The sequence below is a fragment of the Labeo rohita genome, chromosome 25, assembly GCF_022985175.1.
Source record: "Labeo rohita strain BAU-BD-2019 chromosome 25, IGBB_LRoh.1.0, whole genome shotgun sequence".
NCBI classification, from domain to species: domain Eukaryota; kingdom Metazoa; phylum Chordata; class Actinopteri; order Cypriniformes; family Cyprinidae; genus Labeo; species Labeo rohita.
This window is the reverse complement of record NC_066893.1, coordinates 13082761-13204656: the sequence shown is the minus strand read 5'-3', so window position 1 is coordinate 13204656 and position 121896 is coordinate 13082761. Positions and strand designations below refer to the sequence as shown.

Here is a 121896-nt window from a genome sequence, read left to right as displayed (position 1 = left end):
AAATGTAAATTTTATGTAAAATTTAGTCAGTTTTTTTCAGTGAACAAAGTAACAGTGCTATTAAAATTAAATAAAACTAAACTAAATTTAAAATGAAAATAAATATTTTTAAATTCAATTAAATGTATAATTTAAAATGTAAATAAATTGTAACATTTTACAATAAGGTCCCACTGGGTAACATTAGTTAATGCTTAAATTTGACTAAATTAAATTGAACTAAATTTAAAATTAAATTAATATTTTTAAATTAAATTAAATAAATTTTATAATTTAAATTAAATATTTTAAAATTAAATGTATAATTTCAATTAATGTATTTAATTTCAATTTTAATATTTTTTAAAATGAAATAAAATTACATAAAGTTATTAAATTAAAAAAAGTAATGAAACTGTAACATTGTAACATGTCAAATTTCATCAGTTAACAAAGTTACAGTGCTATTAAAATTAAATAAAATTAAACTAAATTTAAAATTGTATATATATATAATATATATATATATATATATATATATATATATATATATATATATATATATATATAATTAAATTATATTTCATTTATTTATTAAATTTAAATTAAATTAAATTTAATATTTTTTAAATGAAATGAAATTAATTTAAATAAATGTATTAAATTAAAAATGTAATTAAATTGTAACATTTTACAATAAGGTCCCATAAGGTAACATTAGTTGATGCTTACATTTGATTAAAATTTAGTCAAATTTACTGTAAACAAAGTTACTGTGCTATTAAAAATTAAAAATTAATTAAATTTAAAATAAAAACTAATATTTTTAAATAAAATTAATTTTTAAATGAATTAAATTAAATTTATAAAATTAAATTAAATATTTTTAAATTAAATGAACTAAAGTTATTAAATATAAACATTTTACGATAAAATCCCATTAGGTAACATTAGTTAATGCGTTAACTAACATTAACAATGAGCAATACATTTGTTATGGTATTAACTAATCATTGTTGATGTTACATCTGTAAAAATAAAACTATAATTGCAAGCTCATGTTACCTCAGGACCATTAAATACTATTAACAGATACAGCTTTAGATAATGTATTATTAAATGTTGAAACAAACATTTCTTTAACATTAATTTAATAAGATTAATAAATGCTTTAAAAATATTTTCTTGTTAATTCATGTTAATATAGTCAACTAATGTTAACAAAGTGGAACCTTAATGTAAAGTGTTGCCAATTTAACTGAATTTCGTAATATATGGGTTTTTTTTCAGTTTTCATTTTAATATAAGTTTGCATTTTAGTAATTTTGTGCTTTTGCCATTTTAAAAATTACTAAGTTCACTTCACTTTGATGTATTTATTTATTTAAAGTTAATCATTTCAGTGTTTCAACTTAAAGTTTTTTTATTTATACTTTATTTCAGCTATATTTTAATAGACAAAAAATGCCTTTAATTGCTTTAGTTTTAATGATAATAATCCTAATTACAAGTTGCTACTTTACTAGTGCAATAGACCAGAGAGAACTGAAGTCCATGACCCCTACGCTAGTGTGTGTCATTTGGAAATGTGTATGTCCCTGTCCTAGAGGACAGACACACCCCGTTCAGTGCAAATGCCATTGAGGAAGGTGGAGAACAAATTGCCCAGATATTTGCACACGTGAGTACAAGAGACGTAACGGGGGTCTATTTTAGTGAGCCATTCACACGCAGGATTCAAGCCATAAATCCTTCACGAAAAACATAAAACGTTTATTCTTCTTCGACGGCACCGCACAGCTCATCCTGCCCTGACAGCCTCCTAGTTCAAGGTAAGTCCTGCAAGCTAAGCTGTAATAAATACTTAAGCATATTGACTTTATTGCTACACATTTGAGGGGATTTGTACTGTATGGTCTGTTTATTGCTTGTAGATTTACAGCACACATTTAGACTTTAGAGATAATCACAATAACACCTTCACAGTTGGACAATAGATGCACATACATGCTACATTCTCTCATTTCACGGCCGCGGCTCCCCGCAGGGATCAGCAAACGCTTGTGACAGAGCTTGACACAATGCTGCTTGTGTCAACTTTACGGAATGTGTGTTATGAAATACTGTAGCTGTTTCACGGCTAGCTTAGACTGGGAGAAGTGTGGATACAAGATACAATGTTCATGACTTGTCAGAGATTTGACTTGCAGAACCAATTAGGCAATGAAAACAGTTCTCAGATGGTTTGTCTTGCACTTAAGCACTCATGAGTCTGAAAAAAATATTGATGTATAATTCGCTCTGTTGAGTCATGAACAAGAAAACGCATCTGAACTTGTCGCGTTTAAGTACGAATTAGCCATACGCAAGTTGAATGTTGTTTTGGTTTGGAATCTTATTAGCATAAAAGACTATACACAGATAATTTATAAAAGTAAAAGCAATCTTAAAAAATTTGGTTTCTGGCTACCAAGAATTGAATGTTGGAGGTTTTGGAAATAAAATGCATTTTAACAATATAGTTAATAAAAGCTATTGTTTCCAAAAAAAAAAAAAAAAAAAAAATACCAAGAATTGAATTTTAGGGGGGTTGGACACTTAAAATATCCTAACCATCCTAAACATTTACTTCAAAATAAAAGCTCACTTTTCCAAAAAGTTCTGGCTAATAAAATGCATTTAAAAAAAATTACCAGTGCATTTATTTATTTAAATTTTATTTAAATTTAGCAAAACACTCAAAATATCCTGACAATTTAGTTTAAAATAAAACTTCTTTTCCAAAAAAAAAAAAATGCATTGGAAAAAATTAGCAGTGCATTTTTTTACTTTTTAGCAAAACACTTAAAATATTAGTTCAAAATAAAAGCTATCTTTTCCAAAAAAAAAAAGAAAAGAAAATGCATTGAAAAAAATTAATAGTGTCATTTTTAGCAAAACACTTAAAATATTAGTTCAAAACAAAAGCTTTTCCAAAAAAAAAAAAAAAAAAAAAAAAACAGTTTAGTTCCAAATAAAAGCTATCTTTTCCAAAAAAAAAAAAAAAAAAACAAAAAGAAAAGAAAAAACATTAGAAAAAAAAGAACAGTGCAATTTTTATTAACTTTTTAGCAAAACACTAAAATAATCCTGAAAGTTCAGTTCAAAATAAAGATATATTTTCCAAAAATTTGAAAATTTGGAAATAAAATGTCTTTAAAAAATTAAGAGTGCTTTTTTAAATATCCTTTTTTTTAGCAAAACACTCAAAATATAAATATAAAATAAAGCTATCTTTTCCAAAAACGTGAGTTCTGGCTACCAAAAATGAAATATTGGGAGGTTTTGGAAATAAAGTGTGTTTAAAAAATTAACAGTGCATTTGTTTTTTTACGTTTTAACAAAACACTCAAAATACCCTGACAAATTTAGTTAAAACAAAAGCGATAATTTCCAAAAATTTGAGTTCTGGCTACCCAGAATTAAATATTGGGAGGTACTGAAAATAAAATGCATTCAAAAAATTAACAGTGCATTTTTTTACTTTTTAGCAAAACACTCAAAATACCCTGACAAATTTAGTCAAAACAAAAGCTATAATTTCCAAAAACTTGAGCTCTGGCTACCAAGAATTAAATTAAATGTTGGGGTTTTTAGAAATAAAATGCATTAAAAAATATTAACTTTGCATTTATTTTTACTTTTTAGTAAAAGACTAAAAATATCCTGATAAAATAGTTCAAAATAAAGCTATTGTTCTGGCTACCAAGAATGAGGGGGTGGAAGAAACACTCAAAATACCCTGACAACTCAGTTCAAAATAACATCTTAATATACAGCTTAATAACAGTAAATAACCGCTGAAGGACATACGTTTCACGGTCGTGGCTCGTAAAGCTTTACGAAATGTGTGTCATGAAATACTGTAGCTGTTTCATGGCTAAGTCAGACTTGGAAAAGTGTGGACACAAGATCCAATGTTCCGCTAAATAACCGCTAAAACTTGAGTTCTGGCCAGGATCTGTATAAAAAGCATTAGCACCAGTGTAGCAGGTTCAAGGCTAGAGCTTGAAACAGGGCCATATGAAGGAATGGCAGCAATGTTCAAATTTAGCCAGGCTGGGAACACTAACAAGCATGTGCTTTATCGGGCACAATAGGTACGAATGCAATGAATAGGTAGGGATAGAGCGCTTGGCACCAGTGCTTTATATAAACAGTGTTCTTTGGACACGAGGGCCCCAAATTAAATTTTCCTCCACATTGTGACTCGTCCGCCTTTCAAATAGTTGGCACTCGTCACCTTTCCAGACTATGTTCTATGTGTGGACTGTAAGAATGTTTCCTAGCGACGCAAATCTGACGCACAAATTCATACATACACACTGAATGATATCATCACCTGAAAGACATTTAGGATTACATACATGGATATCCATTTTCCAACTTGGGAAATGGAACATATAATGCGATATTATGTGTGATGGCTTTATAAACACTTCCCTTTTTTACTTTTCAGCATCCACACAGAGAAATAATCATGTCTGAAGGGTATGTATTTTGAAAATCTTATTATTAAAATGTGTAAAATGGACGTATTGATCTTATTTGTTAATCCATTTGGGTGTTTCTTTTTTTCCTTGTTGCTTCGCTCTGTGCTTCGTTTTTGTAGACCGGTAAGTTTTGGCAAGATATACCATAATTCATACGTTTTGTAAAAATAATTCAGAGAGATTAAACATGACTTGTATTGTTTTTCAGAAAAAATCAAAGTATACTGCCACAAGGCGGCTGCTCTTAAAAGTAAGTTGTCTGTTTGCTTTTTAATAAAATATAACTGTTTAATAAGTTAATAAAGGGTTACTAGTTTTTTTTTAAAGAAATTCAATTATTAATATTAATAAAATAATACTTTTATTCAGCAAGGATGCATTCAATTTATCAAAAGTGACACTGAATACATTTATAATACAAAATATTTACATTTAATATTAAAAATGTGTTTTCAACAATAATTTAGCATATTAGAAGCATTTCTGAAGGATCATGTGACGGTGAAGACTGGAGTAATGATGAAGAAAATTCAGCTTTGCATCACAGAAATAAATTACATTTTAAAATATATTCAAATAGAAAACAGCCATTTTAAATCTTAATATTATTTCACAGTATTACTGTTTTTACTGTATTTCTGAGAGCCTTCATAAGTAAAACTTTCCAACCCCAAACTATTTTTTAGTGAACACATGCTCATATTTATTATCCATAAAGTAATGAAAGGCAAGACTAAAATCCATGTTGAAATGGCTGGCTATGCTAACAGTGTGCTAAGCTATGTGCTAATCTGCTGGAACTTTATAGTCATATCAACGCTGTTACGTTACAGAGCAAATTACTGAAGAAGGCCACATCTATGCTGGCAGCTGAGAAAGAGCAGAACAGACGAGAAAGGGACGAGACTCTTAATGAGAGGGTTCCTCCTCTCAAACTATCTGGTCTGTCTGCACAGGAGCTTCAGGTAATTTCTTAAATAAACATTTCTGCACCAGCAACATAGAGAAATAAATATATACTATATTCATGAATGTCTTTAATGTTTTTTTAGGAACTTTGCAAAGAGCTTCACCGCAAGATTGATGTCGTTGACGAGGCTCGATACGACCTTGAAATAAAAGTGGCTAAAAATGAAAAAGAGGTAATGGTTTTGTGACACGAGACCACTTTTAGAAATACAAACGAAAGATTAAGCAGTAGTTTAATCGTGAATAGAAATGTTAACAAGTGTTAAGATCCTGCAGTTTGTTGGCGCTGATAGCCTTGTGGGCAGCCTGCCAACATACAGCGCCATTGCGTTATGGGTGTCCCGAGTTCGAATCCCAATTTGAGGACCTTTTCTGATCCCACTCCCTATCTCTCTCTCACTTTGCTGCCTGTCAGTTCTGATCTGTCCTATCCTATCAGTTCTAGTAAATAAAGTATGTTATTAAGTTTGTATTCAAACTGGGATTCGAACCCATAACCTCGCTAATGCTGTGTTCACACCAAAAGCAAATTTAATTATTAATGTGAGTACATAGAAAGCCAATGTAAAAACGCAAAATAGACATGAATTTCACTGGGTGATTTCGGTGAACATGCAATATACGTCTCAATCACGTTTTATGCGCAAGCGCAACTCAAGTAGAAAATTCACATGATGTGCTGTTGCGCAAGCCAATCAGCGAAGAGCTTATGTCCAATTTAACACATCCAGTTGTATCAGAAAATGTTTTTTTATGTTTTTGTTTGTGCAAGTGATGCGAAAAACATCCCACGAGTAAACTAGAGTGAGTAACACAATGCAAATAATTGCTTTGTGTTTGGTGTGCACACACTGTAACAATGATAAGATTACGTGTTTGAATCCCGGGAACATGAAAATAATTAAATACCTTCACAATGTCTATTAAAACACATGCAACTATTACAGAAGGTTTAAATGTTCACTGATGCTCCAGAAGGAAAAATTATGCATTAAAGGAGAAGTCCACTTCCAGAACAACAATTTACAGATAATGTACTCACCCTCTTGTCATCCAAGTTTATGTTTATGTCTTTCTTTCTTCAGTCGTAAAGAAATTGTGTTTTTTGAGAGAAACATTTCAGGATTTTTCTCCATCCAAGACAAGATGAGCGTTTGACATTAAAAAGTATATAAATTGTATTATTTTTATGAAAATAACCTATCGTTTTCACTAGATAAGACCCTCTTTCCTAGGCTGGGATTGTTTACAACTGCATCTGGGATCGTTTGAAGCCACATTTAAACTGCATTTTCGAAGTTCAAACTCGGGGCACCATATCAGTCCATTATATGGAGAAAAATACTGAAATGTTTTCCTCAAAAAACATAATTTCTTTACGACTGAAGAAAGAAAGACATGAACATCTTGGATGACGAGGGGGCGATTACATTATCTGTAAATTGTTTTTCTGGAAATGGACTTTCCCAGCTGAGAAAGAAGGGTCTTATCTAGCGAAACGGTTGGTTATTTTCATTAAAAAAACACAATTTAAATATGCTGCAGAAGTACCAACCCAGTCTTTGCAAAGTAAACATGCAAAGATCAAACACCCTTAACAAAAAAGGTAAAACAGCGATATAGGGCGATTTTGAAGTTGAGAGAGAAAATACGGTTGGAGTTTTTCGACATACCCTAACTGTCTTGAGCTAGAATACACAGAAATCAGGGAGAGTAAGACAAGATGAGCCTTTGACATTAACAAGTATATAAATTGTATTATTAAGGGGGTGAGCACATTATCTGTAAATTGTTGTTCTGGAAGTGGACTTCTCCTTTAAGTCCCAGGGGTGTAAACTTTTGAACAGAATGAAGATGTGTCCATTTTTCTTATTTTTCCTAAATATCATATTTTTTTCATTTAGTACTGCCCTTCAGAAGCTACAGAAAATACTTGCATGTTTCCCAGAAGACAAAATAAGTTACATTTACCCTGATCTTCAAATTCGAACCTTCTGTAATAGTTGTATATGGGTCCCTCAGTTGTCCTCATTATAAAAAGATGGATCTCAAAGTCTATTTTAGTAAGCCACTCAGAGGAGGCCAAAGAGGCCATAAAATTTGCCTGGGTTTTCTTGTGCACTGACATTGTCACGTTCTCATTGCCTTGGGATTGACTCATAAACAACAGTCACTAAAGAAATCATTCAGGTAACAGCACAGTATTAGAAATCAAGTGTATGTAAACTTTTGAACAGCATCATTTTTATAAATTCAACTATTATTTTCTCTTGTGGACTATACATAAACATCTTTTATGTGAAATATCTTATCCAGGCCAGTGCTAAATAAATAATAACATGCAATTTGTATGATCTCTCTTATTTGGGTAAAATAATTAACATTTTTAGATTCTGCAAGGTGTATGAAAACTTTTGACCTCAGCTGTATTTATATTTATCTTATTTAAGCTTTATTTCAATTACTGTTTTTTATATATTTTTTTCAATAATTATTTTTTTCTATTATTTTTTTAACCCTGCTCTCGAATAAATGCAAAACTGACATCAAAACAACTGTTTCACAACTTACCATCATTATGGTCCATTTTAGATCCAATCCTTGACCCAGAAGATTTGGGAAATGAAGGGTACAAAGCAACGAACCAAACTGAAGAGGGTTAAGAAGTCACACGATGCCAAGCTCGATGCACTGACTGAATCCAAAATGTCATCAAAGGCAGATTTCAAAGCCAACCTGAAGACAGTAAAAAAAGAAGAAGAGAAGGTAATGCAGTTTATCTCAGTTTCAGCCTTTTGGCACTACAAATTCATCCGTAATTTAAATAAATCAAAGCTCATTCTAAACCTATTTTTATCTATTCGTCCCATTTATAGAAAGAAGAGGTGACTGACTGGCGTAAGAATGTGGAGGCCATGTCAGGAATGGAGGGCAGGAAGAAGCTGTTTGATGCCGGACAATAAAAAAGTTACAAAGTAAACACATTTACCCGTGCTGCTGTAAAAAAAAACAAGCATTTCGATTGAAAGTTGACGTTGTTTACTTCTCAAGAAATCAAAGAAATGTGAACCAAGATGAGAAAGCTTCCAAAATACATGGTTTGAAGCAAGAAAATCCAAGGCGTACAAATTTGATGTCAATTAAACAACACAAAAACTGTTCATAATGTTCATAGGGTTTAAGTGTTTTTGTAGGTGACCTTAGGACTTAGTGTGTCTTTACCAGTTGTTCTTTGCTGCAATCTGTGGACAGTCTGTACAAATGTGTTTATACCTGAAACTAAATGTGATGCTTCTGTGTATGATGTTAAATACATAATGTATGCATGAGAATCAGACTGGAAATGAATTGTATGCAATATTGTGAAATAGTGCTGTTCAGGAACAAAATATGTCTCTAACACGCTGCTAGAAGTAAAAACTGCAATGTAATGGCATTCCAAAATTAAATGACCCCATGCGACAAAGAAAAACGTTGTGTCACCATGCAGTTCCCTTGCAAAACAAACACTGTCCTTGAAATGCATTGCTGCACTTGGTTGTGCTCCTTGAAAGTGCATGACTGGTTTTAAGTTACCACATGCTGTGTGTATATTTACCCAAATCAAATGTAACGACAGTATCGTTTATTTGTATTTCTCACTATATGGAAACCCTTTGGGAACCTACCATTGTATGAGTACAAAATGTAAAGAAATAACAAATACCGTAATTCATATGTTCATGTTGTTCCATATTAAACTGCTGATTGAAGTTATCCAGCTTGTTTTTATTGGTGATTAATTCAAGCTAGCTAGGCTCTGTAGTCACTTTCAGAGTTGCGATAAAGGTCATAGAGCTACTGGCAGACTTGAGCAAAGCCTCTTCTGCCTTGTAGGGTCAAACAATGGAAAACAGAGTGACTGGCAGTGGACAATGTGTGGAATTGTGTCTCAACGGTGCTGAGTAAAACGAGCCTCAGGGTGTAAGGCTTCAAGTCTATTTTAGTGAGCCACTCAGAGGAAGCCAAAGAGGCCATAAAATTTGCCTGGGTTTTCTTGCGCACTGATATTGTCACGTTGACATTGCCTTGGAGCGGTCTTTGGAGGAACAGGTATGAACTATTTGGCACCGTTAACCGTAAAAACCAATGCTTGCAATTGCTCTAAATATAACAAAATTACCCATGAGATATAACCAATGACATCTAATTCATGCATAGCATAGATCAAGATCTTTAAAAATTTTGATGGCACATGGCTGGTTGCTGAAGTTGTATGATATCCAAAAGTCTCAATTTGCTTGCACCTCATTTAATCACATTGCTGTCTAGGAGAAACAAATGAGATTTGCTTTTTTGTTTTTTTCTTGAGGGCTGATATCCATCAGGATCATATTTGTGTGTGATGTTGAGAATAGGTGCTAAAAATTTATAATGCATTGTTTGTTGTGTCATGTACTTCCAAAATGCTTGTGAAGTGAATTATGTGTGATTTTTAGACATGTATTTAGCAATAATATTTGTGGTTATCAGTCACCAATCTTTATATTTCCAACTTTGACTAGTGATTTGCACCAGTTTAGTCATTAAAAGGAAGCACTTAGAAGCTCACAATGTCTGAGTCGTAAGTATTCACTCTTTTAAGCTGTTAATATCTATATTTGCTATCTTGCTGTAAGTGCACATTTTTAAAACATGCCTTCTTTTATTTCTTTTCATTAACAACAAATTGAAAATTGCCAATTTAGACAGGTAAGTAGATTTTATTACTTTAACTTTTTTATATGGCAATATAATTTACTTTTTTTTTTTAGATAATCCAATCATGCTTAATTCTTGCAGCGACCCAAATCTAAGATTACAGCATCCAGGAGGTTGTTCTTAAAGGTATTTGGTTCTGTTCGTTTTACAGAGAAGATATAATTAATATATAAAGATGATACATTTAAAAATACCTTCAGACATGTTTTGCTTCAGACCAAGCTCCTGAAGAAGGCAACCTCTATGCTTGTGACTGAAAAAGAAGAGAAGCAGAGGGAGAGAGAGACCACCTTGCGTGAGAGAGTGCCACCTCTACAGCTGTCTGGTCTGTCTGTTCAAGAGCTTCAGGTAAAAATATTTTAAAAACTTTTTAAAATAATATTTTTGATTAAATAAAAAAACATAAAAGTTAAATATACGTACATTCATATTTATAGATAGATAAGTAGAGTTTTTTATGTATTTATTTTTTTTAATTATTATTAAAGACTTATAATTATTAACAAATTATTAACTCAGCTGGTGCAAACTACTTTTTTACAATGCCGTTATAGTGCCACGTTAATTTTTTTTGAAAAATCTAAGATTACGAGATTAAAGTCATCATATTTTGAGAATAAAGTTGAAATTACGAGAATAAAGTCAAAATATTATGAGAATAAAGTTGAAATATGTCGGGAATAAAGACAAAATTATGATAATAAAGTCAAAATATTTTGAGAATTAGGTAAAAATTACAAGAATAAAGTTAAAACATTTGACTTTATTCTCGAAATATTTAGACTTTATACTTGTAATTTTTTTTTTTTTTTTTTTAAATCAAAATTATGAGAATAAAGCTGAAATGTTTTTAGAATAAAGCCAAAATTACGAGAATAAAGTTAAAGTGTTTCAAAAATAAAGTCGAAATATTTCAAGAATAAAGTCAAAATTACGAGAATAAAGCTGAAATGTTTTGAGAATACAGTCAAAATAGTTTGAAAACAAAGTCAAAATTAGAAGAAGAATTAATTTGTAGCAAATACGAGATTAAAGTTATAATATTCTGAGAGTATATTCTTGCGCATACAAATTTTCACGCTCTTTAATGTGGTGTGACAGATCACTTTATTCGCCTTAGTCATCTTTCTGATTACATTGAGACATTTGTTTCATTAAATTAGGCTATACTGTTTTTTCATTCCTTCTGATATTGCTTTACGTTTATATCGTGCTATAAACTAGAAATAAAGAGGAAAACACATTTCTAATTAGTTATTTATATTTAGTTATTATAATTAGTATAAGTAGTAGCTTGTGAATAGTCAGACAACGATATATCGTATGTTAATGAGTTGGAGTCCACTTCAACCTTTAGAACGTTTTATTGTTGTTTTTAATAAATACATGTGAGGAATGAAAGATTGGACACCACATTTTTGCGGAGTAGGTAATGGAATTTCCCAAAGAAAACAGTATAATTTAATGAAACGAATGTCTCATTTATTGTAATCGAAAAGACGATTGATTCACATGAATACAGCAATCAAAGAGCATGAAAAACACATTATTGCAAGATGCATTGTTTGTATTTCACTATAAAACTGACAGATTCTGAAAGCTGAGACTCTGTTTTATATTAAAAGTACCAAAAGCACAAAGCTTATTGCTATTATTGGGTGGCTGGTGCACTACAATTAGGCCTAATGCAATCGAATGCAATCGAAGATGTGAAATATGATTACCAAGCATACTGTCCCTGCAAATATAACACATGGTATGATTTCTGCTAATAATCCCACATATATTCAGATAAATTCCGGTGGTCTGGCAACTTCTCCTGGTGCTCCCAACATTTTGACTTTATTCATGAAACATTTCAAATTTATTCTCGAAATATTTAAACTTTATTCATATTTTAGATTTTTATAATTTAGACTTTATTTTCGTAATTTCAGTTTTATTCTGTATATTTTGTTTTTATTATTTCCTAATTCATTAAAAATATCTTTTCATTAATAAAAAGTACATTTGTAAGATTATTAAGGATTATATTGCAATCTGTATGCAATATAACAAATGTTGGAAAATGTAAAGTATTGTAGCTTTAGTGACTTCATCTGCTAGAAATAGCATTGATCCAATACTCTGTTTTCAGGCTCTCTGCAGAGATCTGCATCAGAAGATTGATGTTGTAGATGAAGAGAGGTATGACATCTCGGCCAAGGTGACCAAAAATGAAAAGGAGGTACTAAACCATCTTTTTAGATTGAATGGAAATACACTAGATTTAACTTTACGTTGATCCACTATAACAAATGCACGTGTCTGCTTCAGATTTCAGATCTGAACATCAAGATTACCGAACTTAGAGGTAAAATGAAGAGACCTGCATTGAAGAGGGTGAAGATCTCTGCCGATGCCATGTTGGGTGCTCTTCTGGGCTCCAGGGTCAAAGAGTCTGTGGATTTCAAAGCTAATCTCAAGACGGTCAAGAAAGAAGAGGAGAAGGTAGGTCATGTGACATTTTAAGGGAAAAGAAATACAATACTGAGTGTTAATCCCTATGTTTTTTGAGCTATATTGACACATACCTGTTGTACACCTGTTCCTCTCACAGAAAGAAGAGGTGACTGACTGGCGTAAGAATGTGGAAGCCATGTCAGGAATGGAGGGCAGGAAGAAGCTGTTTGATGCTGGACAATAGAGGATAAATACTTCATGGTCCATGGTTTGTATTTGAAAGATCTTTTTTTAGGTTAAGAATGTCTTACTTCAAATATCTTAGCTAGACTTTAAGCACTGATTTTTATTTGTTTTCTTACAGGTGCACAACTACATCAGAGTTCAAAAACTTCTTAAAATGACTGTATAAATCAATGCAAGTTGATATAATACAAATACAAATATCTTACATTAATAATAGTTTAGGATTATAGTTTAATATTTGATGTTAGAGAAACTGCATATATAAGTTACTTAGATGAGAAAACAGTGTCTCAAACTTACTTGATGTCTACTTGATGTCTGTTTCTGTGATGCTGAGCCCATTTTCTGTCTTAAAAATAAAGCATATCAATGAAAGACTAAATATTTTGCCCCTTTTAAAAAAAAAATGCAACAAGGACTGACTGTTAGGAGTTCAGATCAGAAGACCTCTGGAAATGTTTGGATACAACAGCCCTAAATGTAACAGGATCTGACCTTGCCATGCACTTTTATCTACTTGACCTCACTTCATAACAGACATAACACAACTGCTGTGCCCTGGGAACACCTTCAGTTGTTTCAACATCAATCAACAATATTTGTAAATTAGTGAAACTTAAAAAACATACATGCACTTTAAAAGATTTTCAAACTAAATCACTAATTTGGGTTATTAAAATGTCCTAAAAACAATCTTTAGTAGACTAACTGAAATCCTGCCATTCCAATTTTTCTAAGAGTCAGTGACTTGCAATTCTGAGTTTAAATCCTGCAATTCTGAGGAAGAAAACTAGTAACTGTGGGATATAAAAGTTTCTCTTTTTTTTTTCTCAAATTTTTAATGTTTTTCTATGACATTTTATATGATATGAGTTATTGTTTTACTTTTATCTTAGAGTCTATATCTCACAATTCTGAGTTTATATCTCGTAATTCTGAGGGAAAAAAGTAATAATTGTGAGATGAAAAGTTTCTCAGTTTTTTCAGTTTTTTTTTCAATGTAATTTTCTGTTATATGATCTTTTTTTTTTTTTTTTTTTTTATTTTTTTTAGAGTCTGTATCTTGCAATCTTGATTTTATATCTCGTAATTCTGAAGGGAAAAAAGTAATGATTGTGAGATGAATAGTTTCTATGTTTTTTAATGTCATTTTCTGTTATATAAATTATTTTTTACTTTTTTTTAGAGTCTGTATCTTGCAATTCTGAGTTTATATCTCGTAATTCTGAGGAAAAAAAAAATTGTGAAATGAAAATTTTCTAAATGTTATTTATGTTTTTCGATGACATTTTCTTTTATGAGTTTTTTTTTTAAACTTTTTTGTTAGAGTCTATATCTCGCAATTCTGAGTTTATATCTAGTAATTCTGAGAAAAAAGTAATAATTGTGAGAGGAAAGGTTTCTACATTTTTTATGATTTTCTATTGAATTTTCTGTTATGAGTTATTTTTACTTCTTTTTTAGTCTATATCTCGCAATTAGTCTTAAAGGAGAACTCCACTTCCAGAACAACAATTTACAAATAATTTACTCACCCCCTTGTCATCCAAGATGTTCATGTCTTTTTGTCTACAGTCATAAAGAAATTATGGTTTTTGAGGAAAACATTTCAGGATTTTTCTCCATATAATGGACTTCATTGGTGCCTCGATTTTAAACTTCCAAAATGTAGTTTAAATGCAGCTTAAAATGGCTCTATATGATCCCAGCCGAGGAAGAAGGGTCTTATCTAATGAAACGATCGGTAATTTTTTTCGAAAAATAAAAATTTGTATATTTTTTAAGCACAAAAGCCTGTGTAGCACAGGCTCTGGGATGTGCGTCCATAATGCTACGAATTAGTGATGGCTCGTTCTTGAATGATTCTTGAACGAATCTTTAATGTGACTCGGGAAGAACGAGTCGTCTCGGGGAGTGATTCGTTCAGTCGCGCATGCACACCATCCTATTAGGTTCTGTACTGGAATTAGTTCACCTGTTTCGAGTCTTCGGGTTTTTCGAGTCGTTCGTTCATCACGTGACAGCCCCATAAGATGAACGAACCTGAAAACTTGTCAGATAAGAAGTGAGGTGAGATAATCATAGACTAAAGACCCAGGTAAACAATGAATTAATCTTTTCTGTTTCTTTGACAAGACAAGTTTTGTCTTGTTTGTAGTGTGATCGACATTTGTGTAAGCAGTAGATGTGTTAGGGAAGTAACACGTAACATTTGAATTATATTTTGCTAAAATGACTGAAATGACTCAAAAAAAGATTCATTCATTTTGCTTAAATGAGACTCAAAGGTCCGAGTTGGTAAAATGATCCAAACTTCCCATCACTACTATGAATCACATGTAAGTTCATCGTCTGTGTATTGAATATGGTGAAAAACTCCATCTTATTTTCTCCTACAACTTGAGAGGAGGACATTGTTGTACCTTTTTGTTTGCAAAAAAAGCGTTTAGTTCCGCCAGGTCTGTAGTTCCGCCTACGTTTCGCGTGACCTTTCGACGTGATTCAATAGTACATAGCGTTGTAAACGCGCATCCCAGATCCTGTGCTACACGAGCTTTTGTGCTTAAAAAGTATTAAAAAAAATTATTTTCCAAAAAAAATGACTGATCGTTTCGCTAGATAAGACCCTTCTTCTTCGGCTGGGATCATTTAGAGCTCTTTGAAGCTGCATTTAAACTACATTTCGGAAGTTCAAAATCGTTGCACCAATGAAATCCATTATATGGAGAAAAATGCTGAAATGTTTTCCTCAAAAACCATAATTTCTTCACGAGTGAAGACAGAAAGACATGAACATCTTGGATGACAAGGGGGTGAGTAAATTATTTGTAAATTGTTGTTCTGGAAGTGGACTTCTCCTTTAAGCCCTGTCTGTGAATTCTGAGAAAAAAAAAAGGATACAATATCAGAATTATGCAATTTCTTTTTTTATTTGGTGGTGGAAAACGGTTGCTCACATGGGATCAAAACAATAAACAAACAACAATGATATAACGATCCAATCAAATCCAGACAGACAAAAAAAGTCCCATCACATGGATAAACGTCACAATAGAGAAGAGAGATGAAGACTGTAACTGGACTACAGACACACAAACAAACAAACAAAAAAACCTTGTAGCTTAAATATATAATTCGCATATAATTTTTTTATTCTATCCTATTTTCTTGATCTCTTAAAGGGCCAGCTAGAATTATACTGCCGTCCAGAAAAATATAATAAAAAATAAAATAATAATGCATATTGCAGTTTTCTGAACACAATACACTCCCAGAAAAATAAGTACAAAAGCTTTCATTGGGGTGGTACCTTTTCAAAAGACACACATTTGTACCAACAGAGTCCATATTGGGACCTCAAAAATACATATTTTCGAACCTAAAAGTTACCTACGCAGTGACAGCTTTTGTGTCTTTTTTTCTGAGAGTGTACAAAGCCATTTAAAGACAAGGACTTCTTGCATTTGGCCTCTCATCATCTGGCCATAATGCCTAAAAATAAATCCAGGACACATGGCAGGTGGTAATTCACTATATATCTCTTGGAGTGTCACCTCTCAGGAAGAATGAGGTGTGACGAGGGCAGCTCACATTACAATAAGACAGTGCTTCCACCTGCTCGCTGTCCTCTAACCCAAGAAATAATTTATACCACATCGCCTCCTGCCAGGTATTGGCCGCTTAATGTGCATGGAAATTATCACGTTCATGGGATAGCTGTCATGGCATGCACGTCCTGATTTTGCTGAGTTAGATGTGTTCCTGGGTCAACATATTTTGTTGACCATGGAACAACATTTTAATACAAAAATGTAATCTTACAACATCCATACACCTAGACCTAACCTTACCCATGAGTAATCCCTAAAATCAGAGGAAATGATAGATGAATGACACTGATGTACAAGCACCAAACACTGATTGCAAGCCTGAACTTCACAAAAACTATAAACTGTTTTTTCAAATCTGATTGGTTAATCATAATGTTGTTCCAGGGTCAACAAAGATGTTGATCCAGGAACATGTCGTACTTGGTACAATCAGGTTCTGCGTCATGGCATAATATCATGCTGCAATTAACCGAAATAAACTTAGATTCCAAAAACGATTTGATATTTGTTAATTCCACTTCCACGCTGTCTCTCTTTTTTGTTGTTCTCTAACATCTTATCCATTCCACTTTTCATAGATAATGTTTCTAATGTCAGTACAAGGTAGTTGTACCTTAATAAGTGCAGTTAGCGTTATTTACTCTCAAACAGTCTCATATTCATTCATATTCATGTTATGATTGGCATCACCTTTAGACCTTTGAACTGGTCATCAGTATGGTTTTGGCCACACTGCCTAGCTGTCTCTGTGCAAATGAAAGTTTACTACGCTAGTTTACTGTGTGATCAGTAGAGTGGGGTCTATTTTAAGGGTCTATTTTAGACGTTCCCATGGGTGTTGAAACTATAAATCCAAGGATTTTCTTCCTTCCACGGTCAGCCTGTTTACTCACACTCCTGTCTTTTCTTCTTCTAGCAGGTATGTCTTTTTTTAGTGGTCATAAGAGTTTAACAGCTATTTGTTTGGTTAGTTTTGATGGCAAATGCATCAGTATTCAGTTGTTAAAAGGGGTTATAGATTATATTAGCTGTGATAGTAAAATATTTATTTATTATTTATTCAAAACTAGTAAGAAACTAGGCAGAGTTGCATTGTTATCTATTCAGCTGTCTCTCAAATTGGTGACAATCCTGGAAGATTTTCACCTATGCTAAAACTCACAGACGCTATGCACAGAACTCCTACCGCCGTGAGGAGGACTAATAGGTCAAATGGATGGATTAAAGAGTCTGATTACCATTGTCATTGACAAATTTGTGTTAATTTATGCATGATCTTTCAAAAATTGCATAAATTATACACATATTATATATGGAAAGCGGGTTTTGAGGGAGGTTTTTTTTTTTTTTGTGCTATTAAACTGTTTTCTGGATTTGTAACTCATTTATGCAAAAGTTGCATGACATTTAAATATTAGATATGGATAAATATGTTTGCATGTGGTAGTCAACTTATCATGCCTAATGCATCTGTAAAGTATTAGCTGTGACTTGTAATAGGACATCAAATGGTTCCAACATTCTCCTTGACTGACTTTATATTTAAAATAAAACTTTAATATTCCGTGTCAGATCACAACACCATAACAGACAACCATAGGATCAGTGTTGTTATTGTTAACTAAGACTTAAACTATTAAAAATTATTTTCAATAATAATAATATAAAGCTAAAATTAAAATAAAATTAATAAGATGCAAATATACACTACCAGTCAAAAGTTTTTGAACGGTAAGATTTTAAATATTTTTTTAAAGAAGCCTCTTCTGCTCACAAGCCTGCATTTATTTGATCCAAAGTACATTCTGAAATATTTTTACTATTTAAAATAACTGCTTTCTATTTGAATATATTTTAAAATGCAATTTATTCCTGTGATTTCAAAGCTGAATTTTTAGCATCATTACTCCAGTCACATGATGTGAGTCCAGTCATTCTAATATTTTGATTTGCTGCTCAAAAAACATGTATTAGTATTATTATGTTAAAAACAGCTGAGTAGAATTTTTTCAGGTTTCTTTGATGAATAGAAAGTTCAAAAGAACAGCATTTACCTGAAATAAAAAAAAATCTTTTGTAACATTATAATGTCTTTATCATCACTATTTAAAGCATCCTTGCTAAATAAAAGTATTATTTCTATAATTTATTTAAATATATATATATATATATATTAAATGTTGATGATAATAATAATAATAATAATAAAAAATGTTTCTTGAATAGAATTAGAATTAGAATAGAATTCTATGATTCTAAAAGAATGATTTCTGAATGATCATATGACACTAAAGACTGGAGTAATGATGCTGAAAATTCACCTTTGATCACAGGAATAAATTACATTTTAAAATATATTCAAATAGAAAACAGTTATTTTAAATATTAAATGTATTATAAAATTGTACTGTTTTTGCTGTATTTTAGATCAAATAAATGCAGGCTTGGTAAGCAGAAAATACTTATTTAAAACCATTACTAAAACTTAATATTAATTAAAAGTAGCTTACATAAATAACTCTAAAATGCTTGTTATCTTAAATATTCTCATTTGTTAGTTTCCTAATACGTGTTTCAGAGTAGAGATGACTTTTTAAAATCCAGTTATTTTATGTCACAGATAAGTGAGGAATACAGAAAGATGTCTGACGCGTGAGTATCTCCACCATCATTAATTATAACCAGCTGCTTATGAATTGTGGTATCTGTCATATGTCTCTATTAACATTCGCTTCTATTTATGCTCCACTGGGTGCTTCAACCAAAGCCCCCAAGCAAAGCCAAAACCCAAGATCACTTCAGCTCGCCGGCTGGGCTTGAAGGTGAGCGCCACCTGCTGATCACATACCCGATATACACACAGTTTGCTGGGTGCTGACATAGAGAGATTCTACACTGATAATAAAAATAATAATTTCTTGCTTTGATATGGCAACAATGGACCTGTCATCCTGAAGATAAGGCTGCTGAATACAGCACTGGAAATGTTGATGGTAGAGAAGCGGGATAAAGAAAATGAGAGGCAGCAAGTGCTCACTGAGAGAGTTCCTCCGCTCAAACTTTCCGGTCTGTCAGTACAGGAATTACAGGTACAATTAAATGATTTAAATCGATCATTGAACTCCATTTACAGAAGTTAAAAGAACAATAGAGAGGTTTGCACTTACGTCACGATTTGGTCAGTTACCCGGATGCGCGGCCATATTGGCGATACTCGGATGTAAACAACGGCATGGATTGCACAGTTAATGTACTACTGAATACGTTGTTCTGCTTATTTATGCTGTCTGAACCATGGGAAAAATGTGTGGAAGCTGCTAAATCTTATAGAGAAGCACTTAGTAAGCAGGAAAGGGCCCAATATTTTGACAAACTTAAGTTAATAGGTGGTAAAGATATGTACAAGCAGTATTAATTAAGATATTAGCCTAATATATTACCTACCTGACTGGAAATGATAAGAACAAACGTTGAAGAACAATGTTGACAATATTCTTGCCCTGGACATCCTGGTTCAGTTTGGCTAACCACAAACGCCTTTTGTTCCTCAGACAGTTTTTTGCACTCTTCACCTTGATATGTTATAACTTTTGGCAGTCTATATTACTCCAAACGTTTTTCTCGGTCTGACCAATTAGTACAGCCCAAAACATATAGAATAACTGATCATTTTTTAGCAGCAATAATTAGCAAAATATGTGAGTTTCATTCGGTTCAGTGGCATTGTTTACGTTCAGTGCCAACAATATGGTCAACTAATGACGTGTTGTGAAAACTCTATTGGTTAGCGTGTTTTAAATAATATATCACTTAAAGTTTTATTTGGTTTAAGTTTACTTTTTTATTATTTAATTAATTGTTAGCACTACTATCAACTATTTTGTTAAGATTCTGTTTTGTTTGCAGCAACTTTGCAAGGATTTACATCACAAGATCGACGTGATTGATGAGGAACGCTATGACATTGCCTTGAAGGTGGCCAAAAATGACAAAGAGGTATGAAAAACAGAGTACAGTTTTCTTTGATGAAGCTGTTGGCCTTGGCATCTTTCTGTTAAAGTGCAATATGTGGTCTGTGTTGATAAAGATACAGGAAATGAATCAGAAGATCTATGAGATCAAGAGCAAGCTGAAGAGGCCTAACCTGAGGAGAGTCAAACTGTCTGCTGAACACCTGCTAAGTGTCCTTCTGGGCTCCAAACACACACAGTCCATTGATTTCAAAGCTAACCTGAAGACAGTGAAGAAAGAAGAGGAGAAGGTAAGGCTAGATAAAATAATTCAAATAGACAGAAGTGCCAATATTGAAAAATGATCTGTATTTGCTTTCCACAGAAAGAAGAGGTGACTGACTGGCGTAAAAACGTAGAGGCCATGTCTGGAATGGAGGGCAGGAAGAAGCTGTTTGATGCTGGACAGTAAAAGGTAAATCCAGGGTTCCCACGGGTCCTAGAAATCCTTGAAAGTGTGAATCTGAAAAAAAACTTTAAAGGCCCTGGAAAGTTTTGAAAGTAAGCATACACAGATACAGGTCCATGAAAGTGCTTGAATTTATTTTGTGCAAGACGTTTTCTGGAAAAACTTCCCTATTATTTCCTCAGGTTCGCTAATGTGTTATTTCGCCAACACTTTGTGCCCTATGCATACTAGCTTGCTTTATTTACGTTAGTTAGGGTGACCATACGTTCTCATTTCCCCGGACATGTCCTCTTTTTGGACCTAAAATTGCATCCTGACAGGATTTCTTAATCACCCTGTCTTGACCCATGATCACTTAAATCTGATTCCTGCAGCTTGTGTTGGTTGCCAAATCAGGATTTTTTGGCATGGAATTGGGCTGATTTTAAACTGTTGTGAAGCGTTGATTTTCTCTCGTGGGTTAAATGTTTGAAATATTGCATACATTTCATTTGACTAAAATGTTTGTATTGAAAGATTTTGCATTTTACCTGTAATAAAATTGTGCAAAATGTTAAGTTTTGTGATGGCCACTGGTAGGAAGCCATTTAGATGTGATTATGATCAATCTGCACAAGGCTGATTGTAAAATATACATTTTAGGAATGGAAATGAAATATTTTGAGTTTTGAAAATATGGTCACCCTACATTACTTACGTGCATTTACGCGGTACATTAAGTGTTTCCTGCTTGAGGTACTTTGTGTTGTACATTGCCATGATATTCACACACGCACAAAACTACTACGATGACACCTCAATGTTTTACAGACACACCATGAAACATTGCAAAAACAGGCTGAATCCACTAAAACGTGATGCCTGGAAAATGCAAGTTTCAAGATGTTTGGCTCACCAAAGTAGATTACGAAGAATGGCTTGCCAGAGATCCAAAAAAGCATCACTTGGCCAGCTGCAGGGCCGAATATTTTTCAGTTTTATGCAAAACAAAAATATGACAAATAGAATATCAGATCTCTGTCATATGGCCAGAAAAATAGCAAATTTCGCATAATTGTTTTCGAAAAATGAAAACTTTGTCACTTGAAATGTTAAGTCCTTGAATTTGAGAGTATTGGACCTGGAAATTCCATGAAAGATCCTTGAATTTGAAGTTGACCAAGGTGTGGGAACCCTGTAAATATTGGCAGTCATAGAGGCCCTCAATATATATATTTTTTTTGGCATCATTTTGTTGGTTAGATCAAGTTGGTTAGATAGAAACTTGCAAAAACAACATAATATCTGAGCCAAATCTCTTTAAATGTTTTGCAGATGGCAGCAGTACCAAACCAAAGATGACATCAAAGATGTAATCTTTGTTTTTGCATTTCAGAAAATACATTTTCAAAATGTACAAAAAGCCTTGGGAATGTCTAATAATGCTTCACTGTAATGTATTTTCTTACTTTTAATTTTAGGGCTAGCCAATCAGCTTTACAGAATGCAAAGTAACACTTTACAATGAGGTCCCATTAGTTAACATTAGTTAATGCATTGACTAACATTAACTAACAATAAACAATAAAATTTTTTTTTTACAGTATTTATTTTTTTTTAGTTAATGTTAGCTACATTATCCATTAAATAATATAAACCAATACTTTTGATTAGTTTCTTTTATTTATACTTTTTATTTTAATAATGTATTAGTAAATGTTAAAATTAACATTAACTACAGTTTAAAAAATGCTGGGTTACATACAATCCAGTGCTGGGTGAAATATGGACAACCACAGCAACTGGGTTTTTTTTAACCCAGTAGTTGGGATACATCTTTAACTCCGTCTTCTGGGTAGTTTTATTTAACTCGACTATTGTTTAAAAACTACTAGGCCAATACCCTTGTTGGCAGCGTGCCGACATATGGAGCTATTGCACTTCGGGTGACTCGAGTTCAAATCCTACCTTGTGGACCTTTCCCGATCCTGTTCCCCTCTCTCTCCCACTTGCTTCCTGTCATATCTTCACTGTCTTATCAAGAAAAATGCAAAAAAACCCGGCTTCTTAAAATGAGCCCAAAATGGGTTGTAAATTAAAAATCAGACACATAATTACTAGAGGCATCACCAATAATTAAAAACTGAACATTGATTAATAAGCCATTTAAAAAAATGTTAGTATTTAATTATCATTTATTCAATTTATTAATAAATGTTAATTTATTGGTCATATTAATAAATGTAAATTTCCAACCTATTTTGGGTTAAATTTAAGCAAGAAATATACACTCTAAAAAATTCTGGGTTAAATACAACTCAAAATGTGCCCAAAATAGGTTGCGAATTAAAAATCAGACACAGAAGTACTAGAGCCATCAATAAAATGAGGTAATTATTAATAAGCAATTTAAAAAGTAACAAAGTTTATTTTTCAATTATTATTTTTTCAGCTTTTAAATAAATGTTAATTTATTGAACATATTAATAAATGTTATGTTCCAATCTATTATGGGTTAATTTTAAGCAAGAAATATGGTATTGTTTAAGCAATAGTTAAGTTAAATAAAAATACCCAGAAAATTGGGTTGAACATTTACCCCAACTTTAATCCAGCATTTTTTAAGAGCGTAAGATTAATAAATATGTAATTTTCTGTGTTAGTTCATGTTAACTAATATTAACAAGTGGAATTTTATTGTAAAGTGTTACCATGTGCATATATGTGACCCTGGACCACAAAACCAGTCATAAGGGTACATTTTTTGAAATTGAGATTTACACATCATCTGAAAGCTAAATAAATAAGCAATATTTAAAAGATACAACTATTTGAAAATCTGTAATCTGAGGGGGCAAAAAAAATCTAAATATTGAGAAAAATGCCATTAAAGTTGTCCACATGAAGTTCTCAGCAATGCATATTACTAATAAAAAATTAAGTTTCGATATATTTATGGTAGGAAATTTACAAAATATCTTCATGGAACATGATCTTTACTTTATATCCTAATGATTTTTGGCATAAAAGAAAAATCAATCATTTTGACCCATACAATGTATTTTTGGCTAATGCTACAAATATACCCGTACTACTTAAGACTGGTTTTGTGGTCCAGGGTCACACATATAATGTTTGCTAACCTATACTGAATGCTGGAAATAGAACCTAATGTAGCAGTAAATTAAAACAAGATATTTAAATCACTTGTAAAATGCATTATTTTAAATTAAAAGCGCTTAGTTCACATCTTGTCATTTTCAACACAGCTGCAGTTCTTCTTTTGCCCTACCGATGGCAGTCTACAACAACATATCAGGAAGAAGAAGAAACACTCAGCTTGTCAGCCATCTCTTCCTTTATGTTCAAGATTGCAGATGATTTCAGATCTGAATTAATTAAGGTTTTATGAAAATATTAAAATATCATTCAATATTCCAACACGCAATGTCTTCACAGATTTCTTTTGAATGGTATTTGATATTATTAACATTTTCTTGTAAAGAAATTAGACATGTGGCAATGATATTGTTCTTTTCCAAGATATGCAGTACAAACTGTATAACCAATAAAAAACAACAATGCCAAAAATAACACGCATACGTGAAACTTCATTCCAGTTCAGGTTAAATGAGATCAGGCAATGTGTTCACATATAGTCTCATTAAGGTTGGAGTATTGTTGGATTCACCCTTAGTCTAGAGAACATAAAGTACACTTGAGCACCATGTGCTCCGTCACTCTCCAGCCTGGGATGTGAAGCATTTGACAGTAATAATGGTGTGGACAGTAGTCTATTTTAGTGAGCCTCTCACGAGTGCATCAGAATCTATAAATCTGCAGTTTCTTCCCCGTGGCCAAAACAGTCATACTTCCATCATCTGAGAGGTAAGGAGCCTTAGGTTATAACAATAACAAGCTATTCATACGTATGAGATATCAGTTATTTGTGTAGCTTCTTACCTTACATCTCTTTCTTGACAATACAGCATTTAAAAACATTTGATATATGTACTGTAAATGCCTGTATGGCTACACTAAGCACTTTTGCTGTTTTTATAAAGTCTATTAAGGTTTTTTTTTTGTAATACTTCACTTGAACACAATTTTTATTTTTTTTTTTAAGAAATATTTTGTCATTTGAAAGTCTCTAGGAAAAAGCAAAGGCACTAAAATGTCTGAATCTGCGTAAGTATTTGTAAAACTTTTCATAAATATTACATTATTGAAATAATATATTATAAATGTTCATATATTAAACGTATGTGTTTATATTTCTGGGTCTATCTGTGTCAGTCCGGTGAGTAATTTACATTTAAAGCATTTAATAACATCTGACACATACTTTATGAATACAACTTTATAAAACACTGAAGCGTTTGTGATAGTCACACTGTTGTTTGTTTCATATTGGCTCTTTTCTTCAGAAAAAGCACAAGATTTCCGCATCTCGTCGGTTATTTTTAAAGGTTAGTTTGTATTTCTTGTATTTCTGAAATGAATTTGAATTACATTTGTTAAATTTGTAAACCTTGATCTAAATATGAATATTATATGGCAGTGCATCTATGTCATTTTAATGCATTGCAGACCAAAATACTAAAGAAGGCCAGCACACTGCTGGCAGAGGAGACGGAACAGAAAAAGATCGACAGAGAGCGGACGCTCAGTGAGAGAGTTCCTCCTCTCAAACTGTCAGGACTGTCTGTTCAGGATTTACAGGTTGCTATTCTTTCATCTTTTGTCTTCTTTTGAAACTTTTCTTTCTGACATTGCTCTGTTTACAGAATCTGTGCAAAGAGCTTCATCAAAAAATCGATGTTGTTGATGAGGAACGATATGACATTGAATCTAAAGTTGCCAAAAATGAAAAGGAGGTATATTTTGCTGCTTTAAAAAAGTCATTGTCGATTAATGAGTTGATGCATCCGTTTTAATGGTCTTGACTGATGCTTTTGTTATAGATTGCAGATTTAAACCACAAAATCTTTGAGCTGAAGGGTAAAATGAAGAGACCTGCACTGAAGAGAGTGAGGGTGTCTGCTGATGCCATGCTGGGAGCTCTGCTAGGTGCCAAACACAAGGAATCCATTGACTTCAAAGCTAACCTGAAGACAGTGAAGAAGGAGGAAGAAAAGGTAAGAATCAACACAAATGTTCAATATTAAATTAATTAAATAATATCTGCCAGGTTTTTTTTTTTTGGCTGTTTTTGTTTGTTTATTCAGTCAATAATTAATATAAAATGATGTATGCTTTTTTAAATTTATTATTTTATCATTTATTTCTTATTAGACGTGTATTACCTTTTTAAAGGAACAGTTCACCAAAAAATCTTTAAAAAGACTGAAAACGTCAGCGCCAATAGCCTTGTGGTTAGTGCGTCGACATACAGCGTAACTGCGCTCATGGCGACTCGAGTTCGATTCCCGTCTCGAGGTCCTTTGCTGATCCTACTCCCCTCTCTCCTCCCACTGCTTTCCTGTCATCTCTCCTACTGTCCTATCTAAAAAAAAAAAAAAAAAGAGGCTGAAAATATACTGACCCTCAGTCCATCTGAGATGTAGAAGAGTTTGTTATCACTTGCTCACCAATGGATCTTCTGAAGTGAATGGGTGCTATCAGAATGAGAGTCCAACCAGCTGATAAAATTACAAAAATCCACAAATAATCCACACAAATCCAGTCTATCAATTAACATTGTCATTATCATTGTGAAGCAAAAAGCTGCATGTTTGTAATACAAATTCAACGTTATGACGTTTTTAATGTCAAACCATTGCTTAAAATACGAGTCCTGAAAAAGTCAAAACAATCCAAAACAATTCTAAACAAATATCATATTCTCGTATTTTGTATTTTGACCAGAAGTGACCATTTAAATTTAAAACACCTCAGTGATGGATTTGTTTCCTACAAAAAGAGCATATTTTGCTTCACAAGACGTTCATTGATAGACTGTGGATTATTTATGGATTATTGTGATGTTTTTATCAGCTGTTTGGACTCTCATTCTGACGGCACCCATTCACTGCAGAGGTTCCGCTCATGAGCAAATGATGTAATGCAAAATTTCTCCAAATTTGTTCCAATAAAGAAACAAACTCTACAGCTTGGATGGCCTTAGGCGGTTTATTTTCAGCAATGTCTCACTTTTGATTGAACTACTCGTTTTATATGCTCTCTCTGTTGCTTAAGTAAACATGACATTGGGTTAAATACAAATAATAATGTTTTACTAAAACACACATTTACTTGTAATCCATGCAGAAAGAAGAAGTGACCGACTGGCGTAAAAATGTGGATGCTATGTCTGGCATGGAGGGCAGGAAGAAGATGTTTGCAGGACCAAATGCTTAATGAATTTTAATGAATATATTATATCTTAATTAGTGCTGTACAATGATTAATCGTGATTAATCGCGATTAATTGCATCCCAAAAAGCTTTTGTCTGTGTACTGTGTATATTTATTATGTATCTATAAATACACACACATGCATGGATATATTTAAGAAAAATATGTTTTTATATTACTGTAAATATATTTATATATAATATTAATTATATCAATAAAATTATATACATGTAAATACATGTGAATATTTTCTAAATATATACTGTATGTGTATTTATATATACATGATAAATATACACAGTACACACACACGTTAGCTAAACAAAAACTTTTATTTTGAATGTGATTAATCACAATTAATCGTTGCACAGCACTATCATGAATATTAATTTTAATGAATCTTAATGAAAATTTAAAATTAGTTATTCAAAAATGAAATCCACTGTGAACGCTTTTTAAACACACATATTTAACTGCTATTTAATTGTGCTTATGTGTTTTATTGCATAAACAGCTGGATGAATGAAAAACTGTATGAGAAATTCACAAAGCTGTGCTATTGTTATAATCACATTATCATGTATTTCAAATACTTAAACATTATGTGCTTTATGATACATATAAAACATTTATTTATATTAATATAGGCCTATGATTATTATATAATTGCATTTGTCATTATATAATAATGCTTATATTGTAATATTTATATGTGTTCAGTTGTGTGAATATTGAAGAACAATAAAGCTATCACTGTTTTCATCAGCAATTCCAAGTTTCCTCTCTGTTCGAGTTTTTTGGGTGCAAATATTACTCATATGATATGATAAATAACTATTAAAACTACCTGTAACTGGGCTTACCTGATAAATAAGATGAATACAGTTGTAATCTAGTGTAAAATTACTCCTCTCATTAACCTAAAAAGAAATGGAACTGACGTTATCAACTTCAAAATAACGGCCGTTCCAATTCGCCACTGTACGATTAGACACGCCTACTTGTGGAGAACACGCAGCTGATTGGCTAAAAGAAGTGTCACTCAAGCAAACCGATTCGCGTTTGTTGATGCTGCGCTGATAGTTCCTGTTGTAGAGCTGCAGCTACTCTGAGCTGGGCGGTTTCTAATCTGAAGGTGAGCACGTAGCAATTCATAGTCATTTTCAGTGAGCATATCTAATGTTATCTTCACTTAAATGTAAAATTAATCGATACAGATAAGGATGTTTTGCGCGAACACGGTACGATTCATTATGACATGCTAACAGGCTAGTTCAGTTGTGGTATATGCAATAACATTACAGAACAACTGTTATTCAATAATACAGTAGGTTGACACGTCGCTTCTTTTTAGTTTCACGTCAATATTTAGATAACGTTACTTGTGAATGCGATATTTTTCCTATTTTAGCGTTTGAAAATGAGAGTTGGTCAGAGCTGGTCAGACGTTTGTTAAATTAGCGTTGACATTTAGTTCATGACCCTTAACCTTTTAGTTCTAATTTACAGTTTGCTTATATATATACACATAATGTTGGTAATATCTTAAATATATAGTTGAATTTTGCAGATATGCAATAATAAAGTTCACAATTTGTGATTATATAACAATCAAGCAGTTGAAATATTTGCTATATGTGACCCTGGACCAAAAAAAAACAATCTTAAGGGTCATTTTTTTAAAATTGAGATGTATACATCATCTGAAAGCTGAATAAATAACTTTCCATTGATGTGTGGTTTGTAAAATCTGGAATCTGAGGGTGCAAATAAATCAAAACATTGAGAAAATCGCCTTTAAAGTTGTCCAAATGAAGTTCTTAGCAATGCATATTACTAAGTTTTGATATATTTACAGTAGGAAATTTACAAAATATCATCATGAAACATGATCTTTACTTAATATCCTAATGTTTTTTGGCATAAAAGAAAAATCGATTATTTTCACCTATACAGTGTATTGTTGGCTATTGCTACAAATATACCCATGCTGCTTATGACTGGTTTTGTGGTCCAGGGTCACATTTGTTGTCTGTTCGTTGAATTTAGGTTATGAGGTTAGACTGGTTTTGTGGTCCAGGGTCACATATAGCGTATATCTGCATATGCATCTCTTCCAGGCGTCCGTCCCACTTTTTCTTGATGTCCAAATACAAACTCTTCCTTCTCCGACATGGGGAAGGCGCGTGGAACAAGGAGAACCGCTTCTGCAGCTGGGTTGACCAGAAACTGAGTGAGAACGGAGTGGTTGAAGCCCAAGAATGTGGCAGGCTCCTGAAAGAGCAGGGGTACCAATTTGACCGGGTTTTTACCTCCATACTGAGCCGTTCCATCCAGACGGCCTGGTTGGTCCTGGAGGCCATGGGACAAGAGTGGGTCCCAGTCACCAAATCCTGGAGGATAAACGAGCGGCATTACGGTGCCCTGATCAGCCTCAATCGGGCCGAGATGGCGTTGAACCATGGCGAGGAACAGGTTAAACTATGGAGGCGTAGCTATGACATCACACCACCCCCAATTACTGAGTCACATCCCTATTATGCTGAAATTTACAATGATCGACGATATAGTACGTGTGATGTTCCGAAAGAGGAACTGCCTAAAGCGGAAAGTCTAAAGGAAGTGTTAGACAGACTTCTTCCTTACTGGAATGATGTCATTGTACCGGTGATCAAAAGTGGGCAAACGGTCCTCATCTCTGCACATGGCAACAGCTGCAGGGCTTTGCTTAAACATTTGGAAGGTAAAATATATGAATTGTTTTTCATTTTCAGTTAAAATTCTGTCATCATTTACTCACCTTCATGTCGTTTGTTGCTATTTTCTCTTTTTTTTTTTTTCTTTTTTTTTTTTTGGTCCATACAGTGAAAGTCAGTGTGCTCCAGTGTTGTTCTGAACCCCACTGACTTTTATTTTGTGAATAAACAGTGTTTAAACATTCTTCAAAATATCTTCTTTTACTTCAAAACTACACTACCAGTCAAAAGTAAGATTGAACAGTAAGATTTTTAATGTTTTTTAAGCCTGTATTTATTTCAACCAAAGCACAGCAAAAACAGTGCAATTTTGAAATACTTTTAATATTTATAATAATGGTTTTCTATTTTAATGTATTTTAAAATGTAATTTATTCCTGCGATCAAAGCAAAATTTTCAGCATCATTACTCCAGTCTTCAGTGTCGCATGATCCTTCAGAAATCATTCTAATATACTGATTTGTAGAATATGCTAATTTATAGAAATTAATACTTTTATTTTGCAAGGATGCTTTAAATTGATCAAAAGTGATGATAAAGGCATTTATAAGGTTACAATAGATTTGCATTTCAGATAAATGCTGTTCTTCTATTCATAAAATAAACCTGAAAATATTCTACTTAGCTGTTTTCAACATAATAATACTACTACTAATTTTTTTTTGAGCAGCAAATCAGAATATTAGAATGATGTCTAAAGGATCATGTGACAAAGTAATGATGCTAAAAATTCAGCTTTGAAATCACAGGAAAAAACCCAATTTTAAAATATATTCATAAACAGTTATTTAAATACTAGTAAAATGTTTCAAAAGTTACAAATTTGAATTTTTTATAAATGCAGGCTTGGTGAGCAGAGGCGACTTCTTTAAAAAAAAGAACATCTTACTGTCTCAAATCTTACTGTTCAAAAACTTTTGACTGGTAGTGTATGTTATATAATCCTTCTAAAGGTTACATGGTTACTACTGACTATAACCCTTGACCTTCAAGCACTTGGAAGGGTCAAATGTGACAGTGAAGACATGTATAATGTTACAAAAGTTCACTATTTTAAGATTAATGCTCAAGATAAAAAAGTATCATGTTTCCACAAAAATATTAAGCAGCACAGCTATTTTCAACATTGATAATAATAAGAAATGTTTCTTTAGCAGGAAATCAGTATATTATAATGATTTCTGAAGGATCGTGTGACTCAGAACCGGAGTAATGACTCAGCTTTGTGTCACAAAAATGCATTCCATTTTCTAATTACACACTCTTGCTATCTTTCTCAACAGGCATATCAGAAACAGACATTGTGAATGTAACGTTGCCCACAGGAGTACCAGTCTTGCTGGAGCTGGATGAAGATCTTCGACCGGTCAAGCCCCGTCAGCTTCTGGGCGACCAGGCCAAAATTGAGGCAGCCATCAAAAAGGTGGAGGATCAAGGGAAGGTTAATGCACAAAACAAATAAGGAAATGTCACAATCATTCAGATAGGAACTGTTTAGTCAGAAAGATTATTAATCATTTAGTACTGTATGTCACAAAGCATCTGGTAGAGACAGTTTGGGTGTGCCTGAGGTAGACTGGTTTCTGGTTGTAGTGGTATTTTAGGAATCGTGTAGAGTTATATAAGTCAATGTTTTGAATTCAAGCACTGGTTACTGATCCAAAATGCTGACTTGGCACATGTATTTTGTCATAGCAAGGTCTGCAGACCAAATAATGAAATCGTAACGATATAACATTATTTAAAATGAATATTTAGTAATGTGCATAATTTTTTTTTAGCTCTTGCTTGTTTTTTCCAATGGATTTTAGGCCACGGAAAACCAGTGGTGCCTTCCTTTGGGTAAAAAATAGGATCAATCAGTTGTTTTCTGATAGTGTTATTACTAAAGGTCAACAAATTCTTTTAACAGTTTCTATATTTAAAAACTATATACTGTATACTACCAATCAAAAGTTTGAGGTCAGTATGAAAATATCACGTAAGCTCACCAAGCCTGATCAAAAATACAGTAAAAACAGTAAGATTGTGAAAATGTTGTTTTCTTTATTGCAAAATGTAATTTTAGTGTCACGTGATCCTTCAGAAATCATTTTGATTATCTGATTTGTTGCTTAAGAAATATTTATAGTTATCAGTCTTAAAAAAAAAAAAAACTTTTGTGAAAGCCATGATACATTTTATTCTTTGATAAATAGAAAGTTTAAAAGAACCACATTTATTTGAAGTAAAAAAAAAATTGTAACAATATAAAAGTCTTTACTGTCACTTTTGATCAATTTAATTTTTTTGCTGAAAAAAGATGTCACATGACCCGCGGTGCGCTTGTGGCATAAATAATTCTTACAGCCACTTTCTATTTTGTGAAGCTCAGCAATCTTGTTCTGCACATCAGAACTATGTTCTTTGGTTTTACTCCTTGTGATAGACACTTAAGGGAATTTGGCCTTTGTGTTCCTCATATTTAAAATCCTGTGCAACAGGAAGTCATGGCTGGACAATTTCATTCTCCTAGCTCCACCCTGGTGTGCTAAAAAAATGTAAATATGAATGGGAATATATTTCAGAGATGTTTTACTCATAAGATTTTTAGGGGTGCCAATAATTGTGACCAATGTGAGCTAGAGAAAAACATTTATTTCATAATGAGATTCCCACACTTCAATGAAAGGAATGGAATTTTGTGAATTTTAAAGGTTCATGTTTACCAAGGGTGCCAATATTTGTGAAGGGCACTGTATATATATATATATGTATATTACTGACCTTAAACTTCTGAACGGTAGTGTATAGGGATTAATCCAACTGGAATGGAATCATTCCAAAAATAATTAATAGTAAAAACAAGCATATTATTCACTCCACTGTCTAGACTTTCCAAGGCTCAGATCTTAATGAATTTGTATTCATATTCCCCAAATTCATATTCTTAACTTCAAATTCTTACTCCAGACTTCAGTGGATGTCTGAACGATAACTATAAATTATTTAAAATATTTTGTGTTACATGGCACTGTTAGCGTATTTTATAAAGTATTTTAAAACAATTATTTAAAAAGGGATATTTTGTTTTTATCTAATGTATTTATTAACGGAGATATGAAGAATATATGTGTTAAGACTAAGCTATATTGAGTTTTATCATGCACTGCCACACACAACTCACGCTAGCTCTTTTGTATCTCATTCTTTTCTCCACCAACGTTTACCAACTCAGTGGCAAAGAAAAACCAGTCTTACTGGTGAACTTACAGAACATAGTTGTGGTTTTGATTGTCTGTGATACCTCTCATTGTTTTACTGTATTTAATGTTGCTCAACACTGTACTCTATTGGTACAGAAATGTTATATGTATATTGTTTTTTTTTTTTGTTATAATGGCCATAGTGGCTTTCACTGTTACATGTCTATATGTTCTACCCCTGTTTATTATTCAACTATGGCACATTATAGCTTACCTAAGGTGCTTTCACTCTTTTTTCGCCACCCAGAAGCACTGGTCTGCTGGGCTGAGCACATCCTTGAAGCATTTTCCTGAAAGAATAATATATAAAATAAAGATTACATATATAAAAGTGTTAATGTGTATTAAATGATGTGTGGGAAAAAGGGGAAAAACACCTATTAACCAGAAGGAGGTGCTACAGTGTTTTCTGAGGAGACATTTCTCCAGTGAAACAGATGTGGATATTTAATATAATAGCGTTGGATGGTAAGTTTATTTTTGTAGAAAGCACTAATGACATGAGAAATCTGATTTTGGTTATTTAATATAGTGTAGCACTTGGCAGAATGTACTTTTTCACTACGCCTTATAGCTTACATTTGTCTTGGAATGTTCGAAAAGAAGCATTAAAACGTGTCCTCGTGGTTTTTAATGTCCTCTTAGAAGAATATACATTTCAACATGCTATATGCTCATGGGAAAACGTGCCACATCCATCTCCCTCAAAGCTCATTAAAAAATAATGTGATTTTCGTTGAGTTTATTTGCTAGTGCTATGAAGACGTGACTGGACAGGCCGTTTCTGATTACATGTGATATTAACTCCTCATAGGAAAACATTTGTCATGGACTGCGTTCTGAAACAGGCCTAACTTTAAAACATGGTTTTGAAACAGTAGAAAAACATTATGGGAATCTGGCTGGAGAAACTCGAACAAGGAGCCAATTTGAGGACAGCATAATCTTCACTGACAGTATGACACTGGTTTGTCTTAAAATGGATGTACACAACAGCTTTACACCATACAAGCACTTTTACATAAAGCATATCTAAAACATACCATATTTCAAACCAAAACATCAAAGTTACTAGTTATTGTTAATGTTAACTCAAAAATAAGGTGGATTGAGGACATTATAATTGTAAGAGTAGAAATTTTATGGGAGTCTATGGTCTATCGATGTACTAAGCACAACTCACACATAAGTCACTTTCAAACTAAACAACTTTCTTTCAAAATGTGCAAAAGCATGGACTGCTGTAGGACAAGGCTATACCCACCTAAATCAATGATTTAAAAAGCATTTTTGGTAAATCCAGGTAATTTACCATAGAAATATGATGTTTTCTAATGTTTATGACTGATACTGGTCCGATCCCCTTAAAACTTTGCATGCTTGTTTGCATGTGTTCAGCAGGTTTTGTGAAGTTTTGAGTTTTCCTTTAGGCTTTATAGGATTTTTGGTCAATTTGGACAGGCCCCTTTTCTAAACGACCCCATTATAGCTTCCCAAAGGGTAAATTTCAGCATTTTTTTGATCATTATTGGCTTGGAGAGTCCAGAAAAGTCCAGTGTTTTTTATTTTCAGATTGAGCGAAAAACCTAGGACTAGGTTGCAAAAGTAGGTTTTTACATCATCTCGATCATTTAACAAATGATTTGATGGATAGCAGTGGTTTTAGAGGCAAAGCCTCTAAGGCTAACATATGATACAAATATTGTCCGTATGTGCGAAAAACCGCGTGACATACAATCGTTTACTCCCTTGAAAAATGCAATATCGCCCCCGCAGTGGCTGATTTCTTTCTAATTTCTCTCAGACCTTTGGGGTCATGAGTCGAGCAGGCCCACCAAGTTTCGTTCCGATCAGCCTCCGTTAACCTTGTCTAACAGGAGCTCAAATTTCGTAAGCCAATGGTGGCCATGTTTTTTGAGATATGCAAATGTCCTTGTAGACACTTGTGGCACTTTGGACCAAGATTGTGCACACTGTTTTTCGTGTTGATAGGACAAATGGTTGTGCAGTTATAGCCATTTTCACTTTAGTAGCTCTGCTACTAAATTTATTTAAAAATGGCTATCCCTGTACAGCTATGATCAGCTGTTTCTCCATCTTGGCTGAGCTTTCAGTGTTGTTACGGGAAAGGATGAGGCTAATTGGTTGAATCTTGTCACATGACCCGCGGTGTGCTTGCGGCATTCTGAAAAGTTGAGATGTTTTCATCTCGATGCGGCGCGGACACGCCTGAAAAAACCCATAAGTCAGACCAACGTTGTAGGCGGTGCGAGTAGTGTTGAGAAGGTTACTTTGGCAATGTAATAGGTTACAGATTACAAGTTACCCTATTTAAAATGTAATAAGTAGTCTAACTTTTTAATTACTTTATTAAAGTAATGTAACTTATTACATTTGATTACTTTTCTAAATTTCTAATATTTTCAACTGTTAATCATTTTTAAACATTTAAACCAGGCAGAGTTAACCTTACAGTAGCACTCAACACTGATTACTGTCAGATTTTCAAAATCCTTCATCATTTGAATTAAGATTATAAGTAAGTAAGATGTAATATACATCTTTATTTTGTGATAACAACTGGCTGGATGTACATTATCCCACTTATTACACAGCTGCTTGTCACAAAAGTAAACAATTAAACACAAAACACTGATCTGAATTGAAACATTTGAACACAAGGCTTCCTTGAAGAAATCATTTGCTAGCAAGCGGCCACTTAGATGGACATTTAAGGGATACAGTGCAGTCCTACCAGTTTTATTACACAACATTTCACCATATAAAAAAAGTACTAGTACTTACAGTACTAGTTTGGTAGTTATCTTATAATCCATTACAGTGTACAAAACAAAATAGCAGCAGCAGCATTTGTATGAAACAACAGAGTAAAAAATCCACAATACCAGAATGACAGAATTAAGAAATTGTACACACTGAACTGAGTTTTAATATTTTATTATCTAACCAAATGCAAAGTTTCCACCAAGAAAAACTATCAAGTGCATATCGCCTACTTAAGTTGCCCAGATGAGTCTGTGTTATTAGCTTTTACCAGTTATAACATACCTTGGAATGTCATGACTGACCAATCAGAATCAAGTATTCCAAAGAGCCGTGTAATAATTTAATTTAAAGCACAGCCACCACAAATTCAGACTTAACACCTCTTATTTACTTTGAGATCATTCTGAGGTTAAATACAGATTTACAATTATAACAAGAAATAGTTTAATAGCTATGATACTGGTTTTGAAATCAATGTTTGCATAGTGCTGACAGGAAACACTGGCATCTAACAATGCTTTGGAAAATACAATTAATCTTAAAAAAAAAAAAGTATATGCATAAACCCAAATAGAAAATAAAACAGTTATCAAATAAGCATGAGTCCTATTCTGTGTCCTAAGCTCCTGAAACATTGGTGTTTCATTTTAGAGGCCAATGCAATTTATGAAAGAAGTCAATTAAATCTGTATGTGGGTGTGTTATCTTTTTTTTTTTTTTTATCGTGCAGCTAACATTTGTAGCTTGTTGATTTTAAACACTTTTTGTTTGTTTAATGCAATATTTATTTTAACTAAGTATTTAAATTACGTTGGGTGCGATATATATCACACAGAAGCGTAATGTGACATTGATCTATGACTTATGGATGGAGAAAAGCGCAGGGAGACTGCTGCCAAGCGCTTTGAAGTGATGGAGTCCAGCAGAGGCGGAGTCTGAACCGCTGCTCATTTTATAAATGTGGAGGCACGACTCGTGTAATTTCTTGCAGTGCACTTTCAGCAGCACGATCACACTTCACAACTAAATTGGACAGCGCGCTGAAACCTGCTCCAGTCCTTTACAGGTAAGGGTTACAAACACAGTGCTTCATTTGAACTTTTGGAAATCTTTCTTAAATTAAATGCTTGTATTTCAAATTAAATTCTTTAGCACAAGTCATGCTGCTGATGGCAACGTCATTTGCTGGGAATTAAATTTGTTGGCGGCGCAACACTCTTGTGGTGGACCAGTGAATTGCATTTTGAAAAACGCTGCTTTCATCTGCCACTTGTTACCTTGTCAAGAACATCTGTAGACTAAATTACCGTCCAAGTTAATTGAAGGGTTTCCCACAAATTCACTAAGTACTAGTTGTTTTCAGTTTGTGCGCGCATGTAACGCCCAGCAGGACACCTGCATCACTACTTTAAAATAGTTTGTGCTCGCTGCATAGAGAGGAAGACGAATCTAGATGTCACATTTTTTATTCCATACAGTGAATATTTCCAGTAGTGGGTAAAGGCATAAACATTAAACAGCACTAAAATACGGCTTTTGAACATTTCCACTGACATTTTGTAAACATACATTAGCCATTGCGAGACGTATGGGGTAAGTTGTCACAATTGAAGCTGCTGTTGGGTAATCCTTTACACTTCTTAAAAAGCACAAAATTAGAAAAGACAAACAAAAATGTACAAGGTAACATACACAATAAAATAAATAAAATAATCATAATTATTTTAAACAACTGTATTCATTTTAAAGTAATGAATTTAATAATAGTAATAATACGACTGCTAATAGTAATAAAAGTCACTGATAAATCGAAATTCTTTTAACTAAAATATTTTTTTCAATCATCTCTTTTAATCAAGGAAAATGTTATTTAAAAAAAAGTATCAATGATAATAATGGCCGAAAATAAATGTCTTAAACAAAACAATATTATATTTTTAGCCAAAAACGTTTTTCTCTAAAAATAAAAAAATAATAATAATCAGAAATAATAATAACAATGATAACAATAATGGCCAAAATACATTTCTTCACAAATATTTCAAAACATTTTCTCCATATATATTATTAATATATGATAAATGTTCATTTTTAGTATTATTTATTTATTTATTTTAGAAAATCTAAAGCCTAAATATATTATTAATATTTATTATTTTAATATTGTTTTGCTGTAGACATTATTGTTAACCATTATTATTTTTTAAATATTTTTTGGTATAATATTTTCCTTTGATGATTAAAAAAAAAAAAAAATTGGAAAAAAAAAATTAACATTTTTATCAGTATTATTAACTGCTAATAATAGAATTACTACTATTATTATTCAATATATTAAAATTAAATGATTGTTTAAATATAATTTTACACACACACACACACACACACACATATTTTTTTTCATCATATATATCATATCATATACATCATATTTTTTTTTCATTTCATATATATATACATATATATATATATATGTATAATGGCTCTAATAAAGTCTGCAACAAAACAATATTAAAATAATAAATAAAAATAATATTTGTAGCCAAAAAACATTTTTCTGAAAAAAAAAAGAAAAATGTAATTAATAATAAAAATTATAACTATAATGGTCAATATATATACATACACACACACACACACACATATATATATATATATATTATTAATAATGGTCTTTTTCAAAACAATATTTATAATAATAAATAATAATAATGTTTACAGCCTAAAAGTATACATTTTGCTTCAGTATCTTCAGTCTCTTCACAAAAATTATAATATAAATAAATTTTAGTCATTTATGATATATAATGTATATGGACTCAAACCCATTACAATCAATCCACTTATACACAAAAACAATATTTATAACAACAATAAAAATTTTAGCCAAAATGTATTATAAATGTATTGTTATTATTATCATATATTTATTGACGTGTTTTAAAAATGTCTTATTATTATTATAAAAGTTAAATGTTTTTATTATTATTATTATTATTATACACATTATTATATGTTTTGACCAAAAAATATTTAATGGTAAAAGCATTAACGATCACATAACATCACATTTTTCACCCTTTTTTTTGAGAATGTCTCAGTATTTTATCCCAGAGTGCAGATCTGGTGACAGATGAAGCAGTGTGTGGAATGCACAGCAGCAGCGAGTAGTGTGTGTGTGTGTGTGTGTTTTGTGCAGCTGAACAGAATCTGGATGCAATTCAGCACACGGCGATAACAGGGCCTTGGCACAGGCTGCGGGCAGGATGTTAGGAGTACTGCCCTGTGCTTCCGGAACGGGATGGGATCAAGCTTGGGAATGCTGCTGGCCCTTAGTGCCCAGACTCAGGGGGGGGGAAATCAGAGAGGGAGGGATGCTGGGTCAGCAGGGGATCAGGTAGATTGGTTTTACTCAAAGGAATCATCCAACAACACAAAAAGACACACTGATATTCGATATAAGGGTATTTAAAAATCTCAATCACTCATTAAATTTTCTGTCAAAACCTTTTAATGGCTTAATCCTGATATTGGTTTTGAGCGAACTGGATATGAACCAGACTATGCACTCACCTCACAGTAATCTATAGTTATTTCAGTTGGGCTTGATAGAAGCTGGATTTGGCTCTTTAGCACCATTTGTTTAGTTAAATATATAAGACACAATCCCTTAGACAGTTCATTTAATACACACTTCATTGCTGCCAGATGCTGAAAAGCAGGTAATTTGAAGACAGAGTTTCCATCGTGCTGCCTTGAATTATGCAGCAAACATTTTTTGGGATGGAATTAATATATTGGAGCTGGAGTACCATTTAACCAAAGATGATGGACAATTGGCACATGTAGCATTCCCAAGGTGTGAGGTCACAGTAAGACGAAACTGAACTTTCTTTGGGTAGGTTCGTCAAATATGTACGGAGAAGTTTGCAGCTGCGAGGCCGAAATCCCAAATTCCGTTTTGAGGTTTAGTCCTTGAACTTGTTCCATCGCAACATACTGTTTATCATACGTTATCCAGGCGTCTAGCTGTGGAAAAGCTTCGGCGCTGGCGTGCCAAGTCGGCCCTTTTCCTTACATGGTATGAGCCACTAGGCATGAGACCATCTCCTTCCTGATACATGTGGATCTGTCTGGCCATGATCAATGTCTTGTTGCCCAAGAGATCTGGAATGTGTTTAACCGCAGTTAAGGTTCCTTTTTGAGCATCTCAGCGTCCTGTGGTCCACCTCCTTCGGATTAATTCGTAAACTGTTTTTTACTTGGGAAATTTTTGACATAGCTAAAACTGGGATCATTCTTACCTATTTGGGTTGTTTTGCTAAATTAAGAGATGGAATGAATATTATTGCTCACCGTTCTCCGTCACAGCTGGCCATCTGTCTAATGGCGCAATTAAATGCTGATGCTCCTTTAATATGGCATATTGGAAACGATTGTTTGTGGTCATATGTAGGATGCGCTGATCAAGTTAGAATCCAAAGCAGTTTTATTTGACTCTCGCTGCTTGAGGGGGTCTGCGGGAATGTATTGAATAGATAGGAGTCTGCAAATGTTTCCTGTTTGAATGCTGTTTAAAATGCAGTCCAAGTGCCTGTAGTATTTTAAAAGAATGCAGTGATTCAAAGTTTACTTCACCTACTTCATCATATGGCCGAAAGTATGTGCACGCCAGAGTGCAGAGTGTATTTAGTTTCAAAACCATTGGCATTTACAGAGAGTTGGTGCTTCTGCTTAAACATTAAACATTATATAAACATATATATATATATATATAAACATAATATAAACATATATATATACATTCTGTTGTAATTTTTCTGGATTCAGTTTTTTCCATGTTTTAATTTTTTAGACACTTTTAATGGTTAAATAAAAAAAAATCAAAAGCATGTCTAATCAATTGAAATCATGGAACACACAATTTAACGGCAATTTATTAAAGGTTTAACAAAAATTATATTTTTAAGGTCCTATGAAATTTTTTTTCTCAAATTCAGTTTTTTTTTTATACCAATTCTGTGTTTTCCATTAATTTTCTGAATTTCAATTAAATGGTTAAATTTAATTTTAATAATCAAAAGCATCTATAAATAATTTATTTGTCCAAAAATAATTTATTATTATTTTATTTTATTTTATTTATTTATTTTTAGAAATACTGTGTTGTGTATTATAAATTCTGGTAAATAATTGTTCTGGTAAATATTCCTTAAAAATAATGTTTTAATAATAATTTTATTAGTAGTAGTAGTACTATCATTACAATACATAATATATTTTTGTCAATTTCTTCAAGTTAAACCGAACTTTTATTTTGACAGGTTGCTGTGAAGACTTTTTAGTTTATGTTTATATGTGATGTGACAATAGTTTTTCTCAAAAGAAATGGTAAAGTACTCATGAAGAGCAGTTATAGAGATTGTTTATGTGTTCATGTACTCATATATTGAGGTGGCAGAGACTGAAAACACAGCGAGCGTCTGCGCCATTCATTCACACAAGGTGTGTTTCCATTACCGATTTGCTTGAAACTTTTGCAATATTTTATAAATGTCAATAAAAAACAATTACGAAATTACGGCTTTTCCATTAAACGATATTATGTGTCTAAGGGTATTGTATTTTTGTGGCTTAATATTCACAGACACTCGTTTTGATTTAAGTGTACTGACCTATTTTTGTTTTATTTATCCAAATATGGCATAATGTCCATATACATTATATATGGCAAAGCGGCACCAGCTGGTCATTTTAAGAGAAGCGCCTGACATTTTTTTAGCTGGCTAAAAACTCTTTGGTGGACACACGTTATTGAATAGTTTTTTGTTAGGCATATGGCCTATTAGTCTTTTTTGCATTTATGCAATATGGGTGTGTGTTCACTGCTGTGTGTGTGCACTTTGATGGGTTAAATGCAGAGCACAAATTCCAAGTATGGGTCACCATACTTGGCCTCACGTCACGTCCTTTCCTTTCCTTTCCTTTCCTTTTTTACTGGAGCCAAACTTGAGAAAGTAAACACAATATGCGTAGCTGTAATTCTTAGGCAGGGATTATGCTAAATGTCAATGAGCGTGCACAAGCGCCCTATTTATGAATGATTGGAATTCATTAACATACACGTTTAATTATCAAATCGGACATTTACAAAGCATTTGTGAATCCAGAGGAAAGTTTTCGGGAAAGTCTGTTTTACATGTAAATTACTCAGAATTTACTCATATATTTATGCAAGTTTCATGAATTAAAATACATTGTATTGAAAGTTAAAATTTGAATTTTGTTGTAAAACCTACTTCAAGAATCATTGTTCTATTTACGACATAGTAAAACAACAGTGTGTCCACATGCTGTAATTATAAAAATATGTGAGATTTCTTACATTTATGACTATTTCTAGTGGCTAAAAGGTTGTAGCCCTTGGCATAGAGCTAGACAAAGACATACGATGGGGTTATTCTGAAACAGAAGCTTTTCTGTTCTGTAAGGGGCACAGGTGCAGCTACCCTTAATTCAGAAGGAAATGGGCAGGTCAGTGAGAGAAAGAGAGAATGACTCATTTAGACCCTACAGTTTAGGACTCTAAGGACAGTTTATGTTCCAGTGGCTGCAGGGCTGCACTAAATAATCCCATTTCCCCAAATTCTCAATGCTTCACAGCTGGTGTACAGAAACCAGAGGCAACACACTGAGGCCGAAGGGTGACGAAGGGCAAAACATGTGGCCTATTTAAGACATCACGAGTCATGACTACTGACGCATTGCTATTATCCAAGTGTTTTGGTTTCTTTATGTTTATTTAAAACCGGGATGTCATGATGCATCATGCATGTCATAACTTATCTTTTATGATATTGGCAATCATGCATTAACGCAACTACCGAAACTCATAAAAATCACAGTTGTATACAGTACTTATTAAGAGATCCAAGTTGTTAACGGAAGCCTGTGTTAGTTTCACAGGGTGAGCGTCTTTAACCATGTTTGGTTATGCAAGGCTTCACTAGTGAGCAGTAACTCTGTCCTGTTACACGTCATGGCACAAAAGCATTCACATATTTATCAGGTCTAGCTATTGATTCAGTGCATCTCTGGTTGGGGTTCCCCATCTGTGTGCGTCTGGAGATTGGTGGGGCGAGTGCAGGGGAGTGAAGGGACTCGAGAGGGCTTGATACACTGCCAATGTACAGCTGCTTCTACTGCTAAGGGTATGTTGTTCTTGATGTGATTTGAGGTTTTGGTGTAATTGCCAGCACTAATGCTAATTACACATCAAAAATAATGGGTTTAGGAAAAACATAACATCTCGCTGCCTCTGTCTTTGATGGTTTTGATTCGAAAATGACAAATGTGCTGTAAGTTAAATCTTTCATCTTGTCCTCATAAATCCAGAAGTTGTTCAAATAAGCATAGAGGAGTGAAAGATCTTTTGTTCTGGTTTATTGATTAAATTAAGTGAGTTTTTTAGCGTGTGTGTTGACAGGAAGAGTGAGTGGGGTAAGTGGGAAATGACTCCAGATTTGAACCCATGTCACCCATAATAAAATAAAATAATACATAAAGATAAATAAATAAAATGTCAGCCTACTAGGGGAAAAAAATCAGTAAAAAGTGTCAGTATGTCTTTATGCATTAAAATATGTCGTTGCATTTATATTTGTGGGTCTGTTAAACAATGCCTGCATTATCCTACTGTACTTAAAGTAGTAATTCACCTAAAAATGAAAAATCTGTCATGTTGTTCCAAACCTGTACGACCTTCATTCATCTTCAGAACACAAATTAGGATATTTTTGATGAAATCCAAGAGCTTTCTGACCCTGCATAGACAGCAATGCAACTGACACATTCAAGACCCAGAAAGGTAGTAAGGACATCATTAAAATAGTCCATAGTAGGGCTGGACAATATGACAGTCAAATACAAAAGCTGACATGCCAACCTGCTACTGTAAACAAAGGCTCACAGCACTTGCCCCGCCTCCCTGGTCTTCTGATTGGTCCACTGTTTTGGAACTGACACTGATGAGTGGCACTGTGTATTAAAGTTTAAGTTGAATTCTTCCTCCGCTTTGTGTTGTGGCTGCATCACCACCCTGGGAGTGCATTATTTTCGAAGAATTCAATGGACCAAAGTCAATTATTCCACTTACCACACCTCAAGACCAGTGTTGGGGGTAACGCATTACAAGTAACGTGAGTTACGTAATAATATTACTTTTTTCAAGTAACTAGTAAAGCAACGCATTACTTTTGAATTTCTAAGAAAATATCTGAGTTACTTTTTCAAATAAGTAACGCCAGTTACTTTTTTTCCCATTTATTGATTGACAAGTCTCCTGTTGGGAGTAAACATGATGTTACTGTATTCTAGACTAAATGTGAACATGCATTAATTCATCTCACTCACAAAAAACAGATTCAGTATTCCTCAAAATGAATTAAAACTGTGAAATGCTGTGAATGACGCAACCCCACAATAATTAAATATGTTAAATAAAACATTTAATTCCATTTTATTAACCAGTGTCTTTGCTGCTGACCTTCGATGATGCAATTCAACCATACTAATAAGCAAAAATTACTTTTAAACTAACATTTGTGCTTGAATTTTTTTATAGCTGAAAGGGCTTTTACATTAGAATTGTTTTTTATTAAAAACAAAGAAGCAAGCCCTGCCCAGATTTAAAAAGTAATGCAAAAGTAATGTAGCGCATTACTTTCCATAAAGAGTAACTAAGTAACGTAATTAGTTACTTTTTCAGGGAGTAACGTAAAACTGTAATGCATTACTTTTAAAAGTAACTTTTCCCAACACTGCTCAAGACATTGATCAGAAAATATATTTCAAGGCATTTGTCTGGTTTTTGCCATCGCTATTGTAAGCAGGATTAATTATTAGATATTTTAAGAAGCTGTGAGAATACTTTTTGTGCGCAAAGGAAACAAAAATAACGACTTTATTTAACAATTTCCTCTCTTCCGTGTCAGTCTTCAATGTGTGTTCACAAGAGTACCTTTAGAATAATAGTACCGTTGCTGTCTGTGCAGGGTCAGAAAGTTCTCAGATTTCATTAAAAATATCTTAATTTGTCTTTGAAGATGAACGAAGGGCTTACGGGTTTGGAATGACATGAGGGTGAGTAATTAATGACATTTTTTCTTTCTGAAAATTAACACTTACGGTTTGCTGAAAAAATCCATTTAATTTAGTGGTCAAAAATGACGAGCCTTGTAAAAATTGCTTGTAAATCTCTCATTATGCAGTATTATCACCTCAATCAAGCTTTTAATCAACTCGTTTTCTTTCATTTAGCAAGTTTTGTATTCCTTTTTGGACTTTGGAATTTGGAATTTCTAAGCTTTTTTTGTAGGCTGGTCATTTTTGACCAGCAATTGATCGTTTCTGTTCAATCCCTAAAATGCACAAAAAACGATAAATTTTGTTAAAGGGATAGTTTACCCAAAAATGAAAATTCTGTCATTAATTACTCACCCTCATGTCGTTCCAAACCCGTAAGACCTTTGTTTATCTTCAGAATACAAATAAAGATATTTTTGATGAACTCCAGGAGCTTTCTGACCATGCCAGGAATGCAACTGACACATTTAAAGCCCAGAAAATTATTAAGGACATCGATATGTGGTTCAACCTTAATATTATGAAGCTACGAGAATACTTTCTGTGCGAAAACAAAATACTGACTTTATTCAACAATTCAATTATTAACACGCGTTCACAAGAGTAACACGATGCATGTGTGTGCATTCCTCTGCTTGTAAACAAGTCATTATGTCTGTGCACAAAAAGTATTCTCTTAGTTTTTTAAAATTAAGGTTGAATCACTGTTGTCACACGGACTATTTTAATGATGTCCTTACAATCTTTCTGGGCTTTGAATGTGTCAGGTGTGTTGCTGTCTGTGCAGAGTCAGAGTCAGCTCTTGGATTTCATCAGAAATATCTTAACTTGTGTTGCGAAGATAAATGAATGGTGAGTATTTAATGGCAGAATTTCAATTTTTGGGTGAACTAGCCCTTTAGGTTGTTATATCTTGTGACTGTGGGAGCGAAGTGAATAAATTTTAGTCAAATGTGATAACACCATTTTCATCTCCGAGTCAATATAACCAGAACACAACCAATAAAAGAACCACCATAAAATGTTCAGTTATTTCATTATATAACCAGAAAGAGACCACAGAGTGATGCAAGAAAGATGAAACTATATGCAATAATCCTTTCTCATGCACTGTATCTAAATGTCTGAATAAATGAATAAATCAAATGGAAAGCAGGTACTTTATCAGTGACTAGAAAATCGTTTCAGCATCTTGCACAGCTCTCGCTGGTTTTGGCTTGGATGTAGATCCTGCCCTGATGTGTATTCTGGCTCCACACGTTTGTCCTGTCCGCACATAATAAAGCTTTATAGAAAATCCACTAGACAGCTCGTTATGTCACTATAAACGGCTTCACCCAGTCTTACCTGGGTGGTAGCAATGGATCCAAAATGCTGACTTCCTGACTCACAGGAATTCCATGACGGGCTTAAGATATGCTATATAAATCTTTTTAACTGATTTGGACAAGATCTGTCAGTCTGTACTGTAAAAGTTCTAATGATATTCATTTCATTTCAAGCTTTTTTTCATCTGTGTGTATTATGTTGGTCATACTAGCGGATCTAGTGCATTCAAACTTTCTGCATAAAAAAATTAAAACCATGAAGAGGGCAAATTGCCCAGGACCTGGAATCAGTCACAGATGTGTAAATTAGAATATGTTCTCCATCTCCGTCATGTGGAAATGATTTGCGGACTCGACGATAACTTGTGGTAGGAAGACTGGACAGCGAAAGGGAGTCTGGGAAATGTATAACATGCCCACTGTACCCAAAAGCATTGTGTAATTTCTTTCTGTAATGAGCAAGAGAAATGGAAACAGAAAAAGAAAAAGTAGAGGTTTTATTAACCTCTAGTTTAACAGCTATTTTGCATTGAGGAAATTCCAGAATTTTTTAGTGTCTCCATTTGTTCGTGTAGTTGTTGATTTTGTTTATCAAGTCCTCATGTTTTGTCCTAACATACGGAAAAGTATTTCAGAAATACAGAGTGCTAAAGAGACATGCAACTGAGTTTAAAAGTTTCGGACCTTAAGGAAAGTCTGCAATTTTTTCGTTTTTCATTAAAGCAAAAAAAAAAAACCTAAATAAATACACAGTGTAAATAAAGATGTTTTAGAATTCTGAAAAGTTCATTTAAACTTTTCAATCATTCATTTACTATACAGTACCAGTCAAAAGTTTTTGAACAGTAAGATTTTTAATGTTTTTAAAGAAGTTTTTTCTGCACACCAAGCTTGCATTTATTTCATCCAAAATACAGCAAAAACAGTAATTTTTAAAATATTTTTACTATTTAAATATATGGTTTCTGTTTGAATATATTTTATAATATAGTATAATTTATTCCTGTGATTTCAAAGCTGAATTTGTAGCATCATTACTCCAGAAATGATCCTTTAGAAATCATTCTAATATTCTGATTTGTTGCTCAAAAAACATTTCTTATCATTATTATTATGTTGAAAATATCTGAATAGAGTTTTCAAGTTTCTTTGATGAACAGAAAGTTCAGAACAACAGCATTTATCTGAAACAGGAATCTTTTGTAACATTAGAAATGTCTTTATCATCACTTTTGATCAATTTAAAGCATCCTTGCTAAATAAAAGATAAATGCTGATCTTTGGATCTTTCATCAATGAATCCTGAAAAAATTTACTCAGCTGATTTAAATATTGATAATAATCAGCATATTAGAATAGTTTCTGAAGGATCATGTGACACTGAAGACTGGAGTAATGATGCTGAAAATGTAGCTTTGATCACGACATAAATTACATTTTAAAATATATTCAGATTGAAAACAGTTATTTTAAATAGTAATCAAGATTCAAAATTTTACTGTTTTTGCTGTACTTTGGATCAAATAAATAAAATAAAATAGTACTGTTCAAAAACTTTTGTCTGGTAGTGTAAATAAATAAAATTGAACATTTTTGTTTAAAAAAATTTAAATATCAGCAATATAATTAAAGAAATTTAATATTAAAACATTACTATGTAAACTAAAGAAATATATATATTTTTATTAATATAATAAAAATACGTTGATATAACATTTTCACTCAAGTTATGTTTATCATTTAAATTGTAATTAAAATTCTCAAATTCAGTAAAAAGATACTATTAAAATTGTCTTCAGACAACATTTAATAAAAGTTTTGTTTTAAATTAAAAGATTATGGACTTAATTCACCCATACAATTTTGACTATGTAATATTTAACTAATAAATCCCTGATTTACCACAGTTAATAAAACAGGACTGATGCTTGTCCACTGGTTCCTTTACAAATTTCCTTTGCAAAACTGTCAAAAGTGTTAAAACTGCCTTTTGATTATATTTGATAAATGCAGTGAAAAGTGTTCCACTGAAATCTGATCAATCCACTAGTTTTCCACTGGGCTCAACAACAGTTTCTCACATCAAACCCAATGCAAATTTAGGAAATTGCCTACATATTGTCCTATGCGTAGTTGCAACACATTAACCCAGTGGTCAAAGCACATCAGGCTTCTGCTGACAGATGTGACAGGTTGTAGGCACGGGTTAAGAGGGTTCAGGAAAGCCTTATGTGTCTGTCACCCAGAAAGCCCTCACATGAGGTCACCATTACAAGACTTTTTTCACTTTACGCACATATGGAGACTCTTTAGACTGGTGCAAGAGCCTTGTTCCTCTCCCTCTGGAGGAGAGCCAAACCAAACACGCCTGCAGCTCCGGTGGAAGCAGCCGTCCAACAAGTCCACTCACCTCTAGCCTGCTGGGTGCTTTCTGTCTGGCCCAGCGCTCCACACATGTGATATAGAGAGAAGAACACAGAACAGGCTTTGTGACACCACCAGCCTAATTGTTCCCATATCGATGCAAAGGTATTATAATATAAAATTGAGGTCGGCGTCTTGCAAAGAGACAAACTATGTGATTCTTAATAGAATTGTCCGACCAGGTTTCCCGTCACAGATGATAAAGTGCTGTCTAACCAACCCGAACCACACCGTATTAAAATTCAAAGGCTTATGCTGTGGATGACTAGGAGTGATGCTTAAAGGAATGGTACAAAACTTTGTCGTTAACTGCTCACCCTCATGTCGTTCCAAACCCGAAAGACCTTCGTTCATCTTCAAAACACAAATTAAAATATTTTTGACGAAATCCGACAGCTTTCTGACCCTGCATAGACAGCAACACAACTAACATGTTCAATGTCCAGAAAGGTTGTAAGAACATTGTTAAAATAGTCCAATAGTTCACTTAAAAATAAAAATTCTGTCACCCTCACCCTCAACCTGTCTGAAATTCTTTCGTCCGTTGAATTTAAAAGAAGATAATCTGAAGAATGTTGGTAGCCACTGACTGCCATAGCATGGAAAAAAAGGCTACCAGCACTGTTTGGTAACCAACATTCTTCCGTGTTTTCACGACACGTCATCAATCGGCCATTTTGGCAGCACTGAATGTACACAGTGCCACTGAACTGAACGAAACTCACATATTTTGCTGATTATTGCTGCTGAAAATGGTCATTTATCGCCATGTTTTGGGCTGTACTAATTGGTCTGACTGGGAAGAACATTTGGAGTACTATAGACTGCCAAAAGTTATAACAAATCAAGGAGAACTGTGCAAAAAATTGATTTCCAGGGCAAGAATCTTGACAACATGTGTCTTTGTTCTTATCATTTCAGGTCCTGTAGGTGAAATATTAGGCTTATATCATAATCAGTACTGCTTGTACGTATCTTTACCACCTATTAACTTTAGTTTGCCAAAATATTGCGCCCTTTCCTTCTCTTTATGATTTAGAAGCTTCTACATATTTCTTCGTGGTTTAGATAGCATAAATTAGCAGAACAACACATTCAGTAGTACATCAACCGTGCAATCCATGCTGTTGTTTACATCCGAGTATTGCCGATACTTGAGCATCTGGGTAACTGACCAAATTGTGACGCAAATGCAAAGCCTCAAATATCTTATTATATGTTCAACAGAAGAAAGCAATTCATACAGGTTTGTAACAACATGAGGGAAAGAAAATTAGGACAGAATTTTCATTTTTGGGTGAACAAAAAAAAATTATTTGACAAAACAAAAAAAGAAAAACTTGTAAATGTTTGTTGTCCGTTTAAAATGTAATGCATTTCCATTTTTTGTTTGTATTAATAATTCAACTGTAAACTTATATTTCTTTGGTTTTTTTTACTTTTTTAAGTGTCACTTGTGCACTAGAACAGCACACATTCAGTATCCACCTTATAGAGGGTTTGCACCAACGTCACATTTTGGTCAGTTACCCGGATGCGCGGCCATTGCAGCGATACTCATATGTAAACAGCAGCATGGATTGCATGTACCACTGAAGATGTTGCTCTACTAATTTATGCTGTCTAAACCACAGAAAAATGTGTGGAAGCTAAATCATATAGAGAAGGACTTACTAATCAGGAAAGGGTGCAATATTTTGACAAACTAAAGTTAATACTGGGCTCAACACTAAGCTGTGATAGTGTTTCCTTGGTTACTGCTCTACACAAAGCTGCACTTATTAATACTGCTTTATAATGCTTTATACAGATGCTAGATGAAAAGAAAATGCCATGTAAAATTACCTACAATTCATTATTTAGGAGTTTGTTCCTAATATTTTGTGCATTGTGAACAGTGAGACTGATCTGCCTGCTACAGTATTTTCTCCTCTTTATGTCCGTCTTCAGCGTTTCTGGTATAGTAACATAATATTTCCACATTTTGGGCCATATTGTTAAACCCTGTAATAGGTGGTAAATATTCGTATGATCTGCCTCCTTTGTCGCGGACTGATGACCCGACAATTCCTCTTTCTATTTCTTATCCCGACATAGTGAATTAGTTTCGTTTCTTTGTTTTTTTTCCCAAGCACATGCATGACTTCCATTAGGTTCAATGGCATCGTTTACGTTAAGTGCCGCCACAATGGCCGATTTCTGGATTGATGATGTAACGTGAAAACACTCTATTTTTGCCATAAGAGTCTGGCTGCTGCTTGATATTGCAGATTGATTTGTCTTACCACATTATTTTAATGTATTATCTTAATTATGACCACACTGCTTTGTAGTGCAAACAGTTTTATCATTTACTGCACGCTGTTACTCTTCTCGTTATTTCACTCGTCCATAGGCTTACTTCCACGTTGAAGAATAAAGTGGATAAAGGCAAAAAATTACAAACATTTACATCTCAAGTCTCAGGAACATAAAGTTCTATTCATCTGTTTTAGTTCATCAAGCCATTAATAAACTACACAACCTTTTCAGACTCTTTCTTGAATTTCCAATTATTAAAAAAAAAACCGGTTCAAAATCAGAGTCATTTTTGCGACCATTGTCGTGTTCAGGAAACGCTGCAGCGCGCTTTAGCGGTATGACATGCAATGAAACCGCCTGAGGACACTCGTCTCGCAATTTTTAACTGTTGTCACATTTGTAACCATTTTAGTCTCTGTCTGCAATCCTAAATAGCAGTCGTTCCAAAAAGGTTCTATTAAATAAGCAGCACTCGAGTAGTAATGCTAGAGAAATGCAGCAGTGCCTAATGGGCACACATAAACAAACACTTATGAGGACGTCTGCTTGGCTAACACTTGGCTGCTTAACACCTGGCAGAATTTGTCATGGTGACCTACACCTTGGCAGACATGTTTCCAAACCCACAAAGCCGGGCATTTGTTTTCAGGTAAAGCGGTAGGTCATTATTGCTTCGTCCTACCTCCAGAGAAGATGATGTCAGGATAATAGTAATACTGAATTGACTGCTTCAATTCTTAGTAGTGGATTGTAAACGAATATTTCAAGTACACATTCTTTGCTTTGTTGTGTTAAATATGTAAACTATGTTCGCCATAACTACTTTTTATACATGTTGAACTAAAGTAAGCCATGTAGGTTAAAGGAGAACTCCAAAGCAACAATTCACAAATAATTTACTCACCCCCTTGTCATCCAAGATGTTCATGTCTTTCTGTCTTCAGTCGTGAAGAAATTATGGTTTTTGAGGAAAGCATTGCAGGATTTTTCTGAATATAATGGACTTCATTGGTGCCCCGATTTTGAACTTCCAAAATGTAGTTTAAATGCGGCTTCAAAGGGCTCTAAACGATCCCAGCCGAGGAAGAAGGGTCTTATCTAGCGAAACGATTGGTATCTTTTTTCGGAAAATAAAATTTGTACACTTTTTAAGCACAAAAGCTTGTGTAGCACAGGCTCTGGGATGCGCGTTCATGTACTATTGAATCACGATGAAAAGGTCACGCGGAAGGCAGGCGGAACTACAGACCCAGTGTTTACAAAGCGAATGTGCAAAGACTAAGAAAGTGCCAGTAAGTAAAACGCTGTTTACAAACAAAAAGGTACAACATGTCGGACAATTCTGAAGTTGTAGGAGAAAATAACATGGATTTTTGACACTTTTTCGACACTTTTCCACATCCTCATAAGTGTTTGTTTATACTTTTTAAGCCAGAGTACACAGACAATGAACTTAGACATGATTCGTAGTAGTGATGGGAAGTTCGGATCATTTTACCGACTCAGACCTTTGAGTCTCGTTAAGCAAAATGAACTAATCTTTTTCCAATCATTTCTTTCATTTCGTTCATTTTAGCAAAATCAGCATCACGTGACAGCCCTATAAGATGAACAAACGACTCAAAAAACCCGAAGACTCGAAACAGGTGAACTAATTCCAGTACAGAACCTAATAGGATGTTGCGCATGCGCGACTGAACAAATCACTCCCCGAGACGACTCATTCTTCCCAAGTCACATTTAAGATTCGTTCAAAATGAATGAATCGTTCAGGAACGACCCGTAGACGTGCATCCCAGAGCCTGTGCTAAACAGGTTTTTGTGCTTAAAAAGTATACAAACTTTTATTTTTCGAAAACAATGACCAATCGTTTCGTTAGATAAGCCCCTTCTTCCTTGGTTGGGATCATTTAGAGCCCTTTGAAGCTGCATTTAGACTACATTTTGGAAGTTCAAAATTCGGGGCACCAATGAAGTCCATTATATGCAAAAAAATCCTGAAATGTTTTCCTCAAAAACCATAATTTCTTTACGACTAAAGACAGAAAGACATGAAGATCTTGGATGACAAGGGGGTGAGTAAATTATTTGTAAATTGTTGTTCTGGAAGTGGACTTCTCCTTTAATAATAATTCCCTCCTAAAACTCTGTGGCGTTTTCGCATTTTCGACATAGCAACACTGGGCCAACCAACTGTGTCGGTTTTGGGAGGGGCTTCATAAGATTCCAACCAATAACAGATGGCATCTCTAAATTATTTTTTAAATATTGGTGATAAAACATTCAATTATTAAGTTATCATATGTAATTTCAGCAATTAGATGTTTTCCCTCTTTATATGATATACAAAAAAGAAAGAAAATTGTATGTGAACAAAATATATTTAAAAGTGATACAGTACATATATGAAGCTCCTGCACATAGCATGTAAATTATATCAGTTCTTAAAATGATGTATAAATATTGTGTGGCAAGAGGTGAGAGTTAAGAATGAAGGATATTGAAACTTGAAATAATATTTCCATGAGTGGAGAGAATCAGTGGTGAAGTGAAATGTGTGGCATAGTTTGCCTTTCCTGGTAGTTGTTCCTGAGAAATAGATCAAGAAAGTGGAATGTTGTGGTCCTGGTACGTTCTAAGCCAAACAGCTGACAGTGAGTGTCTTGACTTTGAATTAAAGTGATCGGGACAGCTCAAATCTTTATAAATCCCCACTCTGTCTTTCTCTCTTTCAGCGTGTACCCCAAGAGCTCTGTGTGAATCATGGACGAGGACTTTGATTTTGAGCGTCGCAGAGAGTTACGGAGACAAAAGCGAGAAGAGATGCAGCGGGAGGCAGAGAAGTAAGTCACATTTAGACACATCATTCACCTCTTTTAAAAAAAAATAAAATGTTAAATTTGCTCTCAGTTGCATTTATAATTAAATGGGATTCATTATTTTAAATGATGCAATAAAATTCAGATCACTGTCATCTCGATGATAAATTTAATGCTATTTTAAGCCACAGAAGTGCTGTCTGTAATAGTCTGGCCAAGTTGGAGAGGCCTGCGTCTGTGTGATCCAAACAACCGCTTCTATGCTCGCCTCTCTATTCCTTATAAAGGTTGACATGCTTGTAAAAGTCTTCCTACTTTTACAGTGTTTTGTTACAGTTGATGGGTTGGAAGAGTAAATCCAAATAATATCTGATTTTAGACAGACTCACATTGGATATGTATTTTTAGGGGTGTGATAGTTTCTTTCAGACAAGAAATAGTTTGACTGGCATATGGGATGTGGACTAGTTCAGTTTAATTTAGTTTAGTCAAATGATGAAATCTCAATGCAAAATAGTGTTATTTTAGTATCACTGAAACACTATTAGGATTTTAATATTTTGAATGCATTTTTGTTTTTATGATCTGTTTCAGTTATTTTAGTACATTAAGTTAAACAAAATATGAGAAATTAAAATGAAAAATTTTCAAGTAATGAAAATGGTTTTTGTGTTTGTTTGTTTTTATTTTTAGTTATAGGCAACTATAATCACACAAAGGAATGAGAAATTATATTTAAAAAATGCAGCATTTTAGCAATTATCATTATTTCAATGCAAAATAAAATCTTATTATCATTACTGTAATGAAAAAAAAACAATTATGTATTATTTAAATGCTAAATTATTTAAAAAATAAAGCTAGTTTGTTGTGTTGTCTAAATTACACTGCTTTCAATAAAAATAAATATGTTACAGTAACTTTCAAATGAGAATCACCATTGAGAATAATGAATACTGCAGCAAAAAAACAAAATAATACAGGCAAAATTTTGTTTTTGGAAGATATACATATATACAATATATATTTATATAATTTATGAAATATTTATATTCTAAAGTAAAATAAACATAATTTATTTTAAATAAAGTAAAATTAGATTTTATATTACAAATAATAATAATAATAATAATATATAAATATATATATATATATATTTCATATTCAATGCAAAATAAAATCTTATTATCATTACTGTAATTAAAAAAAAAACAATTATGTATTATTTAAATGCTAAATTATTTTAAAACAAAGCTAGTTTGTTGTATTGGGTAAATTATGCATTATGCTGCTTTCAATCAAAATAAATATGTTATAGTAAATTTCAAATGAGAATCACCATTGAGAATAATGAACACTGCAAAAAAACAAACAAAAAAACAATTCAGAATATCTTTAAAAATATTGTAATACAGGCGCAATTTTGTTCGAAAATTAAGCATTTTTTTTGTACTTATCTTTGTTTTAGAGCAAAATAAAATCTTATCATTACTGTAGTATTTAAATACTAAATTATTTTTAAAGAGTGCTATAGTTTGTTGTATTGTCTAAATTATGCTGGTTTCAATAAAAATATATATGTTATAGTAAATGAGAATCACCATTAAGAATATTGACTACTGTAGCAATAAATAAATAAATAAATACATAAATAAAACAAATGCAGATATATAATGCTATCATGTTGCTACTAGTGGATACAGTGAAGCAATGTTTAATGTCATTATAAAGAAGAGAAATAGCATTGGCATGCATTATTGGTCTTTTGTGCACAATAAATGTCAATTATTCTCTTTAAACTGCTTTTGTTTACACCAGATTAGATTTATTAATGTTTCTGTTTTTACACAAGCCTTCTGTGGAAATCCATCTTTATTTCAAAAACAGCTTGAAGTGCTACCCAGCAGCGAACATTAAAATTCTTGTGTAATATGAAAAATATGGACATTTAAAGTGGTCATTTAAAGATGGCAAAACTTTATTACTTTATTAAAACTCTTCATATTAATTCTTGAAATACATAAAACTGTGTATTAGCATGGCCAATGTGCACTGTGGGTTTGGCAGGCCAGGTTTGTTCAGTGTGTTTATAGTTCAGGGCGACTTGGCCCACTCATAGACCGAGAGCTGCAGTTGCTCCATCCTTCTAGATCTCCCACTGTCCAGCGCTCCATTTAAGGACTGATCTGCAGACGTGTACTACTGGAGATGACAGATGCTTTACTGCTCTTTGTGAGGGAATAAGAACAGATGAAAGCACATACTAGAGTTACACATGACTGTCAGCACATATGATCACATGTTCACGTAGGATGGAATACACATGAGCAGTTTTGTATTGTTTGTGAAATTTGGGAGGTGGTGGTGGTAGTAAGCAGTATAATAATGTCCTTGGAAAAGCTACAGATGTTAGATCGGCATCGTTCCAGTTTCTTTGGTTGTTAGTTACTCTAACATACACTATCATGGGTTTCTGTCTTTGCAATATTTCGAGTCTAGAAGTGTTTATCCTCAGGGCTATTTTTAGTTTTATACAATAGTCTTTGTAATACAGATTCAGAAAAGTAGGATAACGCTTTCTTGTGACAACCTTGCAAACTTATTAAAAATAAAACACTGAAATAGGTACATTGCATAAGTATTCATACCCTTAAATTAAGCACCTTTACAGCCTCAAGTATTTGGCAACTGGCAATCTGGCAATCATTTGCCATTCTTCTCCTCACCTCTTCACTTCTCAAGCTCTGTCAGCTTGGATGGGGTCTGGCAGACATTTTCAGACATTTAATATTCTTTAAAATATAATTTATTTCTGTGATGCAAAGCTGAATTTTCAGCATCATTACCTCAGTACAGTGTCACATGATCCTTCCATTGATTTATTATCAATGTTGGAAACATTTTTGCTGCTTAATATTTTATTTGGAACCTGTGATTCTTTTTTCAGGATTTGTTGATGAATAAAACGTTAAAAAAGAACTGAATTTAATTAAAATAGAAATCTTTTGAAACAATATACACTACTGTTTAAAATTTGAGGTCAGTCATTTTTTTTTTTTATTTTTTTTTTTTTTTAAAGAAACTAATACTTTTATTTAGCAAGAATTAATTAAATTGATACAAAGTGATAGTAAGACTTATATTGTTGGAAAAGATTTCTATTTTTAATTAATGCTGTTCTTTTTAACTTTTTTTAGTCATCAAAGAATCCTAAAAAAAACATCACAGGTTCCAAAAAAATATTAAGCAGCACAACTGTTTCTAATATTGATAATAAATCAGCATATCAGAATGATTTCTGAAGGACTGTGTGACACTGAAGACTGGAGTAATGATGCTGAAAATAAAATGTTTTGAATCACAGAAATAAATTATATTTGTATATTAAAATAGAAAACTGTTTTAAATTGCAATAATATTTCATAATATTACTTTTTTGTCTGTGGTTTTGATCAAATAAGTGGAATTTTGATGAGCATAAGAAACTTCTTTAAAAAAAACATTAAAAATCTTACTGATCCCAAACTTTTGAATATATATATATATATATATATATATATATATATATATAAAACTTTATAAAAAATAATAAATAAAATAAATAAATAAATAAATAATAATTATTAAATTTAATTGCACCAACATTTTAAATTTTCATTTAGTTTCACTTTACTGACTAAATGACTAAAACTAAACCTGAAATAAAAATTAATAAAAACTATATAAATGTATTTCAGAAAAAAGCTACTAAAAATGACAAAAACACACCACAATATTACTAAAACTTTTACTATTACTAAAATGAAAATAACGGAAATTAATAATTAATAATTATTTAATAGTATTTCAATGATACTTAAATATCACAAATTTGACTTTTTTGACATCATCAAATTTTATAGATTTTTATTTTTATTATTAAAATTTGATCAACTTTTATGAACAAGACAAGGTTAGTTTAGGTTGTAAAATGTTGTGTGGTGCAACTCCCCAAAACTGTAAAGATATTTAAAAATTAATATTTCAATAGGTTTTAAAATAATACTTTTAACATAGAAAATATATATTTAAAAACATTTCTAGAAATGATTTAAAACCTATAAAGAGAACATTTTTTGGCAAAAATCTAAATATTTTCTGGAATTTTTTGTATAACAATAATTAGACAATATTTTGCTGAATATGTTATTGTGCTGGTATTTGATTTAATACTAATATTTGAAATGATTTGGGGCAAAAAAGGGAAAATTTACTTTAAATATAAACCTAAAATCGTCCTGTAGGTGATGGCAGATCATTGTCAAGTCATTGAGTCATTCATTCAACTGATTTGTTCAAATGGCTGATTGATTTAGTAATGAAACACCGTTGTGTGTTGCTCAGAGATGCTAAATAGTTGCTGTTGCTTTGTTTGGAACTATTTTCAATGACGAAATAGAGGAAAAACAGCTACTTGTGGCTAAAATGTAAGTCAGTTAATAGAAAGTGAACAGACGAGAAAAAAAAAAAATCACACAAAAAGTCACATTTAAGCTTCATTGTGTCAAAAATCAAAGCTTAAAAGGAAATCAAACCTTTGATAAAAATCACTTTCAAGTCCAGTGAATACTCAGGCCAAACCCACCACGCCTTACTTAATAACTTCTATCTGGAGAAATGATTCATTCTGACACTTTTTCCCTTTGTGTGCATGTTCGACTCTGAGTGTGGGGAATATATTTCTCATCTTCACAATCCTTCACTTCTGCTGCACAATGTCATATTTCAGTCTGGTTTCAGAAACCATTCGGTGCATATGTGCTGGAATGACCGAGAGAGCAACTTTATTGAGATGGATGAGTCTCAAGAAAGAAACCTCAAGGCATTTCTACCACATCCATTGGCTTTGTAGTGGAGAAAACAAACTTTATTGGAATCATATCTGGAAAAGAAATATTCTTGATGAAAATTATTATTGAACTCCCCCAAATCCCAGCTGCCCGTCCTGGTTTCCAGTACAAAACAGCAACGGAGAGAACCCGCATATTTATTTCAAAGGAAGTGACCATGGTACACCCATAAATCCCTTGTGCTTGATTAAACAGCTCACCAGATGCAGCAGCATATTTTCTAAATGTGGTTGCTCGTTCAATAGTTTCAACATATTACCACTTCAGAACGATGCCATCATAATTCTGTCAGACTTACTTTTCAAGTATCAACCATATTGTCAAAGAAATGGTGTGGCTTCTAATTCATTTATTCAGCATGTGAATTATAGGGATTCAGTCTTCATTCATCTTTTCAGCGTCCCAAAAAGGATTTCACAATATTACATCATTTCTATGATTGACTTTACACTTGACCAATCATTTAGGCTTTCACTGATGCATATTTAGAGGATGCAAGAGCGTGAACGTCACATGATGAAAAGCCTTTTTATAATATAATGCAAGGACTACTGGGAACATTCTTGTCCTGTAGTTTATAATAATATGACTTTTATTTTGCATTTAAAATTTAAAAATACTTTTTTGTATAAGTTCATGCATTGTCTTGTTGAAGCTTATGTAGATTTTTACCATAAATTTTATTGCAATTTATATTTAAAAAAGACATTTTATATTATGAATAACACGGCACATTAAAATACCATTTTTAATGTTTTAAGTTTTGTTTTTCATTTTTAATGTTTATTTTTATTTTTACTTTACCTTTAAAATTATTTTTTTTTTATAGTATAAATATACATATTTATCTGTTCAGCTAAAAAAAGAAATATGCAGTGGATGATATCCTGTTATTATAACAAAATAATCAAAATGCAGGGGTCTTTTATCACCCTGAAAGAGTTTAATTTTTTATCATGACAGACTGACTGTACATTTTAATAAATGGACATGGAATATTAAATGCATGTACATGCATTGTTTTGTTAAAAGTGATATAGATTTTCACCATGAATTTTATTGCAATTTACATTTAAAAATGGTAAACTAATATTTACATAAATGTTTTAATGTTTTTTGTTTGTTTTTGCATTTATATTATACATAGTTATCTATAATTCTGAGAAAGAAATATGTAATGAATGATGTCCAGTTATTATAACAAAATAACCAAGAATCAAGGGTTTCTTATCACCTTGTACAAGTTTTTGTTATTATGACAGACTGATATACATTATAATAAATGGACATGAAATATTAAATGCATGTACTTATACAATAAAAATACTTATTTGTATAAGTACATGCATTGTCTTGTTGAAGGTAATATAGATTTGCACCATCAGTTTTATTGCCATTTATATTTAAAAAAAATTAAAATGTGTTAAACTAATATTATGATATTTTGCATTTTAAATACTGTGATACATTAAACTGTAATGTTTTAATTTAGATTTTTGATGATTACATTTTTTAATGTTTATTTTTATATTCCTTTAAAATGGCTTTTTTAGATTTAAAATATTTTAAACTAATATTGATATTATTATATTAATTAAATTAGAAATAATATGGCACATTAACATTACATTTTTAATGTTTTAATTTTTGGCTTTGGTTTTAATTTTTAATTGTTATATTTATTTTGACTTTTCCTTTAAAATGATTTTTCTTAATTCACAATCATCTATTCACCCAAAAAAAAAGAAATATGTAGTGGATGACATCCTGTTATTATAACAAAATAACCGAGAAACAGGGGTCTTTTATCGCCCTGAATGAGTTTATTCTGTTATCATGACAGACTGACCGTACATTATAATAAATGGACATAAAATATTAAATGCATGTACTCAAACAATTAAAATACTTTATTTTATGTAAAATGCATTGTCTTGTTAAAGGTAATAAAGATTTTCACCATACATTTTAATTGCAGTTTATATTAAAAAAAATTAAATAATGACATATTTTAAATTATAATTAATATGGCACATTAAAATTATTTTATATTTTATATAATAATAGTTTTTATACGTACTTCATTTTTAATGTTTTTTTTTTACTCTTATTTTTACATTCTTTTACCTTTAAAATTATTTATTTATTACAGTATATTATACATAATCATCTATTCACTTAAGAAAAAAAAATGTAGTGGATGATGTCCAGTTATTATAACAAAATAATCAAGAAGCAGGGGTCTCATCACCCTGAGGAGTTTTATCATGACAGACTGACCGTACTTTATAACTGAATGGACATGAAATATTACTTTAAGCTGAAATTGTTTTATTACGTGAAAAGAAAGAGACCACAGAGTGATATGAAAGACATAAAACTAGCACAGCTATGTATTTTTGACTAGCTAATGCTCCCCAAAAGCATTGTAAGTCTAAGTAGATTGAAGAACCCACTGACACCAGCAGTCTCCACGATCACCTTAGGTTTACAGTGCTTTTGAGAAATGCTTCCCTGGTCTTCAATACAATGGGAATCTGGCCTGTCATGTGCTGAATCTCTCGGCAGCAGGTTAAGGAAACTCCACAGACTTTGGAATGTTTTGACTGTTGCTTTTATTCCAAGATTTGACCATAATGTTTCGGTATCTGTCAGGAGTGTGAGCTTTTTCCCTCCGTCTCTCCTTGCATTTCATCTGCCGCACTGGAGGTCTAAAAGCTATTGTATTCATCCAGCAACACGTCTTACAGAAGACAGACTGTGTTCTTCCAGGAAAATCACAGATACTCCATCTGACTGTCTTTTTGGATGACCTTTTTAATATGGAACTCCCTGAGAGGATCGGATTGTTTCGGATTTCCGCTGATGGTCTCGAGATGGAGAAACAGAATTGCGGTCCCTGTTATGGGTTTCTCTCTACCATCTACAACATCTGCAAATGATTGCGAAGGGAAGTGAAGAGGAGAAGGGAAAAAAATAAAACCCATCCTCCATCAATTGACCATTTCAAGAGCTCTCACTGCCTTATAAACACCAACATGCCGTGGCAAACTCAAGCCAGGCCGGACTCAATCAACTACAACGGCAAGACAGAGAATTTGAGAACATCTGAGCTCGAACTCTGGCATCTAAGTTTACAATCTTGCTAATTTACCATGACGCTAGGATGCTAACAAAGCTCTCCCCTCAGATTGCAGTCCAGACCTCGCTCTGTATACTTCCATGCCTCAAAGATTTCATTACAGTTGAGGTTTTTGCGTCTGACCAGCATCTTAAGCAAGCTGGCAAACCAAGCATAAATAAACACAAGAAACTGTTTATATGAATCTCAAGGTCTAATTTAGTCAACAGAAAAGTATTGGTATTGGAATTGTATTGCCATGTTTTTGACATGTACCAAGGTTAAACCATTAAAATGATATTGTATATTAAACTTTAAGTACATATGTGACCCAGGATCACAAAACCAGTCATAAGGGTCAATTTTTCAAAATTAACTGAATAAATAAGCTTTCCATCGATGTATGGTTTGTTAGGATAGGACAATATTTGTCCGAGATACAACTATTTGAAAATCTAAAATCTTAGGGTGCAAAAAAAAAATCAAAATATTGAAAAAATCGCCTTTAAAGTTGTCCAAATGAAATTCTTAGCAATGCATATTACTAATCCAAAATTAAATTTACAAATATCTTCCTGAAACATGTTCTTTACTTAATCTCCTAGTGATTTTTGGCATAAAAGAAAAATCAATCATTTTGGCTATTTGCTACAAATATACCCGTGCTACCTAAGACTGGTTTTGAGGTTCCAGGGTCACATATGAGAAATTTCTGTTTTTTCAGTATTAAAATCTGTTTATATTTTTTTGTAGACTCCGTATAGATTGATTTTCAAGCTCACATTTGGTCGTATAACCATTATTGACTCTTTGGGGTGATGTAAAGTTTATGAAGTGTGTTTCCCACACGTTCTTTCAGCACTGAGCCAAGGAGCATTCGTATATCTGTCAGTACTGTCTGTCTGCATTCATACTAAAGAATGAGAGTCTTTACTTACATGTCTGTGTCCCACCGCCTTTACAGGATGAACTCTCACGATGATGAGGAGGAGGCAGCCCGGGAACGTCGGAGACGAGCCCGTCAGGAACGTCTGCGCAATATGGAGAATGAAGAGTCGAGTAATACTACAACAGAAACGAACAGGTAGATCTTTCCAAAAACAGTTTTCTCATGCATTTTTTATGTGTGTGTGTGTGTGTGTGTGTGTGTATACACTGCTGTTCAAATGTTTTGGATCAATGAGATTTTTAATGTCTTTTACGCTCATCAAGGCTATATTTATTTGATCAAAAATACAGAAAAAACAGTAATATTGTGAAATATTATTGCAATTTCTAACATTGGTTTTCTATTATAAAACAAATGGTCTGGTCCTTGATTCAGATTGGTTAAGTCACATTCTAAGGCCCTGTTTACACTAGTGCGTTTTCATTTTGAAACAGCATTGAAATGAAAACGATCCTCGTCTACACTAGCGTTTTCTCTGTTTCAGAAACGATCTCCGTCTACACTACACAACCAAAAACGCATGTCACATGACCATTCACACAGGTACAACCGTAAATATGTATAGGTAGATTCCCTATGGCGGACGCATTTACATGCTTGAAACAGTCGAATGCTGAATCTACTTATACACATCTATGGGTACGACAATGAGTGTGATGTTATTGTTTACACAGTGATTAAGGATATGCAGAAAGAATGTGAGCAGCCACACCATCGTTTTCAAAAGTCTCTGTTTTGCTCTGTTTATACTAATGCTGCGTTTACACTAGTGCGTTTTCGTTTTAAACCGCATAACTTTTGCTACAGTTACGCCTGTCATTTACACTACTCCGGCGTTTTCGACCCTTGAAAACGGAGACTTTTGAAAACGCTGCAGACCCTGTTTTAGTTTCAAAACTCCGGGGTTGCGTTTCAGTGTAAACGGACCAAAACAGAGACTTTTGAAAACGATGGCGTGGCTGCCCACATTCTTTCTGTGTATCATTGACGACCGTGTAAACAATAACATCAGGTTCACTGATGTGCCCATAGATACAGTGGGTACGGAAAGTATTCAGACCCCCTTAAATTTTTCACTCTTGGTTATATTGCAGCCATTTGCTAAAATCATTTAAGTTCATTTTTCTCCTCATTAATGTACACACAGCACCCCATATTGACAGAAAAACACAGAATTGAAGACATTTTTGCAGATTTATTAAAAAAGAAAAACTGAAATATCACATGGTCCTAAGTATTCAGACCCTTTGCTGTGACACTCATATATTTAACTCAGGTGCTGTCCATTTCTTCTGATCATCCTTGAGATGGTTCTACACCTTCATTTGAGTCCAGCTGTGTTATTATACTGATTGGACTTGATTAGGAAAGCCACACATCTGTCTATATAAGACCTTACAACTCACAGTGTATGCCAGAGCAAATGAAAATCATGAGGTCAAAGGAACTGCCTGAAGAGCTCAGAGACAGAACTGTGGCAAGGCACAGATCTGGCCAAGGTTACAAAAAAAATTCTGCTGCACTTAAGGTTCCTAAGAGCACAGTGGCCTCCATAATCCTTAAATGGAAGACGTTTGGGACGACCAGAACCCTTCCTAGAGCTGACCGTCCGGCCAAACTGAGCTATCGGGGGAGAAGAGCCTTGGTGAGAGATGTAAAGAAGAACCCAAAGATCACTGTGGCTGAGCTCCAGAGATGCAGTTGGGAGATGGGAGAAATTTGTAGAAAGTCAACCATCACTGCAGCCCTCCACCAGTCGGGGCTTTATGGCAGAGTGGCCCAACGGAAGCCTCTCCTCAGTGCAAGACACAGGAAAGCCCACATAGAGTTTGCTAAAAAACACCTGAAGGACTACAAGATGGTGAGAAATAAGATTCTCTGGTCTGATGAGACCAAGATAGAACTTTTTGGCCTTAATTCTAAGTGGTATGTGTGGAGAAAACCAGGCACTGCTCATCACCTGTCCAATACAGTCCCAACAGTGAAGCATGGTGGTGGCAGCATCATGCTGTGGGGGTGTTTTTCAGCTGCAGGGACAGGACGACTGGTTGCAATCGAGGGAAAGATGAATGCGGCCAAGTACAGGGATATCCTGGACGAAAACCTTCTCCAGACTGCTCAGGACCTCAGACTGGGCCGAAGGATTACCTTCCAACAAGACAATGACCCTAAGCACACAGCTAAAATAACGAAGGAGTGGCTTCACAACAACTCCGTGACTGTTCTTGAATGGCCCAGCCAGAGCCCTGACTTAAACCCAATTGAGCATCTCTGGAGAGACCTAAAAATGGCTGTCCACCAATGTTTACCATCCAACCTGACAGAACTGGAGAGGATCTGCAAGGAGGAATGGCAGAGGATCCCCAAATCCAGGTGTGAAAAACTTATTGCATCTTTCCCAAAAAGACTCATGGCTGTATTAGATCAAAAGGGTGCTTCTACTAAATACTGAGCAAAGGGTCTGAATACTTAGGACCATGTGATATTTCAGTTTTTCTTTTTTAATAAATCTGCAAAAATGTCAACAATTCTGTGTTCTTCTGTCAATATGGGGTGCTGTGTGTACATTAATGAGGAAAAAAATTAACTTAAATGATTTTAGCAAATGGCTGCAATATAACCAAGAGTGAAAAATTTAAGGGGGTCTGAATATTTTCCGTACCCACTGTATGTATAGCTAGATGCATCATTCGACTGCTCCAAGCCCGCCATAGGACATCTACTAATACATATCTATGGTTGATGGTCATGTGACATGCGTTTTTGGTTGTGTACTGTAGATGGAGATCGTTTCTGAAACGCAGAGAAAACGCTAGTGTGGACGAGGATCATTTTCATTTTAAAACGCTGTTTTAAAATGAAAACACACTAATGTAAACAGGGCCTAAAACCCAACCCCGGAGTTTTCAAACTAAAACAGGGTCTGCAGGGTTTTCAAAAGTCTCCATTTTCAAGGGCTGAAAATGCAGGAGTAGAGTAAACGACAGGCGTAACCGTAGCAAAAGTTATGCGTTTTAAAACGATAATGCACTACTGTAAACGCAGCCTAAGCTATTGTAAATCACTCTACAAGCATACACCTTTGTTTACGTCTGTGTTGCTTGGCAACCACTTTGTTGCAACCACAGCCGTTTCTGTGGAACTACATTGTTTGGTGGAAGAATAATGTTTTTATAAATATTATTACACGTTATTTACTCTGTTTTATTTTGTGAAACCTCACTACGTATATGGAATAACCGTTTTATAAAAGCAATATAAATGCTTTGCGTCGTGCCTAACAATGACCCTTTCCTGTTATAAATTCACTGTAAATAATGGCTTCTTAGGTCTTCTTGCTTTATTTTAATATACTTCAAAATATAAGTAGCACAGGTATATTTGTGGCAGTAGCCAAAAATACATTGTATGGGTCAAAATTATCGATTTTACTTTTATGCCAAAAAAATCATTAGGATATTAAGTAAAGATCATGTTTTATGAATATATTTTGTACATTTTTCTTACCATAAATATGTCAAAACTTGATTTTTGATTAGTAATATGCCTTGCTAAGTACTTCATTTGGACAACTTTAAAGGCGATTTTCTCAATATTTTGATTTTTTTGCACCCTCTGATTCCAGATTTTCAAACAGTTGTTTCTCCAACAAATATTGTCCTAACCTAACAAACCATACATCAATGGATTGCTTATCTATTCAGATGATGTATAAATCTAAATTTAAAAAAATTGACCCTTATGACTGGTTTTGTGGTCCAGGGTCACATATTTTGTTTGTGAAGTTATGTTCAGCTATTCTTTTTAATAGTTTTAACTATTTTTGAATTTCTTGGATCATCAGTCATCAAAGCTCTGTAAATACTGGTCACAGACACAGAGATTTACTTTAAATATCACTCACTAAAAACAGATAATTTTTTAAATTCCATTTTAAGTGTTATTTTGATGTAACAAATTGGTTATTATCTTAGTTTGTTAAATTACATTTTAAAAAATTACTTTTTTTAATTAGTCTTCCCATTAACACCGTTATATTGTTCATTCAGACTGATTCGCAAATGCACACAAACACAAAAGGGGGGATTTATCGCATGAACCAATCACAGCTGAACATAACCAGTTATATCCAATCATATCACGACAGAGGCACTGCTTACACTCATTTTCCCGCATTTATTTATTATTAGTTACCCCCCACCTAACTCGCTTTAGTGGGTCTGTTAAAACTCAATGAGCTCAGGGAAGGTGAGAGAGATGCGACTTGTGATGTAAATTTACCTGCTGCTATCTTTATTTTGAAGAGGCACTGCCTCCCTTGCCTCCTCAGAGGAAACCCCCCTGATATATATATATACTGATAATGGTGTTGTTTTCAGTACAGAGACGTCCTCATTGATCACTAGCTCTGCACCGACTGAGGAGGATGAGCAGGCTCTCTTAGAAAGGCTTGCCAAGAGAGAAGAGCGGAGACAGAAAAGGATGAAGGAAGCTTTGGAGAGACAGAAGGAAGATGATCCTACCATCACTGATGAAACTGTCACCACCGACACCACCACCACCACCACAGAGGACGAGCCAAGTCATAGAAACAGCGAACAAGAGTCCTCTCAAAATGATGTTTCTTCAACAGAAACCAAGGAAAAGGAAATGGAAGAGAAAAAAGAAGAGGAAAATATAGAGGAAAGCAAAGTTGAGGAGACAATTACAAAAAAGGAGGATCCGGCACCAGTCACAGAGGCAGAGGAACCTAAAGAATCTTCTGAGAAGGACGACAAACCAGAAGAGGAAGATAAACCACAGAGGTCCCAACTCAGAGAACAGGTCATTTCTCAACATTTTTTTTTTGAGGTCAATCTATCACATGATGAAAATTTAGTATGTTAGCAATGTATTTCATGTGGTTTCTACAATATTAGTTCATTCTGACTCTTTATTTGTTATAGGAATCCACAGAGGAAAAACCCAAAGAACCAGCTGTACCAAATGAGGTATGAGATTCTTAGGATTCTTCTAGTCTTTTAATTGATTCATGGTTGGAAAATATTTTAAATTATTTGTTATTTTTTAGGAAGAATCAAATATAGAAACTAAAGAACAAACAAATGCAGATTTAGCAAGTGCAGATGTAGAAAAGAAAGAGGTTGAAGACGAAAGTCAAATATCAAGTAAAGAACCAACAAAAGGAGGACCAAATTGAGGCAGAGGTCAAAGTGGAGCCAGCTACATCACAGATTGAAGAGGAAAAGCTGGTGGAGAAAGAAGAACCAGTAAAGAAACCTGAAGAAAAACCTGTTGAGGTGAAGTCTGAAATTCAAGACGAAGCTCCAGCGAAGAAGGAGGATGAGAAACTTTTGAAGGAGCAAGAGAAACCCACTGTAACTGTTGAAGAAACGCCAAAAAAATCAATTAGGGAAGTTGAGGCGAAAACCAAAACCCCAAAGAAAGAAGAGGAGAAACCACAGCTGAAGAAGGCGGTTGAAGAAAAACCATCAACACCAAAGAAGAAGGTTGAGGAGAAACCTGTGACTCCAAAGAAAGAGGTTGAGGAAAAGCCTAAATGGAAGAAAGAAGCTGAAGAAACGAAGGCCAAAGCAGAAGAAAAAGTCAAATCAAAGAAGGAGGAGGTATTCACCTCTTAGCCTGAGTGATGCATAGAAATCACAGACATACTTTATGCACAGCCTACGCTTTTAATGCACTTTTTGGTTTGACTGGATGGACACAGTTTGCGTGAATCTCACATATCACTTACTTTTATCACTTGCTTTATACAGTGCAATGTTTGTGACGGGTGTTGCTGTTTTTGCTGTGTTATTTGCATGTGGTGTGGTCAGTTCTCCACGCTATACCCACTGATTTCTATGTTAGAAAACTCACTTGCTAAAACTATTGCTAGAAATAATGTTGGCCTGTTTTTGTCTCTTTAGGTTGTAGAGGAAAAGCCGAAACCTTCCTTTGTACGGGACAAAGTAAGTTAAAGTCCAAACAGCATCACAGTTCTACCACAACATTTATGATTGATGTAATGGCAGCACAACCTGAGAATAAAATAACATTAATTGTTTCTCCATCCAAAGCTGAAAGTGTCAACAAAGCCGCAAGATGTAGCTGACAGCACCGCCAAAGCCAAGAAACCAGAGAAGACACTAAGGCAAAGACTCATTTGTCATTTCGTTATTTACTCTATTTGCATTCCCAAAGAGAGCCAAAATGAATATAAAGACATTTTCCCTTCACGTTTTAGTCCCACCAGCTTGCGTTCTCCTGAAACAGAGAAGCAAGATCCCATCGCCAAGCTGGAAGCAGAACGCAAGCTGCAGGAGCTGAAGCGCAGGCGGAACGAGACGGACAGCGAGGTGCTGGAGAAGATGAAGCAGAAGCAGCAAACTGCAGAGGCCGAGCTGGAGGAGCTGAAGAAGAAGAGGGAGGAAAGGAGGAAGATTCTGGAGGAGGAGGAGAAGCAGAAGAAACAGCAGTTGGCAGAAAAGAAAGCCAAAGAGGAGGTAGTAAATGAAAGTTGGGCGAATGCTAATTTGAATGGTAATTCTGCGCTGGTGGTAGTAAAGTATGTACTTTTAAGTACGGTTGAGGTCAAAAGTTTGCACCCTCCTTTCAGAATCATTGTGTTAATTATTTTACCAAAATAAAAGGACAACTGAGGGACTCATATGCAACTATTGCAGAAGGTTTAAACACTCATTGATGCTCCAGAAGGAAAAACCATGCATAAAGAGCCGGGGGTGAAAACTTTTGAACAGAATGAAGATGTGTACATTTTTCTTATTTTCCCCAAATATCACATTTTTTTCATTTAGTACTGCCCTTCAGAGGCTATGTAAGATAGTTACATGTTTCCCAGAAGACAAAATAAGTTAAATTGACCCTGATCTTCAAATTCAAAAAGTTTTCACCCCCCTTAATGTATATATGTTTCCTTCTGGAGCATCATTTAGCATTTGAACCTTCTGCAATTGTATCAGAAAATGGAGGAGAGCATTATAAAATTATTTTATTCACGCAAGTGACACAAAAACAGAGCTAGAGCGGTAACGTGATGAGAATATTCACTTTGCGTTAGGTGTACATGCGTGGAAAACAATTGAAAAGTAGTGCATGGAAAACTAAAGGCATTTTGTGTGAACAGCCTCTTATACACTTTATCTGTAAGTCGTATGCTGACCTTGTCGTCTTCTTGCCACTAAAATGAACAGGAAGAAAGGAGGAAGATGAAGGAAGAGATTGAGCGAAGGAGAGCAGAAGCAGCTGAGAAAAAAAAACAACAGGAGGAGTCGAAAGAAGGGAGCAAAGCACCATTCATTGCTCCGAAGGGCGCCTCCGCAAAGGTTAATGGCTCTCTGATCTATTCACTTACAAAAAATGCACAGTACCATAGTAGGGTACAACAGGGCTAAAAGCACCCCCTAATGTGCTTTTCACTGTGCCTGAAGAATATGATTGCAGAAAAATGTTTGTATTGAACATTTATGGAGCAACATATTTTGTGTGAAAATAAATCATACAAGTTGTTTATTTATGGATCAACCAATATCACACGTGTATGTTGAAAAGCGGATGTTTTGGAACGTGCTATCTAGTGGTTTAGAGAAAATAATATCAAAGGCGCCTTTTACCCCGGGGTGCCTTTAGCCCCATCGTACCCTACCATTGTAATGTGATACTATGTGTGATACTGTGTTTCATTTGTCTGGCAGATTGGAGAGAAAGCAGAATTTCTGAACAAATCTGCTCTGAAAAGGTATGAAGTGTGTTTACTTAGCCAATAAACAAGTAGTGGGGTCTGGCATATACTGAGTTGATACTGTTGTTTATTTACACCAGTCCAGTGAAGACGTCACACACTCCATTAGTTTGCAAGATTGGAAACAGACTAGAGCAATACACTTCTGCTGTTCAGGTGAGGAATAGTCAACACTAGAGTGGCCACCTCTTGTTTATGACTCAGTTTGAAACTCTATCTGTTGTTCACCAGACCAAAGAAGTGACCAAGTCACCAAAATCTCCTGTGGACGTACCTGGGGCTGAAGGGATGCGGAGCATCAAGAGTATGTGGGAGAAGGGGAATGTGGTCAATCCCACCCAGAGTCCTGCAAGCCCCCCAGCAGTCACCAAGGTACGAGAGGAGAGAAAGAGAGAAAGAGTTTTAGTACATGCTTACTGAAGCGGATGAAACAGTATAAATTTGACTGGAAACAAAAGTATGAATTCCTGCTAACTGTCCTCTCAGGAAACAGCTGGTCTGAACGTCGGTGTGGCTGGTCGCATTAACAGCTGGAAAACCAAGACTCCAGAGCCCAAAACTCCTGAAGCCAAACCAGCTCCTGAACCAGAAAAACCACCTGCCAAAACGGTGAGTCTGTCAACTGCCTATCTGTCTGTCCATCTGTCCGTCCATCCATCCATCTATCCGTCCAACTGTCTGTCTGTCTCTCTTTCCATCTATCTATCTGTCCATCCGTCCAACTGTCTGTCTATCTATCTGTCAGTCTGTCCGTCCGTCCACCTGTCTGTCTGTCTGTCTGTCTATCTATCTATCTATCTGTCTGTTCATTTGTCCAACTGTCCGTCTATCTATCCATCCTGCCGTCCATCCATCCATGTGCGTCTGTCTGTCCGTCCGTCCAATTGGCTGTCTGTCTATCCGTCCATCCATTTGTCCATCTATCTATCTATCTATCTGTCTGTCTGTCCGTCCAACTGTCTATCTGTCCATCCGTTTGCCTAACTGTCTATCTGTCCATCCATCTTTCTGTCTGTGTCTATCCATCTATCTGTCCATCCATCTGTCTATCTGTCCATCCCTCTGTCTGTCCATCCGCCAGGGTTATTTTAGTATCATATAATGTTGTAGTTAACATTATATGATACTAATTAATATTTTACATTTTGAATTGAATTTAATTATTTTTACTTTTTTTAAAAAATCTTCAAAAAAGGCTTCATTTTCTTATTATCATTAACTTTTACTAACTTTTACTATTAACATTGTTTTCATATACCTGGGCTTTTAGTGAAATGCAGTAAATAGGAAATGCTCTTCACATGGAGAGGAGCTTAATGGTTGTCTAACGCCACCTGCTGAGAAAGTGGAAATAAAACCTGGTGATGTACCCAAGATTTGTGAACTGAAAACTAAACCAAAGATATAGAAAAGGTTTTGAAATGTAGTAGTGTTCTTGTCAGTCCTAGATATATTTTAGATTTGACATAAAACAAAAAATGAGCGTCTCTGTAAAAATCAGTGAAAGGTCAAGGGTTGAAACATTGCTCTGCATTGATGTGGCATGGCTCCAACCTTGTCTCCTGAGCTATATTTCACTCATGGCTGTGTTTATTTTAAGCTTCTTTCACCAGCCTTCAAGATCAGAGTCACCCATACTGTAACACACATATATTAGGAAGTGACTTAACTTTATAAGAAGCAGATTACAGTGACCTGTTCACACACAATCTATGACCACCAGATGACCCACTCTTTGGAGGTTTTACCTACTTGATAGATGGGGTTTATAGTCTACAATTTAAATTAAATACCGTAATACAAAACTGACTGTGTCTGAGAGGGGGTTTAAAAGTTATTTATGAGAGTTAAGATAAATTAGGTTTACTTTTCACTTGAAATTGTATCAGTTTTACAAAGTATCAGTTTTTTGAACATAAACTGTTTTATGCTCACAGACCACAGAACATTAGTGAGAATATTCTTTATTTATGGATCTACATTTTCTATTACAGTATTCGAAAAGTTCACATGAACAGTAAAGTGTGGTTTCACACAAGTTGAAGTATTTCAGCTAAACACTTTTATATTCAGCATGGCACAAGGTGGCCCTCCAGTGATTTTTCAGTGTATTGCATTTGTGGTTTAGAATTAAAAATATAAAGAAATCTAACAAAATACCTTAAACTTAGTTGCACCTAAACTTAACAAGCACCTTACTATTAATAGGCTAAATTATCTTTATAGTGAGAATTGGTGGAAAGTGTGACCAATAAATCATATAGTTTATATGTTTTTTGTTTTTTTTTAATAACCAAAAATTGCCATGCTACTTCTAGTAATGTGTTTTATTAATTAATTTAATAAAATAATTAATATAATTATATATTTTAATATAATAGTAATAATTCTATAAAATCTTTAAAAAAATATATGTTTATAATTCCATGTTTAATGATTAAGTTGGGTACCACTGGTTTTTAGCTATGTGCCATGGTTATACTATGGTACTCTTTGAAGTACCTTGGAATACTATGTAAAAACCATGGTACATATTTACAGTAATCATACTGTACAATGGTATTGCCATCTGACACAGTCTCAGTCACAGTCACACATTGCTGAAAGGCTCCTACTATTTTTCCATTACTGATTTGATCTCTATCTCCTCTCCACTCCTCTAGCTGTCGCCTTTTCTTCTTCCCTTTCCTATCACATTGCTGTCTGCTGTTTTTCCTTTGCTTCTATCCAATCTCCTTCTAGAAAGGTAAACTTTAATACATGAACCATTCATATAAAAATCCATTAACCTACTGTATACAAACCTAATGGAGGGTGGTGTAATTTTGTGTTTTGATAGGAGCAAAAGCCAGCTGAGGTCACTAAACCACGTGGCCCATGGGAAACAAAGGGCTCCACACCTCCCAAGGTAAATGGAGTGGATGGAAACATCATATGGGTGTTCAATTTATAAACTTTAGTTGATTGTTTGCTTTGACCGTGACATTTTTCATATTTCATTCACTGACGCTCTTCAAACGGCAGCACATATACTTACATACTTCATTACTACCCCTTCATTTTTTTCACATTTTGTTATGTTGCTGCCTTATGTTAAACTGCTTTAAATTACTTTTTTTCCACATCAATCTACACTCCATACAAAATAATGGCAAAGCAAAAAACAGGGTTTTAACATCTTTGCAAATTTATTAAAAATAAAAACCGAAATTGATCCATTGCATAAGTATTCATACCCTTATCTGGGACAGTTAGCTCAGGAGCTTTCATATCGTTTATAGATGTTCGAGTAGAGTTAACCCATGGCAAATTCAGTTAAATAGGTAAGGCACACACCTCTTAATAAAAGGTCTAACAGCTGAAAATGCATATCAGAGCAAAAACCAAGGTTAAAAAAAAAAAAAAGAAAGTGCCTGTAGAGCTCAGAGACAGGATTGCATCAAGCCACACATCTGGGGAAGAGTTCAGAAAAAACATTCTGCTGCATTGAAGGTTCACAGAAGTATGTAGTCTCCATTACCCTTATGGAAGAAGTTTGAAACAACCACGACTCTTTCTAGAGCTGGCCTCCTGGCCAAACTGAGCAACTGATGGAGAAGGGCCTTGGCTAGAGTGGTGACCAAGAAGCTGATACTGCTGGTCACTCTAGTTCTAATTCAATGATCATATATGCAGATGGGAGAAACTTACAGAAGAACAGACATCACTGCAACACTCCACCAGTCTGGCCTTAATGGTGGTGTGGCAAAACTCAATCCTCTCCTCAGTGAAGACATGAAACCAAACTTGAAATTTGCAAAAAAGCATCTAATGGACCCTCAGACTGTGAGAAACAAGATTCTCTGGTCTGATGAACCTTAATTCCAAGCATCATGGTTGAAGGAAACCAGGCACTGCTTATCACCTGCACAGTACCATCCCAAAAGTAAAGTGTGCTGGTAGCAGCCTCATGTTGTGAGGCTGTTTTTCAGTGTCAAGGACTGAAGGACTCGTCAGAATAGAAGAAAAGCTCAATGCACCAAAATATTGAGATTCCAGAGCATTCAGAACTTTAAAATAGGTAGAAGGTTCACCTTCCAACAGGACAATGATTCTAAGGATACAACAAGAGTGACTTATAGACAACTCTGTGTATGTCCTTGGGTGGCCCAGCCACAGCCTGGGCTTGAAACCAATCAAACGTTTCTGGAGAAACCTGAAAATGTCTGCCAGACCCCATCCAAGCTGACAGAGGTGAGGAGAAGAATAGCAGATAATGCCAAATGCTGATGTGCAAATCTTGTCGCATCATACCCAAAAAGACTTGAGACTGTAAAGATGCTTCAGCTAAGTATTAAATTGAGGGTATGAATACTTATGCAATGTACTTATTTCAGTTTTTACATTTTTAATGAATTGTTGAGACAATTCTGTTTGTGCTTTGTCATTATGGTGTATATGGAAAAATAATTTAAAGCAGTTTAACAAAAGGCAGCAGCATAACAAAACATGAAAAAATGAAGGGGTATGAATACTTTCGCAAGGCACTGTACATGCCAGCAACCTGCCAAAATAAAATCTTTGTGATTTTAAGTTTGAAAATGATTTAATTTTTAGGTTTACTATAAAATAATCGTATTTTTGTGTAATACTCCCTTTTTATTTCTAAATTATAATAATATTATCAGCAAAAATAAATAAATAAATAAATAAATAAATAAAGTACAATAATATTATTATCACTATTATTAATATTTTTTTTATAGTTATATTTAATGGGTCACACTATGTGCAGTGTGAGGACCAAACCAAATCTCCAGGTGCTCGTATGCGAACCAGGCTGAAAAACTTATGTGCACCCGTGTATATGACTAACAATGGCAATGGTTTGATGTAAAATGGTTCATTAGCATACCTGCATCCCATCATTCTCAGATATTGTTACCAAAATATATCTCATTTAAATTTTTCCCCAATATTATTAACAGTAGTGTCTTTAATAGTACTAAAAATACCAACACAATATCTTGGCACTATTTTACATTTTGACGAATTGGTGGCAAATTTTAATTATCTCATTCGTCTGTTTACACCCCAGTGTGGTTATGTTTAGGGGTGGGCCTTCATGATGATTTGGTAAAGTTTCATATAACCCACATTCTACAAATTCATATAAAATCGGCATTTCGTAAAATAGTCACGTTTTCCTGAGACTGGGTTGACGATGCAAGACTTCTTATGGGGTTGCTTTTTGTTTCAGGTGTTCGCAGCCAAGAGTAAATTCGTCACAAACGGTAAGTGACCTTTCTGGGTTTTTTTTCTCTCATTCAGTACCAAAGTCAACATTTTTTATATTTGTTAAAGGGATAGTTCAACCAAATACAAAAATCATTTCATTATTTACTCACCGTTATGTCCTTCCAAATCTGTGTGACTTTTTCCCTGCAGGACACAGATCATTTACAGAATGTTTCAACAACTTTTGTCCATACAATGAAAATCAACTGGGGTCCAAAAAAATAACATTCATCCTCATTGACATTCATTGGACAAAAAATGACATTTTTCAAAATATCTTCACACCACTGAGGTCATTTGCTCCCTAAAAAGGGTGAAGCAGTGGGAGGTGTTTCAACTGACGGCGCGGCGACAGCAAATGTCTGAATTCATGACCCTAACTGGCCAGCGAGATCGTAAATCTCTCGTTCACATATAATGCCACGCTATATTTAAAGTCCCGATCTTGTTCTCCGGCATTGGACTCCCGGCGTGTCAGGCATAATTCCAATGTGTTCGTTTTACCCAGCACCTCCCATGTCGCATTGTGTCGTGATGCGTCACATTCCCTGCCGCAGCTGTTCTGTTTTGCCACTACATGGGCATGAATCACTGGATTAGCATGATGTCACACAGCAAAGCAGTTTAATATTCAGAGTCACGGAAAGGATAAAAGTATCACATTATGTCACATTAACCGCCTTAGCAACCAAATCTAGCACATATACTAACGCGAATCCTGTTTTTATAGTTCATTACTACTAATTCTAGTGAGAAAGCTAACAAAGAAGCTAGAGTCAGCCACCTTCCCTCATCTTTGATCTGAATTTGTCCTTGAGTGTGACATAGATGACAATGTACCCGGTATTTGTCGCACTTGTGGGACAACTTGAGACCTTTGACCATGTCACTCATGTGTATTCGTCTGGGTCACGGCACCAACGTGTTAACGTGTTGAAAAAGCCTGCTGAGTTATACACATGACGTATGTAGAGCAAATGTAACTCACTCGTTCTGTACTCATTAGCACATTAACAACGTATTCCCTGATGTTTTACAGGAACAAGAAAATGAAGACATCCGACGGACGCAAGAGCAGCCAAAATGGAGGATGCATGCATTAAATGTGCATGATCTTGCAACTTCGTGACCCACATCTTATATTGGAAATCGACAAATTAACAGTACAAAATAAAAATTTTGTAGGTTACTTTTTTTTTACAGTAGTGAAATATCTGTTATAATTAAACTTTTAAATGTATTGCAATGACCATGAATCACACAAGCCTAGAAATACATTTTAAAGGAGAAGCCCACTTCCAGAACAACAATTCACAAATAATTTACTCGCCCCCTTGTCATCCAAGATGTTCATGTCTTTCTGTCTTCAGTCGTAAAGAAATTATGGTTTTTGAGGAAAGCATTTCAGGATTTTTCTTCATATAATGGACTTGATTGGTGCCCCGATTTTGAACTTCCAAAATGTTGTTTAAATGCGGCTTCAAAGGGCTCTAAACGATCCCAGCGGAGGAAGAAGGGTCTTATCTAGCGAAACATCATTTTTTTCAGAAAATAAAAATTTGTCTACTTTTTAAGCACAAAAGCTCATGTAGCACAGGTTCTGGGATGTGCGTTCACGTACTATTGAATAATTTCGAAAGGTCACGCCGAACGTAGGCGGAACTACAGACCCAGTGTTACAAAGCGAACGCACAAAGACTAAGAAAGTGCAAGTAAGTCAAACGCTGTTTACAAACAAAAAGATACAACGATAAAGGACAATTCTGAAGTTGTAGGAGAAAACAACTTTAGAATTTTTTCGCCATACTCTACCTTTTTGAGCTGGAGTACACAGACGATGAACTTAGATGTGATTCGTAGTAGTGGTGGGATGTTCGGATCATTTTACCAACTCGGACCTTTGAGTCTCGTTCAGCAAAATAAACAAATCTTTTTTCGAGTCATTTCGTTCAACGTAGGAAAATATAATTAAAATGTTACATGTTACTTCCCTAACACATTTACTGCTTACACAAACGTTGATTACACTACAAACACGAAAAAAACTATAATGCTATAAGAAACAGAAAAGATTAATTCATTGTTTACCAGGGTTTTTAATCTATGATTAGCTCACCTCACCTCCTTTCGGACAAGTTTTCGGGTTTGAGTCGTTCGTTCATCACATGACAGCCCCATAAGATGAACGAATGAACTGAAAAACCCGAAGACTCAAAACAGGTGAACTAATTCCAGTACAGAACCTAATAGGATGTTGCACATGCACTCTCCGAGATGACTCGTTCTTCCCGAGTCACATTAAAGATTCGTTCAAAATAAATGAATCGTTCAAGAACGACCAATCACTAATTCGTAGCATCGTGAACGTGCATCCCAGAGCCTGTGCTACACAAGCTTTTGTGCTTAAAAAGTATACAAATTTTTATTTTTCGAAAAAAATGACCCATCATTTTGCTAGATAAGACCCTTCTTCCTCAGCTGGGATCATTTAGAGCCCTTTGAAGCTGCATTTAAACTGCATTTTGGAAGTTTAAAATTGGGGCACCAATCAAGTCCATTATATGAAGAAAAATCCTGAAATGTCTTCCTCAAAAAACATAATTTCTTTATGACCTAAGACAGAAAGACATGAACATCTTGGATGACAAGGGGGTGAGTAAATTATTTGTAAATTGTTGTTCTGGAAGTGGAGTTCTCCTTTAAAGTAGGCTATAGTATAAAACAAGTGACAGGTGCATTTACACCAAAACACTGTTTTTGAATTTGATTGGACGCAAAAGTTTAAGTGGAAAGTCTTTTCACTTATCTTTTATACATTGACAAGCCTATTTATTTTTATTAAGCTCTCATAACTATGCATGATTATATGGTTAGCTGCATTTTATTATTTGCATTTAGCATTATTTCTAAATGTTTCTGCTGTCCGGAACACTTTAAGATTCACATTTCACATTTATTACATCTGAAAATAAAATGCTAAACAATTACAATACAATTACAGCTACCGGTAACCGTTAGAATTAATAGATGCAGTCACTTTAGAAAAATGGTCTTTTATCAATAGTGTAGCAATATATGAAGCACAGTTCATGCATAAGTCGCTTTTTTAAACCAAGGAGCTTTCTGTTGGTCAACATGGCAAAACCATTTATGACATCTTGCTCTCAAAGGTTCACCCAAAAATGAATATTACCCTGTGATTTATTCACCCTCAAGCCATCCTAGGTGTATATGACTTTCTTCTTTCAGACGAATACAATCAGAGTTATATTAAAAAATGTCCTGGCTCTTTCAAGCTTTATAATGGTAATGAATGGGTGTTGAGATTTTAAAGTCCAATAACGTGCGTCCATCCATCATAAAAAGACTCCATACAACTGCAGGGTGTTAATAAAGGCCTTCTGAAATGAATCAATGCGTTTGTGTAAGAAAAATATCCAAATTTAAAACTTTTTATAAAACGGATAGTTTTGGTCCTTGATTCTGATTGGTTGAGCTGCGTTCTAAGCTGTTGTAAATTACTCTACAAACATACACCTTTGTTTACGTCTGTGTGTTGCTCGCCAACCACTTTTTTACAACCACAACTGTTTCTGAGGAACTACATTGTTTGATGCAAGAATGTTTTTATTAATATCATTACACTTTTTTTGCTCTGTTTTGTTTTGTGAAACCTTACTACTTTTATGTGACCCTGGACCACAAAACCAGTCATAAGTAGCACCAGTACATTTGTAGCAATAGCCAACAATACATTGTCTGGGTTCAAAATGATCGATTTTTCTATTATGCCAAAAATCATTAGGATATTAAGTAAAGATCATGTTCCATGAAGATATTTTGTACATTTCCTACCATAAATATATCAAAACTTAATTTTTGATTACTAATATGCATTGCTAAAAACTTCATTTAGACAACCTTAAAGGTCATTTTCTTAATATTTTGATTTTTTTGCACCCTCAGATTACAGATTTTCAAATAGTTGTATCTCAGCCACATATTGTCCTATCCTAACAAACCATACATTATTGGAAAGCTTATTTATTCTTATTTATTCATGGCACATTGAGTCTGAAATTTTCGTGTGCGTTTTTTCGCACATTCTGCGGCCTACTCCGTTCATGAATGTGCGGTTTATAAAGATTAGGTTTGTAAAGTTTTAAATAAGGATATTTTTCTTGCACAAATGCATCGATTCACTTCATAAGGCCTTTATTAACCACCATGAGCTGTGTGGAGAACTTTTTATGATGGATGGATGTACTTTATTGGATTTTAAAATTTCAACACCCATTCACCGCCATTATAAAGCTTGGAATAGCCAGGACATTTTTTAATATAACTCAGATTGTATTCGTCTGAAAGAAGAAAGTCATATACATCTAGGATGGCTTGAGGGTGAGTAAATCATTTTTGGGTGAACTATCCCTAATTCCCGATCGTGTAGATTCTGCTTGCAAATAGTCGCCAAATGTGACCGCATTTTTAGGCTTGATTAAAAATATTACTAAATAGATGACCTGTTGATTTGATACTCATGATGTAATGCTTTATAACATGTTGCAATTTAGGTGTTTGATCATGCTTTGCTAATACTGCTTTTGCTTATGACTTTTATTCATATGCTTTGCACTTGGAGTCTCAAAGTCATGCTATGAACACTACATCTGACGAGACATTATAAATCATTTTGGTAGTTATATAGCTCAGTTCAAAATATCAATAAAATGTTTCAGATATTTAACAGTTCAAACTGTTAGTGATCTCAACAACTTGTATTGTCAAGCAAGCTTACACAGTAAACTAATGATACATGCACACATTGCCTCTGTGTGTTTTCTGCACTGCACTCATTGTCATTTGAGACAAGCTGTGTGCTTCTTTCTTTGAATGTATTGGGTTTCATGGGCTGGTAAAACAAGGCCGAGTGTGAGCAGGTCAAAGAGAATGTTTGGTTTTAGAACTTCACTGAAATGCATCTGACAGTCTAACAATAGACGGAGCCTTTCAGCGCACACCAATGAGAGGCCATTGTGATCACGTGGTGTGTTAGTATGTTAGCCTTGAGACTGCGGCCCGCTGCTCGAACGCTGCAGTCTAAAAGACAGACGCTCCTGTGTTCTCGGAGATCCACACATAAACCAGGTAAGAGTTTCAAGGGAAATCTACTTCTAACGAATCCTTGCCTTACAGGAATAACGAACAAAATGTTGTTGTTTCTTAATTCATCCTGTATTTAATAGTTTATAGTCATGTCTGACACAGAAGACGTAATGGATGAGGGAGTTCAGTGAGTAACAGTCTCTTAATCCGAAGTTTGCAAAACTTTCAAATTTGATCATTTATTTGCATGATTTATGCATGATTTATTATTATAAAAATGCATCATATTTTCACTTATAAATCTTCTGTCTCTGTGTCTGTGTGTTTTATCCCATTTTATAAAAGGGAGGAAGGTATTGTATATTTTAATAATATAATTTAACCATTTTTATTGATTTTAGTGACTATTTACATACATTTACATTTGTATATATTGTTTGCGCCAAGTATAATTAGTATACACATTATCTAAATTAGTCAAAATGTGAATATTTGCACTCAGAAAATAAATACTGCCTGTACTAATTATTATTTGAATACCATTTCGAAGACTTTTTGGAATTGTTTGTTACTATTCTCTTTCAATGCCATTAAAAACATCTCTTTCTCCAATTATAGTAGATGACTCAAAGTCCAAACCAAAGTAAGTCCTGTTGTTCTCGTACGTATCTTTATATAGCCAGACAAACATTTTTAAATAGCTTGAACTTCTATTTTCAGATATCTATCAAATATCCAAGCACCTAAGATTCCAGAGGGAGAAAAAGTAGATTTTGATGTAAGTATAGGAGGCTTTTTTTATTTAAACACACACCTCTCTCTCACTTTCAAACTCTGTAACCTGTATCCTTTGTGTGTGTGTGTTGTAGGACATCCAAAAAAAGCGTCAAGAAAAGGATTTAGCAGAACTACAGTCTCTTATAGAGGCTCATTTTCTCCAGAGACAGAAAGATGAAGAGGAACTCATTGCTCTGGTCAACAGAATCGTGAGTGTTTCCTCATAAACAATGTTTATAGCTGATGTAAACGTCTGTAATTCATATAGGTTTACACACTTTAAATATGAATGAGGGGCAGAACTTCTAATTTTAGTTTTAAACAAGACAACAGATCCTGCAAGAGGGTGCATAAACTTATGCAAAACATGTGTTTGATGTGTTTGAGCAGGATAAACGGCGAGCCGAAAGAGCCGAGCAGCAGCGAGAGAGAGCGGAGAGAGAGAAAGAGCGTCAGGCCAGACTCGCCGTGAGTTCCTGTCACATTCTGCCTGTCATCACCTGCTATCTTCCACACAACACCTGCTAAACTACACCAGCTGTCTACTGGAACACCTTTCCACCAATGACACCAAACTAGTCCTGAATTTACACCTTTAAATCACTTCCTTATATAGTCAAACTTTTGTAATTTTTACTAAACTTTTCAAACTGATTCTTTGCTCAGCCATTGAAGTGAAACAATGAAGCACAGGTTCATAATAAAGGTGAAACTTACAATCTAAATTGTTCACAGGAAGAGAAAGAGAGGAAGGAGCAAGAAGAGCAGAGAAAGAAGCAGGATGAAGATGCCAAGAAGAAGAAAGCTCTCACTAATATGACCCATCAGTATGGCGGCATACAGCAAAGGGTCAGTGTTTGCCATATTCAAGGCTGTAAATGTCAAAATATTTTGAAGTTAGATCATCATTTTATGCAAATTCCTACGTTAATATTATAATTATTGCTGAACGAAAGGGTGAAGGACGCAAAGGTGCCAAGAAACAGACCGAAAGGGAGAAAAAGAAGAAGATCCTGGCTGAACGCCGAAAACCACTGACCGTTGATCATCTGAGTGACGACAAACTCAAGTACGACATTTTTTATACAAATATTATTGGCATCGGTATCGTGTTGTTAATAAAAACACCTTTTCTTAAGTACTAACAGCATTTATTATTATTTTTATTTACGTACAATAGAATTTAGAAGTAGAATATTAGAGAATAATGTCTATCCACCTTATTCTTCAATGCGAAACTAGAAAAATATCTAGTGCAGTAAATGATAAAACTTTTTGCACTACAAACCAGTGTGTTACTAATTAAGATATTAACAATTAATAATTAAAAATTAACAATATGGTAAAACAAAACTATTTGCAATATCACACAGCAAAACGAGCTGTTTTGTACAGATAAAAATAGCTGGACGTGGATGAGACTGGAAGCCAGACCCCAGGGTTGCCAGGTTTTCACAACAAAACCCTTTCCAAGCCCAGTTGCATTGTGAGAGAAGTCCCCTAGTAAAAATCACATTCCGGGAGGTAAAATACACGTTTTTTGGCTGGGTTCCCCCAGTACAGTTTGCATTCCAGGGGCCCAGTTCCGTGGGAAAACCGCAGACTTGGCAACACTGCCAGACGCAGGTTTTCTGCTGAACTTGGCTACTTTAACACTGTTGCCGCAGGTTGAAGCAACCCCAATGACCTAATATTTAGCCTCTGGAATGCCAATTTGACCAGCGGAACCTGGCTAAAAAAATGTGATTTGTAACAGAGCCTGATTTTTAATGGGAACCCCCCTCAAAACATGATTGGGCTGCTTTTGAGCTAGTTTTGAGTAACAATTGGGCAGGTTTTGTTGTGAAAACTTGGCAACCCTGGCGCTTACTCTTATGGCAAAAATAAGGTGGACAAACAAGTACCTTTGAAAGTATATTAGTAATTCATTTTATAGCTCTCTATTCTTTCTTGCTAGTTAATGCTTGACCTTTTCCATTAATCAATATTGAGCCACTAACTTAAAACTACATTATCACTGTTAAACATTTAAAATAATTTGCAATAATGTGCCATTCACACAAACTCGTTCTTGCGTTTAAAATGTAAAGAACAGAAAATAACACAGACGCGTTTTTAGAACTAAAGTTACTATTACAACAACTAACGTTTTTCCGTGCGTTTAAAAACGAGAGGAATGCGAAAAGAACGTTCTGAAACGCGTTTTTCGAACGTAACTGCAACAAGGTGATGAAATAGAATTGAAAAATAACGCAGTGGAACGAAAGAACGCGTTTTGTGTGAACTTACCTTGATATTTGTGTCTTTCGTTACAGGGATAAAGCCACTGAGTTGTGGCAGTGGTTGATGCAGCTGGAAGCAGAAAAATACGATCTTAACGAGAGACTGAAGCGCCAGAAATACGATGTAAGTGATAACTTTCTTTACTTACGATTAAAGTAGCTTTTGAGACGTTATGGAGATTCTGTCAGACCTAGTTTTTAAAGTTCTGCAGCAGTTGACAGTTGAACAAAATCCTGTTCACTTTGAACAGATGGAGTTCGGTCTGAGGTAAACGGCGGGTTGTGTTCATTATCACTGTATTCTGTTAGCGCTTAGCTGTCATGTTTCTGTCTCTCACAGATAAATCAACTCCTTGCCCGCGTCCAAGATCACCAGAGGTATAAATCACAAGCTTGGAATCTCACTTACCACTTTGAGTGTTGAGCCATATTCAGATTTAAGGCCACAAGCTATTTTTAAACTCTTTGCTTTTCTCTCTCTTAGTGCCAAAGGACGCGGCAAAGGCAAGATGGGAGGAAGGCTGAGATAGACGTTGACAGCACACGAGAGGAATTTCTGTCCTCCTGTATTAGCTTTGTTTGATTAAGATATTTTAAAAGTCATTATTATGAACATACAAAAATGCTTTGGCTGTACATTTTTGCTTTGCAACGTCTTGCGTATTTGTGCCATGAATAAACGTTAGCATTTACTGTTAAGTTTCAGTGTACTCAATTCATGTTAATTATATTAATAAAATAAAAATATATTTAATCTGCAGCATATTATATTATTAATATATAACAGTAAATATAGTTTATAATATTGTAGTGCACCATATAAACTGTTATGTGTGAAAATTACCCACCTTTTTCATCTGGTAAGAGTGGGCGCGGACATTTGTAAATTTTATGGGTGTGGCTTCCGGTCTCATCCGCCTCCAGCTATTTTTAGCTGTACAGAACAGCTTATTTTGCTGATTGGTACTGCAAATTGGCGTGTCTTACCATATTATTTTAATGTATTTTCTTAATTATAAACATTTTAAACAGTTTTACCATTTACCACACGTTGTTATTCTTCTCGTTATTTCCGTTTAATGAACCAGACGTCTCGCATTGAAGAAAATCCAATATGTACAGATAAAGACACCAACATTGCATTAAACTATATTAATCTCAATGTTTCCCTCACCATTCATTTTATAAGACCAAAAATATAAAAATGAACAAAAATATGAAATTAAAGGTGCACCTTTTTTTGGGCTACTTTAACACGTTGCCATGGGTTGTTTTTCATGTCTGTGGGTTTAAGCGAGCACAATAATGTAATACTTAGTCCTGGAATGCAAATTTGACCAAAAAAAAACAACAAAAAAAAAACAACATGTATTTTAGCAATTGGGCAGGTTTTGTTGTGAAAACCTGGCAACCCTGGTGTAAAGTTGTACACATTTACACAAAAGAGATTTGAGGTATTGAAGAGATGGGTGCACCTTCACAAATATCCAGAAATATCGAAAGCCACAACATCATGACAAACCCATTGATCTGTTTGTGTCACTACCTTTAATTTAGGCTAGTTCAGGGACACACGTCCTTTAACAGGCCACACACATTATCTGCAGCGTACATTGTAGCTTACATACATGAAAGAAATCACTGAATGGGACAGTGTGCAGGTGTGACGTGATAAGTGCTCCCCTCGATGTAGTTCAAGAAGAGTCCGTTGCGTACATAAAACTATATTCAATACACACTAACTGACACCAGTGCATTTTTTAAGTTGGCTGTCTGTGAAATCCAGACAGAAAAGAGAGAGGGCTGACGCAGACTGCGGGTTCAAGTGAAAGGGGAGGGGCTGTACATCAGCAGGACTTCACCACAGGTGCGTTTCTCGGATCTCGGCGATCACGTGACTGGCTTTCTGCAAGGCCTGTGGGAAGAGGAGAGGATAAGAGTTTTAAAAGAGTTGAAATGCTATAAAATTCTTAATAAAAAAAGTTTAAATTTGCCTCTAAGTAATGACAGTAGTATTTAATGTATTTAACAACATTATTATCACTATGCATTATTACAAATTATATATGATGATATAATTATTAAATTATTTACACAACTATTACTATTAATATAAAGGCAACTCTGCTTTACAGTTTACATTAATATACATTACATAGTAATAATTATATTATAAAATACAATTAATATTAATTTAAAGGCTGTTCTGCATCACTACACATTTTATATGAATATAAATGACTAATTATATATTATTAAATAATTATTTAATACTATTATTTAATCTTAAATATCTGTAGCATTATTAAATTAACTTAAACATTAAATTAATTTTAAATTAATTTAAACATTTACACATTAATGTACTTTATTATTACTAATTATATATACACACACTATAATTATTAAATAATAATAAATGATCATTAACAATGAATATTACTACAAAGGCTACTCTGCATTACTGCACATTTTATATTAAATTACTAATTATATTAAATAATTATTAAATGAATAATTAATATTTATGTAAAGGCTACATTGTGTTTCTAACAAAGTTAGTACATTACTATTATTATTATTATTATTACTATAAATTATTATATGATACATTACTACTCTCCATTATTACACATTCTATTTTATTACGAATTACTAATTACATAATATTAAATAATATAATATTAATTATTATACTATTATTTATTATTAAATAATTATGCATTATTTGTAGCATTATTAAATGAATAATACATACTTATGTAAAGGCTACTTTGTGTTACTAAACATTTTTAAGTTAATATACATTATTACTACTAATTATATATAGACTATAACTATTAAATAATAATAATAATAAATTATTATTATTAAAGTCTACTCTCCATTACTATACATTTTACTTTAATATACATTATTATTACTAAATAATGAATGATTACATTAATAATTATTATTACATTAATATTGTTTCATAACAAATTACTATTATTATTATTATTATTATTATTATATTAATATTTGTATTAATGTAAAGGCTACATAACTAAACATAAAATTAATGTATATCGCTAATAACAATAATAATTATTAATAAACATTTTTATATTATGTAACATTAAAAAAAGAAATGATTAGTGGTATTAAATTAATAACAATTGATGTAAAGGTTTTTCTGCATTACAAAACATTTTCACATTAATATTATTAATTCTATATATACTATATTAAATTATAAATTATTATTAGTAGTATTATTAATATTAATCTACTCTCCATTACTGCACATTTTACTGTAATATACATTAATATTACTAATTATACCATATTAATTTATATTACAAAATAAAGAATAATAAATTACTATTATTATTATCATTATTATTATATTAATATTAGTATTATTAAATGTAAAGACTACATTAATAAACATGTTAATGTAAATTATTAATAACAACAATAACTTATTAAATAATGATTTATTTTTATATAATACTAAACAAATTATAATGATATTACTAAATTAATAATCAGTTGATGTAAAGGCTACTCTCCATTACAAAACATTGTCAAGTTAATATACATTATATTACTAATTATGTATACAATAATTATTAAATAATAAAATATTATTAACAATCAATATTATTAAGGCTACTCTGCATTACAAGACATATTAATATCCATTAATTATATAATATGATATTTAATACTATTATTTAATCAAATGATGCATTAATATTCATGCAAATTACTAATTATATATATACACACTAAAAGTATTAAATAATAATTATAATTATGATTATTATTATTATTATTATTATTATTATTATGGTTAACAAATAATTAATATCATTGTTAAGGCTACTCTCCATTACTACACATACTTTAATATACATTATTAAATATTATTACATTAATATTGCTTAATAATACATTACTAGTAGTATTATTAATATTAATGTAAAGGCTACATTATTAAACTTTAAATTATATATTATTATTATTATTAATAACAATAATAACTATTCTATAATATTAATATTAATTAATATTATTATGTATTATTAAACAATAAATTATTAGTGGTATTATTATATTAATAATGGCTACTCTACATTACAAAATATTTTTACATTAATATACATTATTATAACTGCCGCTACCTTCAGCATATCTGCGGCCTCATTGCGGCGCTGGGCCATGTCCTCTGACTCTGTGAGGAGGTCGTCGAGCAGGGCGGGTTTATACAGCTGTCCCACCAACTCGCTCTGTAAGCTGTCCTTCACATGGTTGACCAGGAAGTGCATCACAGCCTTTGGTACACTGCAGAGACACAAACAGAATGAGCATTCTGCTTCAAACACAAAACCAGAAACTAAATTACATGGCATATACTTTGTTCCACGTACCTGTCCTGGATGTTTTTACGGACAATGAGGAAATAAGACTTGATGAGCCTCTCGATGACCTCGCAGTCCCTCTGTTCACGAGCTGACAGTTTCCGGGCAACCGGCACAGGCTGGCCAAAGATCAAAACAAATCAACACTAATTCACTGTGACCGTGTTAGCAAACAACTCCCAAAGACAGCACAAACGCTTGTTGTGCTCTCACTGTTTACTGTAGTCATAATCAAAAGTATTTGTGTTTTGTAGACTCACCACATCAAGCAGGTTCACCGCGTGTCCTTTCTGAGGGCTGGCGGGGACGGAGCTCTGTGGTTTAGTCTTGTCGTCGCCCTGGCCTTCGTCTCCTTTCTTCAACATGCCTCTCCAGGTCCCCGTTCCTCCTTCCTGCTCCCCTTGAGCTCCTCCAGCCATCTAATACACACAAACAAGAACCACCAAACAGGATTGAGCGCCCACTAGTGTTTCATACACCTTTCCATGCAGTCCTTTGGTGTTTTATGTATTGCCATACAAACAGTTCACACATAAAACACCAACTTTGGTCAGAAACCAAAAAGATGCAACTGCAAAAAAGTTGCAGTTGTCGGGGGTATTCAAAATCAACCTTCAAATCAAACACAGAACAGAAGTTTGAGAAGATCCTGAGGAGTTAAACCAAAACAGCACAACAAAACTGATCTGCTGTCAGTTTAGAAGTGACCATGCAGTCAGGGGGAGCAGTTTGAGTGGGTTGAAAATCAACACCATGCTTTGCCCCTACATACAGGGGGCGCCACACACCTTAGGGCCATCGCCCTCAGCAGGCGGCTGCTCGGTGGGCGACACTGACTGCCCACCAGGACCTTTTAAGGACTACAAAGAGAGACAGGAAGAGAAGAGACTAGTCATCTAGAGAGGAAGGCGGCAGGTTTTACACTAATTCCGATCAAAACTGCAAGGAAAAGCAGGTTTATGAAACTCTTCTAGAGAGGAAGAGCCTGTCACATTTTCGTATGAGAAAATACAAGATATCCCCTGAAAGCTTAAGATTTAATATCACACCTTATCCCGGGGCACCGCTGAGGGAAGCTCTCTCATTCGGTTACGTCTCTGCTCCTGTTACGAAGACAGCAAGAATGAACCTCACACCGAAACGTGTTCTAATCAATGCATTTTGGTTATGAATCTAAATTAGATTGTCGTTAAAATATCTGTAAACCTCTATGTTGTTGTTCATGAGCCCACAGGCATCTGCGAAGTCTGGGTGTTTGGTGTTGATATAAGCCAACTCAATCGCCACAAGATTGTGAACCTGGACAACAGCGTAAAACATTCATTTAAAGAAGATACACTTGCACAGAAACTACATTAAAAGCATGAGAGGAAAAAAACCCCAAAAACTAACCATCTCATTGGTGACTGGGAGCCTTTTCCTGAGAAGAGAGGTGACCACTTCTACTATTGCATCATGGAGCTTTGGGAACCTAAGCAATTCCTAGGAAAGAATAAAGAATGAAATAAAATCACCCAAAATTCAAACAATCTAATTATTTTTATTGTTGGATGAAGAAAATGTTGGATAAGAAAAGGTTCAAGAAAAACGTGTTGCACAATAAACATTTAATTTTGTTCACTTTGTTCACTTTTTGTTCATATCCTATGGAAGCCCATTTTCGTCACTGGTTCAAAAAAAAAAAAAAAAAAAAAAAAAAAAAAAAAAAGGTTATCGTAACACCTCATAATTCAGACTTTTTTCTCAAAATTGCATGATACAAACTCAAAATTCTGACTTTTTTTTTCCTCGCAAATACAAGTATCTTGCAATTCTGACTTCTTTTTTCAGTATTGAGAGATGTAATCTCGCAACTGTGAGTTATGAAGTCCAATTTTGAGGGGGAACAAAGACTGCTATGTTCTCAGAATTGCGAATTTAGAACTCAGAATTCTGACGGAAACAGGCTTACATAATATTAATCAGATTAGTATAATTATTAAAAATATAAATAATTAAACAAAAATAATTATAAATTAATAATAATAAAACCACACACACACACAAATCGAACAACATTGGTAAAACTAATAATACAGAGCAATATAAAAAATAATAATATAACTAATAAAAATGCACAAAAATGAAAATTATGATAAAACTATAAAACTATAATAATAGTAGTAAGACAAATATAAGTTTAACTTAATAAAAATTACAAAAAAATAAAACAATGCTAATAAAACCACAATATAATAACTAATAAACACAAATGAAAACAATTTAAAAAAAATGCTGATAAACTTAATCTAATCATTTTAAGTATCAGCAATTATATTTTAATGGTTGGATGTAAATATGTAGCGTATAAGAATAAGAAATGGTTCAACAAACGAACAGTTTTATAATAAACATTTAATTTGTACATAATTACTCAACTACAACTATATGGAAAATAAGCTAAATAAGCACACAAAAATCGATACATTTAATATCAACATGTTTTTTAAACTGACAGTATTTACTCAAAATGTAAAAACTGACACTAGGTGGTAGACAGGACACATTTTTAATTGGCCAATCAGACACGGTTATTCATCTGGGTTCTATTTCAGTTATTGTTGTTTTCTTTGTTGAACCATTAATGAACCATTGATGTCACATGGGCTATTTTAAGAATGTCCTTACCACCTTTCTGAGCCTTGAACGTGTCAGCTGCATTGCTGTCTATGCAGGATCAGAAAGCTCTCAGATTTGATCAAAAATATCTTAATTTGTGTTCCGAAGACGAACAAAGGTCTTACGGGTTTGGAACAACATGAGGATAAGTAATTACAACAGGCATAAAGCAGCATGTATATGCAGACCAACAATTGATCAGTCTACCTGAGTGCTGTAGTTGCTACAGTGCTGAATGATCCTCTGCATCTCTTCATGCACCAGCTCCACACAGCGCAGACTGGGCTCCTCCAGACGCTTTACCTGCCTTTTCACCAGCAGCTCAAACGACACCTCAGGCACAAACAGTGCAGGACGGGGACCCTGAGGAAACACAAAACAATTACATTATACACTACAGAAATATACACCTCAAACTATCTAGCTCTACGATGTTATACAACAGCCTCTTTAAGTCACTCGAATAATTAAAGGAGTTTTGCTACAGCAGAAACCTGCAGTTTTGGAGCACAACTGGTTGCAGTCTCTATTTTACATCCCTAAAAATACAGTCGGGACTAAATTAAAATGATAAAATAAGAATGTAGAAGTCAAATATTCACTACACAACCTACCGTAGCATTCCTAATAGCTGTAAGCACATCTATGGTTGTAAGTCCTCCAAGAGGATCGACCGACTCCAGTGTCCTACCAAACGTCTCATGGAAAATATAACAAATTCTTGCACCACCACACCTGAAATATTAGAATTAACAACTATGGTTAGCACTAACACCAACTAGTTTGGAGTCAACAAGATTTTTATATAAAATAAATCAATATTTTTATTCAGCAAGCATGTATTAAACTGATCAAAATTACATTTGAAAGTAAATAAAAAGGGAACTGGACAGTATTTCAGTAAATGGAAGAAAAGGGGAACTAACAGCTCAGCGGTCTCAATGTATTTGGCCGTTCCTTCAATAGTGTTGCAGTACTCTGTGGCGAACTTTGTGATGAGCTGCAGCAGGGTGGCGCTCATATCCTCCACCGGCTCGCCATAGCTGCTGAGCAGGGACTGATACTGGGCTGCTAAAACGTTGATACGCGTCTTCAGCTCCGGTAGACAGTCCCTAATGTGATGCATCAATAACCTGGGGGGGAAAAAGGGGATTTTAATACTTCAAAAAACAGATATGCTCAGCAAAAGTAATGAAATTTGGTGTTTCAAGCTTAAACTCTCACCTATTTAATGTTCTGGCGAGATACTTGGTTCCGTTTCTGTTGGCGAGGGAGGGGTATTTTTTCTGCAGGAAGGCATGCTCATCACGGATGGAGTCTGCCACACTTTTCTTATTATTGATGTCCAGTTGACTCCTGTATTAAGATATTTAGTAATTTTTTTTTTTAGATATCTTTGTTAATATATCAGTATCATGTACTTATATATACAGTGGAGATCAAAATAAGAGAACAAACAATAATTCCCTACATTTCAAGGTCACTACTTAGTACTATTTGACGTTATCCTAACAGGAGCAGAAGGGCAGTTTTCAAAGGATATTTCATAAATGAACTGTATTCTGAAGCACTGTGAAAAAATTAAACAAGATATTTAAAAAAAGAACACAAAAGAATCAAAATTAGAAAAATACACTTACAAATACCACCAAGTTTTTGGTGTTAATCTGGCACATGGTGCTAATTTCCTTAATTATATGACAAACCCTATTTAACTGAAAGCATTCCTTCAATTTTCACTGAGACTGCAAGATGATGGGCCGTTCTAAGCTGACTGAAACCCTGCAACAGGCCAAAGCGTTGACACTTTCAGCTACTACACAAGAAGTTGTTTGTTCCAAATCTGTAATTTCTTGAATACTGCAGGTTTACAATGACACTAGTTCATTCAAGTCCCTCAAAAAGACTGGTTGTCCACATAGGACAAATGCATGAGAAGGTAGGATAATGCAGAGACTCTCAATGGGGAATCGGTTCAACACTGCAGCTGGAATTGCTTGTTAGTTTAGTGCTGAACAGGGTCTGGGTCTGGATCTGTCCCGGTATGTTTAAGAGAGGTCGGACTGAAAGTGCACTCTGCAGTGATCATCAGCAGAAAGAATCAAAACACTAAGCTCATCTTTGCTGAGGAGCATGTTGTGTGGACAGAGGAGAACTGCTCCAAAGTTCACTTTAGTGATGAGAGCAAGTTTCATTTATTTGGGTCTGATCCGTCAAACTAAGGAAAGACTAAACCCCAAGTGCGTAAAGAAGTCAGTGAAAGGTGGAGGAGGAAGTGTCATGGTTTGGGGGATGTTTTCTGCAGCAGGTGTTGGGCGTCTTATACAGATACATGGTTGAGTGAACGCAAATGTTTACCAGAACCTCCTTCAGCAACATGTGACTCCTTGGGTAAAGCAGTTCCTTGAAGCTAAGAATAGTGAAATAATGAAATGGCCAGGCCGAAGTCCTGATCTAAACCCAACTGAAAATCTCTGTAAAATGCTTGCCAACTAAGAAACTCAGTACAGAAGATCACAACCACTGCAGTCCGAGAAACTAGTGATGTCCTGAAGTCATTTGAAGTCATTCAAGGTCATTCAACTCTACACTTCCTACTATTTTCTGACAGCTGTAACCCTCCAAAATTTTAGTTGTAATCTTCTTTCGTGTTACAGTGGTTATTGTTCTCTATGTTTGATCACTGTGTTTTCCACAAAATAAAGATTTTGTTGAAATGCCTTGGATATTTTGTCAAACATGTTAGTGGTATACCCACAGCTGACATTCCAAATTTAGAGCAATGAAGATTAAAAATATTTCAACTGTTCTCGAATTTTGATCTTTACTGTATATATTTGAATAATTAATTAACATTCTATTTAACATAAATTAACATTTTAAATATATTGACAGCTGTATTATTAGGGCTGCCCTCGACTAAAGATTTTTCTGGTCGACTTGTAGTCATTTTAAGCATTAGTCAACTATTAGTTGCATGTTTATTAATGAACCATATAAATCATAATGAGCCTTTAATTGCTTACATAGTCTAATAAGCACTCAAGCGCACACATAAAGCTATAAACAAGGCTATAAAGCTATATAATAATTATGAATGTGTCAGGGAAAAACAGCAAGGAGATTGCATTAATGTTTTAATAATTTATTGATAAACTAGTGCTTCCTTTGTTTTCAGTTTAAGACATGAAGTCAGCAACACTGGCTGCTCATCTCTGCAGTAGTGATGCGCCTGTGTGCACATTTCACATGCATGACATAACCTGAGAATATTTGTTTTCTATTTTAATTGGTTCATTTAAAAAAAAAAAAAAAGACAATTCGCTCTCTATAGATATATTTTTCATGTCTGTAAGGCAAGTATAGGCTACACAGAGTTTCGGAGTTTCGCACTCAAGTTCACAGAAAGAGATGGTAGACAGAGCAGCCTGTTTGCTTTTTACAGATTCGAAAGATGTATTACGTTTATCTGTATGACCAAATGACGGAGTATTTTAAGATCAAGAGACCGCAATGGCGCCTTCACCTGTCATGCACTTGTTTAGCTTCCACACTTCACACAGACACTTTAATAATGCACATTTTTCTAGGTAAACATTAGATTGAGCGGCCATGTTGCTACTACAAACATTCAAATGTAAAGCCATATTTGAGGTCATTGAGTGATAGGTGAGGGTTTGGATGTCCAAAATATAATTTTGGTTGACCAACCTTCTTCTCATCAACTAACTGTTTGTTGACTAGTAGGGGGCAGCCCTACATATTATTAAACATTTATCTTTTTTTTTGTACCTGTTGACCACTCCTATCAGTCCTAGTTTGACAGGAATAACTCTGCCCATGAGAACATCCATTGCATCAGTACCGGCATCCATCAGATCAAGTTTAGTCACTACAGCCAGTGTTCTGCGACCTAAAGGCAGAAAAGGAAAAATAAAATGCTGTGTCACTAAAAAAAAAAAAATCTGCATCACACAGCTATGCAGAAAACATCACATCACACAAACTAAAAGGTACAGACATTGTGTGCAAAAAAAAATGCACACGCAGACCAAAATAAACGTTAATATGCTGACCGTCTGGATCCACCTCACGGGCCACTTTTAGAGCTTCAGAGGTGGCCATGTCTGTGTTGGCTGCAGTGACAGCTAAAATGATGCAGTTGGGATTGCTGATGTATTTTAAGATCAGTTCACGGATCTGCAGCTCGATATCTTTAGGCTGGTCTCCCACCGGGACCTGAACAAGAATATATCAGTGTCAGCATCAGAAAATAATCCACAAAAGGAACATTCAAACAGGCCTAGCTAAGCTACTGAATAAAACACCTTTGTGATGCCAGGCAGATCCACCAGCGTGAGATTGACGACATGTGGGGAGAAGATTTTCAGGTGAATTGGCTCATCACTGATCCCCTGTGAAACAATGACACAAGATGTATTTGTTAAACTACAGATGTCAGTAGAAACTACACTAAAGTTTAAAAATTTGGGGTTGGTAAGATTTTCTTTATGCTTTTGAAAGAAGCCTTTTATGTTCAGTAAGACTGCCTTTTTTGATCAAGCACTATTATTGTGAAATATTATTACAATTTAAAATAATCTAGTTATTAGTTCTGTCAAAATTAGCATGTTAACACATTTAATTTTTTCAGTTTAACGCATTAAAAATATTTAATGCAGGGGCAGAGCTAGGGTTGGCCACCCCACTCACAACTGCTGCTTCTGTCTCTTTTTTGTTGACAAGAAGTGCGTTTATTTAAATGTCTTTATGACCACATTAAATGCACTCTATTTCACCTCAGCGCCAGGCGCTAGTCAAATAAGTGCTGAAACAGTACGACAGTGAACTGCGGTCAGATGAGATGTTGTCAGGCCATATGTCAGTAAAAACAAATTTACCTGTCCTGTCAGCTGTAATACCATGTTCGTAGCGCATGGTCTTCAATTGCACGCACAAATACAGCAGGAAGCACTTTAGCCTGTATCATTTCATATTAAAGCGCAAATGAAACTACGAGCATGCGTGTCAGCTCTGCGTAACATTCAGCATTGGCAGCTCTTAAAGTAATAGCAGCCAAATAAGCTAATAACCCACTGCTGTGATGTCTATTAATCGAAGAACAAAGAAAAAAAGAGGAAATCAATAACTTTTGTAGCTTTAAGGATTCGTCTATATTTAATTTAGTATTTTGTGTTTCCTATTTCCTATTTGCTGAAGGTCACAGGTAAATAATGTTAAATAGTTTACTTAAATTAAAAGTTTTTTTATTTTTTTAAGTCTAATAAATGTTAAAATTGATAGCTCTCAATTAAACTGTAATGTTGAATGGCTTATAGTCAATGGTTAAACATTAGGGGGTAAAAAACATTTTCATAGAGACATCAGTAATATTGGTATCAGTGATACTTGCCTTCAGTCATAAAAAAAAAATGCCACTGAACAAATATTAAAAATATGTCTTTATGTTGTTTCTACATTAATCTGAAGATTAAATGTGAAATTATTGCAATATAAAAGTATATTTAAAAACCTTAATGTTATGCAATTAATACGTTTTTTTTTTTTAAGTCGACTGACAGCACTATTTAATATATTTAAAAAAATGTATTTATTCCTGGCAAATCTGAAACTTCAGTTTCATTACTCCAGTCTTCAGTGTCACATGATCCTTCAGAAATTATTCTAATATGCTGATTTGCTGCTCAAGAAACATTTCTTATTAATGTTGAAAACAGTTGTGCTGCTTAATATTTTGTGTAACCTGTGATACTTTTTCCCTGGATACTGACAAGTTAAAAACAATACCATTTATTTGAAATAAAAATTATAATTGTCTTATGATCGATTTATTGCATTGATGAAAAAAAGTATTAATTTCTAAAATAAATAAATAAATAAATAATAATCTTACTGACCCCAAAATTTATACAGTAATACACATACAGGTTTAAAAAAAATATCTGATTTAGTTTGTATAGTTACTCTTCCATACCTTGTTATTGCCAGAAACTCTTTCAGTTTCATTTTCAATTTCTTGCCTGATTTCATCAAATTCTGTGTAGATCTAAAAGGCAAAGACACAAGATTAACAATCATGATATCTCACTTCATAAAGACCTAAATTAAACTTGCATAAAATTAAACGAATGGCATTAATGCTACATGAGGTGAAGATGTGTCTGGTCTCAAGACCACACTGCTGTATCCTCGTGATAATTAGGACCAACACGTTCTTGATGTTCATGAATTATAGGACTTGCTCTTCTTTATCTGCTCATCATCAAACTATGAAATCAAACAAACTCACTGCACTGTTGTTTGTAGCACATGGCCTGACGGCCAGACTGACTTATTAAATCAACACTGTATATTGTCTCTTTGATGTAACAACTTTTTTACCTGGACTTACTCAAATGTGATGCAAGATATATAGAGAGTCGGATGATCCCATTTTAAACAAGTCTTGTGACACTGGGTCTCGTTGATTAACTATGTGTACACACATACATTTGTTTGTGATATCTGCATCTAAACATTTTCATGATAATTCATCAATAACTTTAGAACTAAAATACAGTTGAGGTCATACATACACCTGTCTGAATCTGCAAAATGTTAATTATTTCACCAAAATAAGAGGAATCATACAAAATGCATGTTAATTTTTTTTTATTAAGAACTGACCTGAATAAGATGAGGTTTACATATAGTCCACAAAAGAAAATAATACTTTTACCCTGTTCAAAAGTTTTCATACACTTGATTCTTAATACTAATTTGTTACCTGAATGATCCACAGCTGTGTTTTTTTGTTTAACGATAGTTGTTCACAAGTCCCTTGTTTGTTCTGAACAGTTAAACTGCCTGCTGTTCTTCAGAAAAATCCTTCAGGTCCCATTAATTCTGTGGTTATTCAGGATTTTTGTGTATTTGAACCCTTTCCAGAAATGACTGTATAATTTTGAGATCCATCTTTTCACACTGAGGACAACTGAGGGACTATGCAACTATTACAGAAGGTTCAAACACTCACTGATGTTCCAGAAGGAAACGCAATGCTTTAAGAGACGGGGGTGAAAACTTTTTGAAACTGAAGATCAGGGTAAATTTAAATTTAAAAACTTATTTTGTCTTCTGGGAAACGTTTAAGTATCTTCTGTAGCTTCTAAAGGGCAGTACTAAATGAAAGAAATATGATATTTAGGCAAAATATAATAAATGTACACATCTTCATTCTGGTCAAAAGTTTACACCCCTGGCTCTTAATGCATGGTTTTTCCTTATGGAGCATCAGTGAGCATTTGAACCTTCTATAATAGTTGCACAGGAGTCCTTCAGTTGTCCTCAGTATCAAAAGATGGATCTCAAAATCATACAGTCATTGCTGGAAAGTTCAAATATGCAAAAATGCTGAAAACCCAAAGAATTTGAGGGACCTGAAGGATTTTTCTAAAGAACAGCAGGCAGTTTAACTGTTTGGACAAACAAGGGACTCATAAACAACTATCACTAAACAAAAAACCCAGCTGTGGATCATTCAGGTAACAACACTGTATCAAAAAAAAAAACTTTTGAATGAGGTCATTTTTATAAATTCAACAATTATTCTCTCTTATGGACTATATTTTACTGTCTTTAATGTGAAATATCTTATTCAGGTCAGTACTAAATAAAAAAAAATAACATGCATTTTGTACGATCCCTCTTATTTTGGTATAGTAATTAACATTTAGCAGATTCTACAAGATTTACGTAATTTTTTTTTTTTTTTTTTACTTCAACTGCATGTTCTAAATTACCGAAAACATAGGAACAACTGAAACCACACACACACACACACACACACACACACACACACACAAAATTCACTCTTTGAGGCACTACCTTGTTTTTGGTGTGTAGGAATTTCCCCCACTCTTCTCCATCCACTCCTGTGAAAAACAACATTGACAATGACACTGTCAATGACACAATAGATAACTTTCACTTTCATCAGTTTACTCTAAGTAGGATAGGGTTTTGTTTCACAACAACATATTTCTATTACCCAAAAGCACCAGTACTGCAAATGAAACAAAAACTGCTACAAAACAAAGGCCAAGCGCAGTGTATTGTGGGTAGCACAGCATACCTAGCTTATTCTAACACACACTGCTCTAATAAAGACTTTGAAGGTGACATTTAAATTGCAACTGATGACTGTTAGAGAGTTAACAGTGAGTAAACAGACATCTAGAGTCCCAAATCATTCATACTCACCAATCTGAAAGTGAAACTGGATTGTACTCTAAATTCCTCAGTCTGGGTTTGTTTAAGCTAAGTCATTGCATTGGCAACGTAACCAAAACTTATAATCAAATATAAGCAGGATGAGAAAAAAAAAAACACAAAGCTGCTCAACACAAGCAAAAGGGCAAGGAATAAGGAAAAGGAGACCTTTGTAAAGGCGCCCATTTTTCCAGACATTGGGGTCTGTGTTTAAAGAGAGATGACAGAGGGTTAGCCTGCAGCAGTGCCGTCTTTATAGGAGTCTAGAGTAGCCAAAACCACACAAATGCAGAGATGCCCATGCTAAAAGCTTCATCTATGGATTTGTATGGACTAGATGCTTACTTATTTTATTTAAACAAACAGCAAACATGAATAAATCAACTTGGATCACTACCTTTTCCTTTCTCTTTTGACTTAGTACCTGATTCCACTGCATTGCCATTGATTGAGCAACCAAATTAGAAACAAAGCAGCACTGAGTAACTTCCTAAATCCCACAGACACAAACTGCAGGTCATTAATTCATGCTTTTTTTGACAAATAGGAAAAAAAGAAACACATACCGTTCTCCTCGCCGGTCTTTCTTCTGTCCTCGGGGTCTACGTGCACCAGCTGGAGGATGAGAGGTCTGCGGGTGACGATGCCTGTCCCACGAGGCAGGAGGTCGCGGCCAACCAAACTCTCCAGCACTGAACTCTTTCCGCTGCTCTGTTAATCAGATTAACAAACAAGTCAGTACTGGATTTTTGAACATTTAGTTAAGACAAAAATGTTTTAAATACCTAAAAGTTCACTTTGTTGATCAAACCAGTATCATATTTGAATTTCTAAAGCATGTAAATGATCAAAATTTGTTGAAAAACCTGTTGTACACAATCTACTACATGCCTTCTGTTGTCTGATTGATAGTTTATACCTTTTGAAATACTCAAAAAACAGAAAAAACAGTAATATTGTGAAATATTATTACAGTTTAAAATAACAGTTGTTATATATATATATATATATATATATATATTTTATTTTATTTTATTTTTTTTAATTATAATTTATTCCTCTGATGCAAAGCTGAATTTTCATCAGTCATTACTCCAGTCTTCAGTGTCACATGATCAGAAATCATTTTAATATGCTGATTTATTACTTTTATTATTAAGTTAGAAACAGTTGTGCAGCTTAATATTTTTTGGAACCTGTGATTGTTTGATGAATAAAAAGTTACATATGAAAAAAACATATATAAATGCAGTAAACCTGAAAAAAAATTCTACTCAGCAGTTTTCAACATAATGATAATAAATGTTTTTTGAGCAGCAAATCAGAATATTAGAATGATTTCTGAAGGATAATGTGACTGGAGTAATGATGCTAAAAATTCAGCTTTGAATAAATTACATTTTAAAATATATTCAAATAGAAAGCAGTTATTTTAAATAGTAAAAATATTTAAAAATTGTACACTTTTTTGCTGTACTTTGGATAAAAAAATGCATGCTTGGTGAGCAGAAGAGACTTCTTTAAAAACATTAAAAATCTTACTGCTCCAAAACTTTGGTAGTGTTTTATTGGGAGATACAGAGTGACAACCGATATTTATATGCATTTTAATAGTGTTATACTGTTTTAAATCTCATTACAAGCTATTAGTTTTTAACCCGATTTTTAGATATGACTACAGGATCTGCATCAAATTGCTTATTTTGCTCAGTTTGGGCCTCTGGATAAAATTGAGGTGTTTTTGCTCCATATTCTCACTATATGAGCCATTAAAGCCCAATATGATACAAAAATGAAACACTTCGGCAAACTTTATTTATTTTTTACTTCATATGTCAGGCTTTACAGGGTTAACAAGACTTTCTTGGGCACCCGACAGCCATATCCTCTTAAGCGGTCAGTGAAAGTCCTTGCTTTAAGACTCTATAAACTTATTATACCCTAAGCGTGTGTGGCAGATAGTACGAAACTCCTCTACTTCATGAGTCAGTCTCTGGTTTACTTGCATTAAAGATCTATATTAGAACACTATCCACAATATCATTCTTCCATAGTGAAATGATGCAGATATCTTGTATAATGTCAGGATGGAAAAGATCCACAATCCTTTTCACCTTAGCTCTGCTCTACCCATTTTGTCCTTCATGTACAGTGAGTTCTGCAGCTGTCCAGTCTAAACATGCTGCCTGAACTGTCAAGTTCAGACCGACCATGGCGCATCTCTTCGTGTTAGCTACTATACTGAGCTCAACACAGCCTTCAAACTCACTTTATCATATTGTTCATGCTGTTAAAACATAAACATATTTCTAACAGTACGAATGTTCACATAATATGCCTGTGAAGTCGATTATTGTAATAAGAACGAGGAAACAAGCGAGGACTTGCGTTAGCACGCTAGTTAGCTTGATAGCGCTGATAACATTATTCAAAAGCTCGCTCGTTGCAGATTTTGATTTTATTGTCTAAATTTTCAGTATTTTAAAGCGACATGCGTTTATTTGTCATTGACCTTGCCTTGTGTATTTAGAAATACTGTCGCAACAATAAATAAATAAATAAATGTAGCTAATAATAGGCTGTGTTTCAAAACAAGTAAACCGCCTAGCAAGGAAGCTTAAGGAGCGTTTAAACTCTAGATACCATTCTGAACTTTGTCACCCAAAGATTCTGTCTAGGTAGGTACCTCACTATTTCTTGAGACCCCCCGCCATAGACCTGTTTCAGTCTGAATGGAAACCGCAAATAAAACATTACGTTAATGTTACCTGCGTTCCCACCACTGCAATCTGAGGCAGCTGGATAATATCCGCCCCGACTGTGTTAAAAACATCCTGGAGTTTGTTAATGACAGGAATAAGAGCCTCCATCGCGGTGACGATCTCTTCCCCTGTCAAAATGAATGAGCTAAGGCGAACACCCCGGCTAAACACGGCACAAAGTCATCCAATGTCCCTCACACTGGCACCATGAACCAACCCGGCCGCGGAAAAACTGCGCACCGGTGCATTGTGGGAACTGTAGTTTTAGACGAGAGAACAGCTGTTGACCCACTTTTGAATTTTCTGGAATTAAACTACATTTCCAAGCATTGTTCCGAGTGAATGCGCCAAGGCAACTGTAACTATGGGGTGAAACAAAAATATTTTGGAGCTACAGGAAAACATGTTTTGGCGTGAGGTAACGCTGAACGCAGTTAAAGTGCCAATATTACGTAAATTATGACCCATGTAGCTATGCGGTGTTATTAATATGGTTATCTGAAAACTATATTCATCATTTACACTTTTTAAAAATGTAAAAAAAGATTTAGACAAACAAATAATAACACTTAAATCACTTAAAACCTAAAAGGGTTTTGAGACTTATTTCAAACTTCCTCAATGACATTAATAATTGTATAATATATGCCTGTTTCTTGTTCTATGCCACAGCTACTGAAATTCTATGTCTGCATCTACATTCACTACCAGTCAAAAGTTTTTGAACAGTATGATTTTTAATGTTTTTTTAAAGAAGTCTCTTCTGCTCACGAAGCCTGCATTTATTTATCCAAATAATAGCAAAAACAGTCAAATTTAGATTTTTTTTTTTACTATTTAAAATAACTGTTTTCTATTTGAATATATTTAAAATGTAACTTATTCCTGTGATTTCAAAGCTGAATTTTTAGCATCATTACTCCAGTCACATGATCTTTCAGAAATCATACTATTCTGATTTGCTGCTCAAAACAAACAAACAAACAAAAAAAACATAATTTTTATTATTATGTTGAAAATAGCTGAGTAGAATGTTTTTCAGGTTTCTTTGATAAATAGAAGGTTCAGAAAAAACAGCATTTAACTTTTAACAGGTAGTGTATGTATATTAAAATCAAAATGTTTTATCAATTCAAGTTTACTGAAGGTGAAAAACTCAATTTCTTGTTGTCCTCTCACATCAAAATCCATCAACATATTTGTTTAGGACTATTTTAAATAGTAAAAATATTTCAAAATTGTACTGTTTTTGTCCTTTGGATAAAATAAATGCAGGCTTGGCGAGCAGAAAAGACTTGTTGAAAAAAAACATTAAAAATCTTACTGTTCAAAAACTTTTGACAGGTAGCGTATGTATATTAAAATCAAAATGTTTTATCAGTTCAAGTTTACTGAAGGTACTAAACATGTTCCCATATCAATAAATATTTGTTTTATGAAAATCAGCAGTGAAAAGCTGGTTGTTTGCAAGAAACAAATCCATAACTAAGGTGTTTTAACTTTAAACAGTCGCTTTTGGACAAATTATGATCCAATAATCCATAATAACGCTTCCTTTAGTGAAAAACTCAATTTCTTGTTGTCCTCTCACATCAAAATCCATCAACATATTTGTTTAGGACTATTTTAAATAGTAAAAACATTTAAAAATTGTACTGTTTTTGTCCTTTGGATAAAATAAATGCAGGCTTGGTGAGCAGAAAAGAAAAAAAAAAAACATTAAAAATCTTACTGTTCAAAAACTTTTGACAGGTAGTGTATGTATATTAAAATCAAAATGTTTTATCAATTCAAGTTTACTGAAGGTACTAAAAATGCTCCCATGTCAATAAATATTTGTTTTATGAAAATCCTGAAGAAAAAGGCTGTCAAACAAACAGTTTTCAACACTATTTATTGTTAACCCAAGTATACATACATCTGGGTTCAAATAGCCTATTTCAGATTTATTTTTCATCCATAGGATTACAATAAAGAAAGTGCCAGATGAGTCTACCGAGACTCATTTCATAACATCTATGTCAGCGGGTAACAGTTAAAACAACATGAGAGCTGCCTTTAAATATTGCACACAGGATTATTCAACAAAACAGGTCACAGGTGAAGTCATACAGAAACACAGCTGGGTGCATCGTATTTACCAAAAACAAAAAAAGAAAAAAAAAAAAAGAATGTTGTCAGGCAAATGCTAAGTTGGTACATTCCCCTTGTCTTTTTTAGTTTTTTTTTAGGGGTAACACTGCCATATAAAAACAACTCATCAACTCCTATGTTGTTAGAAACATACAAAAGGTTCAGCCAAAAAAGACTTTGGCTTAGAGAACAATGTCAGACTTGTACTTTCCTAAAACAAAAGCTGTTTACCAACCAAACCGGGTGACCGATGTCCATGACAAAAACTGAGACCTACTTTCTCTCAGCCATGCAAACTATAATACACACGAGGTCATAAAAGTGCTCCAATTTGATTACATTAAATTCAATCTACCACAACGAGTGGGAAAGGCACCTCTCTATCTAATAAGTGTGAGTTTGAAAGAAACTACTTCAATAGAATCAACTACATTATTCACAGCAATGCAGCAAACATCGGTTTAGCTTCACATAAAAATAAGACCAGTTCATGAACATGTGAATCCCAAAGACTCCATGAGCGTTCAGCACCAACACAAAATATATAACCTTGAATAAATCGAGAAGATAATGGAAGAGCTAAATGATCTGTTTGATGCTTTCATCAAATCATTTTTCAAGGGATTTTAGTAGCTAACCAGGCATGAAACTGATTTTTTGTGCGCATAACTTGTTTCATATGCTCAAGAAAGTGCAATTTAAACATAAACGCACACTAATATTAGAGAGTAATCAACTGTAGTTTGCTATAAATGACCATTTTTTTAAGTTAGTGCTGCAAGGATGAAAACAAACTCACCAAAAACCTAAAACTAGACACTAAGGCTATTAAAGGAATAGTTCAACCGCAAATGAAAAGATGCTGAAAATTTACATTTATGCAGTGAATGGGTGCCGTCAGAATAAAAGTTTAAAAAGCTAATAAATGGATCGCAATAACCTACCAGTTCAACAATTATTGTCTTGTGAAGTGAAAAATTGCATGTTTGCAATAAACAAATCCATCAGTAGGCGTTTTTAACTTCAAAACCTGTTTATAATAATGCTTTCTCCAGTGAAAAAGTCATCTAGTCTGAATCAGGAGAGACATATGCAGAGATGAAGCACTGTTTACAAGTGAAAACAGTCTAAAATAGTCCTAAACAAATATGTTGATGGATTTTGATGTGAGAGGACAATCAGAAATTGAGTTTTTCCACTAAAGGAAGCATTATTATGGATTATTGGATCATATTTTGGCCAAAAGCGACTGTTTAAAGTTAAAACACCTTAATTATGGGTTTGTTTCATGCAAACAGCCAGCTTTTCACTTCATAAGATGTTAACTGATGGATTGGAGTCATATTGATTGCTTGTGAATTATTGTGATGTTTTGATCAGCTGTTTGGACTCTTATTCTGACGGCACCCATTCACTACAAAGGATCTGTTGGTGAGCAAGTGATGCTGAAGTTCTTCAAATCTGTTCCCATGAAGAAACAAGCTCTTTTACATCTTGGATGGCATGAGGGTGAGTACATTTCTAGCAAATTTTCATTTTGAGGTGAACTGTTCCTTTAAGTGGCCACTATCCAACATAGTGTCAATTATAAATCTCAATCGAGTTAATGAAAATGTCAAATGCACCAATTATCGTTGTAAATAACAGATCAGTCACATTTTAAAATCAAACCCCACTTATCACAGCAGCAAATTAACAACTCTAAATCAGGCATAAAAACAAAAGTGTGATGGTCCGACTCTGATGTTCAGGACGAGGTGCAGTCTGTGTACGTGGTGACCATGTTTCCCCTTCGCTGGGTCACCGTTCTGCAGTGCTGTTTGGCTGAGCCCTGAAACCTGCTATCTGTCCTTTTTATGTGTCGGTCAAATGTAAACATCTTCTCCATGTCTTCAAACATGTCCTCAAAGACTCCGGTGCCAAAAGCACCCTGGAAGTGTCTCTTATGGCGGTTGTGTGCTTGCTGGTGGGCCCTGAAGTGCTCGTCGAAGTGCCGTTTTGGGCGAGCGTGCCTGTTTTGGCTGTAGATGTCGAAGTCTTTAAACATGTCTTCGAAGTTGAAATCATAGGAATGATGAAAACGCTGCCCTCCTCCTCCATTCATGCCTTCGTTGCTGAACGCATTGTATCCGGATTGGTCATACTCTCGCCTTCTTTTCTCATCCGATAGTGTTTCATATGCTGCAGGATGAGTTAAAAATATGCATGATAGAGTAAAAAAATTTGAGAGATCTTTGCTTGTAAACACAAAAATTTGAATTGATTTAATTTTTTAGGCTGCATTTATTTGAACAAAAATCCATACATTTTAAAATTTTAAATACACTGCCAGTCAAAAGTTATGTTTTTAAAGAATTCTCTTTTGCTCGCCAAACCTGCATTTATTTGATTTAAAATACAGCAAAAGCTGTAATATTTTGAAATATTTTTACTATTTATAATAGCTTCTTTATATTTGAATATATTTTAAAATGTAATTTTTTTATCCTGTGATCAAAGCTACATTTTCAGCAAGTGTCACATAATCCTTCAAAAATCATTCTAATATGCTGATTTGCTGTTCAAGAAACATTTTTTATTATAAATATTATCAGTTTTTAAAACTTTTCTATTTAATGAATAGAAAAATCCAAAAATCAGCATTTATCTGAAATAAAAAGCTTTTGTAACATTATACACTATACAATTCAAAAGTCAGAGTCAGTATAATTTTTTTGTTTGGGAAAGAAATTATAAAAATATATACTTTTATTAAGCAAGGATGCTTCAAACTGATCAAAAGTGATGATAAAGACATTTATAATGTTTCAAAATTCTACTCAGCTGTTTTCAACATAATAGTAACAATAATGTTTTTTGAGCAGCAAATTAGATTATTAGAAGTAACTGAAGTAATGATGCTAAAAATTCAGCTTTGAAATCACAGAATAAATTACAATTTAAAAATATATTCAAATAGAAAACAGTTATTTTAAACAGTAAAAATATTTCAAAATTTTACTGTTGGAGAGCAGAAGAGACTTCTTTAAAAAAAAAAAACATTACAAATTTTACTGTTCAAAAACGTTTGACTGGTGGTGTAACGGTTTTCTATTTTAATATATTTTAAAATCTAATTTCTTTCTGTCATGGCAAAGACATTTATAATGCCTTTCTATCTTAATGATTTCTGAAGAATTATGTTACACAGAAAACAGAAAACAATTATTTTACATTGTAATAATATTACAGTTATTCAAACAAAATACAGCCATGGTGAGTATTAGTGACTTCTTACAAAAACGAAAAATTTTCAGTTGTTACAAGCTTTTGCCAGATATAACCCACCTTCTGCAATCTCTCGAAACCTGGTTTCCGCATCGGGGCTCTTGTTCTTGTCTGGGTGATATTTCATGGCAAGCTTGTGAAAAGCTTTTTTGATCTGACGTTCGGAAGCATCTTTTGGCACACCGAGGATGTCATAGTAGTCTTTCCTGGCCAGTATGAGTTCTGTTATCATCAAGATGCACACTGCGAACATCAGTGTTGACTGTGCCGTGGCCATGCTTCTGGCTGTTTGATAAGAGAATGGAAGAGAGAGCAAGATCTGGTCAGTTAAACACTAAATTAATACACAGATATGATCCACACCTCTTAATAACATTGTCATATTACATTAAAGAAAATCTGTATATACATTTCAGATAAACAAATGCAATTTGTACGGTGGGAATTATCCATAGTATTTTCAACATGTGCTGTTAATAATAATAATATTTATAATGCACCACGCCCCCTTGGTTAGCTTTGGTGTTTTAAACATTGTTATAAATTATAAAACGAAAATTACGTATGTATTTATTTAATAACGTTGTGTTAAAAAGCACTTAACTGTTATTTATCATATTATTGTTTAGAATATTGCGTTCGCCAGTGTTTGTACAATATTCTGTACGGTTTTGCAAATTCTTTGACAATATTACGTATTATTTTATATTTTCTTTATATGGTTTCATTTATTAAGAGTGAAACATTAGAAACCCCCCCGGCAACACGCCTTTCGTAAACAACTTTCATAAGACTGATGAACTCGATTAGCAAGCTTGCTAACATGAACATGACAGATAAAAATCTAATTCTGTCGCATTATCAATAACAGATCTTTAGACATATTCGCATTGTTAAGACATACCGCGTTAATATAAACAATTCATAATATGACGCAAATTTCATCATATTTTAGTGCGTGTACTCACTTCTGCTGACAGCACCGTTAAGAATGATCAAAACCGATACTGGTGTTTTTAATATTTGGGCCGTACAACACGACTCGCAATTCTATTGGTCTAGCTCTGTACCACGTGATCTGCACATGTACCATACACCAGAAAACTCACCGTTGCGTTTTATTTACGCAGAGTCTAAACTGTTTAGCGGTGGATATCATACATACAGCTAATACTCTTATTTCTCTTATTTCTGATATTATTCACACAGGGTCAACACAAACCTGTTGTTTTTCATTATGGCCGCCAGTTTGAAGACATAAACCATCATATCGACCCCCCAAATTGCACGTATACCAAATGGCATTAAAAATAAAGACAATACCTCATTTACTAATAAACCCAAATCTCATGAATATTCAGTATCTACTTTTAACTGGTTATTTGTATATATACCACGTTTATATTAATTGTTTTATTGTATATTTATTGTTTTATAGTACATACTGTATGTATGTATATAAAGAAAAGACGTTTTCTTTCTTTTTTTATTTATTTTTTTTTATTTTTATTTATATTTTATATATATATATATATATATAATAAAAACAAATAAAAAGTGAGCCTGTTTCAGTTAAAAAGTAGGGAAGGCCAAGAATCAGGCTTGTGTTTTTTGTTTGTTTGTTCGTTGTTTAAAGATTTATAAATAACATTACAGCCAAGAGGTATATTAGGATAAACAATGTTTACAAAATTGTAAATGTAAAAAATAAAATAAAACACACACACACACACACATTTTACAACGTTCTGATTTTTCTTCATATTGTTTCTAGATATTGTTGAATTTCCACCTTAAAATTAAAAACTTAAAAATAGGAACATGCTTATTTCCTCCCTATTTACGTTTATGTACACTAAAGTTAGATAACAGAAGTAGCATATTATTTAAATAATATTCTTGCCATAACACGTCATAATTAAAAATATATATATATATAAAGGATGAGCATGATCCTTAATAAACACAACAGAAATCTGACTAAACACAACCTGAATAAGGACAAACTCAAAAATGTATCATATAAAACTGTTTCTGCATATATCAGTATAACTTCTTAAGATATTTATAAATTTTAATGGAAATTTCTTTAATTTTATTTGTAAAAATATTACAAATATCATATTATTTAATTATTTAAAAATTACAAATATCGTCCTAAAATTGCAACATTTAAATATATATTTTTTATATTAAATATATATTTTTAATATCATTTTTATTATTGAAATACATTTTTCAATATATAAACACTTCAATATATATATATATATATATATATATAGATAGATAGACAGATAGATAGATAGGTATAACATTATATTAACATTATATATTATATTATTATTTTTAACTTTAATATATACATATATTTACTTATTTTTATTTGCTTATTAACATTATATTTTAATTATTTAAATAGTTTAACATTACAAATATCATCCCAAAATTGTAACATTTAAATATGTTTTAATATAATTTTGTATTATTGAAATATATATTTTTATATTTTTTACTTTAATATATATTTACTTATTTTTATTTGCTTATTAACGTTATATTTTAATTATTTATATTTTTAAAAATTACAAATATCATCCCAAAATTGCAACATGTATTTTTTATATTAAATATATATTTTAATATAATTTTTATTATTGAAATACATTTTTCAATATATATACACTTCTATACATATACATATATATATATATATATACACATTATATTAACATTATATATTATATTATTATTTTACTTATATATATTATTAACTTTAATATATATTTACTTATTTTTATTTGCTTATTAACATTATATTTTAATTATTTAAATATTTTAACATAACAAATATCATCCCAAAATTGTAACATTTAAATATATATTTTAATATGATTTTGTATTATTGAAAAATATATTTTTATATTTTTTACTTTAATATATATTGACTTATTTTTATTTGCTTATTAACATTATATTTTAATTATTTATATTTTTAAACATTACAAATATTATCCCAAAATTGTAACATTTAAATATATTTTATACAATATTTTTTATCATTTAAATATATTTTCTTGAATATTTTTCACTTCAATATTTATATTTATTTATTACCAATATATATATATTTTTTTCATTAAGTTACATAAAATATATTTATACTGTATATATTACAGTATAAACTCTTGTATATAAAATATATTTATACTCCTAATTTGATTCCAGTTATAACAGGCTAATGACAACAGCTGCAACTCTTGCCCATGATGTCATTACGTTTCCCACAATGCCTCAGCAGCAAAACAACGCAGGCGCCGTGCGCATTTCTCAAGCGTCTCTCAAAGATGGCGGGTGTCCCCGATCCGCTGGAAGATATGCTCTACTCCGAAGTGGACGAAAAAGCCGTCAGTGACCTCGTAGGCTCGTTAGAATCGCAGTTGGGTGGACAAAACAAGGCGGTCGGTCCTCAAGGCGACATCAGGAGACCCGCAAACGCGCTAAATCCACACTTGGGGAAATTGCTGCCCGCCCAAGTAGGAACAACACTGGAGCAGCAGCAGCGGCGGCAGCAGCCAGAGCGAAACCAGGAGGGAAACTCTCAAGAAAACGGTCCGGACAGGATACCGGCGTCCAGCGCCGTCCCGTCCACCTCGAACCTGCCTAGTACCTCTGCAAATTTGGTTACAGCCGCGAACCGGGTGCAATATCATTCATCAAAACCATCAACTTGTTCAAGTGACGCAGCACCAACAGACTCTCACCCCAATACAAATCACATTGCGTCTGCTGTCCGGACGGTTCCCGCCAGAATACAGACTGTGAACGGAAGCAGTGGCACGTTAAACTCTTCTGTTATCGCTTCTGCTCCTGCTTCTGTGAACGGTATTGACATTGGTTCAGGTGTAGGTAATGGTAAAAGCAACATGTCTGCTCCTACTAGTACAAATACTGCTTTTGTGTCCGCTCAGCCCAACAGCACACTGCCACATGCGAATGTGTCACTAGATAGTCAAGCAAACCCCACCATTGCACTGCACAGGCCTCCTAACACCATCACAAGTGTCGTACACAACGGAGGTGACCCCAAAGTCTCAGGATTGCCCGTGCAGGGCGCCGGTCTTGTGCCCACCTCCGTGGCGTTCACAAACACAGAGCCCAAGTCTGACCCTCAAAACCAGATTAAAGCCATCGTCCCGAACCAGCTCCCCGGGGCGCCCGTTGGGTTGCACCCCAGCACGCCCACTCAGATTATAGTGTCGTCCAGTCCAGTGGTGACCTCACTTCCTGTGGCAAGCACGCCCTCTGCCCTTGCAAAGCCAGCAACGACTGCTCTCGTAGGACAGCCTACGACCCTGTTGAGACCCGGTACGCCCATTCAGGCCACGGCGACCGCGACGCCACAGCAGCGTCCGGGGGCTCCTACGACCCAGCTGATCGTCAGACCGCAGCAACAAACCACCATTCAGTTGCCGCCGGGATTCACCATACCTCCAGGTAAAAGCTCGGGAAGCGATTAAGGATCCAGCCGCAAAACGGGGGATGTTTGTAGGGACCGTTAACCCAAAAATGGAAGTTGTGTCATCATTTACTCACCCTGATGTTGTTCTAAACTTCAATGACTCTGTTTGTTTTTCAGAACATGAAGAAGATACTTTTGAGGAATGTTTTTTTTGCATATAATGATAGTAAATGGGGTCTAAAACAAAACAACACTGGAACCGATTGACTTTCATTGTGTGGTTGTTAAAAAAAACGTTAATGACTGTGGTCACATTTACCATTGTTTTGTACATTTTTATAGGAGAAATCCAGTCATTTCAAAAGGAGTCCTCTCAAGGGGGGCAAGCATTTTGGCAAAAGTTAGTTGCGTTGACCGACAAAATACTGCTCAATTTGAAAGTGACTTCTGTGTGATCTGTGCTTCATAAATCACTAAATTATTTGCAGGATAGACATTTTTGATGTGAATGCACATTTAAATATCTTTTATGTTCCACAGCAGCTTTGAAATGACCTGACTGTACTACTTTTAAACCTTTATGATTTGTTTCTGAATTTTTGCCTGTGTTTCTCTTAAGGTATGGTGCTGGTACGCACGGAGGCCGGTCAGCTTGCGTTGGTTCCTCAGCAGGTCCTGGCCCAGGCCAAAGCTCAGAACCAAAATAAAGGCACCCTGTCACCAAGACCTGCTACACCCACTGCTGGAACGGCTTTCAGAGTCACCACACCTGTTGCCCAGGTATGAGCAAGACAGGTCATCTGAAAGCATTTTAAACTCTTGTTTCATGATGATAATGTTTTAGCAGTGAATAATACCCATAATGATAATAACTGTAAAGAAGGACCTAAATAAAGAATCTCTGTTGCCACCTCATTGCATCTTTTTCCATGCAGTGAAATTGAATGGTGATTGAGGCTAGGGTTGGGCGATATGACCCAAATCTTATATCATTCATGATATGAGTTGTTTTATTTAGGGCAGCCCCCTAATAGTCAACTAACCATTAGTTGAAGAGATCAGGCTTGGTCGACCAAAATTGTATTAGTCGCTCAGTCGCAGAAGTAAAGAAGTCCACAGGAAGTGGCGAAGTCAAGCAGTCCATGACAGACAGGTCTGTGTGGTAATGTAGTATATCAGGCAAGATATCTCGCCTATCATTCCTCAACCTTAAATATGGCTTTTCATCTGAAAGATGTATGTTGCAACTTTACATGGCAGCTCAATCTAATGTTAACCTAGAAAAATTGCGCTGTTCAAGTGTCTGTGCTCATTATTATGATTTATATGGTTTATTAATAAACAAGTGACTATTAGTCGACTACCAGAAAAATCTTTAGTCCAGGGCAGCCCTGGTTTTATATGTGTAAATATATGTGATGCGATCTAGGAAAACCCAACACATGGTGAAATTGTACTTTTTAGGTTCTGGTAACATATGGGTTCAAGTCCTTTCCAAAACAGTTTTTATTTTGTCCATAGCTTGAACGAAACCAAAGTTATGGCTATCCTAAGCTGGCCGATAGCTATGATTTTCAGGAATGGAACTTTGAGAAAAACAGGTTTAAAGTGTGATGGCTTTTACTTCACAGGTTTAACAAGAGCTATTTGTAAAGTCAGGAGCGCTATCCTGCATCATTACACAAACAGACTAATGTCTGTTTTCATGGGCATAGTCTCTGAACTTTTGATCACCCCTTGTATGTTTAGATAGCACAAATAGCGTTCCTTGTAGTTTAGAAAAGCAAGCGCACTGCAACTGTTCGCTCACTGCATAAAACAACTGTAATCGGATTCCTCCTCTTTAGTAACTTCATCATTCGATCCTTCATCTCTGGATGTGAAATAGTTCGTTATAACATCGTTTAGGGCACTGACATCACCAAGATTGAGCCGATTGAGACGAGTAAGATTGTGTACATGAGCAGCTGCAGTACTTCAGACTGCGTTGTTGTGCTCCATCATCTCATAGTATTAAAAAATAAGTTCATTAAAAAACTTTGCGTGCCGTAGTTTATACAGAACTGACGGGGAATGTGCATTGATACACATTTATTAAATATGTTATTTGTTTATTTTGATAGGTTAACTGTTTTTATGGCAGTGCGTTCTAAGAGAAAGACGCAGTGATTTCTGCTTGCTGCAATAAGTCCTTATTTTTCTGCACTAAAAAGTGAATTTTGGCAAGATATTTTCATAGATGAATGACAAGATGTTGTAGAATAGTAATTTAATGAAAACCCAATTTTGGTGACAACTTGACATTCGACCTATTTTTCTAATTTTCTGAAAACATCCCAGCGCGACATTCAAAAGGTTTTCCCAGATCAGATCAGATCACACACACACACACACACACACACACACATATTTTTACTTTTGCTTAGTTATTTTTGCTTCATGACATACATTTTATTTATTTATTTTTTTTGATGGCATACAAATTTCGTATTTTTTGTCACCAGTGTCAGTATCACAAAAAAACTAATACTAGCCTAAATTTACAAAAAAAAAAACTCTTTAAGCTCACTGAAGACAAGTAAACAGTCAACGATTAAAAAAGAATAAAAAACTAATTACAAGCAATGTGACAAAAAAATACAGTAGATCAAATAACTAAGAAATTCTACATACATGGTATAAAGTTATCAAATGTATAAAAACACTGCATATTTTTCACTGTGTAAATTACATATTTATTTCTTTTTATTAAAGTTACAAAAGTGAATTAGCATGTCATTAACATGAATGACAGACAGCAGGAGTATTAGACTGCTGTCACTTTAAGAGCTGCCCGGATCCAATATACTGTTACACATGTGGTTTCTTTCTCAGCTGTTTGCTGTCACCTAAGACCTAAATTACTGTTTATGAGGATACTTGTAAACACAAGCTTTTGACACATACAAGTGTGTGTATTTAACCACTCGAGGCCTATAACGCGGCAAAAATAACTCGTTCAGTACTCCCGCACTCTTTGAGCACCGTCTTTTTATGTATGTGCTTCTCTGACAGAAACTCTGCACGCATATAGTGAAATTAATTCTCTTTTGCCACTGATTGCATTTTAACCACTTAAAATAATTTGTTTTTAAACCGCAGTGCTTAAAAATGCGTGCAGATGATAAGTTTCCCTGACCACGTAGCACAGCAACATCACGTGAACGTGTAACCGTGATGGAGACGGTAGTCCAAAATCTCTACTGGTTGGCAAATATCTACTGGTATATTGCCCACCCCTAATTGAGACTGTCTCTCTGCATTACAGCTGCTTTTAATTCAACAGATGTGACCCTGGACCACAAAACCAGTCTTAAATAGCACAGGTGTATTTGTAGCAATAGCCAAAATACACTGTATGGGACAAAATTATCAATTTTTCTTTTATGCCAAAAATCATTAGGATATTAAGTAAAGATCATGTTCCATGAAGATATTTTGTAAATTTTCCACCATAAATGTATCAAAACTGAATTTTTGATTAGTAATATGCATTGCTAAGAGCTTAATTTGAACAACTTTAAAGGTGATTTTCTCAATATTTTGATTTTTTTTTTTTTTTTTTTTTTTCCACCCTCAGATTGCAGATTTTCAAATAAGTTGTGTCCCAGTCAAATATTGTCCTATCCTAACAAACATCAATGGAAACCTTATTTATTCAGTTTCCAGATAATGTATATATCTCAGTTTGGAAAATTTACACTTATGACTGGTTTTGTAGTCCAGGGTCACAAGTAAAGTGAAGTGGTTCTCTGTTGTTCCAAGCCTAAAATCACCTTCAAAGTAGTCCATATGACCTTTAATGTGTTCTGAAACCACATGATGGCTTTGTGTGGTGAAAAGGCTTAAATGTAAGTGATTTCTTTGCAGATTATCTCAACCTGATTTTACTTTCAAATCAAATGTGGTCCAGGTTGCATGACGGTAACAACAAATATGTTCACTGAGTGGCTTGTAACCAAATATCATGACATCTTATTTGATTTGCTTCCTTTAACCACACAAGACTATTAAATTTGGTAACTAGCACTTAAAATCAAGTGGTTTCTTCTTTTTTAAAATGCTTTTGAAAATTTAAGAACCCATGGGGATTAAGAACTTCCATTGAAGTTTCTTCAACAGTTATTGTTTTGTATGCTCTGCCAAAAAAAAGACAACATATGGGTTTGGAGTGATGTAAATGTTGGTGAATCATTGCCGTTTAAAGTAAATAAAAAGTAAATAAATGTTCTTTAAAGTAAATAAAGTCTTTAATTGCTCACCCACATTGCGTTTCAAACCTGTAAGACCTTTGTTCATCTTCAGAACACAAATTAAGATATTTTTGATGAAATCTAAAAGCTTTCTGACCACATTCAAAACCCAGAAAGGAAGTAAGGACATGGTTAGAATAGTCCATGTGATAACAGTGGTTTAATCGTAATTTTATGTGAGAATACATTTTGTGCGGTATTGTGGTCTATTTTATCAACGTCCTAACAATGTTTCTGGGCCTTGAATGTGTCAGTTGTGTTGCTGTCTATGGAGGGTCAGAAAGCTCTCAGATTTCTTCAAAAATATCTTATTTTGTGTCCCGAAGATGAACGAATGTCTTAAATATTTCTTTTTGTCATGGTGCACAAAACACTTGAAATGATTCTTAACTTGGCTTTTACTTTCATAGCAAAAGACAGCAGTGGTAACGATTACCTCAGCTCAGAAGCCCACCACAACAGTCATTACAGCAGGTGCCCGTGTGCAGCCTGCACCACAGACAGTCCTAAAACCCTCGGTGACCCCTCAGAGTCCCATCACCACCTCTGCTGCTGCCCCAGCTAACAGAGCCCCTGTCCTCTCTCAGGTAGTGCTAAACTGTTTTCTTTCATAATGTGATTTACTGTTGGTGGCCTTGGATTCAGTTTGATTATTTGTCATAAAATACTGGATTTTTCATTTCAGGAAATGCAAGAGAATGTAAAGAAGTGTAAGAACTTCCTAGCAACGCTCATCAAACTGGCATCCCACAATTCTCCCTCGCCGGAAACATCTCGGAATGTGAAGGCACTAGTGCAGGATCTGCTGGTAAGTCTTAGCTTTTTAGTATTTTAAAAGTGAAGTGTTTTGTGTCTGCATCACTAGCAGCAATGTTTTGATTGAGGCACTTCCTCTATTGATATTCTCATGCTAAACTGCTAAACTAGATGTCAGCAACTGCAGTTTTTTTTACAACATTATTAAAAACATAAAAAAGCTAGAATAAATTGCTAATCAAAATATACAGTTGTAATTGCTTTGTTTTACATTTATTGCCACCTTTGAGTAGCATTAAGTGGCACTGCCGAAGTGCTTCTGTGCCACCTACAGTATATATATATATATATATATATATATATATATATATATATATATATATATATATATATATATATATATATATATATATATATTTTTTTTTTTACCTTTCAGCATTGTTTCTGTTAGAAAAGTTTCCTGCAAATAATTTACTACAACACACGTAATGCCATGCAGGATTAGTTCACTTCAGAATACAAAATTCCTGATAATTTACTCACCCCATGTCATCCAAGATGTTCATGTCTTTCTTTCTTCAGTCGAAAATAAATTAACATTTCAGGATTTTTCTCCATATAGTGGACTTCAGTGGGAGCCAACAGGTTGAAGGTCCAAATTGCAGCTTTAAAGGAACACTCCAGTTTTTTTGAAAATAGGTTCATTTTCCAACTCACCTAGAGTTAAACAGTTGAGTTTTACCGTGTTAGAATCCATTCAGCCGATCTGGCTTTGCTTGAACTTTGCTGCCGTACCATGGTTGCAGCAGGCGCAATGATATTACGCAGCCATCTACTCTGCTGCTGTAACTCTGCATCTACACTAACTTGGTGCCGGTCACTTTCAGGCGCTGCGTAATATCGTTGTGCCTGCTGCACCCATGGTACGGCAGCAAAGTTCCTTGATTGTTATGCCGCAATGAGAGGACAGTTCCTAGCCATATCAGCCTAGAAAATCGCAAATTTTCATTTTCCGTCAGTCTTAGTACACGATGTAACTACAGAAGTGTCAAGTTTTAAATAGGAACAATATTGTCATTGTATATGGTCATTTTTCTAGGGGAGCTGGACAATGAGCCTATTTTCAAAAAAAAGTGGAGTGTTCCTTTAAAGGACTCTGCACAATCATAGACGAAGAATAAATGTCTTATCTAGCGAAATGATTGGTCATTTTCCAAAAAAAAAAATCAAAATTCATATACTTTTTAACCTCGACGTTGGAAAGGTCAGGCATGATGTAGACTGAAGTACCATCCCAGTGTTTACAAAGCGAACGTACAAAGAAAATCAAATGCGCTTTACAAAAAAAGATAAAACAACAATGTTGGTCAATTTTGAAGTTGGAGGAGAAAATGAGATGGAGTTTTTTGTCTTTCCCTACCTTTTTGAACCAGACTTCACAGACAAAAAACTATCCACACGTGGCTACATAATGTGATGTCAAGCTAGTGCAAGACTAGCATTTGTGGTTAAAAAGTATAGAATTTTTTTTTTTTTTTTTTTTAAAGAAAATTACCAATTGTTTTGCTAGATAAGACCCTTATTCCTCACTGGGATCATGTAGAGCCCTTTGAAGCTGCTTTGGACCTTCGAGCTGTTGACTCCCATTGAAGTCCATTATATGGAGAAAAATCCTGGTTTTCCTCAAAAACCTTAATTTTTATTTTTTTGACTGAAGAATGAAAGATGAACAACTTGGATGACATGGGGGGGGGAATTATCAGGAAATTTTTATTCTGAAAGTGAACTAATCTTTTAAACTTAAACTGGTTATTTCCAGTACTTGTGTAACAGGACTAAATCTTTTCATAAAGCATGTGTAATTTTAATTTGAGATAACTGATGTGCATTTTGCTTTCAAAAAATCTGCAAAGGACGCAAAAATTGAGCCTGAGGAGTTTACGAATCGCCTGCAGACGGAGTTGAAATCATCTCCTCAACCATACCTGATCCCCTTTTTGAAGGTAGGACTCAAAGCAGTTGCGCTTGTTGTTTTTAATTACAGAAACTTAGAGATGGTTCACCCAAAAAATGAAAATTTGAGAGTTCACCCAAAAATGTGTGCATTTTCTCTTTTTGTGGAACACAAAAGAAGATATTTTGGAGATAGTTAGCAACTTAAGTTTCCCATTGACTTCCACTGTATGTACAAAAAATACAATGAAAGTCAACAGAGACTGTTTTTGTGTTCAGCAGAAGAAATAAAGATAAACAGGTTCTGAATGACATGAGGATGAGTAAATGATGACCGAATTTTCATTTTTGGGTGGACTATTCTTTTAAGACACTAGATTTGCTTTTGTGTTTTTATATACCTGAAATCTGCTTCCCCTTTTCTTTGTACAGAAAAGCCTGCCTGCTCTGCGTCTGACTCTTCTGAACTCCCAGCAGTCTTTAACTCAGCTGTCTCAGACCCCCACTACGTCCACCCCACTGACGGTGAACACCATTAAAGCTCCAGCGCCGAGCACACTGCCCACCACCGTATCTACCATCCGACCGGCTACTCCCCTGGCTCCCACTACCACCATGGTACTCATGCTTTCCTGTGGTTTATTGTAGGCTTAGTCGATATACTGAATATTCAATATATGAAAATATATGGGCCATTTTACAGAAGTTGGTGCAAAGGCAGATTTGTAAAAAATCTCTTTTTCCACAAACTTTGTATATATGCAATTTGTGTACAAGGTATACCCAAGGTACGCATTTCTGGTAATTGTGCAGTTAATTCTCATATTGTATTTTCAGAAAGTTTTGGAATATTTGTCCTCTCCCCAAATTTGTCACTACTGAAACACAGTAATATATAATTTGATAAAATTAAATTAAGATTTTGCATACATCTTCTGTGTAAATATGTATTTTTTTCTATTTTATTAAAATTTTTAAAGAGGTAACTCAATTACAATTCTAATTGTAACAATATTTTAATTGTGATTTATGAGATTTGTATTTTGAGTGCAGTTTTTTTTTGTAAAAGGCAAAAAGTTGATCATACTGATTTCAAATTTAAGGATTCATTACTTTGAATATACATTGAACCAAACACTATCATAACATCTTAGTTGAAAATTCAGTATACTTTATTTCTGACAAAACATTCCAAGTTTCAGTAGTGACAACTCATTTTCGATAGTGACAATAATTTTGGTAGCGACCACATCACATTACAGAATGTTAACCTGCATACTAAAACATACTAAAATACAAAAATTTGCATAACTACCAAAATTTTGTTGATTTCCTCTGAATAAAGGCTTGTGTTTCCTTATGTCACTACCAAAACAATGATGACATGTTGTGGTAATGACAAATTTGTGGAGTAACACCAAAAAACAAAGATGTTATTGTCGAAACACCACCAAATGTTTCGGTAGTGACAATTTGAGATACTTTTGAACCTAGTTCAAAGATGCACATGGTTAGCTAGCACAGTTATACACATATAAAAACAAAATGTTATGGAATAACTCACAAAAAAGTGTTTACAGGGTTCGTACAAGGTGCTTGAAGTACTTAAATTTGACTTTTAAATTTAAGGCATGGAAAATCCTTGAAAATAACAATATTCCTGAAGAGGTACTTGAAAAGTGCTTGAATTATTGAACAACAATGTATCTATGAAATAAGCGTTTAATTTTGTGAATAAGCACACATCGTTTCACGCAGAAAATTCATGCAATTCAAATAACAGCGTACCTTTTTCACTTCTTTCAGTTAACTTCCCAGTTAACAATCGAGCTAAGCAAATACTAGTATTGACAGTGTCGTGTAAACATGGCTGAAGATCTGAAAAGAGGAACACACGAACCAAATCAATTGAGTCATCAACAACGGAACCTCTCTGATTGATTCAAACTCGTGACTCATTTATTTCAAGCGATTCATTAGCAAAAAAACGATCAAGTTAAAAGAGCCATTCATTTTCGACTTTCAGCATCACTCGTAACAGTTTTAAAAAGCAAATAGTGATGGGTGAAATGGAGAATCTTTGAAATCTGTGAATCTTTTAGCGAATTGATTGGTTCAAATCAAATGATTCACTATATGCGATATGAAGTTCCAATCTAAATCAAATTCAGATAGAGACTTAAGACCGTGGATCGCAAATTATTTGATTTCGATTGAAACTTTGCAGTGAGTTTGCAAATTGTTGCTCTAGATCGGAACATTAGAGCAGATAGTGAATTGTGATTCTGATCGGGACTTCGATGCGGGTTACACAAATACAAATCCCTTAAGAAAATTAACAGCAGTTTTGCTATAGTAAAAGTCTAGTATACTTTGTAATACTTTAGTAGTAATACTTTGCATGTGCTTCACTTAATTTGTACTATTTTTTTTATTAGTTTTTATCCATTTCTCTTTTTTAAGAATTTGAAAAAAGGAAGGAAGAAATTATTTGATAAGTGAGTTCTCTGATTGAAACCCTTGAAAAACAAAAAAGTAGTGCTTAAAGTCCTTGAAAGTCCTGGAATTTTATTTTACAGTGTCTGTACAAACCCTGATTTTAATTGTAGAAAAATGGTGTTTGGTAGTGACAATTTTTAAATGTACACACATTTTTTTTAATCCTTTTAAACACATTTTTACCTCAAAATGATA

General features: G+C 34.0%; 10 protein-coding genes across 15 annotated transcripts in view; 8 read left to right on the top strand and 2 right to left on the bottom strand.

The window, feature by feature from the left end:
* Window positions 1-4662: 4662 nt before the first annotated feature.
* On the top strand, window positions 4663-9236 carry LOC127156529 (troponin I, slow skeletal muscle-like). Its single transcript, XM_051099415.1, has 5 exons — window positions 4663-4761; window positions 5345-5476; window positions 5564-5653; window positions 8073-8246; window positions 8357-9236. Exons 1-5 carry the CDS (start codon window positions 4699-4701, stop codon window positions 8441-8443), a joined length of 546 nt encoding a protein of 181 aa, XP_050955372.1. The 5' UTR covers window positions 4663-4698; the 3' UTR covers window positions 8444-9236.
* Window positions 9237-10275: 1039 nt separating this feature from the next.
* LOC127156530 (troponin I, slow skeletal muscle-like) lies at window positions 10276-13280 on the top strand. Its single transcript, XM_051099416.1, has 6 exons — window positions 10276-10346; window positions 10437-10568; window positions 12358-12447; window positions 12537-12710; window positions 12820-12930; window positions 13027-13280. The coding sequence occupies exons 2-5, from the start codon at window positions 10464-10466 to the stop codon at window positions 12904-12906; spliced, it is 456 nt and encodes a 151-aa protein (XP_050955373.1). The 5' UTR covers window positions 10276-10346; window positions 10437-10463; the 3' UTR covers window positions 12907-12930; window positions 13027-13280.
* A 4064-nt stretch (window positions 13281-17344) lies between these two features.
* LOC127156527 (troponin I, slow skeletal muscle-like) lies at window positions 17345-24358 on the top strand. Of its 2 annotated transcripts, XM_051099413.1 has the most exons (9): window positions 17345-17438; window positions 19140-19171; window positions 19287-19341; window positions 19477-19608; window positions 20426-20515; window positions 20607-20780; window positions 20855-20944; window positions 22253-22289; window positions 24187-24358. In XM_051099413.1, exons 2-7 carry the CDS (start codon window positions 19161-19163, stop codon window positions 20939-20941), a joined length of 549 nt encoding a protein of 182 aa, XP_050955370.1. In that variant the 5' UTR covers window positions 17345-17438; window positions 19140-19160; the 3' UTR covers window positions 20942-20944; window positions 22253-22289; window positions 24187-24358. The 2 variants fall into 2 exon arrangements, with proteins under 2 accessions (XP_050955370.1, XP_050955371.1); XM_051099414.1 differs by lacking the exon at window positions 22253-22289 and having other exon boundaries at window positions 17346-17438.
* Window positions 24359-25091: 733 nt separating this feature from the next.
* Window positions 25092-28020, top strand: tnni4b.3 (troponin I4b, tandem duplicate 3). Its single transcript, XM_051098977.1, has 7 exons — window positions 25092-25105; window positions 25214-25217; window positions 25306-25386; window positions 25508-25639; window positions 25705-25794; window positions 25882-26055; window positions 27188-28020. The coding sequence occupies exons 1-7, from the start codon at window positions 25092-25094 to the stop codon at window positions 27275-27277; spliced, it is 585 nt and encodes a 194-aa protein (XP_050954934.1). The 3' UTR covers window positions 27278-28020.
* Window positions 28021-28302: 282 nt separating this feature from the next.
* bpgm (2,3-bisphosphoglycerate mutase) lies at window positions 28303-33486 on the top strand. The gene is made up of 3 exons (XM_051099285.1): window positions 28303-28409; window positions 29395-30017; window positions 31315-33486. The coding sequence occupies exons 2-3, from the start codon at window positions 29417-29419 to the stop codon at window positions 31491-31493; spliced, it is 780 nt and encodes a 259-aa protein (XP_050955242.1). The 5' UTR covers window positions 28303-28409; window positions 29395-29416; the 3' UTR covers window positions 31494-33486.
* A 3578-nt stretch (window positions 33487-37064) lies between these two features.
* cald1b (caldesmon 1b) lies at window positions 37065-77402 on the top strand. The gene is made up of 16 exons (XM_051099284.1): window positions 37065-37129; window positions 53996-54103; window positions 63054-63173; window positions 67418-67862; window positions 67985-68029; window positions 68969-69010; window positions 69119-69192; window positions 69286-69544; window positions 70253-70384; window positions 70754-70797; window positions 70881-70956; window positions 71032-71172; window positions 71287-71409; window positions 73640-73708; window positions 76040-76073; window positions 77117-77402. Exons 2-16 carry the CDS (start codon window positions 54024-54026, stop codon window positions 77128-77130), a joined length of 1698 nt encoding a protein of 565 aa, XP_050955241.1. The 5' UTR covers window positions 37065-37129; window positions 53996-54023; the 3' UTR covers window positions 77131-77402.
* A 3678-nt stretch (window positions 77403-81080) lies between these two features.
* On the top strand, window positions 81081-85286 carry tnnt2d (troponin T2d, cardiac). Of its 2 annotated transcripts, XM_051099288.1 has the most exons (10): window positions 81081-81225; window positions 81324-81826; window positions 81904-81961; window positions 82053-82169; window positions 82351-82428; window positions 82696-82809; window positions 82917-83029; window positions 84276-84366; window positions 84583-84620; window positions 84727-85286. In XM_051099288.1, exons 2-10 carry the CDS (start codon window positions 81768-81770, stop codon window positions 84770-84772), a joined length of 714 nt encoding a protein of 237 aa, XP_050955245.1. In that variant the 5' UTR covers window positions 81081-81225; window positions 81324-81767; the 3' UTR covers window positions 84773-85286. The 2 variants fall into 2 exon arrangements, with proteins under 2 accessions (XP_050955245.1, XP_050955244.1); XM_051099287.1 differs by having other exon boundaries at window positions 81170-81826.
* A 485-nt stretch (window positions 85287-85771) lies between these two features.
* dnm1l (dynamin 1-like) lies at window positions 85772-102570 on the bottom strand. Of its 4 annotated transcripts, XM_051099280.1 has the most exons (20): window positions 102346-102570; window positions 100144-100288; window positions 99746-99781; window positions 99194-99240; window positions 97302-97373; window positions 95635-95721; window positions 95383-95545; window positions 95099-95219; window positions 92531-92662; window positions 92233-92439; window positions 91921-92041; window positions 91514-91669; window positions 90041-90130; window positions 89855-89947; window positions 89698-89751; window positions 89437-89508; window positions 88909-89067; window positions 88658-88767; window positions 88412-88571; window positions 85772-86157 (listed from the first exon to the last, which is right to left on the bottom strand). In XM_051099280.1, exons 1-20 carry the CDS (start codon window positions 102445-102447, stop codon window positions 86101-86103), a joined length of 2184 nt encoding a protein of 727 aa, XP_050955237.1. In that variant the 5' UTR covers window positions 102448-102570; the 3' UTR covers window positions 85772-86100. The 4 variants fall into 4 exon arrangements, with proteins under 4 accessions (XP_050955237.1, XP_050955239.1, XP_050955238.1 ...); XM_051099282.1 differs by lacking the exon at window positions 89437-89508; XM_051099281.1 differs by lacking the exon at window positions 99746-99781.
* Window positions 102571-104495: 1925 nt separating this feature from the next.
* dnajb9a (DnaJ heat shock protein family (Hsp40) member B9a) lies at window positions 104496-108767 on the bottom strand. The gene is made up of 3 exons (XM_051100298.1): window positions 108708-108767; window positions 107800-108024; window positions 104496-106653 (listed from the first exon to the last, which is right to left on the bottom strand). Exons 2-3 carry the CDS (start codon window positions 108014-108016, stop codon window positions 106220-106222), a joined length of 651 nt encoding a protein of 216 aa, XP_050956255.1. The 5' UTR covers window positions 108017-108024; window positions 108708-108767; the 3' UTR covers window positions 104496-106219.
* Window positions 108768-110990: 2223 nt separating this feature from the next.
* Window positions 110991-121896, top strand: part of si:dkey-219c3.2 (transcription initiation factor TFIID subunit 4) — a 58814-nt gene continuing 47908 nt past the window's right edge. The window contains exons 1-6 of the mRNA XM_051100255.1: window positions 110991-112236; window positions 112821-112981; window positions 116904-117080; window positions 117179-117301; window positions 119163-119252; window positions 119635-119820. Coding sequence (XP_050956212.1) covers window positions 111006-112236; window positions 112821-112981; window positions 116904-117080; window positions 117179-117301; window positions 119163-119252; window positions 119635-119820 — 1968 coding nt within the window. The 5' untranslated portion in view covers window positions 110991-111005. The remainder of the gene's footprint in view (window positions 112237-112820; window positions 112982-116903; window positions 117081-117178; window positions 117302-119162; window positions 119253-119634; window positions 119821-121896) is intronic.

Bases quoted from the DNA above. Each gene is read 5' to 3' on its own strand.
- bpgm (XM_051099285.1), top strand. From the start codon at position 29,417: ATGTCCAAATACAAACTCTTCCTTCTCCGACATGGGGAAGGCGCGTGG. The intron at 30,018-31,314 runs GTAAAATATATG...CTTTCTCAACAG, and splicing joins TTTGCTTAAACATTTGGAAG to GCATATCAGAAACAGACATT.
- dnajb9a (XM_051100298.1), bottom strand. From the start codon at position 108,016: ATGGCCACGGCACAGTCAACACTGATGTTCGCAGTGTGCATCTTGATG. The intron at 106,654-107,799 runs GTGGGTTATATC...CTCATCCTGCAG, and splicing joins GTTTCGAGAGATTGCAGAAG to CATATGAAACACTATCGGAT.
- LOC127156527 (XM_051099413.1), top strand. The intron at 19,609-20,425 runs GTACAATTAAAT...TTTTGTTTGCAG, and splicing joins TGTCAGTACAGGAATTACAG to CAACTTTGCAAGGATTTACA. The intron at 20,516-20,606 runs GTATGAAAAACA...GTGTTGATAAAG, and splicing joins TGGCCAAAAATGACAAAGAG to ATACAGGAAATGAATCAGAA.
- dnm1l (XM_051099280.1), bottom strand. From the start codon at position 102,447: ATGGAGGCTCTTATTCCTGTCATTAACAAACTCCAGGATGTTTTTAAC. The intron at 92,042-92,232 runs GTTAGTTCCCCT...CTAATATTTCAG, and splicing joins TACATTGAGACCGCTGAGCT to GTGTGGTGGTGCAAGAATTT. The intron at 88,572-88,657 runs GTACGTGGAACA...GTGTCTCTGCAG, and splicing joins CGTAAAAACATCCAGGACAG to TGTACCAAAGGCTGTGATGC.
- LOC127156530 (XM_051099416.1), top strand. From the start codon at position 10,464: ATGCTTGTGACTGAAAAAGAAGAGAAGCAGAGGGAGAGAGAGACCACC. The intron at 12,448-12,536 runs GTACTAAACCAT...TGTCTGCTTCAG, and splicing joins TGACCAAAAATGAAAAGGAG to ATTTCAGATCTGAACATCAA. The intron at 12,711-12,819 runs GTAGGTCATGTG...TTCCTCTCACAG, and splicing joins TCAAGAAAGAAGAGGAGAAG to AAAGAAGAGGTGACTGACTG.
- LOC127156529 (XM_051099415.1), top strand. From the start codon at position 4,699: ATGACTTGTATTGTTTTTCAGAAAAAATCAAAGTATACTGCCACAAGG. The intron at 5,477-5,563 runs GTAATTTCTTAA...ATGTTTTTTTAG, and splicing joins TGTCTGCACAGGAGCTTCAG to GAACTTTGCAAAGAGCTTCA. The intron at 5,654-8,072 runs GTAATGGTTTTG...GGTCCATTTTAG, and splicing joins TGGCTAAAAATGAAAAAGAG to ATCCAATCCTTGACCCAGAA.
- cald1b (XM_051099284.1), top strand. From the start codon at position 54,024: ATGGACGAGGACTTTGATTTTGAGCGTCGCAGAGAGTTACGGAGACAA. The intron at 68,030-68,968 runs GTATGAGATTCT...TTGTCTCTTTAG, and splicing joins AACCAGCTGTACCAAATGAG to GTTGTAGAGGAAAAGCCGAA. The intron at 70,798-70,880 runs GTATGAAGTGTG...TATTTACACCAG, and splicing joins AACAAATCTGCTCTGAAAAG to TCCAGTGAAGACGTCACACA.
- tnnt2d (XM_051099288.1), top strand. From the start codon at position 81,768: ATGCCATTAAAAACATCTCTTTCTCCAATTATAGTAGATGACTCAAAG. The intron at 81,827-81,903 runs GTAAGTCCTGTT...TTCTATTTTCAG, and splicing joins GACTCAAAGTCCAAACCAAA to ATATCTATCAAATATCCAAG. The intron at 84,621-84,726 runs GTATAAATCACA...TCTCTCTCTTAG, and splicing joins CGCGTCCAAGATCACCAGAG to TGCCAAAGGACGCGGCAAAG.
- tnni4b.3 (XM_051098977.1), top strand. The intron at 25,387-25,507 runs GTTAGTTTGTAT...AATGCATTGCAG, and splicing joins CTCGTCGGTTATTTTTAAAG to ACCAAAATACTAAAGAAGGC. The intron at 25,640-25,704 runs GTTGCTATTCTT...CTCTGTTTACAG, and splicing joins TGTCTGTTCAGGATTTACAG to AATCTGTGCAAAGAGCTTCA.